The following is a 126,708-nucleotide window of genomic DNA, read 5'->3' as shown; positions in this document are numbered from 1 at the left end:
TTGACTTGATTTTTTAAATTACCATCAGTTCTGGTCCTGAAAACCAACATTTCATTCAAATTCAGAATTTTAACCCTTTCAATACCAGTTAGATCACACAATTGTAATGCTCTACAAAGAGATAAAACCATAAAATCCCCATTTTCTTTTTGCAAATATTACACGCATACTGATTTATTTTCCAACCATCATTGCTGTTAAATGTACAGCAATAATTAACAGTAGTAATGATTACTGTTGTAAACACTCACCTTTCAGCACACTCACTGCACCTTGTTTCTTTTCCTCACCTTTGATTGGGTGTGGTGTTTGCCCTCAATTGCGCTCGCCTGTCACTCCTTATATAAGGACTGCACTCACCTGCAGCTCACTCTTTCTTCGTTCCCACATGGGGCGGCAGCTGAGGTAAGTTTCTGTTTGAGTTCCCTAAGTTCATGTATCATTTTGAGCTACTGAGTGACTTAAATCACACTTTGTTTCCTTTCAGAGTTAGAAATCCATCTGTGTCTTTCCCTGCTGATTATTCAAATAAAAGGAGAAACCTGTGATTGATGACTGTTCATTCTCATTCTGATCGAATGAACCCATGATGGTAAAAATCTCCAACCTCCTCTGAGTCTTCCTTCAAAACAATTACATATGCATCATTACATTTTTGTGTAGTGAAAGAAAACAAGAAAAACTCCCTCTTATCATGTTCATGGCCAAAAATGGCCACCTCCTGTTTACATTCACAAAATGCTATAAAAATGATAAACTTGATATATTAAACTAGCACCGGTCCTTGTCATGAAAACCAAAATGTTTTTTAAAATGTATAAATTATAACCTTTGAACATATTTTTAAATTACAGCCTTGAACTTGCAGTTGGAAATTCAATTCTACCCTTGTGTCACACAAAACTTTCTCCACTTATGTTTCTACTGAGATTTCTGATTTCTAAAAACACAACAACGGTAGGGTCTCGCACTCGAATCTTCGGGAATCGTTTAAGATAGTATTGCGTGGCAAGATCATCTCCTTTCAAACGGAGAAAAAGGAGTAAATATAAGTTTGTGGAAGTGGTTACTAAAACTATACAAAAGCGTACAAAAAGAGCAATTGGACAATTATTTACAATATTATCATATATAAAAATGAGCAGATATTTCATTTTTAAAAAAATCACAAGCATAGTAAAACCTGGCTATAGTGACAACCCTGCTGTCAAACAAAGCAGGTGAAGTTATGTAGAAATATGCATGAATAAAGAGGCTTCCTACGCAGCATAGCAGACTGAATTTGTGAATGCTGCCAGCAGCACTGAAGTAGAGACTAAAAGTAGTCAAATTCATTATCCATCTAGAACTGACACACAGTCATTTTACATCACAGGCTGCATACAGCCCACTTTAGTCTGAAGTGGACCGAACCAGTGAAACTTGTTAAATGTGTAAAATTACAGAAAAAGTTTGTTTTTTGGCACTTTTTTCTGTTTGGTATAGAAACAGACATTTCTGTAGTAAATAGCAGAAAAACTGGAACTATTTTGTCCAGTGGGCTGGATTGGAGTCTTTCCCGAACTGATTGTGGCCCCTGCGCTTCATGTTTGACACCCCTGAACAGCTCATCAGCAAGCAGACCCAAAGGGAGTACGCATTTTGACAATAAAAGAAGCCAGGTGCCTGCTCGCCTGTGTCCGACACTATAAACACCACTCTCCCTGCGATAAATGTTAGGCATACGTAGGTACTACACACTGCACACATGACTCACATCACTGTATACAGATTCCCAAGATGCTATCTGTCTTCTCTCCTACTCTGGCCCAGGAATAGCCCGACTGCTTCCCTCCTTTAAGGGTAAGACTGTGCCTTGATGCTGACACTTTTCTCTCATCCCCAACATCCCCAAAGGATGTGTGCATGTGTGTACTTGAGAGTCCTGACGAGTTTATCTCTTTGCCGTGGCTTCAAGAGAAGGCGTCCGAGTGCAGTTTTTGCCACATCAGTGTTCAATCATGAGAAAGTGGAGAGGGGACGCAGCTTCCTGGGATCTAGTTTGGTTGTGTCAACACTGTCCAAGCCTGTGGTCAGATCAAAAGCCGTCTCTAGTGTAAGGACTACAGTTGGATATTTGGTGTCCAAAAAGATCCCCACTTCCTTTTTCCCATACCCTGACCCCTCAGCTCCTCGACCCCGAGCAAAGCTGGATCACGTGATCTCAGTGGTTAGACTCATCAGAGGCTTAAAAGTGAGTTTTAAAGAAGCATTAGCGGCACCAAGCTACAGTTTTTGGATGTAACCTGTCATGCTTTAGTGCTCTGCACTGATCTCAGCTTGTGGTTAATGATGCAACCTTGCCCCCAGCTGAACCAGCAATGACGTTACACTTAAAACTCTGTCATTTTTTCTTAGGAACAGCAGAGGGCGCTGTTGTTTATTAGATAAGCAGGAGCTTAGACTCAACATGAACAAATCCTTATCTGCAAACATCACTATATTTTAATTACATTTATTTTTTTGTAATGTAGTTACAGGATGGTTCTGTACGTTCACATGATAGCGCAGTATGTCTGGAGTGAATGTACAGCGATGCTTTATGTTTTAGCGCAAATTATGTCTAAAGTTGTAATTTGAGTCTATTGAGGTTTTCACTGGAATATATTTTGACTTGTTACATCGGGACAAATACTTAACTTTAATGTAAGTTATATGGTAATGTTTCATTAGTTGTCAAAAATGGTTATCCAGACAAAAGTTTCTCGATTGTCGTAGCTATTATATACGAATACCTTGATTGCTAATAATAAATATAATCCTGGCAACGTTTCATACAGTTAAAAACATTGGCTAACGTCTTTTGTTCTACAAGCTGGAAATCGTCACTAACTGAAGAAAATTAGCCGCTGAAGTGAGGAGTTGACGATTAGACCTTGGTTTTATCTAGTTAACATTTAACCCGTTTAGTGTACGATTTTATTATGATTAGTATTTGAGCAAAATCGGGTTTTTTTTCCTAGTTGATCTAAACTGATTTGCTGTGAACAGCCTTGATGGCTAACGCCAGTAAGTGACTTGAGCACTGACTTGATAATTTCCATCTCCCAGCTAAACGTTACCGTTACTGTTTGTTGTAACAGTTAATCTTGTTGTTCAGGCTCGTTTGTATTTTTTGTGCAGAATACCTCTGAACAACTTGGCACATTTCAATGATCTGACCATGAGACGGAGCCCGACGAGACCCCTGATTCTCAAAAGAAGAAAACTGCCTTTTCATCAAAATGCGACTGATTCACAGCCTGGAGAATCAGGCTCCAAAGAACCATCAAAACCAGCTGCCACTCAGAGCTTTTCTGATGGTATCCGCATCATGGACCATCCATCCATGTCTGATACTCAGGTGGTTGTCATTCCCGAAACAGCAGAAGTTCAAAGTGTTATTGGGGCCCTCACAGCTAAAGACAATGAATGTGGTGCCCAGGGCCCAAACAAGCTCATTCTTCTGAGTGGAAGTGGAAGTGACAACAAGTGGGACTATGGACCTGATTCTCAGTCTGCTGCTGAAGGGGCTGCTACAAGGAGTACAGAAGGACATAAAGTGAAAGCTGAAACTACAAGCAGTTTCACAGGTGACAAACTTTAACTGAAATTAAACCATGTATGGGGAAAAAAAGGGGTTTTTTCATCTTTAAGATAATACTTAAAGTATAAGTGTGGAATTTAGTGCTTGTTTTTCTCTCTATCTGCTTTGATCACCTGTATTTAACTCTTTCTCTGTTTAAGCAACAATGTTTTTTCCCCTTTTTCTTTACTAGTCAATAAGGATGTCACTTGCAATCCTTTAGATGACAGCCTTACCGACCTTCACTGGTTGGGTAAGATGAGCACATGTGACTTGGAGCCAAATTCTACAAAGCAGCTCAGCAGCAAGGAGAACCAAAACCCTTTACAGACTTTTCAGGTTCAGTGCTTTTTTTTGTCACCTGCTGTTTTTCCTTTTATGTGCAACACAAACTTGTCTGAAGGCAACACTGACCCCAGACATGTTGCTGTATATTCCCTAAACACCCTTTCTTAACCAATTGGTCATGACTGGCATATATAATGACAGCAATAATAGTCTAATTGTCTGATTGCAGAACAAGTTCATCCTTCTGAGTGGAAGTGCAAGTGTCAACAAGTGGGACTATGGATTCATTCCCGAAACAGCAGAAGTTCAAAGTGTTATTGGGGCCCTCACAGCTAAAGACAATGAATGTGGTGCCCAGGGCCCAAACAAGCTCATTCTTCTGAGTGGAAGTGGAAGTGGCAACAAGTGGGACTATGGACCTGATTCTCAGTCTGCTGCTGAAGGGGCTGCTACAAGGAGTACAGAAGGACATAAAGTGAAAGCTGAAACTACACACAGTTTCCCAGGTGACAAACTTTTAACTGAAATTAAACCATGTAGGAAAAAAAAGTTTTGTTTTTTTTTTCATTTTTAAGTTAATACTTAAAGTATAAGTGTGGAATTTTGGGCTTGTTCTCCACTCTGTCTGATTTGATAATTTGTATTTAATTCTTCCTCTGTTTAAGCAACAGTTTTTTCCCCCTTTTTCTTTACTAGTGAATAAGGATGTCACTTGCAATCCTTTAGATGACAGCCTTGGTAGGATGAGCACATGTGACTTGGAGCCAAATTCTACAAAGCAGCTCAGCAGCAAGGAGAACCAAAACCCTTTACAGACTTTTCAGGTTCAGTGCTTTTTCTTGTCACCTGCTTTTTTTCCTTTTATGTGCCAACACAAACTTGTCTGAAGGCAACACTGACCCCAGACATGCTGTATGTTCCCTAAACACCCTTTCTTAACCAATTGGTCATGACCTGGGATTTATAATGACAGCAATAGTTGTCTGATTGCAGAAAATAGTTACACTGTCAGATTTATTGACTGTTGTTTGTTTGTTTGTTTTATGTCATATAGGCACACAATACACATACCAGTGCAGACGCTCCTCAGCAACCCATTTCAGAGAGGCCACCATACTCCTACATGGCCATGATCCAGTTTGCTATCAATAGCAGAAAGAACAGGAGGATGACCCTCAAAGAGATTTACATGTGGATTGAGGACAATTTCTCTTACTATAGAGATGTAGCCAAACCAGGCTGGAAGGTACTTCAGAGCTGCTGAAAGTGTGATATGTGTCCAGCTCTGCAGCAAGCAACAGTTTTCAAATACTTTTTCTTTACATTTATAATTGCAGAATTCCATCCGCCATAACCTCTCTCTGCATGACTTGTTCATTCGTGAAACATCGCCAGATGGTAAAATGTCTTTCTGGACTATCCGACATGAAGCCAATCGATACCTCACACTTGATCATGTGTACAAGGTGAGTGCAGCTGACTCATTGCTTTTACGTTGGTGACATCTGAGAACATTTGTGTTACTTGGCCTTAATGTTTTGTTGCAAGAATGCTTGTTAAATGCTTTTTGTGTTACCTTGTGTTTATATAATGATTTTGCTTGAATCCTTGTTTTTCAATTGTATTTTTGTATGGCTGACACCTTGAGAGTGTTTTGAGATTCCTCATGTTGTTTTTTATTTTGTTTTTTCCCCCTAATCTCACTTCACATCTCTCTCTGTAGCCGGGCCGTGATCCAATGACTGCCACTGTTCCTGTGCCAATGCTTTTACTGGCTAATCAAGTAAGACTGATTTACCCATTTCTTTATTTTTTTTTAGTTCTTCAGGAGCCATCTTCAAATCGCACTCAGGCAGCATTAAACCGAAAAGGGACAAAAAAAACAGAAGGTTCATGAATCCGGCTATCAAGGGCCAGAACGCCAAGTTACAAATGTTGCTAGGTGACAGCACAGTAAGGCTCCTAACTGATATAATTTATGTCTCATCTTACTTTTCACAGCACCAAAAGAGGACACTTCCAGATGCAAGAAAAACACCAACTAGCTCTGGTGAGTTAAGAGAAATGTATGAGTTGTTTTATAAATTTGAGACTTGAGAAAAGTCAGAGGTTGGCAAACAAATCGACATTTCAGCTTAGTTTAGAAATGTGTAGTGCAATGTTATGTTGTTGTGTTTTCTGTGTTCAGAGGAAAAAGATGAAACCTCTTCCGCCTCAAACTGATTCCTGCTTTGTGCTCATACAGCTCCCTGTCACGCCTTCTGTCTATCTGCCATCCACTTCCTGCTCCCAGCAGAATGGGAACAATTCACGAGCAGCAAAGAGAGTCCGCATAGCACCGAAGGTAAGGAATTTCTCATATATTTCAGCTTTTTAAAAATGTGTTGTTGTTGTTTTCCTTCGTAAGCTATACAAGTTGCAAACTGCTTTTCAAAACAAGTATTTCTTGGAACTCCCTAGAGTTTACCTTGACAACATTATGTGCATAGAGATGAGTATGAACTTCACCCATACCACTAAGATTTTAATGGGAATGGTTGCATGTCTGACAGGTGACACAAAGTGATTCCCCAGCTGTGATGATATCTCCTCAGAAGAATACGGACTTTAAGGTAGAAGTGAAGGAGGAGCTGGTATGTGTTCCAATTAAATGCGAGACCCCCAAAGCTCCTCCAAAGAGACAAGCCAGCAGCTCACAGTGCAAACAACGTTTGGTTCACTCTGTGAATGAAGAGCCTGTTCTCCTCTGCCACGAAAGTAATTTCTTTGACTCTGGCGTAGCCTGTGATGCTTCGACATTCCATTTGACCTTGTCCACCCCCAGCAAGATGCCTTCTTATGTTGCATCTTTTAAAGTGACCCAGGTGGGCAAAGAAAGCCAAAATATTCTGCACTTGAGCCCTATTCATACACGAGGTGGTCCCACAGTTACTCCACAACACGATTACAAATCTGGATCTGACACGATTTAAACCATCCGACTTTTCCATATTGAAGAGGATTTCTCACAATAGAAAGTGAGGCTGTTGGCGTAGGAAGAAATTTCTAACACTCGAGAATGCTCTAATTTACTCTGGTTGTCAAATATTCAGAAGCATATCTATGATTATACCAAAACAACTTCAAATAAGGCCCACTTGATGCTGTCATTTAAAACTTCTTATTGCAGTAGTTTAGGAGCTCTTAGCTTCACTTTTCTTTTACATCTGCTTTGCTGCTGGAGGGTTCTGGCTACAACATGAGGGGGAAAACGGAACATAGTTGAATAGATTGCAGGGATGATCCAGTTTCAATTACTGTTTGATGTGTTTTACTTCTCTGACTTTTTCATTCATTGGATGAATCAATAATTGCCTCGGTGTCACTTCTTTTTCTTTGAATTTCTTCACATATTTGGGCCTCTTTGTGTTTTATGGTTTTCCTTATTTGGTCTTATTTATCTGTCTTCTTGAAGGATATGAATTCATTTCTTGAAGGAATTAATTATATCTGTCAATAATTAATTAAATTTTGAAATAAATAAATAAATGTTTCAATAATTAATTAACCCTCTGGGTTTGTTTAAAATCACTATCTTTCAGCTTGTTTGTGGCCAAAAGTGTCCACCAATACATGAATTGTGTAATTTTTATTATTTTTATTTTTGGTTTTTGCTATTTTTACTGCATAAAGTTTTTAACTAACATCAGTTCTTTTCATAAATATAAAACAGTCATTACTTTTTACTTTTTTTAACCCTTAAAACACCAGTTTGTTTGTACAATGCACGTGTTGGAAGACAACCTCAAAACTCACCATTTCATATAATCGCATTGTTACTGGATTTTCTTGTATCATTAATGGTAGAGTCTTGGACATGTAATCGATTAACATCAACACTGATTATTTTCTTTTGTTATTTTTGTGCAGGGAAAGCAAAATAGATCAAACTTTCTCTCAGCTTGTTCGTTTGTAAGTATCCACAAATTGAGAAAATCATAAAATCCAACTTTTTTTGTCCAAGTAATACATGCAGCCTGATTTATTTTTAACCATCATTGCAGCTACATGTATAAAAATAATTAACAGTATCAATGATTTTTATGCCTTATTATATTGTTGTGCAGTGACAGAAAAACAGAAAAACTCTCTCAGCACGTTCATGGCCAAAAATGGCCAACCTGTTGTTTACATTCACTTAATGCTATAAAATTCATATATATTTAAAACATTTTCTACTGTTGGGCATCTTTCTTTGCCTTCAGACAATAATTCTGATGGCTAAAGAACCAAATGGGACAGGCAAAAAAAACCCAAAACATTTTTCTACTTTGACCAACTTGATTTTTTAAATTAGTACCAGTCCTAGTCATGAAAACCAAAATATTTTTCAAATTCCGAAACTATACCCTTCAAATACCAGTCAAATTACACATTACTACTAACTTTTTAGGAGAAATAGCAATAAAGTTCCAATTTTTTCACCATGTAATTGATGAAAATTCATATTTTTTTCAGTCACCATTGCAGGTCAGCACCAGTAACAGTAACAAAGCTTCTTTTGCATTATTACTTCTTTTAATGGATAACCAAAAAGAAACTCCCACATGGCATGTTAGTGGCTAGAAATGGCAATTTAATGACCAAATGACCACTACAATGAGCAAAATTTGTATTTCAGTTTGTGCGTGTGTGTGCATCCTCATTAGCAGCAGGATGTGCTAACCACAGTAGAGTGGTCTTTGTAGGCACACTTCCACAGCTGGAGAAAGTGGCTGCTGTTCTAATCCTGCAGGTGCACCTTCTGCACCTTTTTCTCATTTTGTTGGTGGGGTGTGGGTCACACTCTGATTCAGACTACAGTATCTTGGGATCAGTGGCAGAAGCGACTAATGAGCATTGGGAACAAAGCTATCTTGCAGCTGCTGAGGTCACCAGCATGTGCCCCAGCTCTCCTAGGATCACTCTTCATTGGTAGGTTTTAAAAGACTCCCATCCTGTGAAGTGGCTTCCACGGGACAAAGGTATTGTATTCCAAGACATCCAGGAGATTGTAGAAAAAAGCCAGCAGCCAGTTTTCCTTCAACAACTCAAGGTGTCAACATCCTGTCTAGGTCATCCACACACTATTTGTGCCTATTGCAGTCCAGGATTGCTTCTTGCTTCCAGGCTTCCTCTATTCCCCATCACTGACTGCTGGTTCCCTGTGTGTTGTGCTCAAAAGAAGCCCATTCCTCCATTGCTTTGGCATGTGGGATATCAGCGTGGTAGCTTTGGTGAAGGCAAAGACAGACAACAAAATCTTCATCTGTTGCAACTGGACAAGCTGGGGAGGTAGCTCTGCGTTGTTTCCCCTGATTGTGCCAACAAGAGCCAGTTTTCATCTGAGGAGTTTCTCTGCCAAGGTGAACCCCTTTGCCTTTTTTACTTTATAATAATATTATATATATATTTTTTTTTTTAAAAGTCTGTTATAAAAAAGTCAAAGGTAGATCTCAGGCTGCTAATGCAGAGAACTGCATATAGGGTGGGCCCTGGGCACTGGATTGTAAAGCAGTCTCTCTTCAGTAGTGGGACCCACATGGTTTTCCCTTCATGAGAGATCCACTCAGTCGCCGGCTCTTGTTCTCAGAAAATGCTATTACATTCTTTGCCATCAGGTGCTCGGCCTTGACCTCTGTGTCAGTAAAGTCACAGGGCCACCTGTCATAAAAACAAGAAAAAAATATGTTAGCAATCTGTCAAAAATGCATTTAAATAAAAATTACATTACTAATAGGCAAATAAACTGAATTCACAATGTTAGATCATATGGTCAGCACACTGGGCTTCTCAGAAGTCATCTATGGATTTGTCATCTTCAGTAAAAAATGTATGTGCTTTAGTATTTTTTTCTGATTACTTGTATAAAAACTGTCCCATTATTCACAGTGGACACACATCACATATTTGCACATCTGGATCACAAGACATCCATTAAACCACCCACCCATATAGAACCCAGCGGCAGTGGTTCAACTTGACATAAAGAATTTGTGTATGTGTGTGTTTGTGTGTGGTGTCCTGGTTTTCCTCGCACGCCAGACCTGGAGCGTTTTTCCCGTGGGGAAGCTGGCCACACCCAAGGACTAGCACACACACCTGCAGCTGATCAAGACCGTCGGGGGAGCTACATAGCAGTGTGGCTGAGAGCTCCTCGACGCTGGTTGTTGTGTGACTACCCGTTAGTTCTCCAGCTAGTCGGTTTGTGAGTGGGAGCTTGCTACAGTGAAGTACTAACGGCTGCCTCTTATTTCCCGGCGGCAGGAGTACGGAAACGAGAGGGCAGCAGGCACGGAGTACACGGGTACTAGGGAGCAGACACACGGAGCACGGACTTTGGGAAGAAGACACGGCACGGGAGTCAGGGGTGCGCACGGGGATTTAAATAAACGCACTGCATTCATCGCACAGAGTCCTGCGTTTTGGGTCCTATTTCCCCCACATCCCCACGGTCTGTCGTGACAGATAACTTCAAAATCCTGCAGATGTAAAATTTTAAGAAGAAAAAAGATCACAGGCAGCCGAGAACATTGCTGTTTTATAGGGACTTTTTATTTTTTACTACTGTCATTGCTAAAACCTTTATCATTATTTAAAAGTATAGGGAGGCGATTCTAGGATCAGAGCTTTGGGGGTGCTGATGAGACTTCTTCCCTGTCTCTGTGAGTCCATGCATCCTTAAATGTCTCCAGTTGTCCCGAGTTCCCTCTGACTGTCTCCTTGGTGCATTTAAACCCCTGTTCCTCCCTGTCCTCATCGTCTGTTGTCTTCATCTCCGCTATCAGTCATCATAATTTTACCATCTCTGTGCAAGTCTGCAAATTTCTTTATTAAATCATAAGATCTTAAATTCATCAAGTCTCTCTCTGCCTGGGTCCTCGTCACAAAACATGACATCACCGTTTTGTACATTTTAACACAATTTAATCCCCACATTTGTGAAAGAAAAGCAAAACACTTTTTTGATTAGTCTGTAACAAAACCATCAAATCTGATAAAGGTTATTTAAATGATGCTCATAGTTAGTAAGAAGTAAACTGAGTGCATGTTTTGGACTGAGATTCACTTTTAATGTGTATGTATAATATAATACAGATACATAAAAAACACTCCCAAAACAGAATAAATTATTACAAAATATTAATAAAAAACTATAAAAATGGAGGCAACTTTGCCTGTGGTAGAATGTATACAATGTATGAAAAAATCTGTACTGCAGATACTAATTTAATAATACTAATTTTGTGTTGTAAGATTTATGAGTTTCATGCTTTCATAGTGATACTTGGGAGAGCTTGACATTTTTCTCAGGTGGTGCACACTGTAAAAAGTTTGAGAAACACTGATAAGTGTTTCTCTGCCGCATAAGTCTGTATGCGGCAATCATACAGACAACTGGACAGCCCAAAAGTTGGCCTACCTATTACTGGCTGAGGTTTTAGTAGAGTTGTGGCTGAACCACATAAAAATATATCATTAATTTTAATCTCCCCAATCAATGATAATGTTATGTTGGAATGTTGTTAAAGAGGGTCAAAAATGTTTCAACCCAGTTTGTTTTGCAGATTTTGTATAGCAGCTTTAATATAGGGAGGACACAACTTCCAGACTGTATGAGTAAAATCAGGTTTTTTCTCTTCGTCAGTTTAATAGTTTCTGTTTTGCCTGTCACTGTTCCCTGTCTGTTTTCTTACCTGGTTCTTCCTGACCTTGTACTTTCTCCTCACGTTCCCCTCTTTCCTCTCTCCCTCTTTGGACTGACAATCATACACAAATAGATTGTATTCAATTAGATGAAAAAATTACATTAATATGAAATTTTTTTTTATTAAGATCACTAACGAAAAGTCCTCTCTCAGTGTACTTTCAACCAAAAGGCAAATAACCAAACCACATGAACATCTAATAAAAGATATAAAATATTGAAACACTGATCCAACATTATCCTTTATTGATGGATCATTTGTTCTTACACTTTTACCTGAATGTGGCTCCTGTTTTTTTAAAAACTTCCTTATATCCATTATGAACCTGGCTGTCTCTCTGTACACAAACACACACACACAACAGGAGTTATAAGGTTAATGGGCATTCAGTCAGTTAGCTAGTTAGTATCCATTTCAAACAGGACAGTGGTAACAACAGCAGGCTACGGACAATTTTAAGTTTTAGATTTTAAATAGGCTGCATACATTTCAGTGGGAGCAACAGGACGGTCAAATACAGTCAATGGTCAAATGTCGCTGAATTTACTACAGAATAGGACAGATTGTAGGGTAGCAAAAATCATTGGAAAACACGTTTTCAACACTGCAGGTTACCTGGGTGTAAGGTTTTTCGGCTAAAAAGAAACATGACTCCTATCTAACTACATAAAGAGTAACTGAAGGTTAAAATGCTGCTAATATGTCCTGTTTTAATCCAGGCACTCCACCTCCGCTCCGCTGCGTCTCAGCTACCATCGCTCTGGCAGCAACGACCCTAGAGCCAGAGTGGGGGCGAGCTGGAACAAACCATTTTGGGAGGGGGGGGTTATCTATACTTTTGTTGTTAAAATGTTCCGTCTCAACCAAGTACTGTATGCTTTTTATATTTTTAGTAGTGTGTCACACAAACAGCAAATATTGTCCAAAAAAAGTAAGAAATCTTTGGGGGTGCTTTGATTCATTTTGGGGGTTAAATGGGCTAAAATCGCCCCTGAGTGGGGGGGGATTCTTTTCCTACTTGGTCAAATCATCCTACCGTAGCGTAAATTTATAGTCATGTCTATCAATCTGTGCTACCTTATCAGAATATACTACCTTACGTGGTTTATGCCTCCATCCTACATATCTATAGGTAAGACGTTCTGATAGCCAAATCACACTTATCAAAACGACCTTCCTGCTTGTATTTATTTAGGTAGGACGTTCTGATGGCCAAATTACACTATCAAAACGTGCTAACAACGGAGCGTGGTGTCCACTAACTGCAGGAGGACTAAAATTAATTGACAAGGTTTAGCTGTATGCCAGTTTACAGAAGTTTAGAAATACTAAATCAAGAATTGAAATATGACTTCAATTGAGACTCCAAATTGGAGTATTTTTGAAAAAAACAAACAAAACGCATGTTAGCTTGAAGAGTTAACAAATTGACAACAGCTTAAGGAAAACAAGTATCAACTGTAATAAAGAAGTAAAACATAATACTAACCATTTTTCGCACGCACGAGATCGGGGTAGGATCAAATAATAGGCGTGTACTATTAACACCGAAAACATGGGCGTTTGAGTTGTGCGCATGCGCAGTAGCAACACTTGTTCAAAGCATTACGTTCTTTGGCGTAATGCGTAATGCGTAATTCGGTTACGTCACAGTGACCGAGCGCTGCCTTTGATCCAAAAGGCATAAATACCCTGAAACAGTTACCTAGCGACAGAACCTGCCAGCTTGATATTGCGGTTAGAAACGGGTTTTTTTGCCCAGCTGTAAAACTTTAAATATATTTTGAAATAATGGTTTCGGTTTCGGATTCGGAGTCGTGTTCGTCGTCTTATGACAGTGTTGAGGGTTTACAAATGTACTCCCTCATTAAAAGTAAAACATGTAAATACATGGTAAAAAGTCTCCTCGGACAAGGAACTTATGGGCGAGTGGTGAAATGTGTAAAATTAGACACATTTGAAACGGTAGCAGTCAAGATTGCTAAAAGGGAACGCAACAGGATGGTTTGGAAAGAGGCCGCGGCTGCCAAAAAGATGAGTGCTTTGGATAAGGATCGGTGCAATTTGGTAAAGTACTACGAAATTTTCGAGTACAAAACTCGCGCCTTTATATCAGTGGAAATGCTAGACATTAGTCTGCATGATTTCTTGAAGCAAAGGCACTACAATCCACTGGCTCTGAATGAGATTCGGGTGATTTTAAACCAGATGTTTGTGGCTCTTAGTGCTCTGAAGAGCATAGGTATAATGCATGCAGACATCAAACCCGACAATATCATGCTTGTCAATCATTCTCAACAGCCGTTTAAAATTAAACTTATTGATTTTGGTTTTGCCATGTATTCTGCAAACCTTCCACATGGCGCCATAATTCAGGCCGTTGGTTACAGGGCCCCTGAGGTCATGTTGGGCATACCTGTGACTGAATCGGTAGACATGTGGGCTCTTGGTTCTGTCGCAGCTTTTCTCTACTTGGGCTACCACCTGTTTCCCATCAAGTGTGAATATGAAATGATACGAAGTCTTGTTCACATGCTTGGTCAGCCTGAAGAAAAAATGTTAGAGAAAGGGATGCACAGCAACAAATATTTCTGGAAGAGAAAAGGGATAATGAAACACACATGGGTACTGAAGACACCAGTTCAGTATTCAGTATCTACAGGCACTGTGATCAAAAAAAGTAAAACAATCACAAAAAAGTTCACAAGCATAGAAAATTTAGCCAAACACCACCCACAGCCAGACACAGAATCCGAAGTGGAAGACACAGTGGCATTTTTAAGCCTGCTCAAATGGATGCTGTGTATGGATCCTGTCAAAAGAATCACACCCGTTGAGGGTCTGGGACATCGTTTCATTACAATGAAACATCTTCCCGAGGATCCTGCAATAGATTGCTACGCGGAGTCATCCCGCATGAGCATGAAAGTGTGCCCACCCCTCAGTCTAGAAAATGAAATCGAAAACTTTGTTACTTCGAGTGAAATCATAAAAAACAGAAAACAGAGCGGTGGACAATTTGGCCTGTCTTCCACTTTTGACAGCTGTGCGACTGCAGTTGAAATCCAAAGAAACCGACAGAAAAGAGAAGCTGCACGCAAAAAGAATCAGCTTGCATTTAGGCTTGCATGGCATGCAAAAGATGACATGTCTTGCAAGCTAGGTGACAAACAAAAGCCTGGGATGACCCAAAAACCGCTGGTAGAATCTCCCTCTAAATCCAGTGATTCTAGCATGGCATGTTCATGTTCATGTGGCTGTTGCTGTACAAGTACAGACAGCAAAGAAGGAAAAGTCAACGCAGAGCCTTCTAAAGGTCGGACTTCATTAGGGAAAAGAATCAAAAACTTTTTCTTAAGGCTGTTTTGCTTTTCTTCAAATACTGAAGAAACTTAAAATCAACCCTCCCCTACCGGTCATGGCAGATGACCGCCCCTTCCTGAGCCTGGTTCTGTCACAGGTTTCTTCCTGTTAAAAGGGAGTTTTTCCTGACCACCGTTGCCAAAGTGCTTGCTCATAGGGGATCATCAGATTGTTGGGGTTTCTTTCTTATATTGTATAGTTTTTACTCTACAGTATAAAATGCCTTGAGGCAATTGTTTTTTGTTAAAAATTGTTTTTGTTTTTTAAAAATGCAAAAAATAAAATGTAACCAACTTTAATCAAGTCTTACTCTCAAGTGTTTTTTTTTGTTTTGTTTTGTCGCTTGTGTCACTGTCTCTCATTCTGCCACTTTTAAGATAAGATAAGATAACCTTTATTAGTCCCACATGTGGGAAATTTTGATAAGTGTCAACCTGATCTGCTTCAAACTTGAATTGATCAGGACCCTTGTAGCTATAGAGTTGATTTTGAGGTGACTGGATACGGGCTGGTCTCAGTACTGCGGTTATTTGTTCTGCTCTGTGAAAATAAATAGCCAGCTTGTTCCCAATGATGCAAATTATGATTTCATGCAGTGAAATCATAACAACAACCGGATTAAACTAGTTTATTGTCTGGATTTTGATATTTAATTCTACCTTTTATATTTATTTAGGTTAACAGTCTAATCATATTGTGATTCTTGACAATAATCCGCATTTGTTGTCACATAATAAAAAGGCATACAATTCTGTATTCACACAAAGTTAGACAGTTCAGTTAGACTGTAGCTTTTGTACGTTCCCTATCTCCTCCCAGACAAGTGGGCCAATTTTGATGAAACTTTGCTCAAAGACTGCCAACTTCTGCATTTCATAGAAATCCTAATCAAATATATTTGTACATTTAACAGTTCAACTGTGCACCGAATGAAACAGAACGCCAGCATTCACTCATGCTCATGTCAACTCACACACATTTCTGAAAGACTTGCTCTGTGTGGGATGTTCATTTGATAGCTATATCAACAAGCCTTTCCACAGCCTGCCTTTCTGCTTGTTTGAATGCTGTCCTTTTGCAGGGGCAGCATATGAAGCGTGGTTTGTTCATCTGGTGTGCAGTGGCGAATGGACTGGTTCTTATATAGTTTTTTTTCTGCGCTATACAAGTCTCATTCACCAACTTATACAAGCACCTGTGTTTTATATAGTTTATATGGTTTTGGTTTTATATATGTATTTTTAAAAACTAATTATTTCACTTACAGGCTGTCATGGCTTATGCTGCAATGCATTCTGGGTAGCTAGTTCAAATGGGTTGCACTCAGAATCCTGAACTGAAGAATTCAGAAGAAACTTCTACCGTCAGTTTTGCTCTATTTTAAAGCCACAGCACTGATGACAGATCCACAATGTGTGAATTCATGTCCAGTGCTCTTACATTCAGTCAATTGGCTGCAGCTGCCATCTACACCTTTAAATTACATTCTGGTTTCTACAAGTCCTGCTGAAAAACCAGTGTCCTTTTCTAGCTACAGCAGGGGTGTCAAACGTATGGCCCGCGGGCCGGATCGGGCCCGCAAATGGGTTTAATCTGGCACCCGAGATGATTTTGTAAAGTATAAAATTCAGCTGCAATTTTTCAATAAAAGAAACTGCTGTTCCAATTGCATCCATTGGATGGCGGAGTAACAACTGTGAGCTATTATGAGCTGACAACTTTCAAGGGCAGCAGAGACGAGTGAAGGTGAATGAACTGTTGGCGGGTCTGAAGAAACAGCAGTCTCTCACTGTTTGCTCACAGCCGAGACATCAGTGACGCTGCAGTGAAAGCTAGCTACCTCATTGCTAATGAAATCGGACTAGCTTCAAAATCATTTAGTGAGGGTAAATTTGTAAAAACATGTATGATAAAGGCATTGGAGATTGTGTGCCGTGAAAAGCGCCAGGCCTATGCAAATATCAACCTGACAAGAAACATAGTTACAGACAGGATGTCTGATCTTTCAGCGGATTTGGACAGTCAGTTGAAGCAAAAAGTAAAGTCATTTATTGCATTTTCAGTTGCAATGAATGAAGGCATGGATATTACAGATGTTGCACAAATGGCAATTTTCATCCACGGAGTTGATGACACATTGACAGTCACCAAGGAGTTCGTAGAGTTGGTGCCGATGACAGATACAATGACAGCGGCTGATATTTTCACCGCACTCATCGGCGCGCTGGCCGGGGTCGGAGTGGACTGGTCCCCTGCTGTCAGCCTGGCTACAGATAGTGCACCCTCAATGATTGGGAAAAAAGCAGGTGTTGTAACAAAATTCAGAGATAAAGTGCCATCTGCAAATGGAGGACGTGATTTTTGGACTTTTCACTGTATTTTGCACTAGGAGACTTTGTGTTGCAAGTCAATAAAGATGGATAATGTAATGAAGGTGGTCATCCAAACTGTTAATTTCATCCGATCCAGAAGCCTCAATCACTGTCAGTTTACAGTCTTCTCAGAGAGAAAGACCACATCTATGGCCTGCCATAGCACACTGAGGTAAGATGGTTGAGCCGAGGTGATGTCATGGAATTGCTGTGTACAGGCAGGTGAGGACCCAAACTCAAAACTCACAGAAACAGAACTGAACTCAAAAATCACTGCTTTATTGCAGGCTTAATGGCGATACAGAATATAACACTAGACTGGGAATGATAAACTGAGACACGAGGAAACACAGGAAAAAATCACACAGCTCCAGGGATGAGACATTAATGACGTAACCCTAAGAACGGAGAACACAGGGCTTAAATACAAAAGGCAGTAACAAGGAAATGAGACGCACAAGGGGAGCACAGCTGGGAGCAATCGAACCTGACGAGACTGAGGGAAGCAAAACAGAATACATTAACCTGAGACACTGATCTTCAAAGTAAAAAAGGAAATGCACAGACTGAACTTATAGACGCAGACTCAGGGGAAACACAGAGACACAGAACAGAAGGAGCTTAAAATATAACAACCCAAAACCAAAGAACATGAAAACAAGAATTAACCTTAAACACAAGATAATAATAATCAAAACCAAAACCACAGTCACAGACTCAGGGCCATGACAGTAACAGAATCTCCCATTGAAATAATTATAATTTTTTGTTGAATAAAGTTGAATAATTTAAAAAATATAAAAGTTAAAAATGAGAAAAATACAAGCACACATGTCCAAAAGAAGAGGAACCTAATGGTGGTTGAATGGCTTTTCTAAGTTGAACAGTGTTGAAGGAGATAGCGTACAAAAAATGTAAGGAAGATGAAAAGTAGAAGAACAATACTCTGGATGCTTAATCAGCATCCACGCTAATTAATTAATTTTCTCACTCCTGGCCCTCCATATCTCTGAATGTGCTTAATCAAATGTAATGCAGGTCTTAATCACTACACCTTCAATTCTCAGCCATAGTAAATCAAGTAAAGGAAAATTCGATTAATTATTAACACATTTCAATGTAAATATCACCCCGAATGCCTGTTTCCCCCAGCATTATACAATAGGTCCATGTGACAATATTTGAAACTGCCTTTATTTTGTTTTTTTAGATTTACAAACACAGGAACACGTGAAATCAAACGCCAAACACATGTACATTCTATTCCCTGCCATTGTGAAACAACAGCAGAAACACTCCGCTCTTAATATTAGATGGCGGTAAAGCGAGATCAACTGTCGCAAGCCCTATCCCAAAAGAGCTTGCGTTGTCGTGCAGCAGCCCCTGAACCTCCGCGTGAGAAACCCCATCGGCCTCTTCGTACGGCACCCTAGCTGAAGACGGTATGTTCTTCAGAGTGATCCGGCAAAATAATAGAAAAATATACTTGTTTACCGGTTTCTAATGTAAGTGTTGTCTTTTGTGTGTTTCAGAAACATGCCAGCTAAAGGTCCTCTGCAGTCTGTCCAGGTGTTTGGACGTAAAGTGAGTAAAAATGTGCTATTTAATCCACGTGTGGGGTTGCGGCTAACTTGTCTTGCTAGTCGTGGCTGAAATAGCTGATATTAAAAGGTGGTGGGCCTCTGATTTTACACTGCAGTTCCGCAGTAAATAAGCCAGTTTGTATGGTATTTATAACATTAAGTAGTAAAAATACTTTCCTTGAAGCTGGTAATTACTGTTAGATGTGATGTAGGTGCTTCTGAGGTACTAGACACCGGACGGTTTTGCTTTTCGTTAGCTTACCACGCTAGCCCTGATGCTAGTGTTAAGTTTGGGTTCTGAATGACAGAGTTAGCTCAGGTTCATCTTCATACAGCCAAATAAAACGTATTTAACAAAACCGTTAAATATCGCTAATCCGTCACATCACCTTGAAATGCGGAGTTGCTGTCAACTAGGATTTTAAATTGAATCACGATGCGTACAAATTAGCGGAAATTCATAGTTAAACAGTACGTCAATTGTGTATCACCAGATTGAACACGTTTGTATGTGCCATAGATTTTATTTACTCCGCCATATTCATTCTCCACAGTGGGTTTTCTCGTGTAAGTTTAGTTTTAAGGTATTTTACCTTAATTGAGCGACAACAGTTTGTGAAGCCTGTTGAACCACAGTTATCTAGATATCCCCACTGTGATAAAGTCGTGCATCAACTCCTGATGTTTACAGATTTGATTAAAGCTGGAGAAACTTACTTTGTTTTAGTTTAGTTTTGTAAATTAACCCCCCAATAATTATATTATAAGGTATAATAAATTCAGTGGTATTCACCTGAACTTTCTGTTGCAGAAAACTGCCACAGCAGTTGCCCACTGCAAGAGGGGGAATGGCCTGATCAAGGTGAACGGCAGACCCCTGGAGATGGTGGAGCCTGCTACGCTCCAGTACAAGGTGAGTCCTAACAAGAGGGGTGAACATGAATGATGTAACTGGTCGTTATTTAATTTTGTGTACATCAGATGATGTCGCAGTAGAGTGTGAAAGCTCTTTCTTCAGGCAGTTGATGTTGGACATCATTATACATATTGGAGTTGGTTTTGATGCTTCCAGTTACATGTCTATCTTTTAGAATATTATATGTAGAATTCAACAATTTTAAAATTCAGTTTTTAAGACGATAGAAAGTCACTAAGCACAGGTTTTTCCTCTAGGTAATAGTTTAAATTAATTAAATTTGAAATTGAATTTCCTTTTGAGAAACATCAATTACATAAATTTGACATCAATATATGATTTTTTTTTTTTTTTTTTTGTAAGCTTTTGGAGCCAGTGCTCTTGCTTGGTAAGGAGCGTTTTGCTGGAGTGGACATCAGAGTCAGAGTGAAGGGTGGTGGACACGTCGCACAGATCTATGGTAAGCAAAGTATTTCCTCTCTCTCTCTCTCTCCATAATTTCTCTCATGATGTTTATGATTAGTTTTGAAAAAGGGCTCTAAACATCGACATGTTCTTGTCTCTCAGCCATCCGCCAGGCCATCTCCAAAGCCCTGGTTGCATACTATCAGAAGTGTAAGTAATGAAGTTTTTTTGTTTTTTTTTGTTTTTTTTTCTACAAACATCACTCTTTTGTAAAAAGGCATGTTTAGAATATCTCCAGAGTACTACACATAGCTGAGACCAAGTGGAAAGTATTTGATCTACCCATGGTGCATTTCTTCTTTTTAAGAAAATCAAACACACAATTACATTTTCATGTAGAGAACTCACCTCTGTCAAAGTTTGATAATCACACTCATGGATGGACATTAAAAAAGTAACAGCTGTCAGATTAGAAATCAGGCCATCTTAAACAGTAACACAGTACAGAAAATATGGTTACAGTTAAATACATTATAACTTTTCTGATTTGACAACTCCAGGCTTTTGAATGCTATGATAGGTTAGCCTACTGCTGAGCTATTGGTGTTTGCTCTATGCTGAATAATACTGGGCTAAGACTGACTATTTAATTGTTTGCATTGGAATTGTTGCGTGGTCATAAGCAGTGGGCTGAGATGTGAGATAGAACTGCTGTGTTGTGCCCACTAGAGCAGGTCGTTGCCAGTATGAACTATTTTTGTGATTCTCCCAGGCGCACAGGAAGGTATTTCAGAAGCAATCTAGAAGTGGCGCACTACTTCACTAAAAATATGCATCTATTCTATTTCTTGGGTGGAAGTCACTTCACAGAGTACATGAGCAGGGCAGGAAGTCAAAAATAAGATGACTTCTATCATCTGGTAAATTTTAAAATACCCCCCCCCCGCGTGTGTGTGCCAAACTCTCTGCTTTAGATACTTGAGTACTCGCCCATTCTGCAGTAACTACTGCTTTTTAAATATGGGTTTTGTTGGACATTACACACATTTTATAAAGGAGCTGTGAGAGTAGAAATGAGTTTTTATTACCTGATCTGATTTTTGTATGTATTGATGTACAACTGTCTCTTGATGACTAGGAAAGATTAGGGTTTCATTGTAGATATAAAACAGCTGGAAATTCTGTGGTTCTAACAAGTTCATAATAAATATTGAAGCTTAGCAAAAGGAAAAAGTTACTGACCTTGTTATGGAAATCTGCAGTTGAACCAGTGAAGAACATTTGGGTAGACTGAATCTTAATCTGGATTCATCTGTATTTGTCTTACTGCAGATGTGGATGAGGCCTCCAAGAAGGAGATCAAGGACATCCTGATCCAGTATGACAGGACCCTGCTGGTTGCCGATCCACGTCGCTGCGAGTCCAAGAAGTTCGGTGGACCTGGAGCTCGCGCCCGCTACCAGAAGTCCTACCGTTAATCCCCGTGTACATTTTCATAATAAATTGGAGGAACAAGGAAAACAACTTTGTGATTTTATTTATTGACTTGCTCTGTTCCACGGTTATTACACCTGGTTATTGTCATCTTACAACTGCTCCTTTTATTCCACTGATTTGTTTTGGTTGCTAGGCACCTGCAGCCACTTTCTATTCACTATAGCTCTAGTACATTTAATCAGCGGGAAACAATATAACAGATTACCTATATGCAGCTGCATTTGTTTTTGCTGATAGTCTCTACTACTTGTGATGTTACTCAATCTGAACCATGGATCTTATATTAGGTAACTCTCTGAAGCTACCAACAATATTTACTGCTAATGTGGTCACAGAAATTACCTGCAACTGTTGCATTTATCCCAGTCGTTTGCCATTTACCACTGGCCTTAACTATTTACTAGTGCTAAGTTCACTATATAGGTCTTCAGAAAGGTTACAGACTGTTTAAACAGCAGAAATCTTTATGTTTTAATATAAGAAAATGACATCTGATGATATTGACAGTCACACTGATTAGCTGTGTGATAATGTGCACAGACTGTAAAAGATGCAACTTGTAGAAAGTGAGTGCAAATGTGCCTAAAACAGGCATTTATTGTAATATCCAGCAGGGGGCAACTTTTCATATAGGTTATATAGATGTTAATGGCAAAAACAGGGAAAATGCTTCCCTTTCCTTTTGGGGTCACTTGCTAGTCTTAAATCTGATTCAGTATCACATCTCTATTCAAAACTTTAAGGACATGGTTGAGCCTTTATGTGGGTGTGCAGTATGGCTGCAGGACTCCCCTAAAAAAACCAGCCATAAGCAAAAAAATATTAAGAAAGAGCATTATGCTATCAAATCTCTCATTGATTAACTTGGTGTGTAAAAATGTCTAACTGGACCTTTATATAATGCCTTTTTGGGCCTTACTGATGATTTAAAGCAGTATAATACCAACACAAAGCATTATTCATTAGGCGAAACAACCAAATGTGTGATGCAAGATCATTTTTTGTGTGTAATCTTCAGCCGTCAAAACGTTAAGAAAATAGAAGACACGAGGAGAAAAAATACAAATAAAACTAGTGCCAGTTTTTATTTCTGCATTCCAAGATGTTTGTGTATTTTTTGTTTATAATTTTTATACTACAATTGCAACATTCCACCAGTAGATGGTGCTATAATACAGCATTAAAAAGTAACACATTTCTCCCCTCTACCTCTAAAAGCCATGAGAGAGTGTTCAGCTGGTCAGAAAGTGTCTTATAGCTCAGATAATATGCAATCAGTGAATGCATATAGAAGATTATACATTACCAGTTTTTGCCAGCATGATGCCACATACATTGTCTTGCTTGGAAAACTGATTCTCAGGCTCTGGTATTTCTTCTTAAGCTAAATTTGCTTTCCCCCCCTCTACTACATAAGTAAATACTCATGCAAATGTTGATTATTGTTCCAAGCCCATGCTGGTTTGTTATTAGAAATGAGATATTGCGACCCCACAGTATGTCCCACCACTGATTTGATGAATGCTGAACAATGAAGCCCGGCTCTGTGTGCCAAAATTTCAGATTTCATTATCCTGGTTGGTGGTTTTATTGTAATTTTGCAGTCTTATTTACTGTGATAAGAATACCCTGCACAGTTAATTTACATGCTGCCTGCTTCTCTGTAGCCAGTTTATGTCCGGGATGGTATTTTTACATAAAACTGCAGCATTGTTTCCTCAGGTTGTATTGACTGCTTGTTACTGCTATCTGTGTTTATTCCTGCCCGCCAGCACCGATGCACAGGCACACTCGAGTCTTGCACAGCAATGGGAGCATGATGAGGTGAGCTGAGGCCCAGATGTTGTTGGCCTCTCTGTAGGCAGTCAGCAACAGTCGTTCCCACTCGGCGAGCTCCCGGGGGGGATCAGGCCTGTTTACAGCCCTCCAATAATCAACACAGCAGGGAAGCCCACTCCCTACTGCTACTGTTGTTTACTACTGTTTATTTTCTGCCCCTGCCTGCAACCTCACCTCTGAAGGCCATAATGTTACATCAGGGACATACTGCACCTGTGGAAATGGCTGTTTTCTGAAATGCCTGAGAACACAGACGAAAGTAATGCAGATAATGCAGAAAGCTGTAGAGAACAGAGGTGGGAAGAGGAAAACGCTGGGATGGGATCAATGTTTGCACCTGATTTCTCTCTCTCTAATGGCAAAATTGGTCCCCATCTCTGTTTTTTTCACAATATTGTGTATACTGCGCATAATTGTTTAAATAGACTGCAAAGGGAAGCGTAAACTGTCATAACATAAACTACTTTTCACACAGTAAGTCGTGAGAGTGGTTCCCGACCTTATTTCATCTGCTGTACCCACAGAGGCCTGTTGGATGTATCAAAAAATAATAATATCAATAACTCCTCAGTAACACTTGAAGCTGAATCTGGACTACTTTCATCTTATTACTTCTCAAACTCAATTTTAACCCTTCACTTCCAGCACTGTCAAAAAGATTTTCTTTTTTGTCATTTGTCAAACTTTGATGTTTCAGATCATCCAGCTCATTTTAATATAAGGCAAAGATAGCCTGAGTAAATAAAACAAAAAGAAAGCCGATTTTAATTGATGATTTCATTTAATAAGTGAATGAAAGGCTATCAAAACTTTCAGGTATATTTGAGAGTATCCTAGCATGAACAGCCTGTTTAAGGTCATCCCAAAAGCATCTAAATCAGTTTTAAGTCCAGACCTTTAGTGATTCACTCCCACTTTCTTTTTTTGCCCTTCACATGCAAATTCTTGGAGGTAAATCCTTTTCTGTATACTGGTTCTATAGTGTAGGGGTAATCACATCTGCTTTACACGCAGAAGGTCCTGGGTTCAATCCCCAGTGGAACCACTGACAAGAAATATGCACTTTCTTTGCTAGCAATATCATTTCCCTTTTTACCGGTATGTATTTGTTGTATTACTACACTTCAATCTGTCAAAAATGGCTTTACTAAAGTGTAATAAATCATTTACTAATGATTTATGTATTTGTGAAAACAAGATTTGTATTATGAGCTCTTTAGACTGTCAAACATACCCAGCTTCATTGCATATTTCACTTTAAATTAGATGATTGCTTACAAAATGAACACAACAACGAACCATAAATTAAGTGACGACTAGCTTTCTACATAGTGAGTTTATTGTATTGTGCTTTGGCTTTTTATATGGTCTATGCTTAGCAGAGCGGAATCCTAACCTTTCATAAAGGTTTAGGTTTGCTAATGACTTTGTTGTGTACGGTTATCTTTTTAAAAATGGTATATAATGATTTTAGTAGAGGTGCGTGTAAAGGCAAGTAATCCGTGCATGGTTGCAGAAAATTAAGAAAAGGAATTGAATTTTCTCACAGTGTGAACTTTATTGTAATTTTTAGCGCACAATGTATCACATAAAGGAAATGTGCACCATGTTGGCAGCTGTATTGGTTTGTTTTCCCTCTTTTTAACAAGCTCTTGCTTTGATTCAGTTACACTGCTGTGAATCTGATTCTGCGGTTATTCAAAAACTGAAGGACTGTGATGGTAAATTAAGTAAATTCGATCCAGAACACAACAGGCGTCTGAAATATTTTTGGACAACAGTTTTTTATGAATCTTTTAAATTGTGTAATTGAGCGTGTGGGGTTTCTTCCTTCATGGCCCAGCACTGACGCACACAGACACACACACACACACACACACACACACACACACACACACACACACACACACACACACACGCACACACACACACACACACAGTGGAGCCTACCACCTGCTTTTCCTCTGTTAACACCTCTGCTTCGCTAGGTCTCCAAATCACACCAACACTGAGGTGTTAGGCCAGGATGCATTTTGTCATCACTTGCACTTTATGCCCTCCTCTCCTCGTGACGCCTTTTATGAACAGACACACACACAGTGCAATTAACACATGAAAGCATATGAATGTACCCAAATGTATGCTTAGAAAATCGGCTTCAAGCCTACTTTTTGGCACTTTTTCTGGAAATGCAAAAAAAAAAAGGGGGAGCCAAAAGATGGAAAACAAAAGGGAAGAATGTTCATCCACTGCTCTCCTTTCCCTTCCTGTAGCAGTCACATCCTTGTCCAGTCTTCTTCCCTGAAATGAATAAACAGTTGGTTGAGGGTTCCAGAGGCTGAAGATCAGGGACTGTGGCAGGCAGCAACAAATGTTGGCTTCATTTTAGATGAAATGCTGTCCAGCCAGGCAACACGCTGCTGTTTGGGCTGAGAGTGATAATGAGGGGCTAGGTGCTTATCTGCTGCATTGTCCTTGAGGGGAGCCGATCTCTGTTTGGGTGCATGTAAAGGCAAAGATTCAGTAACACCACAGTTTAAATTCTGCTGTAAACATTTCTATTGTTTTGCTTTGAGTTTTATTTCTTTTATGCTGCGTAAAACTGTGTAAAGAACTCCTATTTTATGTTACTCAAAGAGTGCAAAAACAAAAGAAAACAATTAGCAGTTTTTGATTTACCAGTTTTGATGGTCGCTGAGATAATCACCCAACTTCCCAGATCCCAGATTCCCAGATTTTATTATTTCATAGTTTGTACTGGTGTGAAAAGAATGTCAATTTAAGTGATTTGCATTTGTTGTTTTGACATCCATTTAAATAAATGACATACAGAGGTCTTAATTTGTGATTTTTTAATTCCAGTAGATTCCTACGTCCTTTTGTTTTCAGTCTTTATGATAAGCAAAGCTAGCCAGCTGCTTGCTATAACTGCCCATCTCTGTGTCTGCACCCTTAGCCAGCACCATAGGCTGTATAAAAAGATGCCCACCACCAATTGGTTCCTAGCTAGACACACATTTTAAAGTTTCACTACAGCTTGCACAGTATCTGTCATTTCCATTCAAACTACAATTGCAGCAATATGTTAATGACCAAAGCAATCACATTGAGGTTTTCGCCTACAGTTCGGGGAATATACATTTTTCCTTTTTTTTTCATTAATATTGTTAATCCCACGTCAGATATTGACAGTTAATGTCTAAAGACATTCAGCATCACTGTCTTGGATCAGTCAATAGAAACTTGTCCTGCAGCCAAAACAATTCTTCAAAATTCATCATCTCTTATTTAAATCAGCCAACCTTAATATGTTGTCTCTTATATACGTATGTTATACATTTTTCCATAGCGGAAGACCGTTGTAGGATAGTGTCTTGTAGTGGAGGGCCACATAATTCTGTTTGGAGCATTGCACTAACCGTGAGTTGACAGAATTTAGATGATTGCGACACAAGTTGGACACTTGGGATTCAGAAACTACAGTCGACAGAAAAGTAAGCAAATCCTTTATGGTTTGGTTTAGCATGACTTATGAAAAGTGTCATTGGTTCCACTGGGGATTGAACCCAGGACCTTCTGCGTGTAAAGCAGATGTGATTACCACTACACTATAGAACCAGTCTTAAAAAATTGATCCACCATCAACACTTTGGATGTAAAAGACTCGCACTGACTGAGGTTACACCTAGCAGGTGTTATTAAATGGCCATACTCCTGATACTTTATGCTTGAATAAAATATGAAACATGTGAGTTTGATAAAATGTCATCTCTTGTTCTCTTTTTTAAAGAGGGAAATATGTCAAGTACGTCAAGTATGTCATGTACTCAAGAGATGTCTGCTGTACTGGAAGTGACACAACCACCGGTTGCTAGGGAAACATGTATTCCTCCATGATCCACTGGTTGGCAGTGGATCATGGAGGTTTCTGGATCTTGCTGGATGGCATCAATAAGTTTCCCACAGTTTGGAATACTAACTACTAGCTGAGTGATGCAAACTGGAAATGCAGAAGGGCTACCTTCAAAGTCAAAGCTGTGCCTCAGCAATGCAACCAACATGTTTGAAGGGAAACTTTGACTTTGAAGACACAGCTTTTACAATTTCACTACATCTCAGAGAGTAGCAGTAAGATGCTAGTGACCAAAGCAATCACAAGGAGGTTTTTGCCTATTGGTTGGTCTATAGGCTTGTAGCAATCATTTTCCCATGTACTGTCATCAACCTTCAGCAACCACAATACTAATTTTTCCCTCACGAGCAGGGGCTTTCAGATGGATGAATCTTTAGGCCTGTTCGACTGGGGCCTTATTCACGTGATCCTAGATTGTCACCTTGATTGTCACATGTTGAAAACGAAGGACAAGTTAATGTCACATGGTTAGTGATCATGTGTCTGCAAACCCTCAGAAAGGACCAACTTACTGAAAGCTGCAAATAGAATGGATGACTAGTTATTCCTGCTATATATTTTTCAGCTTGTAGTCCACTGGAATGGTGTTTGCATCATAGTATAGCATTTCACAGTGAGGGCAGACAAACATCTGCTTGGAACGCTGCACCAACCGTGAGCTGACAAGCTGATTGTGACACAAGTTGGGCCTTCATGAACTGTAGCACCCATGTAACTGTTGACAGAAAGCTAACATATCCTTTAGGCTTATAGTTTAGCCTGCTTTATCAATAACAATTCTGGTTCTACTGGGTCCTTCTGTGTGTTAAAAGTCCACCTATAACAGAAGAGTGTTTTTATCTGCATGCATGAGGCGGCTTGTTACATTTGTCTCTGTTACTTTACTGATTTTGTTGTAACTGACACACCAAACAAGGGTTTCATACACACGAGATTATGCCTGGGGTCATTTGCCTGCTAGTTCTATAAAAGATCTTTGCTGGAGTGGAAACACCGCTAACTATTTGTCTGTTAATAGTGTTAGTTTTGCAAGCGCAAGTAAAAACACTTGGTGTGTGCAAAGTGTTTCTGAGTATATCGTTTCACTTTGTGTAATGCATTTTTAAATGCCTGTGGAAAAGCACAATTATCCCAAATGAGCAGCCACCTAAATGTTCAAAATGACCATTTCAGAGGTCTGCCATAAATCTGGATGACATCTTTAAAATCTCTTGTTTATTCCACAATCCCACGCTCCACTCAGCTTCCCCCCTCGCCTATCCCCTCAAAGTACACTTTGTTACCGTTAAGGACTGAGTGAGAATATGGAGCTGATGATGGATTCATCTCATCTGTTTCACTCTGGCCCTCCCCTCAGCCTCTTTTTGGTCAGAAAGGAGCCAGAAAAGGGCTCCCTGTTACTGACCCGCTCTGTTAGTCACACTCTCTGCAGCCAGCATTGACTCATTCCCAACGCATTTAACCTAGACTTGAACTAAAGCGGAATTAGTCCCAGTAGGCCCACACGGCCGAACCTTTGTCTCCCATCAAAATCTCCCTCTACCCTCACCTCTTTACGCCTTCTGTCTCTTTTACTTCCTTCGTGTTTGTGCAGGCAGTGTGTCGGTGGCACTGCGGCACTGCACGCAGGGTGAGCCGGGTCATGCAGGGGTTTCCCCCCCGAGAGCTTGACCGTTAGACCCGAGCCAAATCAGGGGGTCACAGGCTACCTCTCACACCATTCAACCTTTACCCTTCAGCCCTGGCTGCGGCACTCTGATGCCCTGCGACAACCTGCAGAGGACTCGCAGTGATCCCCCCTCCTCAGGTGTCAGCCTGGATCTATTTTAGTGAAAACACACTGAAAACCATCACCTCCTGGGCAAAACTGGTGAGGAGATTATGAGGAGATGGGATTGCAGACAGCTTTGAAGTACTGAGGTTATCTTTTTATTCTCCCCGCATTTGTTGTTGTTTCTTTTAGAGTCATGATTAAAGGAAAATGTGAGAAACTTACCTGAGTAGAGATGGAAATGTTTGCTCTATATATTCTTTTTGAGATCAATGACTCATCACGGTGCACGAGGAAAGGTGTTTGTTAAACGGCGTGCTTAGTAATCACACATAATTGCAGGAGCTGAGTTGCATAAGATTTCTTTGGGGTGTCTGGGCCGTTTTTACTGCAGTGTTGAAAACTATTATGTAATGACCTATGACCTGTATCATCCCCTTGTATTGCCAGTTCTGCACAGCCACACTTTGAATATACAGATGTTTGAGGAGTGTTTCTCTTATAGCTGTCTTCTTATCAGAACAGTAACTTTGTGGTTACCTACATTTGATGCATTTAGAGGCCATCTGCAAACTGTGTTGTACAAAACTTTGCTTACAGGCATTGCACTAGCAGCAAACAGCAATGCATCTCACTGTCATGCATAAAGAAAAAGATAGTTAGTAACAAATAACATCAAATACTAAACATTTTACTACCTCAATACATAAATATGGTCAGGAGGTATGATTGAGTAATTCCAATTAGCAAAGCAACAGCTGCAGCGTCTTATGTGATGGCATCACCCTGTCAATCAAGGCAACCGTGGAGCTATAAAGATAATTCTTAGCTTCATTAAAATTCAAAAGGGTGAGCTATAAAAAATTCAAATTGAAAAAGGCTCTCTTATTCTAATCAGCGATTTGTGAGCATATATTTCTGCACATACTATGTTTTATTCAGTGTATATAGTATTTATTTATAGTGTTTTGCTTGTCTTGCTTTAGCAGACAGTACTACAGTTTCATTGTAGGATATCAGGGGTGCTCCACATCAACGGCGCAGGAACAAAATATAAATAGTAAAACCATACACAGTTTAGTTTAAAAGATTCATTTTTTCCTCACGCTGTCCTGGCAAACGATACTATGATCATCTTCCTGGTCAAAACTGAACTGCAGACAGACGGCTGTCGATGTTGGCAGATAGAAAACTAGTCAGATTGTCTCTAAGAAAGTGAGAGATACAGACGAGAGTATTCAGTGTTCAAGAACACTGAAAAACTGACGCTTTCATCAGTCTAGCATCGGTTCAACCTTTATTTTGAAGTTATTTTATCATTACTGCATGACCGCCAGATTCAATTCAAAACAATGATTGCACCAATGTTTCATTGTAAAGTTTTGCAGTTGACAAAAGTGTATGTCGTTACCTTAAATTAGACCAATTAAGATCATTTCAGCCGTACTAATATAATTTATAGCAACAGCTGTATTTTTGAGTCATGTTAGATTCTGTTATTAAGATGATGATAAGCCCTCGTCCTGCAGCCCTCCCCTCCCCTGTGTATGGTGATGCTGAATAAAGTTTGTATGATTCCTAAACAATTCTTTCAGATTTGTTCACCAACTCGTTCACTTCCCGTCAGCACAAACAGTCTTAAGCAGCAAGCTAATTATTACCCATAAGTCATGTGACCATGGATTCTGTCACCACTGAGTAGCAGCCAGTTTGACTTGGAGAGCTGACCTTCACCCACTCACTCACCAGCTTCCAGTTACTCCTATATCGCTCATGTCTCTCTTCCCAATCCCACCCGCAGCTCACCAGTCACACAGTCAGTCTCACAGGAGACTAATAAATGACTGGAGGGAAGTGAGCACGAGGGGGGGAAAGGATTTCTCAATGAACATCACTATCATATATCAGCTGATATAACCCATCAAACATTTCAGCGTTGAATCACCAGCTGTGCCAGTGCGATCAGAGTCGTTTATGATTTTTGAACTAGGTATCTCAATGTCCTTTCTAGCACTGCTTCCTTTATTAGGAAGTCCAAGTTAAGAAAAAATCTATTATAACATACGCCAAAAAAAGAGTAAAAAACTTAATGAATGGGTAATCACCAAGGAATATAAAATCTCTCCATTTATGATGCTGTCTTCTAGAGGAAGTTGATGTTTCAACCTTATTTTAAACCACGTTCTTCCAAATGGTCCTCTGCTTAAACCATTAAACAGCCTGATGTGGTCTAAAAAGACCTATGGCTGACCAAAGTCTCCCTCCATGGGTGAGTTTTACTGAAACCAGAGCCCAGAAGAGGTCTAGCTCCCTCTCAGACCGCTTGAATTATAAGATGCTCCAAAATTATGGATTATTTTCTCCTGCAGTGGTGCCTGTCCTGCTAAAACCAGCATTAGAGAGGCAGGTGAGTTTTATAGTCAATGCTCTCATCACTTAATGCTGGCACGGCTCCCCAAAACCTGTTGCTCTCCTGTGAGGGACTTGACCTCCTAGTCAGGTTCACTAAATGCTGTGGAGCACATGAGCTACTTGACTCAGACCTGTGAGGAAGGGTTGTGAAGAATGTTACTGGGACAGAAGACTGTGAATTGATTGCCCTCTGACTGCTGCCAAAAGCGCTCAGTGTGCCATCCTGTGCTGAGTGTGTGTGTGTGTGTTTCAGCCTGCAATGGGTGCTCAGTGTAGAGATGAAGGGACATGGCTAATTAAATGGAGTAAAGGCTGTTGAAAGGGGCTGGACACTGCCAGCATGAGAGGACTTGACACCCATGTGTTCGTGTTTTGAGACAGAGAGAGAGAGAGGGGGCAAGCATGACGGAAGCAGGAGGCCCACATTTGCAGCACCCCACCCGGCTGGCAGGGCTCAGTCATGGGGCAAAGACCCGTGTGGAGGAGGAAGAGGTTCTAACGGAGGAGGCCGGTGTTGATTTTAACTGCATTTCCAGACCTTCCACTGCAGTCGTTCTCTTTTCTTTTCTACATTTCTCCAGAGCCAGCACAGAACTCTAAACCCCAACACCCTATCCTACTGCTACACACACAAGTATATACGCACATTCCAAGTGAAAGGGATGGGAGCGTGACAATCGGGAAACAACGGCTGTTAGTTACAGAAAATGCATTACGGCGTGAGCCTCCTCCCGCGAAGAGGAGGAAGTGGTGGGATTACTGACGGGCTTGTACGAGGAGAGAGCGGGGCTATTTCCTCCCCCTCTCCGTAGTAAACTGTCCAGATTTACAAGGCCTCCAGGGATACAGAAATCCCATCCTCGTCCCATCAACCCTCGACAGCTCCTGATTTAAAAATAATCCTAAATCAGTGTGTGACAGTTGTCGGTGGAGTATAAGGGGGTCAGAAAAGAAAAGAAATAAAATTGCATAGGACAGCTGGGTCTGTTAGCTAGGAGATAACGCTTATGTGTACTTTATAGTTTTAAAAAAAAGTGTAATTACAGTGTAATTACATACCTGTTATTCACTTAATGATATTAATAAAACTTCTTCTTCACTAGCATTGATTTTCCCGAGCTGTAAATGTGATACTAAAAACTGTTTTTTCATGTAACTTTTGGCCTCTTCTATGTAACGATCACTTCATTGTGAGAGGAATTCAAGACAGTGGAGACACACCTGATGAAAATTACTTTTGCTTGGAGTCATGTTTTATTCAAAGAATAAACCTACATTCACTGACCACTTTATTAGGTACACCTGCTCAGCTGCTCATTAATCCAGACATCTAATCAGCCATTCACATGGCAGCAATTTAATACATTTAGGCATTTAGATATGGTCAAACTGAGAATCAGGATGGGAATGAAATGTGATGTAAGTGACTTTGAATGTGGCATGGTTGTTGATTTGCTGATAGGAAGGCAACAGTAAATCATGTAGCCGCCACGCATTACAAAGGTGTGTAGAAGGGCATCGAAGTTGCAGAATCAGATGGGCTTAGCAGCAGAGGACAACACCGGGGCTCCATCTGTTAGATCAGAACAGGAAACTGAGGAAACGGCTCACACTGGCTCACCAAAACCTGACAGAACACTGAAAAAATGTACAGGGTCAGTTTTTGCTGCAACATTCGGATGTTAGGGTAAAACTTTGACTAAAAAGCATGAACGCATAGAACCATCCTGCCCTATATCAACAGTTCAAGCTGCTGCTGGTGGTGTAATTGTGTAGGGGATAGTGATTGGTACACTTTACGCCTCTTAGTACCGAACCAAGCTGTTATGATCCAATGTTGTCAGTGTTTTCTTTTATTCGTGACTCCTCCCCCCCAGAGGATGGCTGTGGGTTTCTTCCCCTTTTCTCTCTTAGGAGGTGGACACCTGGGCGTGCCTGCTGGGTGGAGTCTCTTCCTGTCCTTGGATTGGATAATTGGCTAATCACCTGTAGTATTTAACTACCAGATGACAGCCACCTGGCCCCCTCTCTCCTAACCTCCACCATTCAACCAAGAACCTGTGTGTTGATTCGTTGCAGTGTAGAGTTTCTTTGACAAAGTGATTAGCCAGTATAACCTCGTGTGTGTGTCTGGCGTTATTATGTCAATTTTGTAAATAGCTGTAAATAGATTTGTCAAGTAGCGATCGTACATTTTGTTCACCTTGTATATATCCTTCACTGCAGCAGCCTAGTAGGCGTGAGAAGCCATTTTTGTTGATTACGTTTTCTCCTGTTTTTCATTTAGGAAGTTAGGTAAGTGAATTGTCTGTTGTTTGGTTTTCATTTTTGCGTAGGAAAGCGTAGGGACCATTAGGGAGTTTTGTTTGTTATTTTTGGCACTGCTCACTGCTGAAGAAAATAAATGGCTGCTTAGCACTTTAAAAAGATATTGTTGTTTGTGTTCTTGCTTGGGTGGTGTGTGAGTGGGCCAACTTCGTGTTGCGTTCGATACTTGCCTAGACTAAGAACGTAACAAAGCATTGTTAAACACCATAGACTACCTGATTAATTGTTGCTGAGCTTGTACCTCTCTTAATGAGCACAGTGTATCCATGTTCTGATGGCTGTTCCAGGAGTGTACGGCACCATGTCACAGAGCTCTCATCATGCCAAACTGGTTTCCTCAACATTATAATGAGATCATTCTACTCAAATGGCACAGCAGTCCATATCGTTTGTCAGATCTTGCTCACTTTTCTCTGAGCTTTCTCCTTTTTTACATAAATCTCCGGATGCCACCAAATGGAGACAATAGCCTTGTTCTCCAGTTTTTATTGTAGGTGTTGTGAAGAGGAGCCAAAGTTTATAGGAGAATACGGATTCCCAACAGAACATATTTTAATGTGAATATGCATCAGTGCACCTCTTTGTTATGTATAGCTAGCTAACTAAGCTAACTAAAACTAAAGTAAAAGGAAAAACTAGACTCTTTTGATCACAACCTACCCGATGAAGTGCTGGTGAACATGTTTAGTAAGATTTTAAGTCAACTGCTTTCAAAAACGTCTGCATTTTTTAAAAATACCTGTACTGATTTTCCTAAATCTTACCTGACAAATGCACTCCATACAATAATAATAATGCACATTGCACTTTAAGTAGTCCTGCGTTGATTGTCTGTTACATGTCATATGTAGCACCAGGGTTGAGCGTTGTCTCGTTTCACTGTACAGGATTGAAATAAAAGCCACTTGACTTGACTTGAGTTGACTGGAATTAAAATGACTACAACCAACACTGAAGCTGTTAAAGACTAAAAACAAAACTACACATTTTCATACAATAAAAACTAAACTCAAATGTGCAAACCTGCTGTGGAAATCAACCAAAATGATAAAATGACTTAAAAACAAAAAGTCAAAATGAAATAAAACTAAAAACTAATTAAAAAATACAAAACTCTAATAACTCTGGTGTGAGCAAGCCATAATACTGCTCAACTTTGAGCCTCAAGTCAATTTAAATGGGTAAATTACATTAAAAATCCACCCTGATACAGTTACCACACTGGCAGGAATTAGCTATAAATCACCAAATGTTTTCAGTAGCGGGCTGTAAATACAGTTATTTCTGTTGTAGAGCTGGAGATTTTAATGTGGGACTATATTTATATTTATTGATTTTGGAGCCTGCCTCAAGTGGCCACTTGAGGAACAGCAGTGTTTGCAAATTATTACAAAGGTAAAATTGATATTTATTGGTCAGCAGCAATGTGGAAAAACTTACCCCATCAAGTTACCCAGAGCCCAAAAGTCTAACACTATCTCCCCTCTTCCACATTGTTGTTAGTATGAGTGAGAATATGTATGACTCCCTGTAGCCTTCGCAGCAGTAAATAACATCATTTCACTCTCTCTTCTCCCCCGTTCTAGCTACTGCTCCATTGATGTATGTTTTTTACTGCGGCAGCATCGCCTCAAACCGGATGCACTCCAACTACCCTTCAGCCTCTTCTGTGATCACCGCAGGTCTCAGAAGACCCCTTCAACAGAAACAGGAAGCAGTTCACGGCACAGGTCGTGACCCCTCTCATTCAGCCCCATGAGTCAAGCAGGGCCCACCCCGACGAAACCCAGGAAAGTTCCGGTCCCATCAACAAGGTGTGGAAGGATAATCGGGGGAGAGGAGGGGTGCGAGACTTTGCTCTTTTTCTCTCAGTGCACATCTGTATGCATGTGAGTCAGACTAAGAGAGGTGCACATCTGTCAAGCGGCAGCTGTGTAACATTATTACACACAAGGCCAAGAGAGGCACACCTAAAGTCAGCTCCAGCTGCATCTCATACAAGGCTGCATTCACAGGAGGAAACTACTGTATGAGCTGCAATTGAGCAAATATTGAGCTCTCATTGGTCCCTTTAGACGTCTGATCTGAGCCTGAGTACCATAACACAGGCTGTTACTGGACATGCATGCTTTAAAACAGCCTTTCCCAAAAGGCAACTGACTCTATCTATATTGTAGGTGTTTTTCCCCCCTCACTGTGTGTGTGGCTGTTGTTTTAAAACATCTGGAGCTTAATGTATTTTAGCGTGAAAAAACTGACATTGCATAGGACGACTTGAAGTGAAGAAAATGTGGTGTGAAATTATGCTGCTTGACATGATGGCTGTGTTCTTAAAAACTCCCACATACACTCATTCATGTATATACACGCTATGTTTATGGATTTTACATCTGCATTTAATACCGTTAAAGCTGATACATGTTAGTGTGTTAGAGCAAATGCTCCAGTGCCATTTACTATTATTACCAGCACCGGAGCTCCACAGGGGAGTCTTACCCCTCTGGTTTTATTTACTCATTACACTAATGAATGCTGATCTAACTCATGTGATGTTTTTAATATTACATTTGCTGATGATCCAGTAATTGTTGGTCTGATCATAGAAGCTGAAACAAATTGCTGCAAATACCCAAATGACTTTATGACTTAATGCTCGTTTTCTTGAGTTAAAAATCAAGAAAATGAAGGAACTAATTTTTGTCTAGTCCTAGTGCCAAAGATGTCTGCTTTTATGGACAGTTATGAAAGAGTGGGTCCTTCTATCCTCGAGATATAACCACCATCAAATCTAAGTGCTATAATTGGAAAGTGGAAAGTGCTTAGGAAACACAGCAAATCAGCCACAAAGTGCAAAAAACTGGGAGCTTCATGGTATGGGTTTCACCAGCCAAGCAGTTCCCCCTAAACAGTCTGTAATGTGCATACAGATGCACACTAGTTCTTTTCTATTGTTTATTTGCACAGTGTATTCTAAATTTCTGCTTTACTGTCTGTAGTTTTACTGTCTGTAGTCCTGTAAGATTTCAATAACACAGTATGACTCAGATTTGTGAGTCCCAAGTGATGCAGCAAGAGATGACCAATCCTCGGTGATGAATCACACCCACTTTGCCACCCCGTACAACCCCACTAAACAAAGCTAGGTGATGTGAGGTCTGTGCCACTTGTATTTTGAGCTGCTCTGATTCTTGATTATGTTGCAGGTTTTTTGGAGCACTTGTTAAATGTATGTAACATTTGCAGTTGTGTTATATATTTTCATATTTATAGAAGAATTTCCAAAAAGAAGAATAAACAACATAACACCCTGATAACATATCGACGTGCGCAGTAGTGTCACAGTCATTTCACATCTGAAGCTGAAGCGAAACGTGACTTAATAAGATGAATGAGATGAATTTTCTCTAATGTGCATGTGCAGGTGTTCATACTAATTCATTCTAACACTGTGCACAATGTAACATTAATGCAACCTGACTTCGTCATTCATGATGTTGCTTGTGTGCCGTAAGGTGACTCAGTGAACGTCCCCTGATGTGACATGACTGGACTTGCCCAAACATGTCTGAAGCTTTGCTTGGGAAAACAGAAGCACCATGCTGGACACTAGTGCTGTGCAATACTGCAAATTTTAGTATTGATATGATACTAAGTAACTAAAGGGCCAGTATTAAGCCTGTGCAGTTAACTTTTATGCTTTTTGTCTGATTAAGCCTGCAAAAATAAAACATTTGTTGAGTGGATGTTTTGTGGCAAAGATTCAGGCTTTTTGGCCAAAACAGGAAGCTGATGTCATGGGAGCATCTGATATTTCACTTTAATGGAGGGGTGTTAATAGTGAGTGGTGGAAGAGAAGCAGTTATGGGAAAGAGAAAAGGGAGCTCATTTGGCTTAACAAAACAAAACTACATTCTTTCCAAGCGATTCCCTTAAAGTTTCTTTCTCCAGAGCTATCTTTTGGCTCCTCTCTCCTGATTTCAACTTCTCAGATAATCTATACTTAATAGCTTCCTATCTGAGCCTGAATTATTCAGCCTTCTCAGAGACTTCTAAATGCTGGCAGGTTTATTAATGCCCCAGATAAATTTGTGAAATCAGTACTTGGCAGGAAGGCCGTTTCACATGTGATCAGAATAAAGCCTATTAGAACGTGTTGTCTCTATATAACAGCATAACCACTGGTACCAGTTAAAGCCACGCTGATCAATATTTGTCATATAAACAATATATCAGTTTACCCCATCTAAACTCAAATGGATCATTTATATTCAAACCTGCAGGACATTATAAAACCATTCTGTAATTTTCTTCAGTTTTACATTCATTTTCTGCTAAGACAATGTTATGACTGGGTGATGAATGAGTTCCTTAACTGTACAGCAATGTTAAGGTGTTAACTACTACTTAAACATTTTTGAAGAAAAATGACAGTTTATGTACCGGCTGTATTTCTCCTTAATGTGGTAACAAGTCAGTGTGTGAGGATGAAAATGTCCGCGAGTTGTGCTTTCCTCATTTCCCTAAATCTCTGTGATGGAGGTGAAGTGTGTAAAATTACTATGACACATTAATGAGAAATGTGCCAAGTTCAAACAACCCAGAAAGCTTCTATAACATCGATTCATTAAGCCTAGGTCGCCAGGTTTTTGGGTCAAAACCAAAACCAAACGGCCAATGAAAACCAGCCTACTCTCCCCCTAAAACTGTCAGATAAATAAATATTTCCATTCAACACAGGGATATTTTTTTAGATATTGATATGATTTTTTGAAATTTTCATGAAACCCAAAGACAAATTCACCCGCTAACAAAATTTTAAAAGTAGCCCAAAACTGCAGACCTGACAACCATTTATTAAGAGCAAAGCACATTTTTTAAGAGAAATATATGTTTTTCAGTAACAAAATACTACACAGTCCTACAGATTCTTCATGTTTTATTCTAAACCGTAAGAAAGCAATGTTTCATATTTGCTAAGACTCCCATGTCTGCATTTAATCCTTAGCAAATGCACCTGAGGGATTGTGAGGAATGCACTAGCTATAAATAAATAGTTCCATTTAATATAGGGATATTTTTCATAGATATGGATATAATTTTCACAAAACCTAACCAACAGAGAAGAAATATTCAGCCCTAGGCAACATTTTAAAAGTAACCCAAATTCTGGGAAAATGGGTTTTTTTATGTGTTTGTCTTCTGTAGCAGCTCTTTATAAATTTGGTAACAAGTTTTAACATCTTGCTATTTTCTAAACTGTAAAAAGACTTTTGTATTTAATATGATTATAAGGAAAAATTACTTAGATTTAGAAAATTTAGATAAATAAAACCTTTTAATTAAATGAGTTTCTATTATTTTTAAGTTCACGAGACAACCCGAGTTACCACGTCATGAAAAAACTAGATAGGTGTTAAAATTTTTAAATAAGTAATTAAAGTGGCAATAAAACCAAACAGTTCTGAGTCCTTTAATTTTTATCGATTTGATTTTGTGCCTAATAAACTTTGTGAAACCTGCAGATACTTTCAGTGAAAAATGCTATTAGAAACCCACAATGCATCACTGACAAGCAATAGACAAACAAAGTTAGCAAAGTAACAAAGTGCTAACTATAGAGTTTGACATTTTTCCAAGGCGCAAAGAGATAAAAGCAGAATGCAGATCGAATTTAAATCCATCAAGTAGACAGAAACAAATGAGTGTAAATTTGGCTGCAGTTGTATAAATGCACAACTGTTTGCCTGTTTAATGTTGAGCAGAAAAATAGGTTCATCGTGTTAATTATAACACGATGCATGGAACAAAGTGTCATTAAATGCATGAATTACTGTCCCATAGGTCTGCTGCTTCTAATGCCACCTATTAAGTAATTCTGTCCTGCATTTGCTTTACAGCTACAAAGATCACGGATACAAGCAGCGACAAAAAGAATAATCTTTTTAAACAAATGAGCTGGCTTTTCTTATGTTGAATTTATGTCTTGCCAGTTCTGGTATTTGTCCTTTTGCCAGCTGTTTTCTTCCCTGAGGTAAATCTCTATAAATCAATGAGAGTTAATCTGCTGAGAAGATTGTATGTTCGCCCTGGCTATGGGGGCACTCTATCTCCATTGGTTACAGAGCATTTATCAAGTGCTCAATGAAGGCTCAGCGGAGCAGTGACACCCCAATCCCTTCTAACCCCATCACCCCAAAGCAAACCCCTGGACCCCACTCCTCTCACTTCTTCATATTCCTCTCAGGATAATGAGGTTTTGAAGATTGATTCATGCCGAAGCGATAAGTGATCACCTAAAAAAATGTATTGTTGCCGATCGGTTGTTGTCTTTTGAGTCGCGCACTCTGTATCTGCGTCGTCTTTATCTGGATGTCCCTTTGGCATCGCTGTGAAACATTTCTTCCTCCGGCGCTGTCTCAAGGGCGGCTGTGTCTCGCTGCATTGGAAAGTTGATCTGATTGCCCCGTCATTCATCATGTAACTTTAACTCCGGGGGCACAGCGAAGTGAAGTGAAGACTTCTTTGCAGTGATATAAAGCTGGAGCTTCATGGGTGCAAATCATCTTCGTACTCGTCTCAGGAGGAGATGGGTTTTGAAATTCCACGCATTCTGTCCAGGAGCGTCTCGGCGGATAGATCTCACCTGGTGCAGTGGTTTCAGTAACACACGCACGTACAAACATATCAAATGCAGATACACTCATCATTTCCTGACTCCGCAGAGTACTGTATCACTGTAATGGAAAAGTTTTATAGTGTGTTTGTGTGTGTGAGAGGAAAAGTCAGAAACCAGGAGGATAAAGATGATATTGGGACCCTTGTTGGCCCCAAAGTAATTTCAGATGTGTCTGAAAAATAGAGGAGAAAGAATAACAGAGAAACCCTTGCCATCAGTTTCTTGGGTTTGAACCTCAGATGACCCTGTTGTGTTTACCCAGGTTGTCCTATAGCTCCTCCCATCATACCCACCATCCCCTACTTCCTTCTACTAAATCTAGTGGCAATTTGCCCAGTGAGGACCTCATGCTGACAAGAAGGATAAAAAAAATAACCAGACAACACGTATTAAAAGTATACACCCAGGCCTTAACAAGCAGAAGCTGTTACGTGATATGAATGCTAACGAAATGTTCCCTGGTAGCTTGTTATCTGTGCTGTTTCATGATAAAACTGTGGCATGATGAGTGATAGCAACCCAAGTGGGGGAGATTGCCAAATGTGGCTCACATCTGCACATTTGGCCTTGACTGAGGGTGTTGACTCCATAGATGGGACAAGTGTCATTGTGACATTTAGGCCACATCTGGCCTACACTTCAAGCCTGCCTCGTGGATTTTGGACCATGTCTGGTCCACTTGCTCAATTGTAAGTTCAGTGGACATCGCTATCACACAGCTAATGTAAGCTTTAGTTAACATGGAGCAGATGAGCGTGGAAAATAACATACTGGTTCGTATTACATTAACTGTGTAACTGTACTATTAAAAAATGGTATACTGAGTAAAGTTAATTATGTAGGTGGATGTAGATTTGGAAACTGAATACTGGGACCTAGCATGACACAAGTTGGAAATCATTGAAACTATAAACTGATAGGACACAAGCACTTTATGGAAACAATGGCACTAACCTTCAGGTCTAAAGAGTTAAGCTAATCCAGAATTGTCTAAAAACTGCACTCCATCTTATATCCACCAGGGGGCACTTTATCCAGATTCATAAAGAGGTGTGGTAGTATAGATAGATTTCGTGCACACATTTTTCTTCTATAGAGAAATATTTTCCATCCGGTTTGCAGGGTCAACAGTCTAAGTAGAGATGCCAAGGCCTCCCTCTTCCCAGCAACCTCCTCCAACTCTTACAAGGGAACACCAAGGCATTACCAAGCCAGCTAACAGATATAATCTCTTCGTGTCCTGGGTCTTTTCTTAGTTGGACATGCTCAAAACACCTCACCTAGGAGGTGTTCAGGAGACATCGTATTCAAATGTCCAAACCACTCAAACCACTTCAGCTAGCTCCTTTAGATGTGGAGTAGTAGTTGCTCCCTCAAGTCTGTGTCAATCCTGACTAAAGGCAGAGATTTTTTTAAATGTATAAAGTGTGACTTTAAACATATAACTACATATAACTTGCAAATCAGTAAATTTAGTGTTGTCATAATCTTCTTGCTACACAATGTTGATGTGTCTACATGTAGTGATATGAAAGATTTTAGTATCCTCTTCGTGTTGTTGTGCTCCTTGGTAGATCAGTATTGTGACATGTGCAGCTGCCACGCCGGGCCTCTTCTTTCTAGTCATTACCTCTCCCCAGGCTCAAGAGTGTGTTTTTGAAAGCAGGCCAGTGGGGACCACACGGGGAGAGGGAATCAAGGAAAACATGTCCGACAAACACAACCAACAACCACTGATGACGCCTTTCATCTGGCTCAGTGCAATACAGAAAGAGTGGGCAGGACTTCAAGAACAGCTCTGGAAACAGCAAATAATCCCTTTTGGGACTAAAATATGACTATGGTGATGAATTCAGGGTGTTAATAACCTTTCCCTGATGGATTTGCATTCCTTTGTCAAGCACTGTTAAGAATGGCTCGAGCAGGTCAGACTGGTGCCAAAGAAAAGCTGAGGGGAAAAAAAAGGGGAATCACTGGTCCAAGATGACTCCATTTCCTCCTATTGTTCATCGTCATGATCGTCTTCTTTCCATTTGAGAGCCGTGAAGAAATGACTCAAAACTCAAACACCGGCCCCAAAGGAACTCCTCACTCACAAAGAATGTCCAAATGAGCGCGAGGGTCTCAAACATCAGCACCGCTCTCTTAAAACAATCTCTAAAGGGGCAAACGAACAGACAGAGCTTCATTTTCAGCCTGCAGCGGAACTGGGTTGGTGGGAAACTGAAATAATGCGCGATTGCAGTTTAAAGTTACAAGTTTGTGTTTTGATAATTTGACTGGGAGCCAGAGAGAGGTTTAGTTGTAATAGTCTGGAGCCATGCTCTGTGATCGACTCGGGTATGGCGATTAGCTGGGGGGCTTACAGATCAACCCCGGGCGGCGCAAGGTTTCAGCTCCCTGCTGGCGCAAACTGTGGGTGGCAAGGAGATAAAACACAAGGCAGACTCAGCATTGTTTATGCTGCCTGTTTGTGGTCTGCATCCATGCAGGAGGCGCGTGTGTGTGTGTGTGTGCATCCCTTATGACTCTGCCGTGTAGCATGGGGATGCTAAAACCTCCTACACAAAGACTGAGGTGCAATAACACAGCTTTTGTTTAGCCGCCACATGTGGCTGACAAATCCAGCTTCCAAAAAACTAACATCCCCAAAATGATGTTTTAGGCTCAGAAAATGCATTCCTCATCAATGGGAACAGACTAGCTTACAACATATGAAATGCTAAGGTTTAAAAAGTTGTTTGCACCAACACAAAACACACATTTTAATCATCTACCTCGACAAACAGGAGTAACTGCTCTCTACTGGAGGTCTGTGGTTAAGTATGGGAGGTCCTTCTCCACCTGTCCCCATGCCCTGATGGACCAGGGTCATCCACCAGAGAGGTGATCCACACCACGAGCCCACCCTATCAACGCTAAACAGTGTGAAACAACACATTAACTAGTGGCCTGTCCAAATGTCACCCAGGACAAGTGCTTGCTTTAAAAACGACATGCACGAATCCAGTTATCTAACTGTGTGGTCTCCACATGAAGTTATCTTTTTAGATATTGGTTGGGTTGTTGTTATAACCTGCATGAAATCTTCAGTTGATCAACGGCCGAATCGCTGAGCAGTAACAACTTTAAGCTGAACTGATTTCAAATTGAAAAGGATTTTGTGGTCTTGGTGTATCCTGCTGTCTGCATGACCAAAGGAATTTATGATGTTTCAGAAAGTGTCGGCATCAACATCTGAGGTATGTTCATGCTAATGCCTTTTGTAGCAACGCAAAGTGAGCATTCCAGGGATTACAGTGCCAGTTTTTTTAACCTCTGCAATTAACAGAATTTGACACATTTGGTGCATTAATTGAGAATAAGTACACTAGAGTTAGCTCTTTTAACCAAAAGATTATATTTACGCTAAGTTCCATTGATCACTTAAAGTCAGTCTTTAAAACAGTAATTTCAGATAGATGAAGTATTATTAGTAAGATGCACTATACTGCTAAAAGCAACTCACTCACCCATCCAAATAACTGAATTCAGGTGTTCCAAGCACTTTTATGGCCCCAGGTTTAAAATCAAGCACATGCAGACTGTTTCTCCAAACCATTGTGAGAGAATTGATCGCTGTCAGGTGATCAGTGAATTCCAGCATGGTACATGATAGGATGCCACCTGTACAGCACGTCCAGTTGTGAAATAAGCCATCACCTTATATCACCAAGCACAATGACAAATAACGCTTCTCAGTCTGGCACTCCAATGGATGAATCTAGGTTTGTCAGTTCCCATGACTGCACTGTTCCAAGAGTAGAATTTGGTGGAGGGGGGATCATGGCGAGGGGTTGTTTAGGCAGTGCACACAATGGACTTGCCATTGGTACTACACTTGCATTCAATAAACCTCCATTTAAATTCAAATAATACTTTATTGTATCGTACTGGGTTTAAATGTGATGTGATTATATTCCCCATTAATGTAAAAATGTGATGTAACAAAGTGCATTTGCTAATATGCTCTTTATATAAATACTAACTTTCAATTTCTACTTAATCGATTCAACAGATAAAGTAGCTACTTTACAGAGGAGAGATATGATGCATTGTTATGAGTTATATCAGCCAAAGGTGTATAATACACTGTAGTTATTATTGTCTCCACCTTAAACTGGCAATAAACAACCCAGGTCTTGCCAACCTCTTATTGATCTAGAGGAAATAACGCTCAGTGGATGTTGCGCCTGAACTTCTCAAGTCCCAGAGCTGTCTCTGTGCAGAAAATGCCTGTCTGAGGCTTGCTCTTGTTTTACTTTCAGCTTTAATCACTCTCTACCTTCACCTGTTTTGCCTCTTTTCCTTCCCCTGGGTAGAGTTTCCACACTTAGTCTGGTTGTTATAGCATCCACCATTACAGCTACCTGAGGAAAGCTGCTGATAGCTACCGGGTAAAAACAAAAATGCTATCCTCTTCCTGTTTTGGCTTCACAATTGAGCCTTCATTTTCCCAGGAGATTTCATACCCAGCGGCAGACAGACGCGCACAGTGAAAGTGAAGCTTTACAGGCAAATAATCTAAACACAGATGGTGCCGTTGTTCCACTACATTGTGCAATAAACATTCATATCATAATTACAAGTTAAAGCAAATATGTATCAGTTTTAATGCAAGTATATGAGGCCACTTTTTGTTTAATGAACATATTTGGTTTAGATTTTTTGAATTTGCTCATAATACAGTTTAATAGGATTTTTTTCCTCTCTGATATTTGGTACATCTGCAGACCAATGAAGAATAATGTGTCTCTGTCTCTTCTCTGCTTTATTTTTGCTTTATCACCTAAACACCATTTGGGCCAAAAGGCTAACACTGCGTTAATTAAAGTGCAGAGACCTAATTAAAAACATACTTTCCTTCCATAATTTAAACCATCTGGTGTCTCCAGGAAAAGTGATGCATTGTATTAGTCAAAAGTCACCCCAAATCTATGATACTCAGACGTTTTGGCATTACAAGTTCATTTCTGCAGGGGGGGATTAATATCGCGACACTTTGGTGGTATCGTGCAACCCAAGCCCTCACTACTGTTCCACACATAAATCTCACAGAGCGTGACTAACCTGGTGGTAACAGGAGCCGGGGCTGGCAGTCCCCATGGACCTCGGCCTGCATGTCAGTATTTCAGACCACTCTGCTGTAAGGACCAGCCCCCAGAACCTCCCCGGGCCCCCGGAGACCCTGTGAAACCAAACAATGAGGTCAGCTCTGGGCTTCCATCTCACAGTGAGGATTACACAGACACACATACACATACAAAGAGCTGAAACCACTGAGACTGAACTTGGATTAAGTCATTAAGGGTAACCATTCCCTAAAACCTCAGCCAGGGAATTTCTCTGGAAAAAGATATTCTCTTCTCACAGCAATTGATGTTCTCTCTCTGTGTGAGCTGGCAGGCCTGTCCTGACCTTTATTTTGGATCCACAATTAATTTTTGCAGTGGATTATGACTCATTATATTCATCATTAACCTTTTTTTTTTGTTTCTTTGCAAAACCACTGTCTCAGTAAATGCCATCCTGGTTATCCCCCCACCATGGGACAATGAAATGAAATAGCTCGAAAGTTCAGACTGATGCTTTCCTATCAATAATACTACACCCATCGGACCATTTCCCCGCATGCACCTGCACTACTATTACACTCACACAATGAAACTCAAAACCCAATAACTTCCACAACAGTAATACTAGATTTTTTATTGAATCAAACAGGTGGTGATGACCTTCAGGGCCAGTGAAAGGCACAGCACCAAGTATGCTGTAGGACTCGTGTGTTCATGTACATGTGTGGCAGTTTGCTTTAAGAAGACCTTTTGCCGTGGCGCGAGGCAGCTCCGCATACCAACAACACCGACGCACCTTCCGGATTAAAGTGCCTGGAGCGTTCCACACAATGCGCGTGCTTAACTTGGCATGCTGCAGAAGCAGAACTATCAGTGCTCAATTACCCTCACTTGTGTTTAGACAGTAATGCTAGTCTGAAGGGTTTTAGGTGTGGAGAGCAACCTGTTGAGAATAATTCATGCGAGTGTCAAAAGGGAGAATCTCAGGGTACGCTTACATTTCAGGGCCACACACATTTCTGGGCCCATTTGTCAACATTGTAGGGATCAATTGTAAATCTCAGTTAATTTACTGCTTTCAACCAAGTCAGAAAATCATAAATATTCAAGTCAAAAGGTGCTGGTAGTTATTTGGCTTATATCATGTCATGCAGAATATATTCAAGATCTTTGTCCTGACTTATGAGGTAATTCCTAGAGAAGACAAAGCAACAACCTCTGAAAGGTGAAAAATAAAGCCACAAACTTGAGTTCCTCAAATGGTTTCACTTGGTGTAGATCGTGATAGTGTCAGTGAGCACAGAGCCACGATACAACTTTTATTATTCCCCCAAATTGTCCTCACTTCTACTTTAAGACCAGGTAAGAATTTGACCTGTAATTTTTTGTGATTTCTAATCTCAAAAACACAATTACAACATTAGAATAAATCATCTTGATTTTGCTTTTTAAGCAAAACTCTTTGAAATGTTGAAAGAGCACACTAATCTAACATATGCCATGTATTTTTCATTTTTCACTCACCAGCCACTTCATTAAATATCATTGAGCTCAACTGTTTAGCATATTTGCATTAATTTCAGGGTTCCCTAGCCATCGGGAACCCTCAAATTAGCTTTCATAGAATGGAAAAAAGTTAGCGTTCATCCTCCAGCTTCACTGTGCTAATGTGTTTATATTATGCTAACCATAGCTCTGTAGCTAGCCACCACATAGCACATCATTATACACCAGCTAGCCCAGCTGCAGTAAGCCCACAAAAGTCACTGCTCTTTATTTTTCTGTCTTCATATATGTTGGAAGTGATAGCAAAGCTGTATGTTTGATTTTTTTCAGAAATCCCTCAGTCAAAACATGGTATATTATGTTTAGGTGGAAACTATCGAGCTAACTCCCTGCTAACTTCTAACTTAATTGTTACACCTGGTAGAGCAGCTACACTGATCATTTTAATAAAGATGAAAGAATTTAGACAGTTTTTAACTCTCAGTTGTGCCACAGTGTTCCTTTGACTTTGGGACCTGAAGCAGCAAACGGCTATTGATGTCAGACTTAAAGACCGGATATCCAGTGAGGAGCAGTTCTTCAGCAGTGCCTCGAGCTGATATGAACATAGGAAGGTAATCATGACCAATGTATGCAGAAGAGCACCTTTGAATGTGAAGCAGATGGGCTAAAGCAGTAGAAGACCAGCTAAGAACAGGAAACCGAGGCTACAGTGTGCACTAGCTCACCAAAATTGGTCAACAGAAGACTGAAAAAAAGTTGCTAAGTTGTTAAGAAGTCTTAATTTTTTATGGTGGGGTCAGAATTTTGCAAAAACTATAGGACCTACCCAGCCTGTATTCTGGTACTGTTGTTGTTGTAGTGGCTTGGGGATATTTACATGGCACACTTTGAGCCCCTCAATACCAAGTACGCACCCTTTAAAAATACCACAGCCTACTTGAGCATTGTTGCTGACCATGTCCATCCCTTTATGACCACAGCATCATCATCATGTCAAAAAAGCTCAAATCATCTCAAACTGGTTTCCTGAATATAACAATACATTTACTGTACTGACATGGGAGGAAATGTGTGATGCTATCATGTAAATATGGACTAAAAGCAATGTTCCAAGCACTTTGTTGAAACTTATGTCCTCACCAGCTTCCAACTAAACTTCCATAAACACATGTGGATATGTAGTTTCCATTGACCAGTCACACTGATGTGTACAGAAAGAGTGAAAGCATTTGTAGAAATAATTAAATAACCATCACTTGCCATCTAACAAAGATTTAGCTATTATTTAGCTTAAAAAAAGAGTTAATATGCCCTCCTATGTGCTTTTGAATTATGCCCAAAGATACAGTAGAACAGAAGCCACTGGCCTGGATACCTACTTGCTAAACCATGACCTTTAAAATATTAGTCATTGCCTCCAGAAGGGAAGCCAACAGATTAACTACTGGGTTCCTCATAAACCAGCCCAATGGTAAAATGGGCTTTACAGCAGAAATAAAAAGTTTGTAGCCCGGCGCTGTCCCCATTTCCTCTTTCATTAAAACTGATAACCCTCCTAACATAAATAGTATTGAGGCTTAATGATTTTGCATCACTGAGTGACAGGTTGCTTCTATTTCATGTAGTTCAGCCTTCAGTTGTAGTGAAAGACAGTTTTTCTAGGCAAAATTAGCATCCCGCAGCAAGGATTCGAGTACCCATGGGTCCTCCCTTAGCACAGAGCCAGTCAGTGCAACGATTTATTTTACTTGCTCTTGCCCTCACACACACATACAAATAAAAGCTGTGTACTCTGCTAAACCCAGCATGGCAGAGTTCACTCTAAACAACACCTCAGATAACTCTCTTTCTTGGGCTTGCTGTGCAGCCTAGCATGGCTGCTCCATGCTGTGTGTCTGTGTGTGTCTCCAGGTTCCATCATTCTGCTGCATAAAAAAGAAGCTGATTAACAGATATGCAGCAGCTGTACAAATCAACACCACCTGGCACTGCTCCCATAACTACTTCACCGCACATCTGATTTAATATCGCAGTGAATTATAGATGCACCTCGATTAGCTAGCGGGATAACTATTGATCACTTCCCTTTGCTATGCCTTTATCTGAACTGATGGCCAGACTTGATGCCAAACTTGAAACTTTAAAACCACTAAAAGTGAATTGTGCTGTGAAGACAATATCCAATTTAAAATACAGAATGAAAAAAAAAATCTTACAATTTCTCAATTTAAAGAGTTTTTAAAATTGAGTTAACATAAATGGACATCAGTATCATGAAAAGTGTCGTCATCTGCATTTTAAAGGGAAGACATTCTAAATGTCCACTTCATGTTTTCTGTGGATTATTCAAAATGAAGAATGAATATAATAAACCACATTTGTTTGTTGACTTCACCAATCTTCGTTTTTGTCTGGACAATGTGCTCAACTCTCATACTGTTAATGAAATTAGGCCTGCGAGAATTCCTTTCTTCACCGACTCACATAATGATTATGTGATCATGATTATGTCACATTGTTAGATAAACATGCTCAACTTCTTTCCAATATCTATTTAGCCAGTCACCTGGTAGTAACTTGAACATGTTTGCATTTCACTAGCTGGGCCCATATCCTCATTTTAGGTTTGGCAGCATTTTTTAGTAGATAAAGGCGAATAGCTTAATCAAGATTTGAGCTGTGGTTTGGGGAAGGCCTTGATGGGGACTGGCAGCGGCTCCCGGTGTTCTGACAAACCATCCTACTTTGGCAAAACGTCCTACCGTAAGTAGTTTATGCACATTTCTGCTGTCACAGAGTAATTCCAGCACAAATTTAAGTAGGTATGACGGTTTGCCACTTAACCTTGCCCATCAGAGTATGCTTGTAGCTCATATTCATAAAGCCAGGATGGTTTGCCACTTCATTTTACCCATCAGAGTATTTTTCTAGCTCTTATTAACAAAGGTAGGATGGTTCGCCACTGAATTTTAGCTGTTAACGTAAGCTTCTAGCTCTTATTAACAAAGGTAGGATGGTTCGCCACTGAATTTTAGCTGTTAAAGTATGGTTGTAGGAGACATTCATAAAGGTAGGATGGTTTGGCACTGAATTTTACCCGTCGGAGTATTTTTCTAGCTAATATTCACAAAGGTAGGAAGGTTTGCCACTTAATTTCATGTTGTGCGCATGTGCAGAAACAACAGGTAGGATGGTTTGTCAGGTAGGATAGATTCCCAGAACACCGGGTCTGGTAGATCCCCATGTACTAATGAGAAGTGAAGAATTGAAAGAATTGAAAAGAGGTGAGCGAGGGTGGGGCACAAAAACGAGAACCAACACCTTGTACAACTGATGATGGGGGTCATATATAGATAAGACCTGGAAGGGGTGTGTTTGGAGGCGTGGTCCCACTCCTGAAATTCAGATAATTTATCTCCAAATATTTAGGAATGCTTTGAAGCCAGCCTGCTGAAGTTCAAACCGAGCATCAAAATGAGAAATAAAACTGATTTAGGTAACTTTGAACGTGGCATAATTGTGTCATACAGATGGGTCGGTCTCAGCATTTTATTAACTCCTGATTTACTAAGATTATTCCACACAACCATCTCTAGGGTTTACAGAGAAAATATCCACTCACTGGCAATGCTCTGCCTCGTTAATATCAGAGGTCAGAGGAGAATATTAAGACTTATTTTACTTGATAGGAAGGAAACAGTAACTCAAATAGAGTAACTAATTATAAAAGAGCATCTCTGAACACGTCGAACTTTGAAGCAGAGGGGCTACAGCAGCAGAAGATCACACTGAATGCCGCTCGTGCCAGCTACAGTTTTCACTGGTTCATCAAATGTGGATAATAGGAGATCAGAAAAATGTTGTCTGGTCTGATACCAACTGAGCATTGTTTAAACATTACTAGCTCAGTAATTGTTGTTGAATATGTCCATCCTTGTCATGGTCCTGAGTCTGTGGACTCAGTGGTTTTGGTTTTGATTATTATCTTATGCTTTAGGTTCATTCTTGTTTGGAATTTCTCGTTCTCAAGTTTTGTTTCTGTTTTGTATTTCAAGCTCCTTTTGTTCTGTGTCTCTGTGCCTGCCCTGGTCCCACATCTTTGTGTTCCCTCCCTGTTGCCATGTCTTGTGTTAAGCTCATGTCTGTGCATACCTGTTGTACTTCCTGTTTTTATTCTGAAGGTTTCTGTCTCATGTGAGTGTTCTCAGCTTTACGTCTGTGTCTCGTCAGCCCTGATTTCTCCCAGGTGTGTTCCCCTCCTGTCTCCCATCCTATGATTACTCCTGTGAGTATTTAAGCCCTGTGTGTTCTCCTGCCTGTTGCTGGTTTGTCTGTGATGTCTACCCCGGGCCTTCCTGTGTTCATTTGCGTGTTACTCTGGGTTTCAATTTCATGTGTTTAGGTTTTTCCCAGTTTAGTTATTCTTTAGTCCCTGTCCTCGCCATCTCCACCTTAAATAAACTTACTCCTCATACAAACTTCTGCTTGCACTTGGGTCCTCACTTCACCTTCACACGGCCTGCCTCGCCAGCCATGACAATCCTGTTATTATCTCATTGTGTCCATCTTCTGATGGTTGCTTCCAGCACGATAACGCACCATGTCACATTGCTCAAATCATCTCAAACTGGTTTCTTACAATGAACAATGAGTTCACTGTACTCAGTTGGCCTCCATAGTCACCAGATGTCAATCCAATGGAGCACCTTTGGGATCTGTTGGAGCGGATGTGTAGCTGACAAATCTGCAGCAACTGTGTGAAGCTATCATGTCCAAAACCTCTAGCACCTTGTTGAGTCTATGCAACAAAGAATTACAGCAGTTCTGAAGGCAAAAGAGGACCAAACCCTAGCAAGGTATACCCAATGAAGTGCCACGTGAGTGTATTTCAAAGTTTATTGTCCAAAACATTGAAGATCTACTGACTATTACATGCTAGAATTGTTTTTGTTTTAAGGCACGAGTGGTTTGTTATTAGAAAAAAAGAGCAAAAGAAAGTTAAAAACTTTTACAACCCTAGATGTAAAAAGATGCTGTATTTAAAATATTATGGCCTTGGTATGCAGTGCATATAGCCATGTATTTAATTAATGTTCAGTATTATCCCATAAAACGAGGTAAAGTCTAATTATGACAAACTTGCGAAGCAGATATAAATTGTGATATGCTACAGTCCTAATATTATCTACACACACTTCTTTCATCATCCTTGGACATCTAACAATATTTAAGCTCTTAGTGTATCATTATGGAAATCAGAAGTTTAAAAAAAAACCACTTACAGCCCCACAAAAAATCAAAGATGTCTAATTTGAAGTAAAAAATCTTTGAGAAGATCTTAAAATGTTTCTTTGTTGTTGGATTGACGATTAAAGCAGTCACACAGACAGTTTGGAGGAAAATGCCTCACAAAGCTCAAGTGAAATAATGTTGACTTTGGATGATACGCCACTGGAAGAACCATCACATTAACTACATTTTTCAATCAGCAGGATAAAGCATTGGTTTTAAATAACAAAGGCTCTTTGTAACAGCTGAGCCGGACATGGCTGTGCGCTTTACCCGCTGTGACTTTATGGCTATCGTGTTATTACCTGCATCCAGCCAAAGCTCGTGTGCTCTTCCTATCTGTTGTTTTAATGATAGAACCCCATATAACCAATTATACAGCGCAGCAGTGCTCCTGTTCTCGCTCGTCAACACCGACATTCATCAATATCCTATTAGTTTCTCTTGGAGCCAGACACTTTATCCTGCCCTGGAAAACTCTGCTGTTGTTGTTATTCAAAAGTGTAATTTTCAATGTAACAAAACACGCTTTGTTCTTGGCTTAGATACTTCAGAAAAAAACTAATATTGGTGGATCATTGTCCCTGAGGTTGCCATGACTGCAGTCACACTTGCTGATGATTGGATTCATTTTGTGTTATCGCTGGCTACATCCCCGACTCCCAGAGGCAGTGTGATATTTATGATAGCGGTGCTTCACCATATCGTTTACAGGCTGTAACATCAAAGCGACTCGGCAAAAAGGGAAAAAAGAAGGACAAAAAGACGAGAAAGAAATCCCTCGGACTGCTTTAAAAAAACACCCTCTATTTGGATTCTTTATGCAAGAAAATCCAGTTTTTAGAAATGCCTCTCATGGTGCCATTCTCTCATGCAAGGCAATAGTCATAAAGTACATGAATAAGAGCTGAAGGCGAGACAGGCTAAGGCCAGTGGGGTCAGCGCCTCACCTCACTGGCCAGACAAGGGGTTTCATATCATTTGCTGCTGGGTCAAGGCCAGTGCCCCCTCTAAGTCTTCATCAGTGGCTCTATCTGGCAGACAGAAGGGGATACAGCCCCAAACACGCACCGGCCAAATGGCAAAAGGCTAATCCATCACTCCCCCGAATGAGGACAGAATCAATCAGGAGGGGCCTTCGGATCACTCCAAACTAAATTGCCATTGGATGTCAGGTGATAAGCTGCACAGGGTCATTCTTAGTGTTTACTACAATGGAGACCTGTTGAAACAGTGATGGAACAACTATGCAAACAGCTGGCAAAAGCCGCCCACCCTTTGCTGGTGTTTCTTCCTCGTTTCTCCATGCTAAACGCTCATTATTATTCTTTGCATCCATTTGCAGGAACAACCCTTTAAGCCAGTCCATCAATACCAGTCCATTTGCAAGGGGCTATTGATATTGCCTGACCAGTGTGCAACACTCAGTGTGCCTCATAATGTAATGCTCTGAGGTCATAGAGAGTTGGCAAGTTAGCCAGCTCTTTCCCCTCGCTAATTGATGCACTTCAGCCGCTGAGCCTTTGAACTGAATCCCTGCATCGTCCACCAGAGAGAGGGCAGATGCCATCAGTGTCCCCTCCCCTTTTGCCTTTGAAACCCAAGACGCTACTCTAACCCACAGCTCAGGGCACGAGTGAGAGGACCCGTCTGTTAGCTTAGCTGACGAGACCGTTACTCTCCGCTTTGTTTGACCACCGTTGAATCTATAGGCTGCACACTGGAGAGAGCCAGGCCAAAAAGATTAGGGAGATGCTATCATGAGGGCAGCAGGGCCCGTGATACCGTCTGCTGCTGACTGTCTCAGAGTTCCTGTTGGCTCACGGAGAGGAGCCATTGTTTGTTCAAGACTTTAGCCTCGTCTGGCACTCTTCCAGACTGTGCAGAAAAGCTCTTAGGAATTTCCAGCCTACGCACTGTGCATTAGAGCACAATGACCTCGAGCTTTCTTACCCCATATTATCAAAATAACAGTAACAGTTTAGCAGCTCAATTACACCAACATTTGGTGTAAATATAGTATATGTTGCAAATGTGTGAATATATGCCGTCCTGTATGACTGGCATGTTAAAAAAAAAAAAAAAAAAAATGGAAGTTAACTTTTTAGCTTGAGTTGAAACTCAAAATGTTTAAGCAGCCTTAAAGTCTTGATTGCAAAGCCTTTCTCTGTAATAACTCTCTTCAAAATATTAGTATTTGTGTGGAGTAGTTTGATATTTTAAATTATTTCTGTCAGGTAATGAAAATTTAATAAATTAATAAGCAGAGGGAATGAAGTGAGAGTGAGTTTGTGCCCGCCCTTTCTTCAGTTATATATATGAGGCAACCATTAAATGGCATGTGTGTGTACGGTAGTTTTTCGGGACAGCTGTTTCCAACCAGACTGTTCTCATTTGTCCTTTTATCAAAGTCACAGGCAAGGCTCATTTATGCAAAAAAAGGTGGGTTTTGGGACACGTGTGGTGATCCATGAAGGGGTTATTTTAGCCCAGACCATGAGCTGGGCAAGTGTTTTTTATTGCTTAAAAAAGTCAGAAAAATGACAACAAAATATACAACACAATGATAACTATGGGGTCCTAGCTGGCAAACCTATCGTGGCAACTTTGCAACCTGGTGAGGACAATTTGTAGCTTTGTACTCCCGTCAGGGGGAAATTTCAAAAATGTGGTCTGCAGGTTACTCTGGATTGTGTTTGTGTTGCTCCTGGTTTTTTCCATGCTGCTTTTTGATATTTGATGGGGGGGGGTTGTTCTTTTTTTCCCATCATGACGAACACTCCTACCCAATTTTCAACCAACCTGCTTCTACCTCCACAGCCTGACCCTCATCCTGCTCGGGCTGCAAACAATGCCGTGGTTGCATAAGTATAATCCTTCAATTCAAAGTGATACCATTATCTCTCGGAGGCCAATCTCTTTCTGTGGTACATGGTGTACCGAAACACCAAATGCCATACTGGTGCATAATGGGGAGACACGAGTGGTACTGGTAAAAAAGGGATTATATTATGGCCCAGGATGAAAAAGTATTATCCAACAAAAGAAGTTCCGATTAAGTCGGATCCATTCAGTTTGTTATGTTTTTTATTTGCAAGTATGCTGGCCTAGTTTACTTATAGCATGCTTCACTATGGCTGTATTTACTGCTAAATAAAACTGTTCATGCTTACCTGCTAGCTACTTCATTTACCTGCTAGCTAGCTAGATTAGCTATCAAAGCCTTTGCTATCCAAAGTCCTCAAAGACACATCTCTTCAAAATGAGCAGTGGTGATCTCAAGTATTACAGGACTGGGTGGACTCCAAAGCAGACCATTCTAAACCAAAACAAGTTTTAAGTGCTTTTATTTTAACAGGAGTTAAAGGCAGGGAGACAGGCTAGTTCAACCCAGCTAATAGGTTTCCTGCGCATGGAGCAAAAAGAGGGAACTGTGAAAGAAGAGAGGACTGGCGAGTAATTGTGTTTTCCTTGTCAGTTCACACCTGCATTTAACTAGAAGCAGAGACAAGAGAACAAAGTAATAGAAGCAAGCAAAAATCACTCACAATTTGAGAGCCTGATTACCACCACAAAGGTGACAAGGTGGTCCTTTAATCAGAGAAGACGATGAGACAATGGTAAACAGATGTGCTGACTGAAACTGGGTCAGGGATGCCCCTACACACCTATGAGAAAGAAAACAAAATGAACAGACTGTGACAATAAATTCATTTTTAGCGTCGTCTTAAACCATAACTTTATTGAGACATGAGCTCTCTTTTCCACTCGTCTACTGGCCTCTTTTTGCAGGCTGACCCTGAAGGTCGAGAAGCTGTGATCCCAGGTGAAGCATTGTCATCAGGCCCATGACCACAGTACTTAACCTCTGATTGGCTAATTCATATCCCAGGTGTGGAGCCGGGTTATATGCGCTGTGTCCGTCACGGTGCTCAGCGTTTCCTCTCAAGCACCCCAATGAGTCCTGTCTGAGTCAGGAGGTGCTGTTAAGCCGAGGGGGTGCGGGGAGGTGGCGTGCGAGGAAGGGTGGAAAGCTCGGAGAGAAGAGGTCCTAAAGTTCATGTTCATTATCAGTTGTGTTTGTGACCCTCATGTCAGCACTGGTCCTAACTGGATCCGACTTCTAACACCCGCTAGAAGGAGAAAAATCACGGACATGACCTGTGTGTTCAAGACCCTACGTGAACTGTAACAGAACACGATAGGCATGAACGTTAGAGTTTTAGGCTGTGCGTGTAGAGAAGCCCTAAAGAAACACGGTGAGGGAAAAGTAATATAAATACACTGTTACACAACTTTAGCATTCATTAACCTAACCAAGCAATAATGAGTCACTGGATAATGTGATATGCAAAGAGGAATGCATGTGTTTTTAAGAGAGTTACATGTGAGACGGAGAAATATTTTTGTAACAAAATATTACTTTCAATCTGTTATTATTTTATTCCAAAGATAATCTATTAATGTGTAGGTTCTGTCTTTACAAAAACAGACAAATGAGATCAGCAACACCTTGGTGTATTTCATTTTCTCTCTTTCACCTCTCCTCCATTGCTTGATCAATTATTCACAAAGGAAAAAATGTCTGTGAAGTGCCACTGGAGGAGCTACTGTCTGTCCCCTTTGGGATTACATCTGACTTTAATATGCTTAATATCTGAGGTGCTGTCAAAGTGTGGAAGTAACTTATTAAAAATTTCTTCTTCTTGAATTTCCTGTGACTTTAAGCAGTTTTTTGATGTTTGACTTTATCAGACTGATGCAGTGTTAAACTTATTGTAAAAGAAAGTAGTAGAAAGCTTTCTGATAAATATATTTATAGAATAATTTCACATTTGGGCAAATATGTGGATTTCCCACCTCAGCACAAGCAGCCACACTTAGGATAAAGGAAACCTCTAACCTCATTCTGTCCAGAGCTAAAAGATTTAAAAGAAAAAAAAAGAGAACCTGCTCTGAAATTTACTGACACATCAGATCTTGCGTGATAGAGCCACATCTTTAGATCTATGATAAAAGCCATGAAATCTTTTGCTGTGCCTCAGGTAGTGCAGCAGGTTGTCTGCCAATCTCAAGGTCAGTTTTCTGATCCCCACCATGATACTAAACCCTGGATGTCCCTGATGCATCCACTGGAGTGTGCATGTGTGAATTTTGGATGCTGCTGGGTTCAAATCCACCAACCTTTTGCCTCAGCTGGGATACGTTCTAGAACAATCATAACCCTAAATTGGATAAACAGAAGAAAATTGATACAGGTCAAAGAATGTAGCTATTGGGACTCGGTTAAGGCGACCTGTTGAAGTTCAAACTGAGCATCAGAGTGAATATTGTTGCTGAGCATGTCCATCCCTTTATGATCATAGTGCACGCATCTTCTGATGACTGCTTCCAGCATATCATGCCGTGAAACAAGTGATGCTGTCGTGTCAACAATGTTTGTAGCATCTCGTTGAATCTGTATCACAAGGAATTAAAGTAGCTCTGGAGGCAAAATGAGCTCCAACCCAGTCCTAGCAACGTGTCACTGAAGCATCGGGTGAGTGTATAACAAAGCTGTCAGTGAGCTATGTCCTTGTAGACAAATGCATCTCACTCTAACAGTGATTAAAACAGCTGATATCAAGAGATGTACCTGAACCTTACAAACACTACAAGTGTTTAAGTGCACATTTTTCTGTGCTGGTTCCCAGACTAACGCTGACAACATCTGCTCTACCTTTTATACTCTTTAAACAAACAATATATATATATATGAAGTGTTTATTGGTCATCTTTAAATGTGCTGATGATCAGACTGTGTTACCTATGAACAGAACTTAGTGAGCTAAGGTTTAGTGGTAGAAGTCTGCCTTCAGGGTATTCTGGAAGAAAGGTTTCTTTGAATTGTTTTCAGTTTTCAGATACGGTTTGGTTAGATTTAGGCAACAGACCCGCTTGGTCGATTTGGTGGTTTGCATTATAAATATGCCCGTTCAACAATTAAACACATGAGAGAACTCTGCCTTTAAGGCTTTCTGCCAAACACGCTCTCTAGACTTTGTTAACCTGACTAAACTGCTACTGAAATCTGAAAATAACATAAAAGGAATGAGAGCTTTCTGCCAGAAAGCCCTGCAGGCAAACTTCTCCCATGTGCCGCTGATTCACTCTTTCTGCTGTGATGAGCTAACAGTCTTTGGCCTGTAGCTTTGTATTAAGTGGACAGACATGAGTGGTTTTAATTTTAAAATTGAGCTAAAGGAGAAAGTATGTGGATTCCCCAAGAACATCAAAGTGTACCTTCAAACAGGAATGTCTCACTGCTAAACTGCTGTACAAAGAGCGTTTTATTTACCACTGAAAGACAATCTCAAGAGGCAATATGTCATACGGACATTTTAAACACATCTATTGTGTCAGCTCTTTACACTCAGATTTTGCCTGTTAAGTATTCAGACCGCAGAGCTGACGCCTCTGAGCCTCTTTGGATTCCAGGCAGATTTACGCTTTGCGCAACCTATCCTGACTGCATCGTCTTCCCTTAGAGGCCTGATCTTCTAGTGTAAGTTTCTGCCCCCCCCATCCCATGATTCTCCCTGACAGCTGAAGCGTCAACCCCTCAACACTGATGGGAATTTACGGTCAGGTTCAGGATGCGCAGTAGGCCAACCCCTGGGGGGAGAATACACGATCAGGGCACAGCAGGGACGCGACTCCGTTCACCTGGAGGATGAGTACTTTTCATTGCGGTGCAATAATCGAGGCAAATTAAAGTCTGAAATGAGTCTAATTTTAATTTATATTCTATTCATGAGACAATTTATTTATAATCGTCATTCATTTATCGCTATTCATCATTTTTCTTTTTCATCATGACTTTGTGTTTGCATGAAAATGACAAAGCAGCAGTGACAGAGATAGAAAAATTTATCGTGGCTGACAAAACATACCCAGACACCAAATACCTCCCTCAATGTTCATAAGTGCACACACACACACACACACACACACACACACACACACACACACACACACACACACACACACACACACACACACACACACACACACACACACTTTCTATTCTATATTGTACGTGTCACCTCTGCTGTTTGAAAAACTAATAATACAAGCTATATTGTTTCTGACAAGTGACTGCCCCGAGAATACTTCGCCTTTAAAGTAAAAGCACAAAAGAAATCTCATGCATTTGCAATATTGCATGTAGAGCAACACACACACCTTCTATTTTAACACAGCTGCATAATTTAAGCATTTTACTGGAATATGTTTAGGTTTTCTAATGGGGCTTTATGGATACGAGCCGTTTTCTCCCTGTGACTACAAAAAAACATATTCCCAAAATTCCAGTGAATAACGTTAAAATTGTATTTATGCCATCAAATGCCATGCTCATACAAATATTTGGCATGCGGTTGCGTGGAAGCATGTTTGAATGTGTGTTGGTATGTTATACATATTTCTTTAATGTATGTTGTCATCTAAACTGTGAAACACTTAGATTGAATTCAGATTATCTGGCAGTAATTTGAAAAACAAATGTGTGAAGGTTAAACCTGAGGGACTCAAAGACAGGACACAAGAAGGTGCAGCAACAGCTAACATTCAGATATTGGTCATGTAAGGTTTGGGTTACATTTAGGTCAGTATCTTTGGGCAACGCAAGACAGGGGAGTTCCCAAGTCTTCTTAAGGTGCTGAGCAAGTGGCTGAGTAAGAGTGGGTCAGGCAGATTCACAGGTCTGGAAAAGTCAGGTACATTAGGAGAAAACAGGCTAGTAAGTATGAGGAGCACGTGGAACAGAAAAGCAGGTAAGTAAGGGAGTAGAAGAACAATCTGGGAATGAGTAGGAGGGCTGGGCTAGGCTTTTGTGTCGTCAGTATCTGGAGGCAAAAAGGTGTCCCTGCCTGACTCCTCCTTAAGCCACGCCCACTCTTGGAGGACACGCAACCGCCTACAGCTCAGGCATAACACTATGACCACCTGCCTAATATTGTGTTGGTCTGCCCTTTGCTGACAACACTGCCCTGAACCGTTGAGCCATGAACTCTAGTAGACACCTGAAGGTGTGCTGTGGTATCTGGCACCAAGATGTTAGCAACAGATCCTTTAAGTCCTGTTAGTTACACGGTGGGCCGCTGCGGATTGGGAACGTTTGCCCAGCACATCCCACAGATGTTCAAGTGAACTGAGATCTGGAGAATTTCGAAGCCAGGTCAACAGCTCAGACTCATTGTTGTGCTCCTCAAACATGCCTGAACCATTTTTGCTTTGTGCAGGTGCATTATCCTGCTGGTAGAGGCCACACCGATCAGGGAATACAGTTTTCAGGGTGTACATGGTCTACAACAATGCTTGGGTAGGTGGAATGTGTCAAAGTAACATCCACATGGATGGCAGGACCCAAGGTTTCTAATCAGAACACTGATCAAAGCATCACCTTCCTCTGCTGGCTTGCCTTTCTACCATAGTGCATTCTAGTGCCAGGTGTTTCCCAGGTAAGTAGCGGAGATGCACCCTGCCATCCATGTGAAGTTAAAGAAAACGTTTTCCATTCGATCAGGCCACCTGTTTTCATTGCTCCATGGTCCGTTTCTGATGCTCATGTGTCCGTTGTTTCAGCAGTGGACAGGGCTCAGCATGGGCACCCAGATAGATCTAGGGGTTTGCAGCAATTTTTCATACATGTCTATGGAAAGAGACAACCAGAGGTATTGCCCCCTGCTGGCCATTAGAAGAAAATGCGCATTTAAAACATTTCCTCCATATACAAAGGATTGCTATAGAACCTATGGTTACTCTGCTGTTTATCACTGAAATCATATCAGTTCAAAGCCAATATTATTGATTTTTTTCAGTTTGCATGTATTTATTGGTTTGTAAACTATACAAATGAACACTGCAGTGCAGTATAGCTCTCAAATTGACTTTAATAGTGTCTTTACTGGGGTTTAATTAGATGTGTTGTTGGGCCAATTATTTAAGGATTTAGAGATACTGCGGAGTTCTGAGAGCTACTCATATACTGAAGCGAGAACTTAGAAACTGATAATTACAACTTGTGGAATAACTGAACCGATATGTTCAAGCATATGTGTGGAAGGTGACTTAGAGATGTTGTGTTGACTTGTGGCAGTATTTCAGACATCCTGTCAAATGATGAAAGGCACCGGTGACTCTTTAAGAACAACATGACAGAAGCTGGGAGCTGAAGGGAAGGGACTTCCACATGCAGAGTCATATAAAACCCCCACACGTGAGCTGGCTGTGCAGCATGCTTTAGTACACACCACCAAGGTCCCAGTGCCTCTTCTGCTCTTAAATTTGATTCATTCATTCATTCAAAAAAAACCCTCCCTGCTCTTTATGTGTCTCTCTGCTCCGCAAAGAAGCCGACAGTTATCTGGATGTATGTCTAAAGATGTGTTTGTTTTTGTGTCTCAAAGGCTGCTGCAGCCTGATGAGATCATCTTATTTCATTTCAAAAGACAAGGTCATGCAGTCACACAAAAATAGGAATCCCTCACATTCCTGCCTGTGAAGTTTCCAATCACAGCCCTTTGAGTTTGGAGGAAAAATGCCAACGGGCAATATATCACCTCTTCACAGGCTTTTATCTCTTTTATGAATCTGAAATGACTGAGCCACGTTTCTATTTATATCATCGAGCTGAGACATTTCTCAAAGCTCTTTTGACTGCGCACATTCCCGTCTATTTATGTTGAGACCGTATACAACGTACAGTTGTCCATACTGTCTAAAATGAGCACAACAAACTACAGTTAAAACAGCAGCGATACGGTTTATTTGAACTAATTTATTTTGATTTCTATTGTTTTTTTCTGATTTGCTGATCAAATCTGGGTTTTGTCATAGATCCTTTTAGATAAAGTAAACAGAATAACATGTCATAAATAAGAACCACAACTGGGTTGCCAGATTGCAAAATATTCAATTTGGTCGAATTATACACAACCCATCAGGTAACCTGATTTTCTCTTTTTTGGGTTTAGAAGTTTATTAGCTTCCTTCCTTCATGTGGTGTTTCCAAAAAAAGAGCTCCAGGGCATCTGAAATAGCCTTAAATTTGTTTATTAACTGCCGCCACAGTAAGAATAGTTCTAGGTTTAAACTCGCCTGAGGTCTTTTTTTGCAGAGGTTTGCATATTCTACTTGTGTCTGCACAGGTTTCCTCTCACAGACCAAAATTGTTATCATGTCATTTTAAGTTGTAACTCTTAATTGTCTTTATGTGTGGATTCGAGTGTGTGTGGTGATTCGTGACTGATTCATAACCTTGATTGCCAGAATGGCAGAAGTCTTTTATCTATTTATACAAAGCATTGTTTGCCATGTAATCCTATTTGGAAAGGATTATTTCCAATCATTCATTCGTACAATTAAAACTATGCTGCAGACATAGCAGTTAAAGACAATTTTTACAACCCAACCTGGCAACACAGAGCTTTTGTCCAGTTAATTAAAAGCACACTAATGAGTTATTAATAACTATTAAGTCTTTAGCTACAAATTACAGCCCCCTGTGATTTTTGGATAAAACCCAGAACCAGTAATCTCTCTATCCTGTCAAATTTACTTTTCATTGTGAAATATCATAACGCACATGCACCTGTTATGAAACCTGAGGGGACATTTCTGTCCGTATAGAGTCAGTATGTTGTGAAGACCGATTGAAAAAAAAAGATGGTTGTTGCAGTGTGGCAGCCAAAGCGTTGGATAGAGTTTCACATTCTATATATAATCTGTTGACTTGTGTCCTTGCTGCTCTATTTAAATGCCAGAGACCCAGTGTGAAAACAGAGTGAGGAGCGCAACAATATGATGGACCTTTTCGAGACCAACAGTTATCTTTTTAATGATTTGCGCTATCTGGAGGAAGCAGATCATGGACCACTACAGCACTTGGACATGGCAGGGGTTTCCCCTCTGTACAATGGCAATGACAGCCCACTGTCCCAAGCGGGTCACGATAATGTCCCGTCCGGTGGGGAGAGCAGCGGAGAGGAGCACGTCCCTGCACCTCCGGGTCTCCGGGCGCACTGCGAGGGTCAGTGCCTCATGTGGGCCTGTAAGATCTGCAAGAGAAAGACGGCTCCCACGGATAGACGTAAGGCTGCGACCCTCAGGGAGAGGAGGAGGCTTAAGAAGATCAACGAAGCCTTCGACGCACTGAAGAGGAAGACCGTAGCCAATCCCAACCAGAGGCTACCCAAAGTGGAGATTTTACGCAGCGCCATCAGCTACATAGAGAGGCTGCAGGAGCTGCTGCAGACGCTGGACGAGCAGGAGAAAACCGGATCTCCATGTGACGCAAAAGAAAACAATGTGAGCGAGTATACCACCCTGAAGAGGAAACTCCTCATACTAGTCACACAAATATGTAAATCTGTGCATCTGTGGATTTCAGATTATTCCCCACCCGATCAAGAATATCCCAGTTTGGACTTTTAATATGTTTGTGGTTCTCATTAATGACATTATAACGTGAATGCTTATTACTCTGTGCCACACTGATTTTTTTAATCTAGCAGTGTGGTTTTCACTAATAATATAATTACAAACTTCTCACGTCATGGTCTTTGAATACTTTTAATTACTTTCTTATTGAATGTTGAATGCTTCTCAGTAATAGCAGCCTGCTTCTGCAATAATTTAAAAGTTTTTTCTTCATATTACAGGCAATAATATTTCATTCAATTCGCTTTTATTTATGTAGCACCAAATCACAACAGTCACCTAAAGGTGCTTCATATTGTAAGATAAAGACCCTCCAATAATACAGAGAATCAAACAGACTCCTATGGAAATGCACTTGGTGACTGTGGGAAGGAAAAACTCCCTTTCATGAGGAAGGAACCTGGCTCATCTGCCGTGACTGGTTCGTGGTGAGGGAAAGAAAACAGGATAAAAGACGCGATGTGGAAAAGAATATGGATAATGTGTGTTTTTTGCAGGTGGCCAGTGAGTACCACTGGAAGAAATCCTCTGAGGCTTGGCCAACCTCCGCTGACCATTCCACTTCAGCAATGAACTGCACAGAAGGTACACACCTTGCACACTACCTTTGCTTGAAGTCAGGTGTAAATTCATTTAAAAAAATAGGAAAAACAGAAAACATCATGTGGTATCATAAGTCCTTTCATTTTAGGAGCCAGTGAGTCTTCCGCGTCCTCCAGCCTCCTGCGGCTGTCCTCCATCGTGGACAGCATCACCAACGACAGCAGTCATTGAGGACGTCTCAGAAAACTGAAACATTAGCAAACTATCTGACATTTTCAATATGATCTATTCTGATCATCTGTGAACTATTTTTGCCATAGTAAACCATTCTGACTTCTGTTTGTAAGTACTTCATTTGTACAGGAAGAGCAAAAGATTTGTACATATTTTATATTAACATGAAGTTTAGATGTATTTATTTTGTGTCCAAAGGCTAACCTTGGCTTTAAGGAAGCTGAAATTCTCTTTATATATTGTACACAGCTGACCAACAAAATAAATGACACAGTTCTACTCTTGCAGTTGTGCAACCCTTGGTATATTTATTTGCAAGGGCACGCCAGATTGGTGTTTGCAATCCATTGTATTTTGGATGGAACATCTGATCCTTATTAGTTACTCAGGACTGATACTGTATTAAACCCCCCTTTACCTTCAGAACTGCCTCAATCCTTCATGACATAGATGCAGTTGGTACTAAGCAGCCCAAAGCATGCCAAGAAAATAACCCCCAGACCATTACACCACCACCATCACTCTGAACCTCTGATACAGCTCAGGATGAATAAATGTTTTCATGTTGTTTACACCAAATTCTTACCCTACCGTCTGAGTATCTTAGTAGAAATCATGACTCACCAGACCAGGCAACTTATTCCACTCTTCTCTTATCCATTTTTAGTGATTGCTGGCAAATTGTAGCCTCACTTTCCTGTTTTTATGTGACAGGTCTTCTGCTCTTGCTCTGATCTGTCCAGGGTGTACCCTGCCTCTTGCCCTATAGACAGCTGGGATAGGCTCCAGCCCCCCCCCCCCCCCCCCACGACCCTGAAAAAGGATAAGCGGAAGTGAATGGATGGATGATTAAATAGTTTGATTTTCAGTGGGCCTCCCCTGTCTTGTTCTCGGTCCCTTTTGCCACCTCATTTAAAAATGCCCCTGCTGGTATCATTAAAAAAAACACAACAATAATTTAAAAAAGCTGTTTGCTCCAGATCTGCCAGTTCCCTTAACATTCAACATTCTGCTAGAGGTCCATATAAACCATTTAAACTGCCCTGAAACATTTTACTGCTCTCTCTGTTCCAACTGGCATCCAGCAGGCCTGAGCCCACAACAGTAACTCGAGTCTCCTCCAAACACAGCGTGCCTCTGCTCTCCTCTCCTATCATATGTTGGGGACGTGGAAACTTGGGTTGCAGGCATAAGTGCAAAGCCCAGCAGGATAATGAAGTTATCTGAGCCATTAATTCATCATCGCTAGCTTCATCATCTCGTGGCAAAGCGTTCACACACGAGCTATTTAAACGTGTGACATGATGCTAACGACACGGAAATCCACCGAGTCTTGTATTGACATGATAAAGGGGTGTTTGTTGATGATGTTGGGGTGGTGCGCTGCGCTCCTTCAGATCTTAGCAGATGACACAGAGCCGTGGTTGACCTTTGAGACTCTGCCTCATCTCTCAGGCCTGCAGCCGCACACAGATATGAACACACAAAGTGTCTCTCGCGCACATATGCCAAGTTCATAAGGAGTTAAAGACCTCAATGAAATATTAAGCCAAGGGAGAACAATGCATATCTCAACGTTTTGCTTTAGCAGAGGTGCAAAGAAAAACTATTTTACTCAAGTAGTGTGCTTGGAATCAAATTTGAGGCGCTCCTCTAACTTTAACACACCTTTTGCTACATATATTGACTCCTTTTCAATATATTCAATAATTCATTAAAAACAACCAGGAAGAAAGTTCAGAGGTTTGGAGGCCTTCGTCTGTTTGGTGTTCTATGTATTTTAAGTAGTCTGAAGTGTGTTGAGTGACTGGTTCAGGATGCCAATACGCTCTACAAAGCTAATTAGAAGGACCTTTCTTCCCACAGCTGTGAGGCTTTTTTCATTCTATATTTTATGCCAGTGTTTCCTCTCATTAATGCACATCATTTACACATGTCCTTTTATTTATTAACTAGTCTAGACCAGGTAATTGAATTGAGTTTGTTTTTAATGTAATGGCTCGACAATTTCCAAAGAAAACCTGCAGCGCTTTTACATCTGTTGCTTTTTTTTTGCGTTAGTCTTTCTAGCTTTGGGGCAGTGTGTGTTTCCCTATCTACACAACACCTCTACCACATTTAATGCATAGCTGCATGTTATGAATAAAGCATAACACTCTTGGTTTTTCTTTAGCTACTTGAGTGTAGATTAATAAAAATACTTCAAGGTTCAAAGTAAAAGTTTGTGCAATATTACTTTCACAGTACTGTGTACTTTTATTCCCAAAATGAAGTTAACACTTCCACAACCAAACTAAATTAAAGCTGGTAAACATACACTAATGCAAGGTTCTATATAATATGGTATTATTCAGCAATCATACATCTTATACTAAACATCCTTTTTTTTCTGTAGAAACCAGACAGAAATCCGATAGCGCTAACAGTAATGTGATTTTAATGGGCTCCTACTCACTCATTCTGATAGCAGTGAATGATGTGTAGCTCATATGTGTAGCTGTGAATGTAATATCTGTTACAATGGAGGCCAGTAATCACATTTAAAAAGAGAACTCAGATGAGTGTGAGGGTTTTGGGGGTGGTGGTGAATACAAGCACGTTTTCTGTGCTGTTAGTAGAGTTGTATTCACTGTGTTTTGAACCTCATTGTCTTATTGTTGTGTTTGCACCATCTGACTGTGTGCATGCTCACAGAAATAGCCCTGGTCTCTCCAAGTCCAGACTTTCTCTTGTCTGACTTTACGGGGATTTCGGTGTTACTGATGACACCATATAATTGTCATTTGGCTGTGAAGGCAGCGTTTTAAAAGTTAAAGCTGATGAAAGGCGAGCTGTTATAGGAGGGGGGATAAGCCTGGAGGCTGAAATGCTCTGATTTACTCAGACTTTCCTTGAATATCCTGCTAGGAAAGGATTCAGTACTGACGGTGCTGGCGGTGCACCTCTTTCTGCTCACTGCCAACACAAATGGTGTTGCCACTCATTTTTTTTTTCTTTCGTTCTTGTGGGGAATGTAAAATGGACTTGGATTTTATGTGGGTGGGAAATTGCCTTTAACCAAAAACACTGCGCTTTGAAAAATAAAATCCATTGTTCTTTCTTTTGATTTTGATTTTATTTGATTGCTTTTGTTTGCTTTTTTCCTTTCATCCACAGCTTTTCATGTAGGGCAAACTGAGGTAAGGACCCAGTTAGGAGCAATAGAGTTTTTCTTTCAGGTTATAACATTTTAAACATCTAATCAGTATGATAATATAACAGGGACGTGCCCACTGTTGGGCATTGGAAGGGGTATTCCCACCAGCAATACCATTTTCATGTCAGCATGTATTTTTTTTTTTTTATAGATAAATCAGGAACTAAATAAAGTTTAGTTAAACTAAACTTTATGTATTTATTTATTTATTTATTTATTATATTTATATATATATGATAGTTGCACTAACCCAAACCATTACTTTTTCTAAACACACCAAGTAACACATTCCTACTTAAAACATATTTAAAAATCATACAAATATGTGAACAACTGTGATCTGAATGTTTTAAGCTTAGGTCTTTGGAGTCCACCACACCTCCCATTTTCAAATGTGGACATTTTTTCTTCTTAATCAGTGCATATAAGAGTGAAATGATTAAAAAAAAAGAAGAAGTTGTGTTCAGGGACTTGAAATAACGTTGGAAATTCGTGCAGAGGAACTTTTTTAAGGGAATATTTATGTTCACAAACATGAATCAGCACAAACTGCTGTTGTTTTTATATTTTGATCAGATATTCTGACTTCCTGCCAACCTCTCCATGACTTCCTCTTGCTCCTTCTGTGCCATGAAGTTAACCTCACTCGAATAAATATATATTTGATATTTTTATTTTGAATAAAATTCAACTTAAATGTTAATAAGAAAGAAAAGGGGACATGGGCTGTGTTTGGCCTCTGGAGTGGGGCATGGTAGAAAAAGTCTGAGAACCACTGGGTCAAGTGAACACATCAAGAGGTTCAATAAATCTCAATGGGAATCTTGTAATTTACACAAACTTGCATTTTAAGATTGACTTAATTTTCACACTGTTACCTGCATCATAATCACTCATTAATTACTCAACTTACATTTTACATATTTTTACATATAGAGAATATTTTGCTGTTATTTCAAAGTGACTGTAATGCGAGAAAGCAAGTTTTTTTTTCCTTTTAAAAAGTTTTGACATTGTTATTAACAATCCAAACGAAAAGCAGACATGCCGATGCATAGAAACCATTGCAATTTATTTATGTTCATACTGTACAAACTAATTAATCACCCTCAGTGGGACTGTCATAAAAAGGAGTACCCCCCCCCCCCCGCAAAAATGCCTCTAAACCACTTTTCAATCCCAACAACTTTTGATGCTATTCAAAGTGGCCACTCAGTACTTTTACTGTTCTGACAAGTTCATACTGTAGATCCTGTAACTCTGCATAGTTTGGGTTTATTTAATAAAAATACATTTATTTATAGATTTCCATAAAACCGTTTATTTTGCTAAATGGGAGGAGGAATGTAAGCGATGCACTGCCTCTCTATCGGGGGATGGTGCAGCACCAAAAAAGCAGCATAAAGTCAAAGCGTGAGGCAGTTTAGAAGACATAAGGTTTTCAGACGTGAGGCAGATGAAACATAAAAAGATCACCTCCTGCCCTTCACTTAACTCTGTCTTTGACCCTTGAGAACAACAAAAAAGCAAACTCGGAGAGCTCCCCAGAGACGAGCCGAGTGCGCAGATCACATCTCCAGCCTGCGCGCAATATCATCTCCCCGTCTCATTACGCCATGTGCTGCACTAATCTAACCCCCCGGCTCAATTAAGCTGATGCCAGGTTTTCTCATTGTCCGAGTTGTTCTCAGTCTAAACAGCCTTTGATCTTCGCAGCTAGCTACAAGCTCAGGCGAGCCGATGTCTTCTTCAGCTGTGCCTAATCCAAACTCCGACGGCAATTCAGAGGCAGCAGCAGGTACTGGTGTTTTCTTAGGTGTGCGCAGTTCCCAGAGAAGTGGTGATGGGGCTGGAGGGGGTGCGGGTCGTGCCAAACGCTTTGACACATTGTGAGAAATATCCGCATTGTATCCTTGTAAGCTGTCACCAACATCATTACCTAAACCAGCTGGACTGGGTCAAACTGTGAAAAGCATTATTTCGGAATCTTTAGATGTTTCTGCAAATCTTAACCTCTACAGAGATGTTAAAATATGGGGAAAATGCAATTTGAGAAAAGGCTTTGGATCGTTTTCACTGTATATTTTTATTCTGTTAAATTAGCCTCAAACATTGGGGTGGGCACCGCAAGGAAGGGACATAAGAATGAATCTGATTTGCTGATTCTGCAGTGTTGGCCTTCAAAAATTCAGCTCAGATCCTTTGTTATTGTTAAAGATGGATTAAAAACTGCGGGATGTGGGACTTGAATGTTTATCAGTCAGAAAAAAAGAAGTTGGAGAGCCACTACAGGGACAAATATTGAATTATCTTCACTGTAAACATCCTCACTCCGTAATCCCTGAGTCATCCCCTTGAATGAAAGCCTCTGCACCATCACGGCCATCTGTTGTGTGCTTGAGTCATGTCAATAACTTTTAACGGTTAAAATTTGGTCCCCAATGTTGCAGGGAGTTGTGCAGTGGTGTCAGTGCAATAATTACTGTTTTAATGAGCTTTTGCAAACAGGGATCGGCTCATTCACAGCACCTTAAGTGATGAGTTTGAGTGTTTGGAGGGGGGGCTTACCGCACTAATGTGAATTCACAGGGCTTGAAATGCTACACCTTCCTTTGCAGCTGGGCTGCATCTGCAACGCTGTTGTCTTCACCGTAAAAATTGCCCTGCATACTCCAACAAGTGGTCACCCTCTTTTTCAGCAGAATTTGACTAAACTAAAAACACTCTGCGATGTTCATGTCTTCATAGCCAAGTGTCACTTTCACTGTGCGCTATGACATGATGCCTAAAGGCTGGTTACAGATACATGCAGCATAAATAATACATTACAATACTTATTAGCGCTTTAAAACATGCCAGCTTTGGTTAAAGCTGCACTCCCCTTAAACATTTCTAAGCCTTGTATTAATTGTGGACTTGTAAGAGAAGAGTGTTGATGAGTGGGAAAACACCAGTAAGTGCAGATGTGGGAAACTCCACAGGGTACTGGGGGGTGAGAAGCAGCGAGTTGGGATGGGGCAGGGAGGGAGAAGAGCCGACTCCTGCCTGCCTTCTGGCTGGGCCAATGGGCCATGGTAATTAGATCTGGCCAATGTGGGCCCTGGGCTTTGGCCTCGGGGCATATAAGGGGGGCCTGGGGCAACAGACCCCTCATATCACTCAGAGGTTTCTTCTCTTTCACCCAAACTCTACTACCCTCCTTCCTTCCTTTGCGGCCATCTCCATCCATTCAGACTTTAACAAGCCATGGATGTCTTCTCACCATCACAGGTCTACTATGACAGAGCATGTGCTTCCTCTCCAGACAGCCTGGATTTTGGCCCAGGCATGGAGCTTGCTGGCTCCGAGGAGGACGAGCACGTCAGGGTTCCAGGAGCCCCCCACCAGCCAGGACATTGCCTCCAGTGGGCCTGTAAGGCCTGCAAGCGCAAGTCGAGCTTTGTGGATCGCAGACGGGCTGCCACCATGCGCGAGCGCCGGCGGCTGAAGAAGGTGAACCACGCTTTTGAGGCTTTGAGGCGTTGCACTTCGGCCAACCCCAGCCAGCGCCTGCCCAAGGTGGAGATCCTGCGCAACGCCATCCAGTACATCGAGAGCCTGCAGGAGCTGCTACGAGAACAGGTGGAAAACTTTTATGGCCTACCTGGAGAGAGCAGCTCTGAGCCTGGAAGCCCGCTGTCCAGCTGCTCTGATGGCATGGTAAGACCGCTGATCCCCATCTTCAGCCTCTTTATGCAAGTGCCTGGTTTTATCAGGGTCTTGAGCAGCAAAAAAATTAGAACCACTGCACAGTAAATCCTGGAAAAGGTCTTTATTGTTGTTTACTGCTAAAGTCATCATCAGTGTTGAACAAGACCACTTCTATCAGTTCCCTTTACCTTATCAAGTTTTTTATTTCAATGCAGAACCCTGATTTCCACTTTAGCAACCTGTTAATCAAATGAGCTTGCTTTGCCTCAAGACCATAATTATCATGGTTTTCCATGCATGACAAACACCTCCCATAATTCCGTAATACAAACATCTATTATGTTGTCTTACAAGAATCTCCGTCCTCTGCTTGCGATGCTTATTATTACAGGTCATATTGAATCTCTGTTTGAAGGTGACTTTGCATCAGATAATACAAAAACAACTTATAACGCTGGATTGGACTAATGGCTTTCCCACCACCGGACACTTTATAGCCCCATTAAACCAAGCTAAATCCACCTTACTGAAGTCTGGCAGGCAAAACTGGGCGCTTTTCTGCATTCCATCCTGACTGCATGTTCTGCACCGCTGCCAGGATTTTCTGCAGATTTACTAGGAGAAAGTGTCATCTTGCACAAACTGGTGTTGCTTCCACTGATACAATCGATTCGCTACACTCGGAGTCGGGCCGGGGAGGGGAGGGCACAAAAAACCACTTTGGCTTTAAGGTGCATGTGAAATAAAGAAGCCAATAACTTTGGAATTCAGGATTTATTAGCCTGTCCGGAATATATGGCGGGCACTGCACTGGGTGTTTTCTTCCTATCCAATATAACACAGCGGTTTAAACAAGCAGCTTATCATATCTGTCTGTTTGCAAGTATTTGAAGGAATTCAAGGGTAAATTCAATTTCTCATTTCCTTTCAGGCTGACAGCAACAGTCCAGTGTGGCAACAGCTGAATGCAAACTACAGCAACGGCTATTCATATGCAAAGAACAGTAAGACCTTTTAACTTAAGCAGCAGTTTGATATGAATATAATGTGAATTCTTGCCTGCAGGGCTTTAAAAACTAATACCTGAACAGCAGATTATGTTATATTTAGACTTTATTTTATTAAGGTTCCATCTTTAATTTGAGGCCTTAAAGTCAGCTTATATAACATGTATCAGCTGTATGATCCAGACTTGGCTAATTTGAATTTGGGATCCTCTTCATCAGATAGCGTGGATGATAAAGCAGCCGGAGCGTCCAGTCTGGAGTGCCTGTCCAGTATCGTGGACCGCCTGTCCTCGGTGGAGTCCAGCAGCTGTGGGCCGGCTGGCCTTAGAAACACGTCCAGCTTCTCCCCCGGCAGCTCTGACTCACAGCCCTGCACACCGGAGAGCCCCGGATCCAGGCCCGTCTACCACGTCCTGTGAAGGAAACCTTGCTTTGATGTGAATATATATTGCCTCAGGCGGGCGCCGTGCTTTTACCCAACACCAGCTGCATTTGCAACCAAAAGCGATAAGAACTAGTTTTGGGCAAGTGGGAGGAAAACCCAGCAGAACCTGAGGGACGCGCGGCGGCCAGCTTTTGTACTGTACATGAGATTGTAAATATATAATGTAAATGCCCATTTATTCTATACTTTCTATTATCCCCAGTGAGACATATTTAATTGTAACAGCTGATGTAATGTTGCATTATTCAAAAAAGAAATGGTATTTAAGCAGTTCAGTTCAGTTGAGTGTGAGTTTTAGCAGGTTTCGTCCTGTTAAAAGGGAGTTCTTTTATCCCCACTTTTTAATTTTTTTTATTTTTATTTTTTATTGTAAAGTGTCATGAAATGACTAATGTTGCTTTTATTGGCACTATATATACATGAATAAAAAGTGAACTGAATTGAAGGAGTGTTGTGCTACACTGTTACATCCCCTGTTTTGTTCTTTGGTCTTTTTTCTACTTTTTTTGTATTTAGAAACCAGTTTTTTTCTAGTTAAGCAGATGCTACGCTGAAATTTTGGAGACCGAAAAATAAAATGTCTGCAAAAAAAATTTGAAAATCCTGATTAGCATGAATCTCCCTCACTTTAATAGAGCTTTGCAGCAAAAGTGAATTAATAATGAACAATTCACTGATGCTGAAAGCGACTGCTGTCATTTCACTTTTTATCTTTTGATCTCTTTGGCTTTTTTAAGGTTTTAAAAAAGATTGTTTCTAGAACAGTTAAATTATTCCTTACGATGGCAGATTTATATTCATTTGCAGAATCATGATTAGCAGTCCAAAAAAACTGTCAAAATAAAAGGCCAAGTTATTTATTATGTGCCTCACGCGTGGAGTGTCCCGGACATCTTGGAGTTTTCTTCAGCTAACAAGGTGTCAGGATCACTGATAGAGGTCATCTGATATCGTTTATCATTTTTACCCTGCTATAATCATTCATGTAGCCTGTTTGCTGATGAGTCAGTACAGCACTGTAAAAGCCAAATACGTGGTGTCTTTCCTGGATCACAGAAATGATTCAATAAAAACAGACAACTGTGTAAATAAAGGAAAAAATTCAAAAACATCTCTAAACTCATTTTTGTGTCTCTGTCCTCGTGAAGTGTAAAGCTGCACTCTGTGTGTGTGTGTGTGTGTGTGTGTGTATACCTGTTTGTTCCTTCCTACCAAACGTGAGTCATCATTAACACCCTTGATTACACCATCAACACAAGAGTTAAGAACAAATGGCCTCTAATTGCATGTATTGTGTGACTGAAGAGGAGGAGGCGGCGGAGGTGGAGGGGGTCACATATGTGTCATACTCCATCATGTCTTTGATCATGCACTAAGAAAGCTGGTTTTCAAGGAATGAGCTGGAAAGCTGTAATAATGTATCAGTTCATTTATCAGAAAGGTAAGAATTTCAAAAACATATTATCACGTAAAACCAGAATTTAATGTAAACCACACAAATCTGATACAGCTCCACTTGGATCATCTAAAGTATTACCATGCTACTTTTGTGTAAATGCATCAGTTGTAATTATCTGATTGCACAATTTTTTTTCTTATTTTACTCTTTTTTGTTGTTGTTATGTTACATTAATCTTGCTAAACAACACATTCTTTTAGTGCTGCTTATCCAGGTTCGGGTTGCAGGGAGCAGCAGTTTCAGTAGAGACACCCAGACCTCCCAGCCTGGGACCCGAGAGATGCCAGAGAGAGACATAATCTCCCTGGCATCTCTTGGGTCAGCCCCGGGACCTTCTCCATCACTGCAGACATCGTGTGAATCTGTCTGTAAATTTTGTGCTCCTCTCTCCGCTCACCGAAAAGAGGTGAGCACTTCACCCTTTTTCCGGCTGAGGACCAGGGTCTTAAAGGTGCTTGTTCTCCACACTCTGATGCAAATCAACATAGTACACGCTGGAGGTCACTGCTCAATGAGGCCAGAAGAACCAAATAATCTGTGGGTGGCTTGGGATGTCTGTAGCTCAGGAGGTAGAGCGGGTCATCTGCTATTCAGAAGGTAGGTGGATCCCTGGCTTCCCTGGCTGTTCCCCTCTATATGCCTTCAGCAAGATACTAACCCCAAGATACTCTGTAATGTAAAAAGTCCTGAGGCCACTAAAGCAGGCATTGTAACTAAACTAAACTACACTTTTAAAACACAGTCAGAGAAGAATCAATAACAAAGACAATTGATAAAATACAACCCCGTGCACAAAACTTAATCACAAAAAAAGTATAAAAGTATAGGGAGACAAAACAGCACAGGGCTCAAGCATAATAAAATAACATAAAACAAGAGATAGCAGAGTATTCATAACCACATGACTGATTACACTTTTAATTTAGGTATCATCCCAATCTGGGTCCAAGGTCTGCAGGAGAAGAAGAAATGACACATGTTGATAACTCGAACAGAAAATGCTGTTTGAGGATTTACCTAACGGCACCAAAACGTTCATGTGTTACTGAATCCAAGATTTCAAGAGGAATCACTGAGCACCGACATGCTGCTTATGTAAGCATCTGTATGTTAATTGTGTCTCAGCAAAAAACAAATAAATAAATAATTATCACACTTAACATAGCACATTGCTTTGGCTTCTTACCCAGAATTTAAATCGCCTGATTATATATCATCATAAGGGTCTGATGTTAGGCTGCATGTGACCAAGAGGTTACAAAAGAAAATCTCAGAAAATTCATGAAAGTCAAATAAGTTTAAGTGAGATAATAACATATTTCTGACAGCAGCCATATTTTAAAGGGGAAGCCATTGTTGACAATGTTTTGTGCATGTTTTTTTGTTTTTTTTTAAAATTTTACAGCATTTTGATTATAAAAACTCATTTAGATCTGTAATTAGATTAAATAGTTAATATGCATAAATTTCAGTAATTGCGTCATGCAAACATTTTGGGAAAATAAATTGTATTTGTCAATAAAAAAAATGATATTTATGATCAAAATTCATTTTTTGTTTTGTGTGGTTTTGTTCTGTTTTTTTCTAATACTCTGAGCAAGAAATCTCCACTTGATTATCTCTTGCAGTCTCCACATTCACAAATTTCCTCCCTATGCCAAAGGGTTTATAGAACATTTCATTCCTCACAAAAATGCCTGTTGATTTCATTTTGTAATTTATTAAGCAATTAAAGAGAATTTAAAGGCCCTTCTGTAAATGTATTTCCTCTCATGTCAGCAAAATGAAACAAGAATTTTTAACTTGACTTTATTAGCATATATTTAGATAACATCCAATTTGCATATTTAACCTTAAATATTATAGAGGACTCCTCATACTAAAAACAGTACTTTGAATGTAAGTAAATAAATGTGGTGGTTTCATGGTTTCATGCTGATGTCTATTAGATCATTTTAGAATACCAGCAAACTTTTTATCCAGCGATGGTGTTAACAACCTTTAGAGAAACAAAGTAGCATTAAAAGAAATACAAGAAATATGATAACTGTGCAAGTACCACCAGTATTTATCCAGATGTACAGTCCAAGAAGTCTCTTAATCTGCCACTGAAGAGATAGTTGCAGTGTAACACCCTCCAAAAACAAATCCCAGCAGTTAAACAGTGTGTCTGTCTCAGCAACAATGCAATGAAATATTCTAGCAGTGGCTTGTATTTCACTAACCTCTGCTGTCAGCTCCAGCCTACACTACAAATGTCGCTTATGTAATTTTCCGTGGCTACCTGTGATTCATGAATCTCACCCTCACCAACCCCACAGCGTCCACACCAGAACGTGCCAGCAGTCCACATGAAGGTTGTTGGTATTGAGCTTTATTTAAAACGTACAAGTTATACAGGGACCTGTTTTTATTATGAGTGTAATAACATCACTCAGAGGCCAGCACAGTCATTCCTGTAGTACTGTGCAAGACCACAAGAGAGAGGTGTTTCTTGTATTTCTCCAACATGTGAGAGGCCATATTCATGAGTTTATTGATCATTATCTAAGAGCAGATTTTATAGGCCACAGGTTGTATTTATGTAGTCTCTAAATGATCCTCTTGATAGTGTTTCTGTTGGGTAATTCATATATTCTCTCATCTTTGAGGGAAATTCTGATCTCATAATGAAACTTTAACTGTGGGGGTCTTTGGAGAATTAAATCTGCCCTCTGGCAAAATCTGTGATGCTGCTCTCTAAGTGAGAAACCGCAAAGGCAGAAAAGGGAGAGGAGACAAATTTCAGCACACTTCTGAACTGTGAGCAACGCTGTAATCGTTTCGATCATACTACTGCTACTACTAATCTATCCATCCATCCATCCTGTTAAACAGATAAAGACAGAAGAGAGTAGGATGAAAAATGGGGAAAACGCACCTGGACGTTACGCTAACTGGCCACTTTATTAGGTACATCTGTTATAAGCATATAAGCATGGTCAGGATGACTTGCTGAAGTTTGAGCATCAGAATAAAGAGTCGAAACGTGATTTGAGTGACTTTGAACACGACATGCTGAATGTTTCAGAAACTGTTGAGTAAGTAGGATTTTCCTGTAGATGCATCCCTATGTTTCTGGGTTCCTACCTTGCTGGAGACTGGGTGGACTGCTTGCAGCTGATAGGAAAGCAACAGTGACCCAAATAGCCACTTATTACACCAAGTATGCAGAAGAGCATTTCTGAATGCAAGACATGTTGAACTTTGAGGCAAATGGGCACAGCAGGAGAAGACCACACCGGGCGCCACTTCTGTCTGCCAAGAACTGTGCAAGCTGAGGCTGCACTTCATACAGACTCAAAATGTTCCCTGGTCCGATAACTCTCGATTTCTGCTGCAACATTCAGCCGGTAGGGTCAGAATCTGGCTTTTATCAATGCCTCAAGCTTCTGGTGGTATAACTTTCTTGGCATTCATCAGGTTCCTTATTAACAAGTCAGAATTATTTCAACCCCACAGCCTGTCTGTTCCTTTATGACCAATAATAGTTTTTTCGATCCAAAAGGGAAATTCATGTTTGACATAGTTCATCTGCTATTTGCATGAGAATTAAAAATCCTGATTTCTCTGGGTCCAAATGATTTTCTGCATCTCTCCCTCTTACAACGGAGAGAGAGCAGTCTTCCAGTACTGATGTTTTTTTGTTCCATAAAGATTTTTAAAAGTCGTGGTCAGAGTTATTCAGGATGGCTTGTAACATCTTTATTGTGCATCTTTCCCCCGCCACCCTCAACATGTCCAGTCTGGCTCCAATTACAGAGCCATCTTTCTTCACCAGTTTGTCCAGCCTCCTTGCATCCTTGTTTCTGATGCTGCCTCCCCAGCAGACTGCAGCACAGAACAGCACACTTGCCACCACAGACTGGTACTACATTTGCGGCAAGTTACTCAGATGTCATCTTGGTTTCCTTAACAAATAGAGGCAACTGCCCATTTTTGAATAGTCTGTCTGTATTCTGGAACTCGTCTATTTTGGCACCACCTCAGTGTCCACCCCACAAACTTTCAGAGGCTGGAGAGGAGGCCTGAATCTTTGGAAATCTACTACTATCCTTTGTCTTAGTGATGTTTAATATGAGGTAAATGGCCTCCGTAGTAAGCAGATCTCAGTTCAATAGAGCACCTTTGGCATGTGGTGGAACAGGAATTATACTCATGGATGTGCAGCGACTGCTTGGTGCTATCATGTCAATATGGACCAAAATTCCCAAGAATATTTTCCAGGATCTTTTTGAATGTGTGCCACAAAGAATTAACACACTTCTAAAGGCAAAAGGGGGTCCAACCTGGCAGCAGCAAGGTATATCTAACAACGGGCATGTTAAAACAGATAAATAAAGAAATAAAGAAACAATGAAATAACAAATATCTTTGTTGCAAAATGTTTAGGAGAGAAGTAAGGTATTCCTATTTTCTCGTGACACTTCTGTACTGTTTATAATATATAATTTTTGATTTCCTTCCTCTTTAATAAAGTTTCTTCAAAGTTTCTTTTTTTTAGTTTTCTCTTTTTCTCTCTGAGAGGAATTATTTTCTTTGGAGGAAGTTTATGAATATCAAGGTGATTCATCTCCATTTAAATAGGGACACACTTTAATTTGGAAATAATTAATTTATACTGCAAAATGTGCCTCTGTGTGCAAGCTCGGTGAAAGTTTTTATTTGTTAAAATACCACAGAGCCTTTGGTCATGTAAAACAAAAATAAAAATCTGTCTATATTAAATCTAAAAGAGATACATCTAAATGCCCAGCAGCCGTGCAGTAAAGCTAGTCTAGCCTGGATATAAGTTTACAAAAGAGATCACAAGTTAAAGGTAAAACTAAAGAAACCGCTGGGAATTTTTAGATTGTTGTATCATCTTTGTCACGACTCACAGCCACAGATGTGAGCCTTTTGAGAAGGTGTTGCATTCAAGCTCTCTTTACCATCTGCAGACGTGGGTGAGGAATATGTCACCTTCATTAGTTTAATCACTTCAGGCTTCAGTCACGTACTGCACCACTGGATGGGTGATGGAGAGTGGCACTAACAGAGCGTTTATTGCATGAAACACAATGAACAACACATTGCTTTGTACTTTTGCTGTCACCGCTTGAGTTTAGCACCTTCCACTTACAAGGGTCTCTTTATTAGTTTCAGAGTCTGCTCTTTGTATTGATCCAACAAAAGGCTGATGACTTACTGTTCCAAGCCTAAAGACCTGGGTAAGACTTCAGGGGCACAATTCAGTACAGAAGGTGTAATCACTCGGCCTTTTAGCAGCTGCACTTCGATCACTGAAAGGCAATCGGACCCGTGCTGCTGTAATCGAGTAGGCACCTGATGTAACTTTTGTCTCCAAATCAAAGGCTACACTCAGCAACCAGTTACTGAAAAGACTGCAGTATTCAGAGGCCCATGTCTATCTAATGTGTCTCCAAATTTTGTATTCCTGTTTTCTATTCTGCTTCAAACAGGCTGTTTCGGTGTCTGTAACCTTAAATGCAGTTGCTCCTGGGCACGCTCAGGTGGAAACAGCCACTGTGACGTCACCTGTTGGTTCTGGAAACATTGATTGACTGTGGCGTTGGTTTTTTTTGTTGCCTCAACCTACATTCCTAAACTGTACAGGTGTCATATCAGCTAAATAGTGCCAAGTAACAGACCAATAACATACTAGAAATGTACTCACTAAAACTGAAGCACAAATGTCTGAGATGGTAGCATTGCACAACAAGCCATAAGATTAGAAGAAGACATTCCCGCCACACACACACACACACACACACACACACACACACACACACACACACACACACACACACACACACACACACACACACACACACACACAGTGATGAGAGCTAGTTTAATGACTCAAATATCAAATTTGGACTCAACCATCCAAGCGGATGCTTTATAAAACAATTCACCTCCTTTCTTATGAAAATAGCTGGACAGTATAGGCCAAAACTGTTTTGCACCAGACTGCAAACATGCTTTATAATGCTGTAAACTTGGCACTATAACATGGCAGTCTATGGGGACTGACTCTTTTGCGTTGGATTTTCATTTATAACACCAAAGTGCTTATAAAAGGAAGCTTTGACATGTTAAAACAGCTGTGGGCACATATTTGGGCAGTAATTTTTCAAGCATTGAAAAATAACTTTTATTTTATTTCCCAAATAACGTTTAAAATGCTGTTGTTTTAAACTGAATCGTATCTTTCTAACAGCATCTTTGCTCCCTCACACCATTGTAATGGTATTTTTTTAATTTGGCACATTTTTAACCAGACCTACACAATCCCAAAGGGATTTGTGCCTCCACCCAAGACTGAACAGGTGATTTTTTTTATTACCTCTTTAATAAATGTGTAAACCTCTACAATATAGATCCACTGCAGTCTGCAAAGCAGCTGCTAGCTTGGAATCCAAGAGGTTGGCGGTGCCTTTGCTGGTCTGACAAACCAACAAGGTGTAAAGCAGAAACAGCTCTTTCAGGTGGTGTGTTCAGACAGAATGGAAGTGAAATTTCACCTTGCTGAAGTGTTTATGAGCCATTTCACAACTCACAAGTACTCACTCCTAACAGCTATAATGAGGAGTACAACTGATAAGTGAAATCAAGCAATACAGCAACATTTTTTCAGGACGTACCAGAAAGTCCTACAGTTTTATTTTTCTCCTATCTCTGTTCTCTTTTAAAATCTCTGTCTACATACAAAACTGAAGCTGAATCATACAGCTCCAGCTGTCCGCCAATGGTGATATAAGCTGGACTTTTGATTAGTAATTGTCGCTGGTATCTATGGGAACATCTCAGCTATCAGGCTTTTGCAATTCAATTTTGACAAACTGAAATATTGTGAATTACATGGGTGCATTTTCACCTCTATTTGAGCTACCCAGTGACAATTTGCATCAGTTTGCAAATTCATTCTTGCATTACTCTTCCTAATCTACAGAGAAAGGGGAAAAACAAGGCTGTTGGTGTATGATTATGTTAAAGAACTAAGCAGGTTTTTGCACCACGTCATAATTCCCCCCTTTCAACACAAAGGCACGTCATGGTGTCTGGTGTTGTTAAGAGTTTGAGCTTTTTGGCACAGGGAGGAGGGTCTGTATTATTTTGAAAGTGTTTCTTGTTTTGTGTATCTTGTGTGTTTTACTTCCCGTCTTTGTCTTGATTCCCACATTTAATCATCTGCCTGCTCTAACTGTTTACACCTGAGCCCAGGCTGTCCTGTGTGTGTGTGTGTGTGTGTGTGTGTGTGTGTGTGTGTGTGTGTGTGTGTGTGTGTGTGTGTGTGTGTACATATATGTCTAAAGCAATTTCTCTCTGTGTGTCTGTGAGTTCGTGATCCTGCTCACTGCTTCTTTTTGTCTCTCTTTCATAGTTTTATGGATTGCTTTACTGAACTTAGATATCTCTTATGCAGCACTGAAATTGCTTTTCACTTTAGATCCTGCCTGTCTGCCCCTGTGGTGCTGCGCATTTGGGTCAGTTTACCAGCTTCATCTTAAACTGTAAATATAGCACAAGGGTAGCAGCAAAGCTATTTCTACATAGGGCCTAAATGCATGATTGAAGAGGTTATAAAAGGCTTCCATAAAACCTAATCAAAGAATCTAAATATATATCTGATACACATCTATAAAATACTTTATTAAAAAAAAACCTCTCTCTGGTGCTCACAGACACTTGAATAATGAGGTCCAGTCCCAACCCAACCCTGACACACTTTCACTGTGGAGGGTCTGCTACATTAAACTGAATAGGTATATTGTTATGTAAGTGATATTTATGATCTTAATAGATCAACTGGTAGTGGTATAAATCAAAAGTACACGTGTCTGTTAAAGAAATCAGTCGCCCCAAAACTGCAGCTAAAATTCTACTCTTCCCCTTAAGTCAAGGGTGTCCAACTCCATGTCTCAAGGGCCGGTGTCCTGCAGGTTTTAGATATCGCCCCGGGTCAACACACCTGAATCAAATGATTAGTTCATTACCAGGCCTCCGGAGAACTTCAAGAAATGTCGAGGAGGTAATTTAGCCATTTAAATCAGCTGTGTTGGATCAAGGACATCTAAAACCTGCAGGACACCGGCCCTTGAGGCCTGGAGTTGGACACCCCTGACCTAAGTAAAGAGACCCTTCAACAGCCATAACTGTGAAGTCTTTAGGACTCAGACTGGAATTGGGCCAATGTGCTAGGATACCATAAAATGCATGCATCCGATACAAAGGAAAACTGCACAAGTTGATCACTGTACACAAGCACATAGATTTATTTATACAAATATAGTATGTATAACAATTGCATATCAAGAGTTTGTTATCTATTTTTTTTTTTTTATCTTTACGTTAAATACAGGACCATTCGCTTCAAAAATGCAAGTCAATTAAGAAAGAGTACCGATGAATTAAAGGTACAAAAAGGGATCTGTCTTATTAAGATGTACTGTGAGAGTCAGAAATGGTTGTAAATCATATAAAACCTGGACATTAAGGTCACCTAATCCCAATGTTTTGACATTAAGTAGACCTCAGAGGAAACAGGTTTTTGGGGAAATAGTCAAATGTGGCAGTGTGGGACACATTAATGTAGGCTGCTGCTCGTTTGGGCTTAGGGGTTAAAGCCGATGAAATCATCACTCACTGCAGTTTTAAATAAAATCTCTGTAACATCATCAGCTTTTATGCTTTTAGCATACAGGTGTTTACAGAGTCTCGCATTCAGGAAGTGATGTTTAATGCCTGGGATAAATAAAAGAGTAAAAGCCAGCTACTGAAAATGTAAAGAAAATCAACAGTAAACAACAACAAAAAAAAAAGAGTTGAAAAGACTTGTAAATAAGTCATCTCTGAGAACGACGGAGCGGAAAACCACAACAAGAAGCTCACCAAAGATGGAGACAAAGTAAACACAGATTTGGCGGATTACCACTTTGACTCTGGAGTTCAGCTACTTGGGTGACAAAGAAAATGATTTCTCTCACAGATCCACTGGGGAAAAAACAAACCAAAACACTCCACTCATAACACAAAATGCAGGTAACACATCCACGTGAACTATGCGCTAGTATTTAGCCATAATGCAATGAATAGATTTTAAACAATCTGCACATCATAGAAAGAATACATAATATTTTGAAAGGAACATTAAAACTTTGTGTTAAACCTCTGATCTCGTAAACTATAAAATAGACAGATCTGGAAAAATAAACATAATATTCATTTAATTCTGTTAAAATCAAAAGTGATGACATTCTGGTAATCTGTCGGGAACATTTAAGATTTGTGAGGATTAAAGTGAACCTCCTTGTAACATATATTTACTAGATTAATTTCAGCTGGGAGTAGCTTATAACTTCTTTTTATGAATCGCAGCTATTGCACATTAACTCTATGCGCCGTCTGTAAATCTCTTTAAATGGCACAGAAGACCGATTTGGACTCAGGAGCTGCCTTACAGTGAATAAGACGCGATTTGCTTTACGGTGATTTACATTTGCACATAAACTGTATATGTGATGAATTTCATTTTAAAATGTAAAAACCAAAAACCAAAAAAAAGTGTGTTATTGCTAAACCTACGAGATACAAAATCTTTTCTTGCTACAATATAGAAGGTAAAAAAGAGTTCATCAAAAACAGGACACAGAAAAAGGAAATCAATGGTCATTCATACAGAGACACAAGCACCAGTAGAGGAATCAATAGAAACACCACTGTACAAATGATATCTATGGAAAAATGGCGAAGGATCCACTGCCAAATGGATGAAAGCAAACCAGGTGGATAAAATAAACCAAACTACAAACACAAGAAGGGGAGTATTCAAGTCACGACTGGGGTGTAGAACCTAGAAAAGGGACTATAAAGTCAAAACTTTCAGTGTTAGCCTCCCTCATACTTGTTTTTCAAAGCACCAAATTCAGGACAAACGCTCTCTTCGTTTTTGCTCAGTAATCGGTGGTACACTGGAAGGGAGAGAGTGAAAGAGTCTTCTACTTTCCGTCGGTTTTGCTCCATGATGGAGAGACGCCTTTGGGATCCTCAACACAAACAGATGGCCTTAAAGATCCACACACTTCTTCACTTCTTCTTCTTTTGGAACAGCCTGGAGATCACAAAGACAAGAAAAACAGGCTGAGAGCAATGCCGTGAAACACAGCTGCACTAAATGAAATTAATTTCTTTCCTGTTTTCTGAAAAATGTCACATGGTGTGGTAAAAGGATAAATTAGCAACAAGACAAACATTTAATCTTAAAAAAAAAACAGTATGACACCATATACTTTTAGGATCCATCCATCCATCCATCCATCCATCCATCCATCCATCCATCCATCCATCCATCCAGCCATCCATCCAATGCATTTGTCCATCCTGTTTTTGCTGCTTATCCAGTTTGCAGACATGCCCAGACCTCCTTTTACCCATCCACCTCTTTAAGATGTTCTGGGGGTATCCCAAGGCTCTTTTCATGCCAAAATAGAGGCATCTCTCCAGCATGTCCTGGGCCTGCTTTTGCGAGTTGGACAACACCTACCCTATTGCCCGGAGGCATTTTGATCAAATCCTCAGACCACCTCAGCTGGCTCCTTTCAAAATGGAGAAGTACTACTTTGAGCCCTCCCGAATAACCAAGCTCCTTACTCTCTCCAAGGGAGACCCATGACAACAACAATTGTCTGTAAATCAGCAATTTGATCAATAGATGGAACTTTCTTTCCAGTATCCTGATATAGACCTTTCCAAAGAGGGTGATTAATGGCACACACCCTCATGCTAGTTTGGCAATCCAAACATTTGACTAAAATGGCAAGGGACAAAGCAGGGATCGTTTTTCTTCAAAAGACACACCTCTCAGATTTTTATGTTAAACTGAAAATGATGGGTTTTAATCAAAGTTTTCTCATAATCGCAGACGGATTGTGACAAAGATGATATCAGAGGGGCTTAATTTTGATCTACACTCTGAAATTAAAAACACAGAGGGAGGATATTTTTTGGTGAGGGGAAGATTGGAGATGACTTTTTTTTAATTTACATGAATCACCTGCAGCGAAATGTGCTTTCCTTGAGAAATTTTTTGTGTTAAAATTAACTGAAGCTACAGGATAGATTCAATTCAGTTCAGTTAACTTCAGTTTAATTTATATAGCAACAAATCACAACTACAGTCCCCTCAGTATATTGTAAGGTAAAGACCCTACAATAATAGAGAGAAAAGCCCAGCAATTAGCAATGAGCAAGCACTTGGTGACAGTAGGAAGAAAAAACTCCCTTTTAACAGGAAGCAACCTCCAGCAGAACCAGGCTCAGCAAGGGGCAGCCATCTGCCGTGACTGGTTGAGGGGACGGGAAAGAAAAAAAGCAAAGAAAAAAAACTTAATGCTTATTAGAGAAAATCTAAATGTTAAATCGAAGCCTGACTTGGATTCTTGACAGGGATCCGGTCTATATATATACGAGTGCTCTGTAAAAAAAAAAAAATCAACTGATCAACTGTTGTTTAACTGTTGAAGAGTTCAGCTGTATAAAATAAGACTCAACTCAAAACAGTCTGAGAAGATAAAATATTAACTGAAAGGAAAAAGTTGAAGAGCCGTCATTTCTTATATATACATACGTATATATATTTGTGTGATGAGGAGATGCACCAGTATCACTTATGAATGTGCATCTTTAAAAGACGTCTGGCTCTGACCTTTACATACATTTTATCCTGGTTAGCAGAGAGCAGAGAAACTCAGAAAACGTGACAGTGAATGGCTTATATTGCACTCTCGAGTCGTCACTTGGTCAGCAGCTTCTTGGATTCCAAAGCAGATCACTGCGGTCAGCATGCCGGAATTGATATAACATGATCCCTGCTCAGTTCGCTTTCTGTGGCTCCACCACAACACGCTGTTACAAGCTCCTAAGAACCATCCCAAGCTGTGGTGTGCCAAGTCCAGGACAAGAGATATGCTCGGGGGATTTAGCATCAAAGCCAAAGGGATGTTGGACACATGCCTCTAACACGTCAGGCAAATAATTTGAGAAGTTTGGGCAAAAATAGGGATCGCATGATATGACTTGGTTTCATGGTCTGAAAAGTGTCTGCACTTTCTTTTTGGTTTTAAATTGAGTGTTTTTCACTACAGTAAGCAAGAGTGAGCTTTAGTTTGCTTGGCAGTGCACAGCCTTCTTCTAATTTGGCACCGTAAGAAAAAATGATCTAAAGCGAGTCAGGGGTAGAGCCTCCATCCAGCTCTAGCTTACAAGTAACAACACTCCAGGCTGCACCTGTGTACCTGCAGAGCATGAACCACAGATGTAATCGGTTTAAGCTTGAATAATTTACAACCCTTACAACAGAATCACTGGCAGCACAGAAGAAGAATCAGTAATGTTTGCACAGAGGATACTGGCTGCTCAGTTTGCAAAATATACTACTGAGCTTTTAGGCTCTGTGCTGGGATGTATATGTCTGCTATACCTGCACACAAGCTGAAAGAAGTGCTTACACGGGCAAAACAGAGCACGGTGAATAAAATTCAAAAGACGAGGTTCCATTTCACCGTTCTCCATCTCAATCCTTTTATTGTTTATCTGCAAAATGTTTTAACTTTCTTGCACCAGAACATTCAGCAGAAAGTTTTTATTATATACTTGACATTAAATAAATATATAAATGAATCGAACAACCGAGGACTGAAGCAAATCGGGGTAAAAACGATTTAGAGTAAAAGTATGATATCTGGAAATATACAAGATGAATAATTCATCTAGAAAGATTTTGCGACAATAAAAGCTCGGTCACCTTGAAACAAGAACAGCTGGGAGGCCCAAGCCCGAGGCTCTGCTTATGCTCATACAGGAAATGATAAAAGGTGTACTCTCTGTGGACATCTGCATTCCCTACCCACCTTTGATTTCTTTTAGTGCCTGCAAGTCCAAAAAAATAGCACATACTTTTGATCCTAAACTCTGCCACAGTTTAAAAAAAATATGTTGAAACAGGTCGACAGAAGGTCCAGAAGTTTATAGAGAATGGTACATTTATTACTTTTGAGTTTTAGTTTTTATAACTTTGCCTCTGTTTAATTTAAAATCCTTTGTCATGGTGTGCAATCAAGATGCAACTGACAATCAGATCATGGCCAGGTGAAGCCTGTTCCTTTGTTATTTCATTACAAGTTAACCAGGTAAAACATCTGCAGTTTATTCTAAGTGTTGAAATTGTATTTCGTAGCTTTTTCTCTCTAAATGAAGTCTAAAAAAAAACAATCTCTCAAAGAGATAGCAAATCATTTAGTAGTGGCCAAATCAATTATCTGGTACATTCTTAGAAAGTGGATGATTTATTTTGATGGGTAAGAAAAACAACTTTACAACATCGAATCAATCACTCAAGAACAGGAAGGCCTGATTAGACTTTACCAGAAAAAATCCAGGAGAGGCCGAACAACATGAACAAGATGAACTTGTTTTAGAAAGCCAGGAAGAGAAAAATATGAAGGAGGGAAACAGCTCATGATGTGAAGAATACCACATCATCTGTCAAACATGGTGAAGTGGAAGTGTTATGGCATGGGCATTTAAGGCTGCCAGTGGAAACAGATCACTAATATTTACTGATGATGCGACTGCTAATAGAAGCAGCAGGAGGAAAACATGCACAGAGCTGGAATGCTCAGATTCAGCCAAATGCTACAAAACAGATCGGACAGAGCTTCACCAGGTAAAGCTAGCACAGCTATCTCCAGTCACTTGCAAACAGGTGATGTGGTGAATATAACTTTTTTCTCTTGAAATCCTCATCCCTAATCTTTACACCCTTATCAAAGAGTGCCAACTGCCGACTGGTGGACCAACTACTGTATTGTGGATTTATATTCAAAGCAAAGTTGATGGCATTGTGCCCGAATGATGAGCTTGGCGATCCTGATCAGCTATTAGTGGCGTTTCAACCTCAACCTGGGCTGCAACACTCTTCATTCTGCTAAAGTAAAGTTCTCAGAGGCAGTGTTTCCTTTTCCTCTTTTGGCATCCACCTCCCCCCACCCCTCACCCTTAAAGCAATGAAGCGCCTCACCTACGACATGTGGTTCTGCTGAGAGGCCAGATTCTGCTGTTGCTGCTGCTGCATGAGGAGTTGCTGCTGCTGACGCCGCCGGGCCGTACGCAGCTTCTCGAAGCGGGCCTCCATCTCCTCCAGCACTTTGGGGGTGTAGCGAACCACCAGCTTCACGCTGTCCTTGGCTGCCTTCAGTAGCTCCACCGCTTTCTCGTGGTGCTCTCCCTCTACACTCTGCAGGGGGTTTCAGAGGCACGGAAAGAGTAGAATATTAAAGGGGGCTGATTTTAATATATATATTTTTTTAAAATAGCAACCCTTCAAAGAAAAAAAAGAATATTTTCTCCACTATTAATACTTTGCGATCAAGTGAAATGAGAAGGCTTAGCTTACGGTGTATGTTGCTCATATCTCTCCAGCAGCTGAAGAAATTTCTGCTACTTATTCACAACATGTGCAACTTTGCGACCTCAATAACTCTTGTGATTGTTGACTCACATATCAAACTAGAAATCAAATACATGGCAAGAAGCTGCTAAAAATATATTTTTGGAAACAAGCTTAAACAGGGGTTGAAAAGCTTATCTACACTCTACTTTCAATCCATTGATCCTCTTTTCCCATATGCTGGATCAGAACGTTAGTCTGGCGAGACCCACCACTCCATTCACAGACAGGAGCTGGTCCCCTCGCTTTAAGCCGCCATGCCTCTCAGCTACGCCTCCAGGAATGATGCGGGAGATATAGATAGGTGAGTTTTGCTCTTTGCCGCCCATCACATTGAAGCCCAGCCCTTCCTCCGTCTTTGGTAGCTCCACCACCCGCGGGTGAGAGTGACCTTCACTGGCTGCGAAGGCTGCAACTGTGGCCTGAAGGAAGAGGAGAAAAGTAAAGGGCTTATTAGTTATCTCAATTAATTAGACCGTTAATTAGACACGAATTCTGACAAAAATACACTTCTACGTATATATTTTTGACACACACAAGATTTAATACAAGGTTCAACTTTGTGTGTGCAAAAAAGTAAATTTATATATATTATGCAATATGCAAATATCCATGGGTTAATTATAGACTGTACAAAAAGGATAGATGTAGTCTTAGCTTCCAAAATGTGAAAGTGCCTTAAAGCAAAAGGTGTTTCCAGGATTTTTTAATGAGGGTGGGAATGGGGGGGGACCAAGAAGCACCTAAGGGGGACCCATGAGAAACCATAAATAAGTTTTATTCTTTGGCAAATTCGAAGTAAAGAACAAAGTCTCTCACACATCCTTTATTTTACATTCACTTCTGAAAAGTAGAGGTGTGGACCAAACCATTGCGAACCATTTGAAGGGGAGTACGATATATCTAAAATTACTACAAGAGATTTGACGGCACATTATTGTATTACTATTTCACAATGAATAATTACATTTGCAGCGTAATACCAGTCCTTTTATATACAGTCTAATGTTCAGCATTATGTGTACGATATTAAAGATATTAGTGCACATTAAAAAAAGAGAGGAGTGAATGCCTGAACTGTGCCATTTCCCAAGAAATGCAAAAAAACTTTAGTAAATGTCTCATTCTATGATTTCCACATGAAAGTGGATCCTCTTGCAAAATAAATCTATGAATTAAATACAAATCAAGTTTTTTGTATGGCAGACAGAAAAGTGGCCACGGAGATATACAGGTATGAATAAAACAAACAATATATTAACATTTACTAGAACTTTTTTATCCATCTGTACTTCCATCCATGGAAAGGTTGGAAGGAGCCTATCCAAGCTGTCTTAGGGCAAGAAGTGAGTTATTTCTTCTCCTTTTAGTTAAACAGTGGAGAGAAACACATAATCAAGATGAGAAAGAAGGCAGAGGCACACAGCAGCTTCTTAAATAGTGCCCTCATTATAGACGGTGCAAAGATATTCATCTGAAATCTGATTTGCAGCTTTTGCAAACCACATCTTCAATCAAATCAGCAATTCTTTTTGAAAGCTCTGCAGCTTACACTAGCTTCTCATTCTCTTCTGTAGTGTGAAAATAAAAGCAAAGGAAGAACACGTTTCAGAAGTATTACAAAGAGACTGCAAAGCTGCTCGCGAACCTCTGACGCACCTTCTCATTTAAGCGACGACGGCCGTAACAAAGCGTCAGGATTTGGTCTGGGCTTGGGATTTAGACTCCACATGAGAAGTTCTCTGGTGTTTCCAAGCACACGGATTAACACATCTAACTTCCACCCTGTGTATCCCTTCCAGCTGGGTGAAGTTTCTTTGAATCACAAGCCAAGCTGCACACTCCTTGTACATTTACAACAAAGCACCGCGGAGCTTGTTAGCCGAGCTGGGAAAGCTCATGGCAGGTGAACAGAGAGCCTGTGCCCAAAGATCCACAGATGCGATGCCACAGGTGCCTCGCTGTCAAGTCAGCATCATTTATGGTGTGCGAGATGGGGAAAAGGAAGGATAAGAAAGTACGGGTGGGGTGAGTTCTGTTTTGATTTTGCAGATGTGAATCGAAATTCCCAGCAGCAGACGAGGAGCTTGGCAACCGGAGGTCTTTGAGGCTCCCTCCAGGCATCATCCCCGCATCTGCACTCTCTTCCATATTCATATGCATCTTCAGATCCACATTTATTACTCCTCATTTCTCTCTCCCCTCCCGCTGCCTATTAATCTGCTTATTGCATTATGACAACTCCCCCTTCTCCTTCCTTCTTCTCTCGCTGTCCTTCGCCTTTCGTCTTCTGCTGCTCTCACTCACCCTCCCTGACCTGCTGTTAAAATAAACAGCAGCTCCTCAGCATGCATACCGTCGCCACCCGGGCCTCGCAGCGCATCGACCTTCACAACTTTATCGGGCTTTCTGTGAATGAAAAACAATCTGGCAGATGGCCGGTGCCTCTCACGCACGGGGGGCATTTTAAATGAAACGCTTGCTGGAGGATACTCGGTAGACACACAACACTGTAAAAGTCTGGCTTAAAGCATCTAAAGTCATTTTAGCATCAGCACCCTGTTTTTTTGCTCCCCCCCCCCGCTGCTCTGATAATCTCCGCCTCCTTTAAGATCAGTAATAAAAGCCAGATATTAGAGGCTGAATTGATTAAATTAACAAAGCGATCAAAGTGAATTGAGTTGTTCAAGTGAAACTCAAATCTGGGCTGTCTGCAGATTTTTCTGTCTCACCAATTTAAGCACTCGAGATAAACCTATACTCTGTCATGTATTTCATCACTGTTGCAGTTCATTCTCACTGCAGTACAGTGTGAATGTCTTTCCCCATATGTTGATGCTGATTATGTGCAATTGTGGTCCTTGTGGATATCTCTGCAGGGAGTAAAGCACTTTCAAAAATATCCAGTGTTCCCAGTTGGGAAGATCCCCACAGCTAAGCCACTTCAAACCCTTAGCTGTGTGCTTAATTGCCCAATGAATTTATGCATTTTTATTACAGATTTAGAAGAAGTAACTTTTGAAAATCTGAGGGAGAGAGTTTGAAATGCTTTCTTCTTAAGAGAAAAGGGGAACATAGAAAAACTTAAAAATAACATCTCTTCTAATCATTAATGAGATGTTATTTTTAAGATCAGACAATGGATCCCACTCAAGAAACTTCAGGATCCTTCAAAAGATGACACGATTGTCTTTGTTGACAGAGAATCCTTCCCTCTGAGAGAAGAAAAAATAAAACCCTGTACAGAGTTCGTTTAAAAATGTGTCATATTTAGTGCATCCTGTTTAAAAATATTTTGACAGGTTGGGAAATACACTTACTCTTGCCACAATTTAAACGAGAAACCTATGGAGTCAGACGACTGCATGATTAGACTGGAAAGCCTTAAAAGGCCTATTGGGAGTATGGGAAACTTTCTCAAGGATCAGACATTTTAACCAACATCACATTTTATATTTAAGGAAATTATTGGAAAAGGAAAATTTGCCTTGTACCACTACCGACAGCTTCAATGTAGAGAAAGTGTGTGAAATGGCACAAGACTGAACGCAATGGAAGCAAATTTTTTGTGAACTCCTGGCGGCTCTGGCACGTCAAGACGCTAAATCGAGGATGTTATTACCGTAATGGAATAAAACGGAAGTGAAGGATCATCCTTAAGGAGGGAAACACTTCTTTTAGAAAATAAAAGAGGGGTTGCATATGTCAAAACCACACTGACAATTTCAGGCTTTTCTTTAAATTGAACTGATTTGAAAATAATTACCAATGAATAGAACAGGAATTCACGGTCCAGACAGCTGCTGACTACGTAAGAGACCTGAAAAAGTTTGCTCTTTACTCCCTAAACTTGTGTGATTAGCTTAGCAGTAATAGCTACTTTAGTGATAAGCAAAGTTTCTCTTTTTTTCCTTAGTTTGTTTGACTCAGTTCACCAAACTGTATATTTCAGTTACGTTCTACTTCAGTCACATGGCTAGTCTCCCTCGGGTCTCCCTGCAGTTTACAGCCAAAGACCAAAGACACAAAAGAAGATTATGCTAGAAAAAGCTAGAAGTAACCCCTTCTATAGCCACAACTAGCCCCACTTGGGGGATGATGGGATATTTTTAATGCTCTGTATAGTCTACTTATGGAAGGTTTAAGTCAGGGGTCTCAAACTCGCAGCCCCGGGGCCACTTGCGGCCCACGTCACCCTTACTTGGGGCCCATATACTGACGTGAAAAAACAGAATGCAATTTGTCCCATGAAGTTATTTTCTTTGTTAGGGAGGATTTGCTTGTTGTTGTGTGCAATGTTAAAATAAGTTCTTTAAAAAGCAAAAAATGACTTAATACGAAGGCAACATGAGCAGAGAGTACAAACATATTGAGGGATTGGCTGTGTTAGTTCAGTGAGAGTTATTTGTAAAGAAAACAATTTTCACTAGCAGTCAAAAACTAATGTGCACACTTATGTCTGCATTTTTATTTTGTTAAATACCAACAAAACGGTGATGCCACGTGTGGGGCCATAAAGTACCAGTTTGTAGTTCAATGAAAGGCTTCAGTTAGTTAAAAGTGAGAAAAAAAATTGTGTTCACGTTTGCAGTTTTGTCTTGTTATACAATATTTAAAATTCAACACTACATTTTCGGAAATATTTGTGGGTGTTTTCATGTTTGTTATGTACTACTTGAACACTAAAGTGGCCCTCTATGAGATGACAGTGCCAGCAGTGGCCCACAGCTCATTTACGTTGGAGACCCTGGGGGCCCCCAATCGCCTGGTTTTCCTCTCATGAAAGTATTCCAGCTATAGCAGGACATAATCCTTTCATTTTAAAAGATGCCTCCCACAAATGTCTGTTTTTCTATATAGACTGACACATGCAACACGTGCAGTATTAGTGAGTGTCAGGCGCTGGAAGGAGTATTTTTGAACTCTGAAGGTAAAGTCAGCTGTTTCCCTCTGCTAACCACCTCCCAGCTCTAACTCAGTAGTTAACAGCAGGTATGAGGATTTGATCTCTTTATCTAACTCAAAGTAAAACAGTGAAAAGATGTAATTCTTAAAACATTGAGCGATTCCTTTAAACAGATATTGAATTGTATTTTACCAGACTCTGCAGGACTATTCTGGAGGTGTAGCGTTAGTGGAGCCAAACAAAAAGAGAAAAGGACTGGCAAGCAGCTCTCATCGTTTGAAGCCTCTCTGTGTTCATACACAAAGACTTGTATCCCTTTGTTTATGTCATCCTTTTCTCGTCCTCCACCCACTCGCGGCGATGAGAGGAGTGGACTCTACACTGAACCAATGAAGGACATGCTCTATGAGTGCTCCTCATCGCATCCCACCCTTCTCCTCCTCCTCTGCACTTTAAATCAGGCAATCTCTCCCTCTCTGTATCTTCTTTCATGAAAGCTTGTGTCTCTTGCTTGTGATGTGCTGATGAAACGTCCTGCTTCAGTCAAGCGGGTCAAGCTTATCTCTTTTGAATACCACAATCTGCTTATTCCACTCACGCAGTGCACCTCTTTCACCTGTGACATGGACGGGACCTTTTCTAAATAGCCAGCAGAAGAAAAAAAATCATTGGACATCTTAAATAATCAGGTGGAATAAACCAAAGCATAAAAAAGATGCGTTTTTTTGACAATTAACTGGCATCCATGACATTTATGACCTCTCACTCAAAAGCTCTGTTTGTTCCGAGTGCTGAATTGTAATCAAATGAAAGCTCGTGAATGCAAACATTCAGAAGGTAAAGTCAGACAGCTGTGTTTCCATAAGCGAAATAAGTTGAATGAGTTGAATAGAATCCAGCAGCTGCTGATTGGAAGAGTCTTGAGGACTATTAGACATAATTAAAGACCGATTTACAGCTCGAATCAAAGACATTAAGTAACTGATGACTGTTGAGTCAAGGATGAAGAGCTTCTACTTCAGCCTTTGAGATAAACATTTAGCTCGTTCTGTTCTGTAATGCCTGTCTTTCTTCTGGTAAAGTGTACTCTGACAGTATTGATTCCAACTTTGTTTGACCTTATGAGTCGTGCTATTTTCCCTCAAACAACAACTCCACAGCAGCCGCTTAAATACATCAGCACCACCTTCTGACAGTCACTACGCAGAAATGATCGATTATACTGCAAATTATTTTGAGGTAAGCACTGCCAACACTTGCCATATACAACGCCTTAACATATACCTTTTTCCTACATGAACATAGTGTCAGTTCTCAAGTCGCAATTTAAAAACTAACTAACAGCATTTTGACCAACAGTATTTTCAACCTTTACAAATCTAACTGTGGTAAAAGTGCTTGCCAGGTAGCTCACATTCACTTTGCTTTTGACACCTCTACCTTGAAATGCAAACTCATGTTTTGTCTTCATTTCAAAGATTCGACAATGTGCTGGAAACATTGCTCAGAGATTCTGTTCCATATTGACATGATAGCATCACGCCGTTGCGGCAGATTTATCGGCAAAGGTTGCAGATAAAGATTTATCGGAGCATCCAGGGTGAGAATCTCGAATTCCGTCACATCCATTGCATCTATTGGATTGAGATCTGGTGAGTGTGGAGCCCGTTTGAGTACAATGAACTCATTTATTCAGTGTTTAGTTGGTACAACAGGGCCCAAATTGTGCTAAATATGCCCCACACCATTACGCCACCACCAGCAGCCTTAATCATTGATACAAGGGAAGATACTTGAATACTTTTGTTGTATTTGAGTTACTGTTGCTTTCCTATCAGCTTGAAGCAGTCTGGCTATTCTCCCCTGACCTTTGGCATCAACAAGGCATTTCGTCCCAGAGAACTGCTGCTTACTGGATTTTTTCGTTCCCTCTTTTAGACCGTTTTCCGTAAAACGGTCTAAATGAGATGATTGTGTGGGAAAATCCCAGTAGCTCGGCAGTTTTTGAACTACTCAGATCAGCCCGTCTGACAAAAACAACCGTGTCACTTTCAAACTCACTTAAATCACTTTTTGTCTCTATTCTGATGCTCTGTTTGGAGTTCAGCAGGTGGCTTAGAGCATGCCTAAACACACCGAGTTGTTGCCATGATTGGCTGATTAGATATTTTCATTAATGAGCACCTAACAAAGTAGCCAGTCAGTGTATATCAGGTTAAACAAGAATCTTAGACCTTTCCAAACAAACAAATTAATAAAATGTTCGTAATTTATATCAGTGAGCTAACTCTGGTCTACAACTAGTTGCCTGTTCATCAGCACATTCTGTCTGTGGTCAAATATACGTGTAAACTTGAAGTTAAAGAAAATGGTTTGAAAAAAAAGGATGTAAAATATGTGAGTTGTTCCCATACCCGTGTAAATCTATTGTGCTCTCTCAATAGATAAAGACATGAAACGTCATAAATGTGAATCTGTTAGGCAGTCTTTTAGCACATGAGACTAGCAGTGACGCTTTGGTTTTATTCTTGGAAAACTGGCACTCGTGTGTCATTGCTTGATGACCCACACACTCTTAATGAGGGCCATTATCAAAGGATGTAGTTTGCTGATTTCAGTCAGCTTTGGCCAAATGAAATGATGAGAATGAAATCACTGGGTAAAGTGATTAAAAGACAGCTCCCCAGTCATTACTTACAGCTTTCAGTAATTATATAACATGATTTTATTATAGTAAAAATTGCTGAACCAAATTTCCAACACAGTTCTTACCTTAGCCGTGGCCCTGGCCTGATACTCTGGACAGCCATTCACTGTAATTGTTTCGTGCATATACTGGTACACCTGAAAGAAATGAAGACAGAGATGCACGTGGTTGAAATCTGAATCCACCAACTTGCACGTGAGCTCAAACTCTTCTTTTCATAGTCAAATAATGGTTTCCTTCCACAGAAGGCTGTGCACACTTGCATGTACAATAGCAAACTCTCAGGAAGCACATGGCATAGACTGATCCTAAGCTATGAGCAGTAATATTGCTCCTAGTATCTCAAAGTAACACTCAAGTGATAGGTCCTCACTCAAGCCTTTGTATTTAATAACATCTTGTAACAGAAAATCCTATTACGATCCGGCACGATGACTTTCTGCAAACACGCTGGTGTTATCAGCAGCTAGTCAGATAAGGGAGAGAAAATTTTGTGTTGATGCAGACAGAGGAGCATTTCTCTTACTGTAGAAAAACTCAGATGTTCTTTTTTTGTTAAGCCCTTTTTTTTTTTAAACAAATGTATATTAAAGGGTCTGCATGATTCACGGTTCAAAATAACCCCAAGTTCATCCATCCTTTTAGCTCCCAATCCCCTCCCTTTAAGCGAGATTTCTTCTTTCCCCTTATTAACAGAAGGTTTGAACAACAAGTGGGTGGGAATTCTGTGCACCCGGCCAGACCTGTTTTCCTCAGAATAGGAATATTCCCTCTCACTGACTTAAAGGTAGATCAGAACTGTCTGAAACAGAGACTTTGTCTGAAACTATCTAAAGCCTGAGCTTTGGGGTCATAGGGATTACTTACTCTGTCTCCTTTAAACTTTCATGTTGACAAACGGAGGTATATTGTGGTGTTACAGACAGCATAAAAAGTCAACAGAACAAGAAGTAATGGATTCTGCTGGAACTGAGCTGGTGCTAAAACATGGGTTAGTGAGCATGTCCATCTGGGTAAAAGAGAAGTTTTCTATTTGCTGAAGCAGACAGAATGAGTGCAGACAGCTGACCTTTCCTGTTTAGATGTGGCTTTTAAGAAAACCTTACAAGTAGACTTGTTCAGACACTATAAAAGAGGAGACCATGGCGAATGTTGACTCATGGGTAACATGCTGTAACTGAAGATATACTAGAGGAGTGCCAATTCACACACTAAAACAAACAGCCTGATCTCATTTGTGTATGTTTTCATAATGTGCAGCTATAGCTGTAGTCAGAAATCCTACCCAGTGCTACTGTCACATAATAAGAAATATAATCCAAGGATATGTTACATGTAAACTAATTCAGCTGTGTATGCTCATATTAACGATGGACATAGTTTCTAATGATGATGAGATCGGGATATGTTGAAGTAAAGCTCAGACTTCAGTCTGCTCTAAATGCTTGATTTTAGGGAGTTTTTCTACTCTCGGATCTAAGCACCTCACCATTGTGCGACCCTGCTAGAGTCTACGAATAAAAAATATGGACCTCAAAATAAAGGTCATAAAATAATGACTGAAATCTTTTGGCTGATGACAAACAGTCCCATTTTTCTGCCTGCTACTTTTTTCTTTACATTAAAGCAAATGTCTGAACCAGACATAGCCATTACCTGCACAGAGAGAACTCAGGACTCTAACATCAGTCAAGTTTGTGCGCATTGTTTGTAAGATAGTTTTCAGAAAGCAGCAACTTGCACTTTCCAAACACTGCCTTGAGGTGTGACTGCCACCCCGGGCTGGCAGCGTAACACAAGGCCTGCTTTTGCAAATGACTTGATTAAATACCGTAATGGCAGCATTGATTTCAGTGGAAAGATTCTCTAACTATCATCTAGCTGTTTTAATCTCACATTTATAGCATTTGCAATTAACTCAGCGAATAAGTGATTGAATTTTAATGGAACTAACGAATTTTTCTCAGCAGAAAAACAACAGCTTCTCAATGCAAAGCAGACTTGGAATAAATGTGTATGCTATGTTAGATATTATGGCTCAGAAATAAAATAATGATTCCACTTCCTGGATGACATCTCTCATCACAGCAGAGCTGCTTGTTGGAGGCGAATGTGGCAGACAGCTCTGACGTATCCCTGCAAAACATTACAAGGGCCTCGCTTTTCTGTATCATCAAAAGGGTGTATACTTATAGGATGCAAACCTTCAGATATTTGTATGTAGAGATCTCAAGAGCATGGAAAAAAATATCCCTGAGCTCCTGTCGGCTTGTTTGCTCATGAATCTCAAAGCCCAAATGACTAGCTTTTGAGGGCGCAGCTCTACACTTCAGAGCGCAACATGTTTTTGTAGATTCATGGTGCTGCTGATGCATTTTGATAAGAGGAGCCTGCAGTCCACACACACACACACACAAACACACACTCACGCAACACAACACTCCCAAGTGACACCTTTTCCTGAGGATTTCTTCCACCTTTGCACTTTTTGAGGCTTAGCACAGCTTTATAAATGCCACAAAAGGTTTTTCTTGCCTCCATCTTACTACACAGTAGCTTCATTTCTCTCTCATTTATCCCTTTGTTAGAAAAACACTACAGCAAGTGCTAATTACAGCTATTTATTCAGTCCGTGACAGTCTCTAATGCGCTCTCTTAGCACCTATAAGACGAGAAGTCTGTAGGAAAATGGGCTTTATCTGTCTGTGAAAGTAAAGCATTTTGGTCCTTAAAACATGGTCTCTGTTATGTAAATGTTTATTAATGGCTCTATTCAAACATGACGTTACAGATAGCGCTGCAATGCGTATGAAATACTTGGCACATAAAATAATGATACCCACAAAATAAAAAATTCTCAGGTTCTCTCTCAGTATATATCGCTGACGCGTCAAAATGGCCAAGGTGAGCATAAGGGTGGCCAACATCTCACTTTTGGATCCCCTGATCCTCATCAATGGATAAAAAAAACAGCCAAATATTTCACAGATAAAGTCACAGAAGGGTTGATTAAAATAATGCAGTTAAAAAGTATTTTTAAAGTGCTTATTGTAAATTCATGAGTGGAATATAGTTTAATTTTTATGTGTAATTAAATGTGAAGAAACAGCTTCTATGAACATATGATCCATTTATCTGTGTATTGTGTTGACAAGATATGAAGACTGAAGATGAAATAGGGCTGTGCTGTGCTTTCATGTAATACCAATTTATACCACAAGTGAACACAGTATTTACCCTTGTAATTCATTAAGCACTATTTCTGCTTATAATTGTAGCCTGACAAAAGGCAAAGCCTCTTAAGAATATGAGATAAATGTCAGCACACAAAGAAGAAGAATAAAATCACAGAAAACAATAGAAAAAAGAAGGCAAGAGTGGAAAAACGCACGCCACGCCCTCTGGTAAAATCCTGCCCCCTGGTGGTGTGGTGAAACATATTTCACATATTTCACACTAGAAAAATCACCAAACAAAAATGTCCCAAAAAGCATATTGATAATTTTTCCCCGTCTGTATTTTTTCTAGGACCCAGGTCAGACTGACTACTTTTTCTTTTCAAATATTCATCCATTGCTATTACGGGCTCCGTTGTCTCACTCACAGCATGACTATGATGTAATTTCTTCTGCGTCTCCTACTGTTTTACTGGCAGTTGGCAACCCATTTAATTAGAGCAGGTAGTTGTACTGCCCTCTAGGGGAAGAGAATGTAATTGTTCAGCCCGTTACTCACGCCGGTCGCTAAGGGTATTAATCAGGTGGAGCCAGATAATCTTCCACGGCACACCTATGTGGATGGGAAACACTGACTCAGAGGGCAATTACAAAATACTGGCTTGGAAGAATGTCAAAATCAACTTAACACGGACCAGTGCTCAAAGATACGCAGACGTAGATGCCAAGAACTGGTTTGAAACACACATCCAGGTAATGAGGAGCAGCAACTGGATTCAGCTTTTCTTTTGGCTAATATAAGGGTAATGTCCACTTTTCTTTGGAAAAACCGAAGAGTCTGTTTTAGTTAAATACGTCACTTTGCTCACCCGCTAGTCATTTACAGGTAAAACACCTATAATATTTACAGACAGTTAAAAAGGTGGACACTAAGGTGCCATTTTGAAGCCTCAAAAAGTGTTTTTCATCTTTTCTGACTCCCACGTAACTAAAAATTACAAAATGGACTTAATGCTTTATCCAGTATGACTCGAAATCATGTCCATCTTTCACTAATGCTTTATGTTCATAGCAATACCAAATACAGTGTGCCAAAGTAACTGCAACTCTGGGAACTTCAGATACAACACTTCTGGTGTGAGAAAAGAGAAGAAGAGTGCTGAATTATTTAGCCTGTGCTGTAATTTGGGAATATAAGTGGATGGATATCAGCTGAATATTTAAATTAAATAAGGACGACCATTTGCCTAATTTCTTTTTTGGAACTGTGGAACATTAAATGTCCACTCTGACTGAACAGATAACTAAAAAAACCTTATGAACTGGCTGATGGTTCGATTATTTCCTAATTCCTCCCTTGCTGTTCCATGAGTGTCGCAGCAGAGCTCATGCAGGGCATCTTGACCCTAATTGTTGTGTTTATTTTCTTATAAATAATGACTAATATATCCATAGCACAAGCAGCAAGGCGTTGCTGTGGTTAGCCCGATTGTTACACAGTTCCTGGTTTGAGCCCCAGTCAGTATCTTTCCATGAGGAGTCTGCATGCCCTCCCTGTGTCTGTGTGGATTTCCTCCAGGTACTCAGACTCCTTCCTCCAGTCTAAAGACAAGCTTGTTGACTTTAAACTCGTCACTGAGGTAACTGAAGTTTATAAAACAAATCACTGTATTAATGCTTAAATGTAGCTTTTAATGTAAAGCAAGAAGAAGGAGAAAAGTGCTATACATGTTAGCCCCTTTTTCTATAAAAAATATTAATATATAATATGCCCTGGGTTATTTATTCGTTATATTTAAATAACAGTGCTCTGAAGATCCACAGTTGATATCTCCCTTCATATTTAACCTGATTGCAGTGCCCTGCAAAGAGCCCAAAAATGGGACTAACAGCTTTGTGCTTTTGAATGTCAGCCTCCTCTTATGGTGGGTGCACTTTGCTCTAAAAAGGTCAGTTTTCCTGCAGGCATCTTGTCAATTCCCCTTTCCTTTAACCAAATGTCTTCACTGTCCTTCCTGCAACACCAATACAGCCACTCCACCCTCCCCTACATGTCTCCCTTCTGCTTAGTTTGCCACGCATTCCTGGTTTTAATGGTGAAGTGGACACAAACACATTCTTTCTAAAGGAATACCAGCACCACAAAGCCCATCTCGGAAGGGATGCCTACAGGGAATATTGATGCAGTGCTTCTTAGGAACACGGCTTCTTGTTTTGTCTACTGAGAGATGGAGAGAGTGGACGGGGGTGGGGAAAAGAGAGGTCTCAGTCTGGTTAATGTAGTTTTGTTAAGGATGAAAACCATTATAGTTAGCGTCTCAGTGGTGCGAACCACGACACCGAGGGAAAATATAGAGCTCGAACAGACTGACTTAATGTACCTTTCATCCTTTAACTTAATGTGATGTGGGAGTCAGAGGCATTGTGACGGAATCAACACAAATCCCAGTCAATTATGCTGACTGAAAATATCTGCTGAAGTGGAAAATCAACTGCAATTTCAAAGCTGATGAAAAACGCGGCCGCTCTGAGCCTGCTTACTGCACTTCCTGTGTTGGTCACGTGGGTCCGTCTAACCCAATATCCCGCACATCACCCCCTTCCATCATTTCCAGCTGGTTAGCTCTTCCAGTCATCTCATCTTGTGTCCTTCCTTTCCCATTTGCAAGGCTGATTGACCCTGACAACTCATTCGGGGTGTTGCAGTGAAACTAATGCCGTGACACAAGACTCTCCCCCACACCATCGATGAACGTGGCGAGGGGAAGACAACCAGCTCATCAAACTCTGCCTCGTTGTCATTTATCTCTAACACTGCTAAACTGGCTCTTTTCCCTGCCGTCCATTCTTCATATTGACAGCTACCTTGTCATCCACTAACAAGGCTGATTCATGTTTTGCAAATTCTCTTGACGCAGACATATAGTAGGAAGTCAGGTTTAAACTCCATAGACGAGATTAGTGTGTGTCCCCTCCCCTCAGTCTCTGAAATGAGCCAACTCAAATATGTGCGTAAGAAAAGGAATCATATCATAGATTACAGGATAAGGTTTGTACTGGAAAGAAAGGTCATCTGCGATAATGAAATCCCACAAGGTGAGCGTGATCAAAATGTACAAGGCGAGGGTTGAGCGATTTTAACCTGCGTTTTATGGTGAGTGAAAATGAATTAGAATATGATTACAGAAAGGAATTTTTAAACAGCTCCAAAGTGAAAAACTGATCTAGTTAAAAACCAATTACGAGTATATTTTCCTTTGGATTAAAAAGCAGTGGGTTTTTCTTAGAATTACGAAGATATTTTTTCCCTTTTAGGCAGCAGTAAGTTGAAATTACTGCCATTATAGCGTAAAAAGCTACTTCCCGAGATTTCACAATCACTTTAGATTGGTATTCCATGACAATGAGCATTTGTTGTCCGCATTATGGTATCATTTTGTGGCTGAAAGTGCTGATTTATTTCTTCCTCTGTAATATTCAGACATCTGAGATACTAGAGATAAAAATCAAGAAGCAAAGAAAGACAAGAAATAGACAAATAAATTAAAGCAGTGGAGATTTTGTATTTTTTTTCAGGTTTACTTTTAATATTTCAGTTAATGGTAATTAACTGCTACCTATAAGAACAACAAAGCAAAATTTTAAGAAATTACTGCCTATAACCTGGAGACAGCTACATGATATATATAAAGAGTAACATCCAGGGGTGATGTATGCACAAGGTCTTGCATACATACAGAGAACTGTCAAGTGCTGTCTTACACTCAAAATACATGTAATAGCACAGGAATTCACACATGTGTAATTAGTTGACTAGGACTAGTTTTTCAGCTGCATGCAACATTTCTCTCCTTCTTCTTCTTCTTCTTCTTCTTCTTCTTCTTCTTCTTCTTCTTCTTCCAGCTGCTCAATTTATGGCCACCACAGCAGATCTTCTGCCTCCGTCTCATCCTATCCCTTGCATCCTCTTCTATGACACCAACCCCACACCAGTCTTCCTTTACTACATCCATGAATCATTTATGGGATCATGCTTTTCTCGTCCTGCCTGGCAGCCCCATCTTCACCATCCTTCGTCCAGTTGAGTGTCATGATGGTAGCAGGGCCTGTTACAGGGGGTTACAGGGCCTACATCCTTCTTTTATGTACAAGCTACAGGTACAAATAATTGTAAAAAAGCATTTTTCAATGCCTATTGAGAAACTGAAATAAAGGCAGGCTGTGTGTGAGAAGAAGACATCACCAGACAGAAAAAATGAACCCTGTGGCTGTAGCTGCTTTCTTTGTCACAAACAAACATATTAAAAAAAAGCGTTAGTATTTCAGACCATTAAATCCAGCCTAACTGCCACTTTCCCACTGAGATTCCCTTTCACTCAAAGATTGTCTCTCCTAACTGCTCCCGATGCAAACAGAGCATCGGAGGACACAGCCGTTGAGAGCTGTGATATTCCACTACATGACCTCCTTTAATGCTCCGCATAATAATGGTAATAATCTACAGTATGCAACAACCGCCACTTATAAATGGTCCTCCAGCTGGCTCAGCACTACAGAGAGGTGCTGTTGTAACGTCGGTTTTCCAAATGTGTCATTGACTATAAGCCACAGTCGTCCTCGCTGCAGCCCACTAATCCCACAGCATCTCTGATGGTTTCCCTGGTGACTGTGTTTAGCCAGCTCTTTGTGGGTGAAGTGCTTCGCATCTTTGGCTCTTGGCAAACAGCAACTACTGCTGCTGCCGCGCTCTTTTTTTTTTTATGAGGTTTTTGAGCATCACTGTCATTGCACTCCAGTGACTGGCACCGAGATCAGTCAGCTGGTTGCCAGACGGGCAGTTGGTGCCAGGACGTGCCAGGCTTCCCCAAGCTGGCCAGAGCAGAGCAGAGCAGAACAGAAGACTATTCCCCATCCCTTCTGTTGCATGTTTTCATGGGTTTTACGTAACATTTGATCAGAATTAATTTCTGCTCATTGGTGTCATTGCTGGTGTTGGCGAACTTTCTATTTTTATGTCTAGACAAAAGCTGAAAAATTAATGATTTCCAGCATTCACTGATTAAACTGCGACTATAAAGGGCATTCAAATTGGATGTCTTGTCAAATATCACATTTTATCATCCTCTACAGACTCTGCATGACACTCCTTTTTGACGCGTTTTCTTGATCTAAAAGGGACCTTTAGTGCTTTACCTTATTTTCTGTCACACATATATGCATATAGTGCTGTACAAAAGTCTTCAGCCACCCCTAATTTCTTTATATTTTGTTATATAAAATGGGAAAAGTGGCAGTGACTTATCAAAACATGTGCAAACATAGATGGATATGCGGTATGTAAGGGAAATACAGAGTTTGTATAGGTCTAACGTGCCAATATTCAGTATGACCCCCTTTATTCTTCGACACAACCTGAACTGTCTTAACCAGGTTTTCTTGTCATTTAATGAATTCATCTTCAGGAACAGCTCTTCAGGCTTCTTGAAGGACATTCTTTGGAAGTCTTTTCTCTGTCAGCATGATCCCACACTACTTCAAAAATGTTGACGTCCAGGCTCTGGGGAAGCCAGGCAATGACTGATAGTGTTCTTCTATCCAGGTATGTTTTTATTGCATTGTCAGTGTGTTTGGGATCATAATTCCATCAGTTTTTCCAAGATCCCCAACACCACTGGCTGAAATACAGCCCCACAACATGACTGAGCCTCCACCGTGTTGCACTCACTGTTGACTCTCTCCTGCTCTCCTCTGCCCATAATGACATCAATCTGAATCCGACATTTCAAAAAACGTGTTCACACTGATTTTTTTTAGTCCAGATTTTTGCCATACCTCAGCCTTTTCTCCCCGTTTCTCTTCTTTCCTGGTAGCCACTCTTCCACTGAGACCATTTCTGACAGTAGATGGATAAATTGAAGGGCTAGATGCATCTTTCAGGTCCTGCATCAGGTTTTTTTCTGAAGGGCACGACTTTCGGATACTGTTCATCTGCTGTAGATAAAAACTTTAAAAGTGCTTCAGAAAGCCTGGACAACTATAGCTCCAGGGCGTTTTAAAAAATAGAACAAAGCCAGGGTTCTTGTAAGCTAAATATAAAGAACTGGTAGGTGTCTCACAGTGTTTGCACAGTACATTCTATCAACACGTGTAGACACTTAACCATCAGAGTGCTGTAACCACTTTGATCTAGATAGTTTTTTCTACTCTTAGATCAGTATGATGTCAGTAAGGATAAGTATCACTGTTAGGGTCATCTCAAGCACACAGATCTGGATGTTAGCACAGAAGCCCCACCCAAGTGATGCTGAAACATTCAGCTTACGAAGCACAGCCAATCAGGAGAAAGCTGCTTTACCTACAGGTGGTTACAGAAAGTGGATGGGATAACTGGGAAGTCTGAACATATGAGGCATCTTTGACAAAAGTTATGTTATATTTTAAAAAAATAAATGAAATAAATTATGTATGTTATAATACATCGGACCAGCTTTTGATTACAGTACCCTAATGGCAATTAATGCATAAAATAGCATTTAATTATGCTCTGTTAAAGTAAAAGAAATGGTGAGATCTTGTTAAATACAGAAGAGTCACACTCATTGTTTTCTTCATCTTTTACACTGCTTCTATGCCCCCAATTAAAGAAATGACAAAATGTTTTATGCAATTATTTATCTTCATCTTGTTTACCCCGTATATACTTCTACGAGTAACAAGTACAAGCTGAGAAAGTAAGTTTTACAAAGTGCGAATTACAGCAGCTGGATTACAACTCCCCAAATCACTGATTGTCCAAAACATATTATGGTTATTTTTTGCCCTGCAGCAGTAAAATCTTTTTGCATGTCTACTTAATTTACAACACAATTCCCTTCAGAAAACAGAGCGGCGCTCTTCCCAACATACTGATGAAGTCCACTAATTGTCTTTCATTCCACAACAAATTACATGTTCACTTTGTTCACAATTAACTTGCAGCACAGAGGCCATTCTGTCATCTGCTTCCCTGCTCTTCAAACTGCTGTTTACTTAACAAATCCATGTCACTGGGTAGTGCTACAGTATATCACAACAGACAGAACACTAAACACACAAGATCTGTTGTTATCAGCCTGTGCAGCCGCGCCACGTCGAGCGAACGCTCTTGTTTGCTTTTTACCCCCGCCGTCTTGATGAATGATCTTAAGATGACGGATCAGTGGGTGGTTGTTTTGCGTGCATGAGAACGAAAGCATTTTAACAAGAGGAGAAAAACAAGAACTTCAGTTTCACGATTCACACTTTACTTCATCCCTGTAAAATACGACTGAAACCAATCCCTAACAGTGATTCGCTTAATTAAAATTCAGTTTAACGAGCTTATCAAACCTTAGACTTAATGAAATGCTCATGATGTTTTCTGGCCCTGTGAACATTTAAATGTGTGTGTGTGTGTGGGGGGGGGGGTTTATGCAGTAAAAACCCACTGTGCCTCTGACTTCTGCTGTTCAGCTCTAGCTGTAATAAGGCAGCGCGATAAGCTCTGACATTTTCATTATGCTGCAGTCATTTGTTGATTGATGTAGCTCAGCAATGACTTAAAGTTATACTCTCTGATTTTCTTGTTGTTGCTCCAGGCTTACTGTAGGCTTTGGGTTTGAGTTTCAAGGCACTTACAGTGACCTGACAGCACAGTTTGGCACCACTGCATTATATAAAACTATCAGGTAATGTTACTTTTCACCGTCGGCCGAGATGTGAAATATGTTGAGCGAAAAGCTGTTTAGAGATTTGGATGTCAAGTCAGGTATCAAATTCATTTGAAAAACACAAGGCGACTATCTGCTGTTTTTATTTCCTTGGGTCTGATGGAGGTTACAGGACTCAGGAATCAGTGCTCTTGCTACTATCAAGCCTTTCAAGCACCACAGATAATAATACGCTTAAAGTTATAAGTAACCACGTCAAGCTAATCTTCAAGCTAACCCAACAAATCGCAGTGGCACTTCTTTTAAATGAACTAGTTAGACTTTTAGACAGAATTTTTAAGACCACTCCTGCTACCGAAATTTAGTGATTTCAAAATCCGATATTTCAATATTTTCCAATATCGATATCTTTTTCTTTCAAAGACACAAAACATAAACATTGTTGGCAACAGCGGGAAGGAAAAACTCCATAACCTTTTGTTTTGTAAAGTTATTTGTTTACTCTTATATTCTCTGCCTGACTTTGCTCACATTAGCTGGCGGTGTGTTACCAAAACGGAAGTTGCAGTGCCCTCTGGTGGGCAAACTATGCAATGTCAACAGTAGAAACGTATGAATGGTGTCTCTTCTTTACTTTTTAAATTTTAATTTATTTTCATTTCAACTTTAATTATCATCAATCATCAATGAATGCCAAACGCGGGCCTGTCTGACCGTCTGTTACATAGCAGAAAATGTCAGCAAATATATACCAGATCTTTGATACCGACTGATATTAAATAAACTGTCAAGTGTGCCTGTGTTTAACGCAAACTTTGAAAAAGAGAACAAGATTGTGTCATACACAAGTTTTTGAATTGTTGAATTATTAGGCTGAATGTCAGTCTTTGTAATAGTATTGAGAATATTTTTTTAAAGGTAGCTCTTTTTAAAGAGTTATCCAAGAAACCAACATCCACTGACACATGATGGATGGTGGGGTATAACCAGACAACCTATTTTTAATATATTTAGTTATTTATGCCCTTTATGTATATCTAAAAGTGAATTACATTCCTGTCTCATTGTGGTTTACATGTTGAGATTATTCGTATGGGTCTTTGCACTGCTTGTATTCCTAACAATGTCCATGTGCCCTTTCAAGAAAAGCTACATAATGCTTTTCTATGGTGCTTCAAGCTCTTATGGGTCATTAGCCCTGAAGAAATGGAGTTAGATGGATAAAGCCATTGCAAAATTCACGCCTGAGTTCAACTTATTGTTCCCACATTTTATCTTTTTGTATTGTTTTGTCCTAAATTGCAAAAACATAATATGCACAAATTCTACTAAAGGTCCAGTACAGAAGACAGATGGGAAAGGTCATCACAAAGGAGCCCCACACAAGAAAAACAATCTAAATTCTCGTTGGTGTTCACAGAGCAGCAGTGACTCACCTCTCTGATGGCTGTGCAGAACTCACTCTGAAGGACTTTCTTCAGAGATTGGAGCTTGTGACCGGGAACATCGCCTGACTCCTGCAGCTTCTCCAGCAGCTCAATAGCCCTGGCAACATCTGGGAAGAGAGAGAGAGAGAATGGGTGTGAGTAAATATGTATATGTGTGTGGGTACTCATGCCAAGGGGACAGAGGAAGAGGGGGAAAAAAAGAAGCCCCGTTCAATTACATTAACAGCACTGCTGTGACAAAGGCGCTAGAGCAAATCAATGGGTGGGATAATGGAAATAGACTCAGTCAAGGCCAGCGGTTGCAAGGAAGATAGAACAGCAATCCCATCCATGGATCGTTTGCATTGGCTTATCTCTGAGCATGAGAATAAAGGAGCGGGGTAACAAGTCAAGGACTCATTTGCTCAAAGGTAACACTTCCTGGAAAGAGTAGGCATTACAAAGCGTTTACACTAAACCGTAAGCCTTAAGGTAGAGGCCGTGACTCTGGGGTCTTCTGAGCTCTTTTCTCTTAATTAGCTTCTGCTGAACAAGTCCCACAGCCTGGATGATTAATTTTTTACCCTCTGAAACTGGCAGGCCAAATAGACTCACAAAGGTAGAAAGGGTGATTTGGTACTCAATCACTGGACTTAGATTGTTGTGTCAATATCATGTTTTATTCATGCCTAAGACCTGTGACCACACAACAGGGGGTGACTGCAACAACATTTCAGTTCATACAATTCAAGTTCCCCCTCTGTTCTAGTTTCAACCCAAAGTGGACACGGGCTATTTTTTGCAAGTACCCCATAATAAGGCATGTAACTAACCATTATATTCATTGTCTACTAGTTACTGATTATTTAATTCATTCTTTAGGCCAATCATAGGTCACATCTTTAAACTAGTAGTAGTCTTAACTCCCCAAAATATGTTAAAACTTCACAAGGATAAAACAATGAAAAGTATTCATAATTTCAGTATAGCACGTAATGAATACATTTTTTAATACATTTAGCTTGTGAACACCACAAAAGTTTGTTTTGTAAATACTATCAAATATTTTTTTCAGACACATTTAATTATTTATCATGTAGAGCCGAATTAAAATGCAACCGTATTGCTCAATATCACAAATGTGACGCAAACAGCATCCTCCAACATTAGACAGTAAATTCAGACAAGAAAAAAAAATCCCTAAAATGCAAAGAAGAAAAATTAAACTGCGGGAAAACTCAGGAAGACAAAGGAAGAGGGATCCCTCTCCTCAGCTAGACAGACTTAGAGTAGATGTTGTGTACACTGTGTTTTTAAAGTAGGTCTCTCAGCGTTGGTAAGGCCTCAAGGGCTATCATGATCCAGAGGCCTCTGAGATTAGTCTCTTTTAATCTGCGACTGAGTGGCGTCTTTTTTATCTGTTCTCGAGGACACATCAGAAAGTTGTCAAAGCCTTATCTGAATAGATGAGCATAGATTGAGCTTAAATATGCCCTGTTACAGAATAAATTTCAAAACTGGGTCACATTATTTCTTGTCAGCAAATGTGATTAGCTTTGTTCCCGTCAATATCACACTGCTCAAAAAAAGTTACTGTGTAAAACATCTGAGCCTCGCAACATGTTTCTGCCGCTTGATTTATCAGTGGGTTATAATTATATATCAACGACTGATGTCATTCATTAAAAACAACGTGCCAGCAGCAACAGACATTTAGCTGAGTTGCAGGTTTAGGGTCATGATATATCAACAAGCAAAAACGGCATATTTTATGACGTTACATAGCAGGGGCCACACTTCCATCTATGCTGACCACCAGGGATCGGGCACACGGACGCATAAATATACTCTCTAGTTTTTTTGCTGTAGTATCCACATATGCTTGTTCAGAGAGAAAACTGGGAAAACAGACACACAGAAGTCTGTAATGCAATCAAACATAACATAACATAACATAACATAACATAACATAACTGCTAAACAAATGCATTTGAATAATTCAGTATCAGCAAGTGTGAGCACCTCTATAAAAGCAGAGGTTTTGGCAGTTTGCTGGTCTAGAGCACTCAGGTGGGTGATAACCCAATGCCACAATCTTTCCAGGAATGGTGAACCAAGCAAATTCACCCCAAGGTCAGACCATGTAATGCTCAGAGAGGCTGCAAAATAAAATAAAATAAAATAAAATAAAGCCCCGAAGGCTATACTGCAGACTCTACAGGCCTCAGTCAGAAAGTTAAATGTTAAAGTTCATGACAGTAGAACGGTTGCTGGGAGAAAGTCTATTCTCTCTAAAAGGAACATGGCAGGACAGGTTAGGTTTACACAGTTGCATCTGAACAAAGCACAGCACGTCTAGAACAATGTCCTTTGGACAGATGTTTGCCCATAATGCACAGTGGCACAGCCACCTCATATCCACTGTCAACCGCTGTGCTGGAGGAGTGATTGTTTGGGCTTGTTTTACAGCCACAGGATGTTAGCACCTTGCAGTCATTGAGTCGACCACAAACTCCTCTATACACCAAAGTGTTCTGCAGTCAAATGTGAAGCCATCTGCCTGACAGCTAAAGCTTTAACTGGGTCATGCAACAGGACAAAGATCCCAAGCACAGCAGCAAATCTACAACAGAGTGTCTGAAAAAGAAAAGAATCAAGGTGCAGCAACAGCCCGGTCAAAGTCCAGACTTCAGCCTGAATGAAATGACGTGACAGGCCCTTAAGAGAGCTGTGCATAGACCTGTGAACGTCAATGAACTGAAGCAAAGCTATAAAGAGTGGGACCAAATTTTCTCCACAATGATATGAGAGACTAAGAAAATCCAATTCAATTCAATTTTATTTATACAGCTCTAAATCACAAAAACAGTCTCCTTGAGACCCTTTATATTGTGAGGTACAGACCATACAATATACAGTGTAGAGAGAAACCCCAACAATCAGACAGCAAGCGAGCGCTTAGCAACAGTAGGAAGGAAAAACTCCAGGAATCACAAGTAAGCCGTCTGTGAGCAGTCTGAGAGTGAAGTGCTCTATTATAATTTAGCAAAATGCAAAAAGTCAGAAATTCTAAGTATAAATGAACCATACATAACCCACTGAGCAGTGATATGTAGTAAAGTAAATAATATATACTTAGAAACATTGATAGGCTATTTTATACTTAATAGGCTGTGTCCCCTTCATTATAAGGCTCAACTATGTATTATAGCTCCACGCAGGTTTCTTTGGTCAAAAACCACTTAAAAAAAACCAGTCATTTACACACATGCACTGTTGCCCTAGCTTAATATTGCCCCAGGGAGTTGAATGCCAGAAGACAAATGCATGATGCTTTGCGCACTGAACTGTCTTAATTTTGTTGGCTTCCCAATCGTCCTGCTTTCTGCTTCCTGCAAGCTCTAGTCAGGTCCCCTGTCTAAAACCACACAGAGCATCAACATGTGACAAAAAAAAGTTTGACAGTATCACAACCTAACCTGAGGTGTCAAACATAAGGCCCGGGGGCCAAAATCGTCCTGATCAAGACTCCAGCCCGACCCCATTGGACATCATCATCTCTCTCATTCAGCACACTTAAGATTAAAGTGGGCTGTATGATGTAAAATGAGTTAACATCCCTGACCTAAATGTCCTGACATTTTCCTGAGCTCACATGTGAAAACAGTTTCTGTCTTCAACCTAAAATTTCCTGATTCATACAAAGGGGGCTTGGTTTTTGCTTCCAAAGGGGACTCAGGTCCCTACAAGTTCGACTTATACTTAACAGATTCACTTTATGTCCCCACTATATGAGTAATACCAACACACACACACACATCCGTGTGCTGGTATTGAATTCTGGGAATATTGAGCAATTCAGCAAAGCAGATGACAGACTGAAAGGCTTTTGCTGCATGCAAGCCAGCAGGAGGTAAGAAAAGAAGCAGTACTGAGCTCTGACTCCTGCGAATACTATATAAGGTAATGTGAAATGTACAGTTTCTATTTCTTTAAAAGGTCATTTGGGGGCATTGTGCTGTTATTAGACGGACAGGAAATATGGGGAAAGAGAACAGGGGAGTGACATGGTAAGAATCCAGCTGGCTGTAAATCAAATTGGGGACTCATTCCTCAAAGCACTTCCGCCCATGTGGTATGAGCTATAGCCAATTGGCTGTCAGAACTACCCCCTCTGCCTGTTTCTATTTCAAGCACTCTGTAATAAAGCACTGAGAATTTTATTGATTTGCTTGAAATTGCAGGGGTCAGTTCCCATCACGAGAACAAGGCATGCAAGCAACAGTCCAGTCATTTAATACGGGCTTATTTAGAGCAAACAGTGGTGTGAATTTTCAGGAAAGTGCTAATTAGCCATTAATCTAATAACCAAGAGTTTCATTTAAAGACCTAGAACAGCAGCTGCATTTTTGCTATTTTTCCTGGTGTGTTTTGTCTGTCGAACATTAAAGATTCTATCACTCCCAGTCCAAGCACCGTTAGCCTTCAGCATGTTCCCGCCTGTTCCAATCACCTCAGTCCTGCACTTACCTTCACACCTGCTTCTCATCCCCAGAGGGACTGTACACCAAGCCCCTACTGTTACTGCCCCTATGCCTGCAGCTTCTCTCTCTCATTCAGCACAAAAATGCAACTGAAAATAATAAGAAATAAAATGACAACAACAGCAGAAGCGACTCTAATTAAGAAGCGTTAAACACAGATGTTAACAGTTGAGCATGCATTTTAAATACACTGCAGTGAGGATCTCATGCTTTCTTCAGTGCTTCGCTTATTCAGTGTTGTCCATGCTGAGTCGAAACACTTATGGAGAGTTTCGACTCAGCACAGTTTCCAAACACCATATTTTGGATTTTATTTTTTTTAAAAAGGACTAAAAACAGTCGGACGTGTCTTATTGCTGGAATAATGAAGCGTTGTCAAACTTCCTTGCATGTGTCGGTTAGGCACAAGGTTTCCTTTTGCACCAGTGTGTGAGACTTCGGGTTATGGCATTAGTGACATAGGGCTGTCACTCAAAATCAAAAATAAAAGTGAGTTGAAAAAAAGAGGAACCAAGTTATAAACAACACTCTGATGTGGAAGTTACAGGTCTTTAAAACAGGATGTTATCTAAAATCTGAACCCTTGACTCCTGCTGTGAGGTGTTATGCTTTCAGGGACATTGTGCTGGCATGCTTAGGTTCCTCCTGTCCTCTTACATGAAAAGGTCACTGCAAATCAATACAAAGTTATTCCGAGTGCTCACATGGTGAAACAAGACACCTGATGGTGTTTATTTTCCTTTAATCTGTCACCTGTCCGATCTCTAATTGATATTCTGGTCTTCACGCCTGTTTTCTGCCCTGCCCTGTTTATTTTTGGGCCCCTGCTCGCCCTTTTTTGGACACTTCGGCTTGTTTGTGACCTTTTGTACTTGGCCGACGATTTGGTTGAACGCCAGCCTGCGCCCGCTTAATTAAACTTTGTTCTTAATTCTTCTGTCCTCTCTCAGGGCTGGCAAGAATCCGTGTTACTGAGAGAGATTTATCTTTTGTACGTCACATGGTCAATTTAACCTCTCCTGTTATCGAATACGCTCAACCACCCTGCCAAAAAAACCACTGGGGTGAATAAAACATTCTTTTTTTGTGTTTTGCAAACATTGAAACTTTTTTAATTCCTTACATCTCGTGTCCTGGTTGCACTGTAGATAGTTTGAGTGAAAACAGCTCATAGCAAGGTCTGAGGATTAACCCGAGTAACTGCGAGAATCTCTGTGGCTGTTTTATCTGTTTTCATAGCACTGTGCAGCGCAAATAATGTGACACCAGGGGTGAAAGTCTCACAGAATAATACCTCCAAATGAAGTAAATAAGGTAAAAAAAGTGAAACTTGCATGGTCAGGTCTCCCTTGAAAAACAGGAGTGGGAATTACTACTTAAAAATATGGCAAACTTTGCCTTAAAACTTTAACGACAGGTATAAAAGCAGTTTGTTTATACCCATATAACACTTTTTTATTAATTCAGCCCCCCCCATATGGGAGTTTAAAGCGCCAATACATTCTTAAGCATGCAGCACTAACACATATATATATTTTATCAAGGTGAATAATAAAGGTTACTCGTAAGCCTGAATATCAAAAAACACTGATTCTGAATAGCTTATAATGACTTGGTACACTTCCAAGCAGCAAGGGCATCTGTCTCGGAGGTTTACGAGCATTTCTTTCTCATTAAATGCAGGTCAAGGGCCATCCAGATATTTTTTTCCCCCCTCTCTGCCATTATTGACTTCCACATGCTCATTAGCACCATTTTCCTTATCCGCATCAAATACTTTCACTAGGCATTCGGAACTTGACTTCAAAGATTGATGTTGCAGACATTTCTGCCAGTGCTTTCATCTCGCTGATCATAAGTGATGCCTTCCCATTTCCTGATATAATCTTTCCAGCTTGAATCGGGGGGTTATTTTAAATTTCAGAAGCTCTGCATCAAACAGAGAAGCTGCACAGTTTAAATGCAATTAAATTGTGCAATGTAAGCTATAGAGAGTAAAAACTGAAATACTGTGAGTCCATGTTTGCCATGCCCTTCATCTTCTGCCATTACAAGATGATATAATTGCAGGTGGACATAGAAATCTGAATGTAAGGTAAGTGATAGCCACGCGCCTCAAACCAGAGATAACGAAATGTCTGCAAGCGCTGCACAGGCACGTTTCCTCTTTGATGCTTCCAGTGATATGTGCTGTGAATTAGTGGGACCAGTGTGATGGATTATTTCCTGCAGATCACATTGCCCGCTTTGTTTATTTCTTTAGTTCAGCCTCTGCGATTCAAATGAACCACACATATTTAAGCACAAACGTCCCACGGTCGCGCTCCACTGTGCACTGCTCTGTGTGTGCTAAATGTGAAAGTGGGCCCCGTTAGATGAGCTGTGCGACGGATCAGAGGAAACCCACAGAGAGGAGGCACCGAAGGGTGATTTTTTTCTTTTCCATGACAAAGCAGCTGAGATGACCGCAGGGGATCATAGTTACGTCACATCACCAGGAAATCACTCCCAAATCAGATGTGCAGTGAAATGACATATTACATTACCTAATAGTGCAACAGAGGGGGGCAAATCAGCTTAGTGACCTCTATTATAACAGTGACATAACAGTGGCAAAAGACCATAATTATCAAATGTTTTACTTGCAACTGAGCAAAAAAGGCTGACAAAACAAATGAAGCGTAGTTCAAGATAACACCAAGTATGAGCTCAACGCCCACATGGCATTCCTGTTACATGCAAGGCCTATGAATAAACTTCAGCTGGAGGTAGTATAGGAAATGCAATTCCATCCTTGACTAACCACCACGGTTATACAATAACAACACACATGAAAACCACCGGATTTAACGTGTTTTACTAACATCTGAGGGAAGGGCCTTGAAGTTGGAGGCGCTGGTGTGTGTGTGTCTGCCCTGTGACAGTGTGCACACGTCAGGCACACACAGTCAATCTTGCAACTATAAAGTCTCCATACAGCAGTCAAGATAGACAATAAGCCTGTGTGCACACAGATGACTAGAACCTATAAGCGTATTTTACCCAACCCAAGAGCCAAAGGTATAGGATGAGTGGATGAATCAAAACAGAACTAAGCTTAAGAAAAAACAATCTGTTATGCTTAGAAGGTTGAATAAAGTACATGAAATGTCTTAAGCTTTAGTCTTTGTCAGTCAAAACACACTGGCACACATGGTTATAGAAACTGTGAGTCGATGACTTTTTATGTGGGAACTTTGTGAATTGTATTTTGTCTAATAACTAAAAGTCATAGCAGAAAAATAAAAATAAACAATGACTAGAAACTTACCACTTTAGCATCTGGTTCATTTCTTCTGTTTATCTAATTCAGGGTTGCGCTGAGGCTGGAGCCTATCCCGGCTGTCATAGGGTGAGAGATACACGCTGGCAGGTTATCAGTCTGTTGTAGGACTAACAGAGAGACAGACAACCATTCATACCTATAGCCATTTTAAAGACACCAGTTAACCTAACATGAGTGTCTTTGGACTAAGGGGAAGAATTGGGGTTCATAGGGGACCAAAGGATGTCTCACCATTGCATGAGATTAAAAACATAACATCCTCATCTCTCATCATCAGCCTGACCCCCCACATGCACATACATGTTCCTAATCCTCTTCTAAACCATTTGGTAGAGACAACCAACCCTTTCCTTCACGCTCAACAACTCTCAGCCTTCTTGTTTCTGCCTGTCAGCCTCGTTATGCCTCTTTTCTCGCCTTTCTGTCCACATGCTTTGCCTTTTTCGACCTGCACATTAAACCTGCTTTTATAAATCAGCACAATGAGCCCTTGCCTCTGATTTCTGCATTCCTTCTCGTTCATTTAAAGACATCTGCTAACGCTACACTTCACGAGGATCGTGGCCCAAATGAGTGTTTTTCCCTAAAAATGCAACAGAGGCGATTCACCACCATTCAACTGTGCATTTTACTGACTTTTACTCCAAAGTTAAAAAAAGAAACAAACCAAAAAACCCCGCAAATTTATGCTGGGGGGGGGGGGTCAATGTGCCCAGATGTGTTCAACATCTATACTTTTTTTTTTTTACACTCATTTCAATAAAAATTCAGCTTCGTTGAGACATGCAAGACTGTCAAATTTAGCATATCTCTGAGGCAAACAGACGGTATGCAATTAAGTCATTCTCACTGCGTACTCTGACAGATTCTTCTCCAAAGAAAGAAGAAAGGGTGTTGATGTTGCTGTATCTAAATGAGGATATTTTTTCTTATGAATAATGACACAAGAAAAAGTATCTTTCTCTCTAATTATCTGCCAGAAAAAAATCAAATAAAATAAGAAGGTATCCCGAAGTGCAAAGGAAAACCATAGGTTGTAATTACAGAGCATCTCTATGAGGAGTAGTGACATTGGTCAGAGTAAATGAGCATCAAGATGCAGTTACAGTATAATGTACTGCTGCCATATTATAAAGAGTGATGACACCAGGAGAGATCCTGTCAGCAGTTAATTTCCCTCTGCTATACGAAGGATGAGGGCATTCTCATTAGTGATACTTACTAATTAAACGAGCCGAGTTCTGGGTGACCTGATAGCTGAGTGGGTAGGCCTCAAATGCCCCGAGCAGCGAGTCCCAAGTTTGATTCCTGGCTGGCAGGATTATTTGTTCTCTTACACTTTTGCCCCCACCGTGATTCCTGTCTTTTTTACAACCACTCCCACTGACTGAACAAAGGCTCCAAAATCATCCAGCACAAGTTTTCTTTAGCTACGTAGCTGTCAGGACTTTAGTATACTAAATTTTCTCAGAACTAATTTTTTCACTCTGTGCGGTGACATTTATGAAGGTTTGTTCTTCCCCCTCTAAAAAAAACCCCAAAACAACATTAATTGCAGCATTAAAGCCACTAAAATGTGGATTATTTTCATCTGCACAAGACAGATTTTATTACCGAGTCTTTCCTGTGCTTTTATGCTCTGATATCATCAGTTCAAGGGAGTCTAGCGCTTCAAACAGACTTAAAATACCCAGGCAAAGCCTTTTTCACTATCCAGAGAGATTCACGTAGTATTCCTTTTCACATCTCACTGCGAGATCCTACATGAATGTGACCAGAAAACTTTGAGCAAAGTGTGCCGGCTGCATTCACAAAGAGACTGGGAGATAATTGAAATCTGAACTTTACATTGAAATTTCCTATCGGCTCTGGGTCACTGGTGATGATGTTCAGTTTTGGTCTGCTTTTAATCATATTTGAAAGAAAAACATTTTTAATAATATAAAAGAACCAAGGAAACATTTATTTGTTAAATAACTGGATAACTTGATTGTAGCTGAACTTGATTTTCGGAAATATGACCGAGTTACACCAAGTTGAATATAATTGTGAGCCTGGCCAAACAGTTCTACCTGAAAATGACTAATTTTTTACTGCACAGGGTCAAATACAAAGTCTTGGCCATATCTAGCTGTTCTTTCTTGATTTTCTTTCTTCTTATTCAGGCTGCTCCCTTTAGGGGTCACCACAGCAGATGATCTACCTCCACCTGAGCATCTTCTTCTCCTCTGTGGTCTTTCTCTTTTCCTCCTGCCCGGCAGCTCCATCTTCAACATCCAGTATATCCACTATCCCTCCTCTTTACATGTCCACACTATCTTAGCATTGCCTCTCTTACTTTCCCTCCAATCTGCTCAACCTGAGCTGTCCCTCTGATGCATTTTTAATCCTGCCCGTCCCACCAACCCCAATAATAATCTTAACGTCTTTGACTCTGCCACCTCCAGCTCCGCCTCCTGTCTTTATGATAGTGCCACCATCTTTAAACCACACATCATAGCAGGTCTCACTACTATCTTGTAAACCTTCCCTTTCAATCTTTGTGCTATCCTTCTATCACAAATTACCCCTGACACTCGTCCCCACCCACTCCACCCTGCCTCCACTCTCTTCTTCACCGCTCTTGTGAACCATGCATTGCTTTGAGAATTTAACCCTAGGCATGTAAACTCACCAACTTTAACTATTACTCTTTCTTTCAGCTTCATCTTTCTTGACTTTCTAACTAATTAAAATTAAATAGACAAGGAGAATAAGGAAAACTGCTGAATAGGGACATAATCAGTGGAAGAAACTGACTACAGCATTATAAGAGATCCCAGCTGAGGATTTGTTGATAGATTGTGATATAAGTGCCAAACTACAAAGATGAAAACAAGAAAAAAAATTCTAAGTACCAAAACTGCAGTTCCTCTAACTTCCACTTTAGGCTAACTCTATAAGTGAGTCAATCTCCACAGACTCCCTGTTACAATGCCCAACTTTAAACAGAAATAAACACATTTAGAGGTGCCTGGTACAAAGAACAGTTTTGGTTTCTATCGCTAATCTTTCCCTCTATGACATTCTGTCTTTATTTATATTCCATAAAGCCCTAACTTTTGAGAATTGAGGTTATATAAGCTAACAGCCTAATATTAGAAAACAACTAGAGCGAACTATTAGCTTGCTAGCAATTAGCTAATAGTTAGCAAGCTAACTACTAGCTTGCTTGTTTACATTGCTATTTCTAGAGGTGTACATTGGACCTCTTAACCATGTCTGTGTTGTTAGCATCTTTTGGAGCATTTGAATGATTTAATTCTCTGACAAATACTGTGTCTTACTTTGTGGTAAATTCTGCTAGCTCTAGTTATTTTGGATGACTGAAGTTCTTGAAATATTTTATCAATATGCTGTCACCAATCAGCAAGTATCTGGAGTATTAATTGGAGATGAATGCAGCTTGTAGACAAACCAACAACTTATATATTGAACAGAACACATGATGTAATCACTTTTGGTCCAATAAACTTTTCATACCTAGAACAATAGTTTAATATTTCTCATTTTAAATTTTACAATGTGAAAAAATATCTAAAACAAATATTGCGGTATAAAATGATTATAGCTGCCACTGTCTGTGTGGCATTATACCCTGAAAACATCAGGCTGTGACTAAAAAAGGTCATCCTCATCATTTGTTGATTAGAGAAAAGGCACAGAGCTGAACAAAGCCACAGTAACACGTAATAAAGGCTTCAATGCTCCACAAAGCTCCACAACACTGTTGAGGGGATGTTTTGCACTGGGCTCCGTTCCCATTTCCTGACATAATTAGTCATTTATAGCAGTGTACAAAACTTAACCTAATCCATTTTTAGTACTTAGAAGTGTCAGTTTGACAAAACTGCAACAATGTAAATAAACACGTCCGCGTCTGTCTGCGCTTATTAAACCGCAACGTTGAGATTTAAACCTGAGATCCTCTTTTCAAATACTAACTCTAAATGAAATGCTGCTTTCCATCTCAGAGGGTGACAGGCAGAAAAAGTCTCTAATGACCTTTCTCTGACGGGAATCCCACCTTTGTACCCTGAGAAATGCTATCCAGATGTCATGCATCTGGGAGTAAGTTGTCCTGAAAAGTCCTTGCCATCTGCCGCTGCCACTTTGACCTGGGTGCCCTTGGCAACTCTGCTGCTAAAGGCAGTGATAAAAACAAAAGAAATCACAGTCTGAATACAGAAAAATGGGACAACCAAGTTCTTTCCCCATGCCAAGAGAATAAGCTTTAATTTGTCCAACTGCAGCGATTCCCTTATAGCACAAGAAATAAATCACTCCTAGAAGGGTAATGGCTCCTGCAGGAGCCTGTGGCGAAAACAGAGCCAGAAAACATCACAGTCTTATTGTCGTCTTCATCCTGGGTAATTACTGGGCAATGTCCCTCCAAGACAATTACTGAGAGAACCTTTATTTCTGCATTAACAGGAGGCCATTTAAAATATAGACAGCTACAAGTGACGTCAGCTTGTCAGCACCTCCTTAATCCCTTAAAAACAGCGGTGTGACTGAGTGGATGTGATGGAAATATGTTCTAGCCTCAAATGGATGAACTCACCACGGTCCCTCAGATCTCGCAGTTATTCATTTCACTGTGCTAAGACAAGAAGACATAAACTGTATAAAAATTGTTCTATTCCAAAGGTCCCTGCAACACAGTGAAGAAAAACAAAATGATTCATACTTTGGGAAGGAACGGGTTCTTTCTACTGTTGACATTTGAACTGATCACGACCTCACAGGAAGAAATGCACTGCTGAGAAACTACTTTCTTGTACATGCTGTACAGCTGTAGGTACAAGGAACATAACTGCAATCTTCTAACAATGATAAACCAATGCTTTCGCCCCTAACACAGTTTCAACCTGTAAATGGCAAATGGACTAGTTCCTATATAGTGCTTTTTCTACTCTGCTTGACCAATCAGAACGCTTTGTGTAACATGTGTCATTTGCCCATTCACACAAACACTTTTTTCTCTGTCTAAGCACTTTTTATCTAACTTATCTTATCCAACTTTTGTAATCTAGTCTATCTAGTCTTATCTAACTTTCACACTGGGAGTGACTCAGAATTCAGATTGTTGCCCAAGGATACTTTGGCAGGAGCACCCATGGAATGAACCACTAACCTTCTGATGATGACCTTCTCTAACTCTACCTTCTAATCCATGGCCACCGTAAACCTCTGTAACAAGCAGCTAAATTCAACAACTTTGCATCTATGTTTTTGTATTTGGCTGAATGGAGAAATTGTACTAACTAAAACAGATACAGCATGGGTATTAAGGTGAGTGGAAAGAGTTAAAATCTTCCTTCTAGCTATGGTCAGTGCAATATCCAACAATTGGGTTTGTGGAAATGCGCGTGAAGCCCAGGCGTAATCACCAACTCGTTTGGGGTTAAAATGAACAATGGCAGCAAAGTGAGGGACGAATAAAGATTGCTTTGCAGCTTCTAAATGAACAGACTGGTGGGGATAAAGAACTGATCAGTGTCTTCATCCCATAACATGTGGTGCAGAAGAGCTAGGAACAAACATCTAATCTTCCTACCACAGGCTCAGGGTTAACTTGTTAGCTCGGAAAACTGCAAACAGTGGAGACTTTTGAGGGGAGACTTCCACACTATTGTTAACACCAACTACATAATGCCAAGTGTCTACTGCACATCATTCACTGGTTAAACTGATGAAAATCTCCATCAACTTTTTGCTCAATTAAAGACTGTAAATGAAAGATAGCGGTAGCTGCCATTACATCATGGATTGATGATGGATCCTTTGTCACTGTCACCATCTTTGTGTTTCAAATCAACAGGTAAAGAGTGATTAGAGGATCTGACTGTGAAACTAAGAATACTTTATACTCACTGGCTAGCAACTTAAAATTACAAGTCATTTGCTGATGAGTATGGACAATCCTCCTCTCTGACTTCAATAACGACAATATCGTACAAAACTGACTTCATGTTTTAATCAATACATCCTGAAATTAGTAATTTAGTCCAGAAATTCATCAGGAAAGTGTTTACTGAGGCTGTATTCTCACAGATGTCTACAAAAGCAGTGTTTTAGACACAGCGTGGTCACCCCTGCTGGCTGGACATTCCAGACATTTTTTATAAAGTGAAGGACTTTAATGCAATTAAATGGAAGGACTACAATTCAGCAAATGAGCTTTATTAGTTCAATGTTTTCTGAGCTGAATTCTGGACCAGGCAGATCATTATAAAATAATGAATATGACTCACAAAAAAACAATCAGTTAACAAGTAACACAAAGTAACACACCAAACTGAAATGGACAACGTGGCCAGCATTATCCTGCCATCAGCGAGTAAGCATTTCACTGGAAACATGCAGGTTGCCGGCGTTGTCATGGTACTGGTACTAAGTTTCTGAACAATATGCAGTTTATTTTTTGAATATTCTATGTGATTCTTAGGTTCATAGTTATATTTACGTCATGTTTTAAGTATGCTTCGGTTAGCCTTTAGTTCTGTGTGGTGTTTGAGTTTTTTTCGCAGTGTCTAGTCTTCTCATGTGTTTAGTCAGTCTCGTCTTCATGTTTGTTTTTCTCTTGTCTCTGTGTCTGATGTTCCCTCTCTGTCTCCTCAGTCAGTCATCTCCCCATGTCTGTTTCTCCCCGGTCCCCGAGTCAAGCCTCTGTGGATTAGTCTTCATCTCCGTGTTTATCATACTTCCTGTTTTATTTTGACAGTCTCGTGTCTAGTGTACAGCGCGTTCAGTTTTGCTTCCCCTGTCCTGTTAGTCTGCATTAGTTCCAGCTGTGTTGCCACCTGTTGCCCATCCTCTCGTTATCCTGTGTGCATTTTAGTCCTCAGTCTTCCTCTGCTCGTTGTCGCATCGTCCACTCATGCTATCTTTGACGTCCTTGTTTCCTGTTCTCCTGCTTCTGGGAGTTTCTGGTTTTTTGTATCCTTGTTTTTTCTTCGAGCATTCAAGCTACAGCATTGTCTCTGAGTCCTGCATTTGGGTCCTGCCACCTAGCCGTACCTGATAGATGTTTAAATTTATCTGTGGAAGTTTCAGTCACAGTGCCCTCTGCTCTCACTGTTTCATACAGAAAGGTTTTCATCTCCGGGGTGTGTCAGTTTGCACTTACATAAATGCCAGATCTACTGAGAATAAAAGGCTTCTTTTTTTATTATACAGCGAGGTTCAAATCCATTGTTCTCGACGGTGCTTGCTTATCACAGTCATTTCCTTTGACAATAACAGGAAGGCCAATGATGTAATATCTTTTCATCCTGCTGTGACCCCGCAAGCCAAGTGGGAGCTCTGGAAATGAACATCTCTGTTTCTTTTCTCCCTGCGTGCATTTGACAAACTCAGCAACTCGGCAGCAAAAGCCTCCACCCAGAAACGAGAGGAGTGCACCTTTTCATTAGCAATTATAGTGTTTTCACCAAAGTGGCAGGATCCGAGGACAGGAAGCCTATAATGTTGCCTGCCTCTGACAGCTCCTGCGTGAAACTATCATTACTACTGTTTGTGCCATTACAGCTGCATTTTCCAGCTTGTGGGTATGGATCAGGCCCCGTGTGTACACACGAAGGTCACAGCTGAGTCACTGCCCAAGCAAATGACTAAGATCAGACATGGCTGAATGTTGACAATTTATCAAGTTGCAGGACATCGCTCCTTGCCTTGCTGTTTAAAAATCTATTTATCAGCTTAGCAGAGCCTCTTTTTTAAAAAATAAATCTATAGTCTACTATGAGACATGGGTGGGAAAAGCTTAGGTTGCATTGTTTATCTCATTGCCGGATTCAATCTGTGGCTCATTTCATTAACTCTGCATGTACAGCACTTCTGCAGCTTCCCAGCAGATTGTGCACCTGTAAAGCTTCACTGCCCTCAGACATTAAATTTCATTGAAGAACAAATTGAACATATGGAAGGGAAAAAAATTGTGTTCTTTAGCAGTAGATGTTAATGTGGTTAATTACTTAAATCACCAATAACGAGTGACATCAGTCAGATTAATCCCTACAGAATAATTAATAAGAGTATTTATATAAGTCCCTCGTGTGGCTTGGAAGGAGAGCTGACGCTGGCTTTACTTGGCACAGAGTAAAGCGTTAAGGTGTCTCCTTTCTCTCCTTTCTCTATATTTGACAGTATCCATTCCCTATGCAAGGCTTGTGCAATATTACATTTCACCAGCGGATCTGCATTTGGTCTGAATATGCGACTCCTTTAACATGAAAGTGTTGAGATGTAAAGGGCATCTTCTCAAGTGTACAGGACATTCTGTACTTCCTCAAATCTCCCAGAGGAATTACTATATTACGAGAGACCTTAGTGTATTTTAAATATCTGTACAGCATCTTTAGGTGGGAAAATGAACATTTTATCAGCCTACATGCATTATTATTGTATCTTATGAATGAGCTCAGGGGACTAATGTGTGTCTAAGTTACAAAGTCTGTAATTACTAACAGCTCTTAACAAAACAGGCTAGGCAACATCATCACAGGACAACATTAACCCTCAACTGCGGTTTGTTTGCACACCGCTTCCAACAAGTACAAAACACAACATCTACACCCTGATGAGGGAACCAATCAGCCAGTCTTGCACCTGTCCAGTTCAGATAGCCTGAGAAGTTATCTCCCGTCTAACAAAGTAGATTTTTCGTGTCAAGGCGCTTTAGGATTTGAGCGTTATTGTCTCCGCCAGATGAAGATCAAAAAGCGAGCTTTAACGGGACAATGTTGCCAAAGGGGTTACATAATACAGATGAAATTAAACGAGACCCCTTGTAAGTGGTTTAAGGGTATTAATTTCCAGATGTTCGTGCTCGCAGAAACCCCCTCGGTAGTTTGACGAAAGAACTGAGCGCTCCGGTCTGGAAAAATACACGGACGGAACCGACGGGCTTTTATTTAGAAAAGCCAGAGCTCATATTGCCTTGAAATAGCGACTCGCGCAGACGATGTGTAGGAAATCCGAGCTGGACAAACACTCACCAAAAAACAGAAAACATCAGAATCTAACCAAATCCTCGCTCAAGTTTTTGGGGGAAAAAAAGGCTGAAAATAATCTCTCCGGTGACATGCACAGAATGCAAAGCTCCGATCGCCTTACCTCGATCCAGTGTGAGCGGTTGGACCACTGTCGCCATGACTGCTGTTTACTGGAGACTGAAGAGCCTACAGGAGCTGCAGCATCACAGGGAGAGAGAGAGAGAGAGAGAGAGAGAGGTTGGGAGTGGCTGGGAGAGGATTAGACTATCTCCATCCATCTCCGTCACCCGGTGCTGTTATCAGCTGTTTTGCGCTTTATGCGCTGCTGTTTTACGCTCTTAATGAAAAATAGTATTCACGGGGTTTTTTTTGGCTTTTTAAAAAAAAATTAAAAAATCATTTGGATAAAATTAATTTGATAACATATAAAAACCAAAAAATACACTAATTTTTTAAAATTCTTTACATTAGATCAAAAATATATTGTCTACAAAAAAAGTGTTGGAAGCTCTTTAAAACTGCACTCTTTCTAATGGCCAGCAGGGGGAGACTCTTATGGTTGCACCAGTACCTTGGCTTTAACTTGTGATCTCAGGAAACTGTTTCCCGATGAGTTTATGGTCGCAAATGCTAGTTTGGGGCCTCACTGAATACACCATAATGTTCGATTGAATAACTATGGACTTCT

General features: G+C 40.3%; 6 protein-coding genes, 1 long non-coding RNA gene and 2 other non-coding genes across 17 annotated transcripts; 6 read left to right on the top strand and 3 right to left on the bottom strand.

The window, feature by feature from the left end:
* The first annotated feature begins 2,448 nt into the window (after positions 1 to 2,448).
* On the top strand, positions 2,449 to 7,396 carry LOC116325477 (forkhead box protein M1-like). Of its 7 annotated transcripts, none has more exons than XM_039600770.1 (11): positions 2,449 to 2,685; positions 3,163 to 3,611; positions 3,798 to 3,943; positions 4,122 to 4,398; positions 4,589 to 4,716; positions 4,947 to 5,138; positions 5,230 to 5,358; positions 5,616 to 5,675; positions 5,894 to 5,942; positions 6,138 to 6,236; positions 6,445 to 7,382. In XM_039600770.1, exons 2-11 carry the CDS (start codon positions 3,203 to 3,205, stop codon positions 6,456 to 6,458), a joined length of 1,503 nt encoding a protein of 500 aa, XP_039456704.1. In that variant the 5' UTR covers positions 2,449 to 2,685; positions 3,163 to 3,202; the 3' UTR covers positions 6,459 to 7,382. The 7 variants fall into 7 exon arrangements, with proteins under 7 accessions (XP_039456704.1, XP_039456707.1, XP_039456709.1 ...); XM_039600773.1 differs by lacking the exon at positions 2,449 to 2,685 and adding an exon at positions 2,751 to 3,048 and having other exon boundaries at positions 4,619 to 4,716; positions 6,445 to 7,396; XM_039600772.1 differs by lacking the exon at positions 2,449 to 2,685 and adding an exon at positions 2,753 to 3,048 and having other exon boundaries at positions 3,828 to 3,943; positions 6,445 to 7,384.
* Positions 7,397 to 13,270: 5,874 nt separating this feature from the next.
* On the top strand, positions 13,271 to 15,270 carry LOC120433836 (homeodomain-interacting protein kinase 1-like). Its single transcript, XM_039600784.1, has one exon. The coding sequence runs from the start codon at positions 13,411 to 13,413 to the stop codon at positions 15,013 to 15,015; it is 1,605 nt and encodes a 534-aa protein (XP_039456718.1). The 5' UTR covers positions 13,271 to 13,410; the 3' UTR covers positions 15,016 to 15,270.
* Positions 15,271 to 18,647: 3,377 nt separating this feature from the next.
* rps16 (ribosomal protein S16) lies at positions 18,648 to 21,782 on the top strand. Its single transcript, XM_031746360.2, has 6 exons — positions 18,648 to 18,796; positions 18,887 to 18,938; positions 19,749 to 19,850; positions 20,217 to 20,313; positions 20,421 to 20,468; positions 21,591 to 21,782. The coding sequence occupies exons 2-6, from the start codon at positions 18,891 to 18,893 to the stop codon at positions 21,734 to 21,736; spliced, it is 441 nt and encodes a 146-aa protein (XP_031602220.1). The 5' UTR covers positions 18,648 to 18,796; positions 18,887 to 18,890; the 3' UTR covers positions 21,737 to 21,782.
* A 2,784-nt stretch (positions 21,783 to 24,566) lies between these two features.
* trnav-uac lies at positions 24,567 to 24,639 on the top strand. Its single transcript has one exon. It is a non-coding gene; the product is annotated as a tRNA-Val (tRNA).
* A 2,500-nt stretch (positions 24,640 to 27,139) lies between these two features.
* trnav-uac lies at positions 27,140 to 27,212 on the bottom strand. Its single transcript has one exon. It is a non-coding gene; the product is annotated as a tRNA-Val (tRNA).
* Positions 27,213 to 33,013: 5,801 nt separating this feature from the next.
* LOC120433785 lies at positions 33,014 to 47,420 on the bottom strand. The gene is made up of 3 exons (XR_005608753.1): positions 47,333 to 47,420; positions 45,804 to 45,921; positions 33,014 to 33,328 (listed from the first exon to the last, which is right to left on the bottom strand). It is a non-coding gene; the product is annotated as an uncharacterized LOC120433785 (long non-coding RNA).
* On the top strand, positions 47,107 to 65,117 carry myf6 (myogenic factor 6). The gene is made up of 5 exons (XM_039600678.1): positions 47,107 to 47,170; positions 47,810 to 47,928; positions 63,412 to 63,955; positions 64,585 to 64,672; positions 64,779 to 65,117. The coding sequence occupies exons 3-5, from the start codon at positions 63,449 to 63,451 to the stop codon at positions 64,859 to 64,861; spliced, it is 678 nt and encodes a 225-aa protein (XP_039456612.1). The 5' UTR covers positions 47,107 to 47,170; positions 47,810 to 47,928; positions 63,412 to 63,448; the 3' UTR covers positions 64,862 to 65,117.
* Positions 65,118 to 69,726: 4,609 nt separating this feature from the next.
* On the top strand, positions 69,727 to 73,642 carry myf5 (myogenic factor 5). Of its 2 annotated transcripts, none has more exons than XM_031746333.2 (4): positions 69,727 to 69,858; positions 71,331 to 71,759; positions 72,682 to 72,754; positions 72,977 to 73,642. In XM_031746333.2, the coding sequence occupies exons 2-4, from the start codon at positions 71,388 to 71,390 to the stop codon at positions 73,174 to 73,176; spliced, it is 645 nt and encodes a 214-aa protein (XP_031602193.2). In that variant the 5' UTR covers positions 69,727 to 69,858; positions 71,331 to 71,387; the 3' UTR covers positions 73,177 to 73,642. The 2 variants fall into 2 exon arrangements, with proteins under 2 accessions (XP_031602193.2, XP_039456610.1); XM_039600676.1 differs by having other exon boundaries at positions 69,761 to 69,858; positions 71,365 to 71,759.
* Positions 73,643 to 82,955: 9,313 nt separating this feature from the next.
* lin7a (lin-7 homolog A (C. elegans)) lies at positions 82,956 to 126,219 on the bottom strand. 2 transcript variants are annotated; one of them, XM_031746402.2, is made up of 6 exons: positions 126,142 to 126,219; positions 109,123 to 109,241; positions 96,888 to 96,959; positions 89,422 to 89,631; positions 88,781 to 88,996; positions 82,956 to 84,814 (listed from the first exon to the last, which is right to left on the bottom strand). In XM_031746402.2, exons 1-5 carry the CDS (start codon positions 126,176 to 126,178, stop codon positions 88,781 to 88,783), a joined length of 654 nt encoding a protein of 217 aa, XP_031602262.1. In that variant the 5' UTR covers positions 126,179 to 126,219; the 3' UTR covers positions 82,956 to 84,814. The 2 variants fall into 2 exon arrangements, with proteins under 2 accessions (XP_031602262.1, XP_031602261.1); XM_031746401.2 differs by having other exon boundaries at positions 88,785 to 88,996.
* Between the last annotated feature and the right edge of the window lie 489 nt (positions 126,220 to 126,708).

Source organism: Oreochromis aureus, linkage group 17 (assembly GCF_013358895.1).
Source record: "Oreochromis aureus strain Israel breed Guangdong linkage group 17, ZZ_aureus, whole genome shotgun sequence".
NCBI lineage: Eukaryota > Metazoa > Chordata > Actinopteri > Cichliformes > Cichlidae > Oreochromis > Oreochromis aureus.
Note: the sequence above shows the minus strand (reverse complement) of the source record. Positions and strands in the feature narration are given on the sequence as shown.

What these genes read in the sequence shown, in the direction of transcription:
- myf6 (XM_039600678.1), top strand. Translation starts at nt 63,449, where the DNA reads ATGATGGACCTTTTCGAGACCAACAGTTATCTTTTTAATGATTTGCGC. An exon ending in GTGACGCAAAAGAAAACAAT is followed by an intron (nt 63,956 to 64,584) that starts GTGAGCGAGTAT and finishes TGTTTTTTGCAG; the next exon opens with GTGGCCAGTGAGTACCACTG. An exon ending in AGCAATGAACTGCACAGAAG is followed by an intron (nt 64,673 to 64,778) that starts GTACACACCTTG and finishes CTTTCATTTTAG; the next exon opens with GAGCCAGTGAGTCTTCCGCG.
- rps16 (XM_031746360.2), top strand. Translation starts at nt 18,891, where the DNA reads ATGCCAGCTAAAGGTCCTCTGCAGTCTGTCCAGGTGTTTGGACGTAAA. An exon ending in CTGCTACGCTCCAGTACAAG is followed by an intron (nt 19,851 to 20,216) that starts GTGAGTCCTAAC and finishes TTTTTTTGTAAG; the next exon opens with CTTTTGGAGCCAGTGCTCTT. An exon ending in ACACGTCGCACAGATCTATG is followed by an intron (nt 20,314 to 20,420) that starts GTAAGCAAAGTA and finishes CTTGTCTCTCAG; the next exon opens with CCATCCGCCAGGCCATCTCC.
- LOC116325477 (XM_039600770.1), top strand. Translation starts at nt 3,203, where the DNA reads ATGAGACGGAGCCCGACGAGACCCCTGATTCTCAAAAGAAGAAAACTG. An exon ending in ACCCTTTACAGACTTTTCAG is followed by an intron (nt 3,944 to 4,121) that starts GTTCAGTGCTTT and finishes GTCTGATTGCAG; the next exon opens with AACAAGTTCATCCTTCTGAG. An exon ending in ACCCTTTACAGACTTTTCAG is followed by an intron (nt 4,717 to 4,946) that starts GTTCAGTGCTTT and finishes TATGTCATATAG; the next exon opens with GCACACAATACACATACCAG.
- LOC120433836 (XM_039600784.1), top strand. Translation starts at nt 13,411, where the DNA reads ATGGTTTCGGTTTCGGATTCGGAGTCGTGTTCGTCGTCTTATGACAGT.
- lin7a (XM_031746401.2), bottom strand. Translation starts at nt 126,178, where the DNA reads ATGGCGACAGTGGTCCAACCGCTCACACTGGATCGAG. An exon ending in ACCGCTCACACTGGATCGAG is followed by an intron (nt 109,242 to 126,141) that starts GTAAGGCGATCG and finishes CTCTCTTCCCAG; the next exon opens with ATGTTGCCAGGGCTATTGAG. An exon ending in TCTGCACAGCCATCAGAGAG is followed by an intron (nt 96,960 to 109,122) that starts GTGAGTCACTGC and finishes CATTTCTTTCAG; the next exon opens with GTGTACCAGTATATGCACGA.
- myf5 (XM_039600676.1), top strand. Translation starts at nt 69,801, where the DNA reads ATGTCTTCTTCAGCTGTGCCTAATCCAAACTCCGACGGCAATTCAGAG. An exon ending in CAATTCAGAGGCAGCAGCAG is followed by an intron (nt 69,859 to 71,364) that starts GTACTGGTGTTT and finishes CTTCCTCTCCAG; the next exon opens with ACAGCCTGGATTTTGGCCCA. An exon ending in CCAGCTGCTCTGATGGCATG is followed by an intron (nt 71,760 to 72,681) that starts GTAAGACCGCTG and finishes ATTTCCTTTCAG; the next exon opens with GCTGACAGCAACAGTCCAGT.